Source organism: Calliopsis andreniformis, chromosome 2, assembly GCF_051401765.1.
Source record: "Calliopsis andreniformis isolate RMS-2024a chromosome 2, iyCalAndr_principal, whole genome shotgun sequence".
Taxonomy (NCBI): Eukaryota; Metazoa; Arthropoda; class Insecta; order Hymenoptera; family Andrenidae; genus Calliopsis; species Calliopsis andreniformis.
In genome coordinates, this window is record NC_135063.1 from 7115011 (window position 1) to 7249582 (window position 134572).

Here is a 134572-nt window from a genome sequence, read left to right on the forward strand (position 1 = left end):
ACGTGTTTGAGATGAAAAGGGGAATTTTTTATTAGGATTTTAATGTTTCTTCTTTACTTTCTTCGAAGTACGAGTGGAAATGCGTCTCTGACACCTTTTAATATTCTTCATTATGCACTTATATTCGTTTTATCTTTGTATCAATTGGCTGCCAGGTTTCGTTAAATTTTGTGCGATATTCAGTATTTCGCGTTTGTTTCGCAGAGTTAAATTTAGTAGATGATTACTTGGGTTTTCAGTTATACTTCTTATAAAGCATGTTAAACATCTGACTGAATCGAAGTTATATAATTAAATATAGCATCGTGCAATTTTTGAAGAAATTCATTGGAAATGTGCTAACGAGTTGACGTGATGTAACGAATACATCATATTAAATAGAGATTCCTAACGGTGACGTGGTAAGAGGATTTTCCTCGTAAGTAGATTATGTTTGTCATGGAATCGTGAGTACGTTGTATTGTCTTGCATGTAGATACGCAATGACTATGTATACATTACAGTTGCTCATATAGTGTACTCGAAAAATAAATTTAAAATTTCTTATTTCCTTTTTAAAAAGAATTACACATCTATTACAGAAGTGTAAATTAAAATGTATAAAAAAAATAATGCATTAAAATTCGTTCTTTGAAAAGCTATAGTCAAAACAAAAACTTGTATTTTTTTCGTAATTAATTTTATAGTTGTCTGTTGTAGTGTACATCAGATTTTTTAAATTTTTCTCAAACTTTTTATTTTGTATATTATTCTTGTAACATATCTATGCCAAAAAGAATACCACTATTACGCAAAGCTTTCAGACGAGAAAGTAAAAAAGAAACGAGAGTTTGTATGCTACTGTGATAAGAGTAATATCTTTAAAATCGCGAAACAAGGAAGTCCTTTTCGTTTGAAGTTTTTACATTGTTAGGTCAAATCGGATAAATTTAATGTTTCAAAGGAACATTACAAAAGCCTTTGTTCAAAATGGCTTAATGAGAGACGTGAAAGAATTTTAAAATCTAACAGCTCTTAAGATACTACATTACCCTTCCTCTTTATTTCTTCAGACTACATAAACTTTTAATTTCTATGACACTCATTCAGATGCTTACTTATTTCGCACATAAATTCTTATTTTGATTTAAATTATAATTTGCAATTACTTAAAAATTGTCTAAAATGAAATTTTGTCTGTATTAAATCGCCTAATATCTATTAAATCTCTCAAATTGTATTCCGTTCAATTTTTATCTTTGCTGCAAGAATTGTACCCTTCACTTTACTTAACGATCCAACAAAAACCAATTTCTGAACCTTCACTCCACAATTCGCGGTTCAAACGTGCCAAAAGTATCCGACACTGGCGAAGTGGAAAAGTGTAGAAACTTATTCGCGTAACGTCAACTGCGAATCACAGGCGTCACAGAGAGAAGAAGGCTGTTCGATTTTAATTTCAAATGCGACACTATCGACATGCGAATTAAATCGTTCACCTTGTACACTGATCAGCCGACTGATACGTGACGGTCATTCAACGAGCGGAACGAACCTCAGAAATTAATAAACGAATGCAGAAATTATTTCCTCTTCCGCCGATCGTTTAAATTACTGGAAATTATTTCGATTAGATCAAGCACGTGGATATGTGATAGCATACAAGCAAAACAACGTCGTAAGTCTTTGAACTGCTAAACAGAAAGAAGTAAGTGACTTTGATACTCTTTCTAAAAATATTGATGTATTTACTAAGATACTTTCCTTATGACTAAAAATAGGAGGACGCAGTGATATAGAGATCAAGTTTGACGAAGCTTTACTTGGTGAATCTCAGTCGAAAATAAGTGGAGACATGTTTGAGCGTTTATACAATTAGAACTTCATAAGCAAGATATTTGCATGTATAATTTTAAACATTTCGCGGTTCGTCAAAATTGGTTTCTATCTCACTGTGTCCTCTTCTTTAAGTAATTAATATTGCAAAGGTATCGTTCCTATCGCTAATCTTAAGCTTCTATACCGCACAGCAAAAAGTAAATCTAATGGAAACGACTAATTTCATTTTTTTTTCTTTCCCCTACGCCCCTGTTCTTCCCCCTCTTTCCCCTTCTCTCCCTCTTCTTTTTGAAAAGCCATCACGCAGAAAATTTTTCCTTTTTCGATCCTGCCCCTCTTTCACCCCAGCGTGCGCTGCTGCTCCTTTAATTGAGCATAGAAACGCTCGCATGGATACACACAGAATGAACCCACCTTCGTTCGTACATTCGCCAGTTTCTATAAAATTTCATCGTTCGCTGTTTTTCTAGTTCGTCGAATTTGCATTATGCAAATCGCGAATTTGATTACATCAAACCGGTGACCGAGGCAGAGCTGAAAGTTCTGCCCGCGGAGAACGGAATAATTTCGAGAAATAACTCGAGCAAATCGTAACTTAGCTGGCAGATTAATTTCTCCTCTCAGACCGCGAGCCGTGATTTCCTGAATCCCATTACGCGATGCACGAAAATAATATTCCTTGTAACGTACACGGGAACGTTCGTTAGGATTACATGGAAAATTCTAATTTCTAAACTGTTCGAGGGTGGAGGTTTGAAGGAAACACTGTGGAGTGTTTACATGGTTGTTTGAAATTGATGGTGTTTGGACTCGAGGTATGTGTGTTCAAACCGTACTCGTTTAATGATATCAGACTATCTAATAGTTGTGGGAAAACACAAATTTTGTGAAGACAGATTTGAGAATTATAACAGGGTGCTCGATAGCAAGTGTCAGAAATTTTAAGTGAAAAATTTTTACATATTAAAATAAGACAAAAATCAAGATAGATAATTCTGGTTTCTGGTTTTCTTTCTGAGTCATTAATTCTTGAGAAAAAGCCTAAAATACACGCCACACGTGTCTCACTTTGAACTTTTTTTTAGAACTTTCGACCTAACACACGTCAGCAGTAGAATAAGTCCTAAGTCAGACACATAAGAAGCGAATTTTTAGAACGTTTTTAGAACAATTAATAATTCTTAAACGAAGTCTCAAACGCAATTTCGTTATTCTTGATTTTTGCCTTTTTTTGACGTGTAAAATCACCTCTTAAAATTTCTGACATCAGTTGTTGAACACCCTGCAAAATCTGATGATATTCATATAAATTAAAATTTGTTTCAATACTAGGTAAAATAATCGAAACGAACTGAATAATGATTACCACATTTAATTATTGGTCCAATATCAAGGCATTAGTATATTGTAAAAAAAAATTTTTTCAAAACTTGATTTACCAATAGAAAAACCACATACATACAATTTATTTCGGTTTCAGGCATATAAAATATAACAACAAAGAATGAGTAAGTCAGATGCTCAGCACGTGGTCCAGATTAAAGATATAATTTTGACCGAGCACTATATTATCCAGAAAGCGCGAAATTTACGATGTTCGAAGGGGAACACGAAACACTAGCAGACACGTGACTGCCCTCGTATATAGGCAGGCGTTCAAGTTAATAAAGGATTAAATAAAGCAAATAACGGTGAACGTGGGAACGACGAGGTTTTCGCATCAGAAAGCTGCCGTGACAAAGTCTGGCGGATCGACACGAAAACGAAACTCGTAAAGTTTTACGATACGAACGCGAGCTCCGCCCCATTCGCGAGAAAAGGAACGCTTTTCCGCGAGAAATGTATGAAGTCCGAAATGGTAGCAGAAAGGGGGACTTCGCGCGTGAGAAAATCGAACCGAAAGAGAAGCAACTTCCTTCGCTAAAGAGGGGAGCCAATAGTGAATAACGAAAATTCAAGTTGAAATGCAGGAAAAGGCAACACTTTGTTGGAATAAATTTTAGGACGAAATTACGAAATAATCGAACATGATTTGGAAGAATGAGTTGTTAATCTAAATTTTTGCACACGGTTTTATATTAAATTAGCAATTAAAATTTTTCCAACTTTCAATAGAAAATTTCAATCAAACATAAAATCTCAATACTTTTATTAAACACGTACGCTGAATAAAATTTTTTGTTTTACTATGTATGGGAATGTTTCGTGATATTTAAATGAGCAGGTATTCTTTTATACATTGACGCGAAATGAGGAAAGGTTTCGTCTAAAAGTGGAAGTACGTCCTCGAAAAATATTTTTATCTTTTGATCTTCGATAAGGCGTCAACGCGTGATCTTAAGGTGTTGGTATGTGAATGCATGACGGAATCAAATTATTCCCTGAATATACTCCCACTATCACGTTCAACGATTTACGTAAACGATCGTACGATCCTGACGTGGCTCATTTACTAGTGTATCGTATGATTCGATACATTCACTGACAAAAATATTATGCTTACTGTAACGTCATGTGTGTCTACATAGAAAAGGTTTTTAGATCTTTTTCCTTCTAAATAAATTTGTCTATTTTTATAATTGGATTTTCTACTTTCTTGCATTATTTTTATTCCTTTATTTATGTTACGAATTTCAAGTAGATGCAATTTAAAAGAGTATTCTTTAGTTTCAGTTTGATCGTTTTCCATAATTTAAAAAACCTTATCTTATGATTTTTATTATTGCCATCATTATATGCTAAAATTTAATGAACTAGAAGTAGTTAATTTAATTATGCTAAATTAAAAAACCAATAAAAATGTTCACGACTCTGTCACGATGCAACGACTTTTTTTCACCTCAACAGCAACCGTGAACCTCTAATTGCGGAATTGGCCCTCTACGAAATTACTGTGGCACATTAATTGCATATGTAAATGCGCCCTCCGACTGAAGTAGACGTTACAAATTAACGTAACTGCTGCGTAATTAACAAGTGCTGTCGTAATAAAATCAGAGGGATGTGTATGAAACATCAAAATAATAAAATATGATGATTACCTACCCCTACTTCCTTTATCCCCGATTACAACTGAATTAATGCAAAATAAAAAGGAATAATTAAAATGAAGCTACTTCATGTTAAAAATAGGCATTACTGAATTCTGGAATAAATTATTTAGTTAAAAGTCAAAATAATTTTACTTATGCTTTATTTCATTTTCTCAAATGATACTAATCCCATGTTAACGATTTTGTAATTATTTGTTTAACTTTCAGTTATACTCTTCAATATTCATAATGCTTTAATTACACAAAATATTGCGCAAGGGTCAAATCATTGATAGAGAGGTTGATAATATCAAGTACTTTAAAGAGCACTTTAGAGATAAGATAATCATGAATAATGTATCGTGACAAGTTGTTTAGCTTCCGTCGGAAGTTTTAATAAAATCACAAAGAAGAAGACCTATAGCCATGATGCAATGACAAGTTTTCCAATAATGTGGCAAAACTGAATTTCATATTAGTATCTTCTTCTTGCTCGAAGAAAATACTAATGGTACAAACTTGTGTAACTGTCCAAGTCACAGTATATGTACTCAGAATCTCTCAGAAGAAATAAGAACGATTCTTAAAGCGAAGGGGAGGAAAAAAGTGCAACCATCAGAACCCTTGCTCTTGGTTTTCTCTGTCAATAATATAATGGAAATAGTAGCTGAATGTTGCGCAGAGGCCAAGGTTTCTTTGCTTCGGAACCGTCACGTCTCGTTGGAATTGGCACCGAGCAAAAATTGGGAAGAACAAACACAAAGACTAGTTGACCTTCCTCTTCCTTTTCTCATCGCTCCATTTTCCTGAATGTCGCGTAAATCGTTGCTTCCCTGGCACCAGAATAATAAAAGCGGGACGCTATAATGGCGTGATGCTTCGGTATACGTCGACCATCGCTACGTGCTAAACCAGCTCGATATGATCGAGCTGAGTACTTCAGTGAACATCAAATACTACGTTACTTAATTATACAACACGCTGTAATGATCTCGTGATAAGCAGAGCAATTATCGCTAGCTTTTGATGTTCAAGTTGAGATCGCGGAGTTCCTTTGGAGCTAATTTGTTACTATTTGTTATTCATTAGAAGATAACCTTATTTTAAAGAAATAATAACTTTCTTAATAAACAGTAAGATGAAAATTAAATGTAGGAGCTTGGTAGAATATATAAATATAAAAAATATATACGTTTTCCAATAAGAGGAAACCTATATCCCTGATGCAGTCAAATAATTGCAAAATAATTTGTGAACAAAGGCATAAAAGAAAGGTGATATTAAAGAAAATAAATATCTTGAAATCTTAAAAATAGTTACACATTTTCAGATAGGTTAAACATTGAAGTTGTCTGACGACATAGCGTCTCATACTACTGATTCTTGAAATCTATAAATTGTATTTATCTCAGTCGCTTATCTCCAACTTATCGGCGTCGTAAATTATACCAAAAGTTCTGTAATTCTATAGCAAACATCGAAGCAAGTGGCAGAGTCACTTAATAATACATCAGGTTATGGCGTTAAATTAGTTTGTCAAACGCTTGACTTATACTACTATCTCTCAGTAGTAGAGATCCTTCTCCCTGTTCTTTTGATACATTTTACATATTTGTCATATATATAAAAGTTAAGCGAGTGGAATTCTAGTTTCTTCTTCTTTCTTAGAATCAATCTTTATAGCTCAATAATCATATCTTCTCCATTACCTATTTTCCTGTTTTCTCCCAGCGCGTATTCCCTTCCAATAATCATTATAATGGCTTCCTTAAATGCCCATTTTCGTGCATTCTCTTCCCTTGGCTGACGACCCAGAGCGAAATTTTACCACAGCTTCAACTTTAAAGTATACGAGTTAGAAACAAGTAGCTGCATCCACCGCATGGTGTTGTTAAATCTCACTTTGCTACAGTTATTTTCTTTCCATAACGACTTCTTGTTTCCTCCCTTAACCAAAGTTATCTTGTTCTTTAGAACAGTGCTGCGTGTACGTTGTTTCCTCTACATATTTTTCTATATCTCAACATTACTATAAAACGTTTACTTTGAACAAAGTACGTATAGTTAATATAAATTCTACTTCGTTTACACATATACCTAATTATTTACTTATACATACCTACTTCATTTAGAGTTTATACGCATAAACGATAACCCTGGAGAAATGAGATGAAATCTAGTAGCTATCTGACCGTAGAATTTCTCATTTTTCTTGTGCTCAACGTTTCGTCCATATCATCGACGCACGTCATTCGACGTCGCCGTCTGGCCGGCGGCGTCGCGACGTCTGGCGTCCTGCTCGCTTTTTGCTCAAGTGCTTTCGGCTCTTTTATTTCCCCAGAACGATTCACACATTCGTGTAAGGGTATTTCGTCACATCTGACTTTGGGGACCTAGTTTCAAAGGTCACGTTAAATTGTATTCTTAAGATCTCTGCCAAGGACCAACGAAACGATCGAACGTATTTTCCAGAATGACTCAAATGTGGACACATTGTAACATCTTACGCAAGGTTATTTACAAATCCCATTTCCTTTTCTAGCAAAGGAATTCGGTTTTTTAAATGGGATTAGTCTGACAAAATTGATGACCTCAATGTCAAATATCATCAGACCCTGATTCGACATGGAATAGCTCATCTCTTTCCATTTTTACCTCTTACTTTATGAAGGGATTCCCCAAAGGAAAGACCGACGATGTAAGAGGAAAAATGAAACGAAGAACAGAGAACGAGTAAAGCTTTCCTGTTACGAGACGTGGCCCAGTTTCGTGGGAATACTTCATCCTATAAAGGGATTCGAGAAATACTTCAGTTAAGTGAAATGTAAACGGTAGGTAATGGATTCGAGGGAAATCTTTGGATAATTGCATCTGATTTCCCATCTATACAAGCTCTCAATTATACATTGATCCATGGGAAAACGTAATTTCGTGGAGATATTCATAACAGTAATATCACAGCGGAAATATCTCTGAATTTAATTAGAAAGGGGATTAGTCGTTTGATTGATCGATAGAAGATTCCAGTGCATTCTCGATGCAACGAGCAGTTATAGATTAAATTTAGCATTCAATGAGCAGGATAATTTTAAATTCGTTTAGATCTCTAATTAATATCAACATTTTAATATACATCACTTTGTAACGTAGACATATTTTTAAGTAGAATCACTAGCTTCCAATATTACTAGTTATGTAAAGAATGTAACTGGAGATTATCGAGAACAAATGAAATTCAAATATTGTAATTAAAATTTGATATCCAGAATCTCGCCATTAAATTTAAATTTCATCTACGAATGAAATAAATAATTCATTAGCTGTTGGTATCGTTTGTAAAAATTAATGACATTAAAACTACGTCGATATATCCGTTTTGCAATAACAACGAACTCCATTGTGATATGATAATCTGACGTACAGGATGCATTTATGCTTTTGCGCGGTATATTTCACGCTATGACGCCACCATTGAACTGGAAGTACTCGTTATGATCTCATACGAAAAATAATTAATCAGGAAAATCGTTATGATTTGTATGAGAAATACGAATGAAAATCTCTATTATTATAGACTTTAATTTAAATGCAAACAGGTGCAGAATTCTGAACTTCTTCTCTTGTAAATGAATTATAGAAAATAACTATTCGTGAAATTATATTAAAACTAGAAATACATACTAAAATGTAGTGTAACTAAGGTTTTGAGTATGCATATACAGTTATCACAAATTTTTAAATTAGATTTAAAATAAAAAAATTCTAAAGACCTATATCAGTACTTGGAGCAGAAAATCGAACTTAGAATGTAGAAATTTTACATTTCTTCTAATTTTATAAGGGAAACAGAAATAATTTGGTTACTATCATCCTGTTCATCAACACGCATGAATTAATACACACCTGATATCAGTATTCCTGAAAGGGAAAACAGTAATATTATCCAATTGATGAGTTGGTATCAGTAATTTCATATACACTAATCTAGCAGTCACGATAATCTAGTTGACAAATAATAACTAATATTTTAATGAATGGGTTTCAGCAATTACAGTTTATCGTAATAAAGGGATTGAAAATGTCCCGTGAAAGCTAGCAGCCTAAAAGCATTCGATTTCCGTTAACCATTAGAAGACTCCGATTTTTCCAACAGGATAAAACGGAACAGCCAGTGAGTAATCGTCGATTACACGCGAATTGCAACGTGATTGTGACATTATCAACCGACCACTGATGTGAAACCGCTGATGTAAACATTGTCGAAAATGCATTTATGCACATACATGCGATCAGAGTCGATATTTCGTCACGATAATTTCGTTGATTGGACTTGAATGGTGTTTGGTCGAGACCACCTCGTTACAAGCATATTATCGCTACTAGCCATAAAATATCATTTACTAGCGACTGTCTATCGCCCAGATGTGACTAATGTACGAATAATCGCGAAAGAATAACGCTATTAATCAGTGTACATCGAAACTGTTGAAATTATTAGCATTGTTCTGTGAAGCAATACTACTAGATACACATAGAGTACAATGATGGTACAAGAAAGTTTAATTGTAGAATACACATATTATTCAATAATCTTCTAATAAAAACATTTATAATGTTTATGACTCCCTGTACACTTTCACTTTCATGACATAATATTCCAAATTGTCTTCAGTAAAAGGCTCTCTATTAAAAACTTATATCATTTGAAATAGCTATATTGATTGACTTTGTCTCTTTTAAGCGGAATAAAATTCATCAAACCCTTTTTATACAAAGCAATACGATACTACATCATTGTTCACGAAAAAAGACGAAACAGTGAAAGAATGAAAGAACAGAGGATTAACGAAATAAAAACCAAGTCGATCAAAAAGCTTCAAAGAACCAGATCGATAATTGAAAAAGCCAGCCATGTGCACACCTAAAAAGAGCGTAAATCGAATAGTGGAAGTCAATCGAATTTCGTGAAAGAATCGCTTAGATTCAGAATGCTTAACAAGTTCTAAGTAAAACGTGTATAAATGGGGGCTCGCTGTCACTCGTAAAACATCGTTTCACGTTCTCAGTGACGCACCTCTGCCCATAATGGCCGTGGATATCATGCTGATGGTTTTAACGAGCAAAAGTGTGGCCATTCTACCGGAACCCGATTGATATTTGCGAGTGCGTTCCCGAAACAGACTCTTTGATCTCCGACTGGAAACGGTTGAGGAAGCTCGAACGAAACGCTCTTTGTAGATTGATTTTTCACCGTCCTTTCCGCTTGTCATTCGTTTAATCGAACTACTATTTGTCGAAATCGTTCCCACTGTAATCTCTCCTGTGTTACCCTCGCGGCGTCAGTTGTCACTTTCCAGTTATATTCCACTCGCTTGCGGAAGGTTACAACTCCCCTTTCGTCTTTGATCCAGTTAATAGGGACTTTTAATTGATCCCTGAAGAATTGAAGATGAAACTCAGACTAAATGGCTTGAAATGCGATTTATGGCCGAAAATTGAATCTTAAGCTACATGTCAGTAGAATTGTAGTGAAATATTGAGTAACTGAATTTTGATAAAAGTTAGTTTTGGTAATTTATCATTCTGTAGCTAAAAGCCAGACTAACCCAAGTCCATTTTTTTTCAAAATTAATATTTAAAATAATATTTACTATTTTCGAAAAATTCTTTTGTATTTTAAGCATCTTAACACATTAAAGTCCAAAGTTGCGTAAATACATTTCATTCACCATTTTTTTAAGGAAATTTATATTACTGAATTCTGCTTCTTCATGTCACAGTTATGTTGCGTTTGTGCAACTTTGAGCCTTAATAGATTAAGAAAAGATAATTGCACCGTCTAATTTTTTACAGAAGAAAGAAAAGAAAAATTTTAAATTACTTCGAAGTACACGCAAACTAAATCTTCCAGTTTTAAATTTTGTGAAGTCACTAACACCAAGGTGTCATTCTAGGATTAAACCTACTCTATCTATAACTTAAGGACAATGGACCCGTAAATACTTCCTCAAAAAAGTTTATAATACATCTCAGCAACCGCTATCTACAATTATCTCTTTATCCTCTAAGCAAGAATTAAATACCTCCGTTCTTCAGCCAGATCTCGCGGCACAAAGTAAACAACTGCAACAAGTTAGGGAACAAGGCTGTTACTTAAACGGCGACGATGCAGAAGTTCGACGTTCTCGCATTATCCTGAAACTCGTCTAGCTGGCAAGCTCTGCTCAACAGTCCCTAGTATTTCAATCATGGACGGGGCTTTCCATCAAAGTGGAATATTTTAAGTCGGATCTGGGCGCATTAACTGTGCGCTTGAAAGTAATTTTGAAGCACTCCTTTGCAATATGCACGAGGGCCAGTCGCCTACTTTTCACTCTTCCATGCCCACTCACTGAATTGCATTCATAATCGGCCAGACAATATAGGCTAATCCCTGCACGTGTCGCGTTCACTGTATAACACTCGCGGCGAAATTGATTTAAATTTCTTATCGTGTTTGGATTAAAAATTGGCCAGTGTATTTTTTAGAGTGCCAACACAATGAGATTGGTCAAACTTTTGTGGACGATGAAAACTGAATTTTTAGTCCTTTTACTTTTGCATTATTTTCCTTTAGCAAAGGAAAATATTTGACCAGTTTCACATTTTATTGTACATGCACAGAACACTGAAATTCACTTTCAATACTTTCCCTTTTTTATCGATTCCAATCTTTTTCGAGTCAATTTATTTAAATTAAAACATTGTATTATTATCGTACTTAACATATTTTAGTGTATACTTAACGTAGAATAATTTAAAATAGATTAATACTATTAGTATGAACTGACGTGGATTGAAATTTTATGTTACTTAGTTGACTGTCGCTTTTGAACTACCTATTTAAATGTTTCACATGGATGTTCTAGGTAGTGGGGCGGAAATCGTTCTTTGGAAACTATTGGTCGAAGAAAACCCCTCCTTAAAACTGGTTATGGGAGTGAGTGGAAAGTTTAGTGTAAACATGGTAATAAAGGAAACTATTCAATGTCTGAGAATCCAAACACTAACCATGTACTTGCATGACAAACCTAAGCAATGTGTAAAAAAGGAAATGACTCTCCTTTTTTGAAATCTTCCTAATGAACCATTCAGATGCCAAACTGATTAGGTCCACCTTTTGTAAAAATTGTATTTTTATCACTAAAGCACATTAATAATCAACAGTTAAAAAATTGACACGTTTATCTACATAGTTTATATCTACTATTATAAAATAATAAATCTACACATGGTTGATAAATGACACTTAACTTATTCGCGAATCCATTTTCATAAATCTTAAGTTCTTTGTCGAGAATTCAATACTTCAAACACAAAACCAATAATCTCTTAAACAATTCACTATAGTAAATTACTTTGCTTGTTTATTTTAAGCTGAATTTTAAAATACATTATTTATCGTATCGCCACTTTTCTCTACTTTCCATTCTATGAACTTGAACAGTATAGCATCTGAGTGGCCCAAATATCATTCACCAAAAAGATCAAACAGACGAAAAACAAAGAAGAATATTAGGAAAAGAATGAAATCCACTACAAATGCAAGATGCAAAGAATGTCCTTCAAGACATTCCTCCATCGTGCCCACTGGCAGAATAAGAATCACAAACGTCTCGTTATGTTTGAGAATGCACGCCGCCGCTTAACGTCCAACAAAAGCAAGAAATTCGACGCGTTTCTTTGATTGCTTTCGCGGAAAAGCCAACGTAGTCGCTGAGCGTTTGGAAGATCTCGTTTCAGAGCCCAGCGCAGAGCCGACGGGAACGGAAAACAGAGAGAACATTTCGGTCGGAAAGTCGGTTTAGCCTAACTCCTGGGAATCTGAATCCGAAACTATCTTCGGACTACTAGCAAGCCAGTTTGCCTGCAACTGCATTTCTCTCTCCCTCTGGGGACGCTATCCATTTCGTTCCTTCGTTCCCTACCCCCGTATCGGCCTGGTTCTTGGCTGCTCACCACGTTTCGCGTTTCCCTCCTATCCATCTTCCACCCAGGATTCGCGACTCACACGCTTGCTTGGCTCCTTTCGAATTTACGCGACTCGCGAATTACCGATTAACATCATCGTCGCGGCTACGAAAGTTTCGATAAGGCGGCTGGGTGAGATAGGAGACATCCAAGTTCATCGTGGTAGGATCCTGGTATGCTCCGTGAGGTACATGTGAGCATTGTGTTAGAACGAGCAGTCTATCGTTTTCTAGTTACTTTGTGGTATTTTGAAATATTTCAGGTTTAGTTTTATAGCTCAGCTTTACCATGAATGGCGAAGTTTTGTTCTGTGGAGAATCCTAAGCTAGATTTGTTTTTTATATTAAGAAAAATAAAAGTCACAAAGTCTTGGGTAAATTTTTCTACAAACAGCATATTAATTTGCAGTCTCTTTCAAGTATTAGTAGTCTATAACAAAAATGTGTTTTGAAATATTGAAAGTTCTTCTGAGGAATTCAATTTTGCAGACAATGAAAGAACATTTCGATCAGCCTAGGCGACAACTGTAAATCACTCGAGATTCAAGAAAATCTTCAGAAGTGGAATATAAAGCATCCTATTTTCGTGGCTTTCTTTTGAAAATCCTTCTTTTATCGCGAAAACGTTCTTGGTACCTGCTTTTTACTTTCCCAATCTCCCGTCGTCACCGGGTAAAGGGGATCCTACTAAATTATTTTTTCGCTACCCCCCGCCCACCACCTTCCATGTTTTCCACTTTGCACGCGCTGAAGCTCAGGGAAAAGACAAAACGTTTCGTCGGTTTTCTTGGCAACGAGTCCGCCAACTTGGCGAAAATTGAATAGATAGCAGAAACGGATGGGAAGCGGTGCCAAGTTCTCCACCAGGAAGGGAAAAAGGAGAAAAATAATCATGGTCTGAAGTCGACGAAGAAATCAGCCCCCTTGTACTCTTCACTTCTACTATTATATTACGCCGCGTTCTTCTTAGTGGTTCAAAAACTTTTGGTGAGCTGCAAAGAGGTCTCTGGTTCTGACAAGAAAAGGCCAAGAAGTCAAAAATGGATAATTTATAAGAATTTCTCTCCTTCGGGAATTCAAAATCAGAAGACAATCAAATGCGAATTTATACGAATAAATAAATCTTTAAAAACAAAAATTAATATTGAACTTTATACAGGGATAATTTTAAGGGATTTTGTATGAAGCTACGTAATCCAAATTCGAGGAGGAAAATGTGGCTTTATCACACTAATGTAAGCATTGCGAGTATGGTACTATGGTGACGATTCTTCTCACTTGTAAAGCATTCGCGCTCCATCTTACGGTCGCTTTGACAAATATTTGAGCTTTTCAGTATCACCAATAGGTGGTTATAGAATTTTTGTTCATATTTTGTAAAGCAATTTCAAATCAGTAAATTAACAATTCTATTGCGATTACTAATTGAACATACAATAATAATACAACTTATTTGGTAAAAATATGTAAAAAAGGAAATTTAAGATACCTTGCACGATGAAAACATATCTTACAATTTATTTCCTTTTCATATATATTTATACAGGATCATAGTACAAACACTTTGCTACCAACAAATGTTGTTTGCTAACAACAAACTTATACAAAATAAAATTGAACGGCTGTTCAATGAAATTGTACTTTATGTACAACCAGGATAAGGATCTATTCTGTTTGTCCTTAAGATAAACTTAAGTTTTCTATCCATATCTTCATCATAAATAGCTTTACATATTTCATAATTTATCCTTCGTCTAGTTTGTGTAGGCTTCTCATAATACCTTGTGTGTCTATATTGCTCTAGAATTTTTTCCTGGGCTAATATACGATTTAATGTACGACAAGCTTTTTCTACATTGTTGTCTTGAACCATGACAGTTCGAGCAATAAACTGAGCATGCCGTGCTATACCCATCTGAAATGAAATGTTTAGATTGAGTTGTTTAGCAACTCAAAATGATTTATGTTCCTTATCATATGTAACATATTCATTTTATCACCATTGTAAACAAAATTAACTTTCAGCACAATTATTTTGTTAAATGTATCTGAGAAGATTCAATTATTTCAAGGTTTAAATAAACAAACTTGAATCATTTATAGGTTAGGTTTCTTGGAAAACGTATTAAGAAGTACAAATTATTTTTGAAATTTTATCATAGTAACAGATGAAAATACTAACTAATTAATGAATTAAATAAGGTACCTTGTGTGCTGTTCACGCTCAATTTTGGAATATTAACGCAATGAAAGTTGAAGACGATGCAACCATCCACCAAGCGCTCCAATGTCGCGCGTTTCGATACATCGAATCGATACATCTCGAAGCGCGGCTTATTTGAACGTTGTAATTTTCACAGTATACTTCTTTGACAATTTTATCGGCTACGCATAAATGAAAAAATTTGAAAAAAAAGCCGAACATTTTCATAGACATTTAGTTAAAAGTAATACGATCATTCTATTATTAAAACAATGGCAAAGAATACGGAAAAAAGTTTAAAAAATAATAGTTAAATGAAATAAAGTAGCAACACATTTGTAATTATTCATCACTCTTACTTTCCATAATTAACCCTTCAGTCCTGATGGATCACAATGGAACCTCATATGGCCCAAGAAAAACATATTCAACAAAGTGATAACGATAAAATACAAAATCAGATAAGTAAGAATCTAAAGACAGGAATTAATGATTAAAACATGAGTTTAGTTATTAGAATTTTTCGCGCTGCAGTAAAAATTAATTTCAAAACTTAATCTGACGCAATTACTTCTCGATCCTTCAAATTATATTGGAATCCCCAGCGGCATATACAAAGCCATGCTGATAAGGATATCAGAAGCAGAACCACTGAAAACGGAGTAGCATAAATGTGTATGCGGAACATTTGACTTTATGAATTTTAACCACGTGTAGATCCTCTATACTTCCACCTTTGTCCATTAAGTCCCACATTCTTGACTATCAGTACCAAATTGATTAAATCTTAAACGATCTTCACCTCTAACTTCGAATTAAATATTTACCTTGCAATTTAATAACGAGATGAATATTGTTTAATTTTAGTTGCACGTCACATATTGCTTTGCATACTTAATTAACAGCAGAATATCACATTTCGATGAGGATTTTCCTGCGTGAACGGTTAGAGCAATTTTTACGCTACTATTTTTTTTTTAATATTTCGATATTTGCGTAGCAGTCGGCGAAACGAAAACTTTGCAAACCTTTTAACCTGGAATTTAGTATAGAGGCCAATCGTTCCCTGTCATTTGTAAATATCAAACGAATCGATTGTTATAAAGGCATTGCGTAGTGGAAGCGGAAACAAAACTGTAGTTTAGGCGAAAAATAAATATCGTCCATCGAAAGACGGCTGTATTCAGAATATGTCACATCGAATGATTCAAGTGTCATGCACATCGTATGGTTTTATTCCATTTAATATTTTAGCATACTCTTATCACGTTTCCAAAATTTGTCTGCAACATTTGGGATTTGATTTCCATGCGCTCTTTCGCAAAATGTATTGTACAAAGAGTGGAGACCATTAGAAATATGTTTAATTAGTGAACCTACTTGTTTTCCTCAGTGAATGTTATTTTGTGAAGTAAGAATTTTTATCTTAATCTATTTTCGAAGTGTATGCACATTATGTTCCTAATTATTGCTGTTAATTAATTAGTATTTATGAAACGTAAATAAAGCTGCGTGATGTAAAATGTACTGTACTTTTGTGTTTTCCGATTGAAAAATTACAGCTGTTTTAATAACAATAATATTAAACTCTAAACTATAGATAGAGTGGAGAGTAGAAGTAAAAGGTTTGAATATTTTTTTGAATTTCGAGAAAAAGTTCTAAAAAATCTTGATATAATTATTAATCTAACAATGAAAATTCTCAAGTCCATGAATTTAGTTTAAGTGTTACGTATTCTATAAAACTGTAAAATCAGGAAGAGAGTAAATTCCACACAACATTGCTCACAGGATGAAGATTTCCGACCTCTACAATCTAAACGACTGTTTGGTCAATATCTTGGCGCTTAACGCAGAATTGGCCTCAGCGAAGTTTCTCGATACGAAAGGAAACGACAAAGATTTCAAGTCACTTCCTCCTGTCTAAGGAAACAGGATACTTTATGTTCTAATTGTGTTTTGTGGTTGCAAATAAAACACCATGCCGCCGAAACGGAAGAAAGGTTTAAAAAAGATGTCCATAGAGCAAATGCCGCCGTAAGTCGTTATTCACTAAATGTTTTCAGAAGAATGTTCACTATAATGTTAAGTTATAAGAACCTGCAAAACGAACGCTACGTAAGTAGTAATAATGTCAATTCTTTCTCTTTCTGATTCACGTAAACAGAATCGAGCCAGATATTCCTGAGCTACTAGAACCAGAGGAGCCACCAAAACCATTGATATCGTCGGTCACTGGCGAGCCATTTGGGCCTCGAGTTCGTTATATCACTGAAAAGGATGAGGACCAGAGCTCTGATGATGAGCCTGAATCGGAAAGTGACGATGAGCTCAGGCATTTAAAGGATGATTTACCCCAAGTGCCATCAGAATTTTGGCATATACAGAAACTTATTCGATACATGAAAGCTGGTAATCAAACTGCGACTACGGTGGCCTTATGCTTGTTAAAGGATTACGACCTCACCAGCAGGGTAAAATTATCAAATTTTTCACAGCAGATAGATCGTTTAAAATAAACAATATTGATTAAAATTAGAAATTCTTGTTTAAACTGAGATTTACTACACTGGTCAAAAAAGTTTTGGGCAAAAATCGGCTAACTTTGATTGACGATAACTCCGCGAAAACTCATCATAGGATCATGATCTGTGATTAAATTTATAGCTTGAAGTCTTGACTGTGAGATGCTATGTCTCAATTTTAAGTTTAGTGCATCTATTCTACTGTAGCGCCTTGAAGCTGAAGGCATCCTGAAGGCAAATTGTAAAGTTTAACAAAGTACAGGGACTCGTTAAAATTTTTTTTGGGAATATCGTTTACAGTAACATAAAGCTGAGCCCTTCCTCTTGGATTTAAAAAAAAAATCAGATTGCTATGATTTTTTCTCATAAAGCTATAGCACTTCAAAGTAACCCTTGCATTTTTGCCATATATTGGCACTACCCCATATGCTATCAAAATGCAAAGGTTACTTTGAAGCGATGTAACTTTGCGAAAAAAAATCACAGCGACTTGATTCTTTTTCTAAATTAAAGAGGAAGGATCAAGCTTTATGCTCTTCTAAACGATATCTCCGAAAAAAATTCTAGGAAGTCCGTGCATTTTATCAAACTTTAGAATTTTCAATACGATAAACATGCCTTCAGATTTAAGGTGCTCCAGTAGTAGAAGCACACTAAACTTAAAATTGAGGCATAGTATCTTGTAGTTAAGACTTCAAACTGTAATTCAAAAAACAGATCATGATCCTACAATGATTTTTGGCGAAAACTTTTCTATGCCATAATTTTTTTCACCAGTGTATTTCTTATTGTCTTCTACGTAAAAGAGTGTAAAAGACTTGGAGATTCTTTCTTTTAATAAAGAGAAAAGAGATCACAATAAGAAGTAGTAGTAAGGCTATTTCTTTAAATATAAGAAAAATGAAGTTAAATATTATTTTTGAATGTAAATATAGATTATACAAAAAGCCATTCAAGAGATGGGAGGCCTAGAAATCCTGGTGAATCTGCTCGAAACAAATGATCTAAAATGCCAGAACGGTTCTCTGTCAGTTTTACTTCAGATCGTGACTTGCATGGAGATGCGACGATACTTAATCGATCTTGGTATTGTAACACCGTTGATACGAATGTTAAAGCATCCAGCTAGAGACATTCAAGTTAGTCCTTCGTCGCTCAATACACTTTTACACTTTCGTTGCACAAAAAGCTTTACCTATCGAGAATCTATTTCAGTTTCTCATGTTATTTATTATTTAATATATTATTCGTTTCGATAAAGTTGCTAGCTACTGAAACTATGGCCATCGTTGCACAAATTAGGAAAGCTAGGAAGCAAATACGTCTTCGGGGTGGCATACCCCTTATTGTAAGTCCAGTACGAAATAATGTTTAGTATAAATAGTTAATTACCTATTTTTTGAATATTGCAATATTTGCAGTATTGTTTCAATACTTAAATATTTCCTATTTTTAAGATGAATCACTGCAATAAAATACATCACCTGTATCTTATCGGTAGTGACTTCTTCTGTAATTTTAATATAATAAAAATTTGATATTTATTAGTTAGATGTAATGGATATACCAGACAACATTCTTCAACGACCCTACGAGAACTTAAACGAGGTTAACAGGGAATTGGTAAACGTTGCAATCGGCTGTGCTAAAGTCTTAGACTCTCTGAGCAGCAGCCCAAAAATAACAGAAGAGCTTCGCAAACACGGAGTAGTAAAGCTCATGGAGCGTTTCTTAAAATCTGTACACACTTCCCTAATAATACCTATGATGGGTACTGTCCAAAAGTGCGCTGCAATGGTAATTAATTCAAAAAAGAATGAACTGATTAAAAAAAAAGTATATTTACCAAGACGACAGCTACAGCTACACTATATTCATCACCTTTTTAGAACGCCTTTCGAGTGGCTTTCGAGCGCACGAACATCATCCAAGACGTGGTGTATCACCTGAAAAACGACGACATTAAATTGAAAGAAAATTGCGCTTTGGCGATATTCAAATGCGGCCCAAATAAGGTCGCAAGGGATATAGTTCGAGAGACGAGTGGCTTGGACATACTGTGCAAACTCGTCAAAAGCGAAGATATTCGCGCTAATAAACCCCTGCTGGCAGCCGTCACAGGTGCAATCTGGAAATGTGCTATCAGCCCGGAGAATGTTGTAAGATTCAACCAGAATGGCTTGGTTCCTTCTTTAGTGCCCTTTTTAGAGGAGCACGAAGACGAGGACGTGCTAGTAAACGTTGTAGGAGCACTTGCAGAATGCTGCAAGGATCCTGTTAACAGAAATGTTCTGAGGGTCAATGGTGGCCTACCTAAACTGGTAATGGAATGTTCAAAACAGGGTTTCAAGGGTTCTCGGTCTCCTAGACTTTTATTTCTTTATGGTCTTGCTTGCAAAGTGCTAATATTGCTAATAGAATTGCTCAATATTAGATACTAATAAAATATCAAAGGAAACTACTGTAAAATACCATTTCTATAAAAACTACTAGGACAGAAATTCCAATTCAAGACACTTTGAAAATCTAACTAATCTTTCATTCTGAATTCAGAATGTTCAATCAACATCTCTCTGTCTCCCATCCCACACAATTCAAAACACATTTCTTTATATGCAAACTATCATTAACGTAGATCAGACTGTTAAGCTCCACGCACGAGCCCCTGTTGGAGAACATACCGCTGGTGATAAAGGAGTGCGCGCAAAATGAACAATGCATGGACATCATCAACGATCCCGAACACGTTCTGGACGGTGTTCGATTGGTTTGGTCGTTGCTGAAGCATCCCAGCGACACAATCAAAAGAAACGCTTGCCTCGCGTTGGTTCCTTGCATCAAGCACGCCAAGGATTCTCCTGAAATGGTGCGAGCATTTGTGGGTGGATTGGAGCTGACGGTCAGCCTTCTTCAGAGCTCAGACACCGAAGTGCTGAGCGCGGTGTGCGCTACTATTGCCGAGATCGCCACGGATCCAGAGAATCTCGGGATCCTCAGTGATCACGGGGTGGTGGAGGAATTGGCGAAGCTCGTGGGAACGGTAATTCTTGCAGTTTTCATTCAAGACACCTTGTTCGGGTCAGGAAGCATTTTCTTGAGGTCAGAAATTGAAGGACCTCTTGAATCGATCCTTTCGGATGAGTCGATCTTCGTCCTATGGGGAGAAAAATATGTGTCGCTGAATGAGAGTATGGAGATGCGTGAAATACCTGTTTTTCTGGGTTGCAAATATATGTATTCGACTAACGAAACAGTTTTTATCATAATTTTGTTAGGTAAAATGATTGTTCGTTGAATAGAGATATTTTTGCTAACTGCACGGAGAAAAAGTATCATGCAGATCTTGTAGAAGTCTACTAAGTAGATTTAATCAAGGTAGACTTTTGTAGGATTTGTTATAGAATTTTGTGAAATTAATACAGGTAGCTTGACTGCAGTAAGAGCAGCTTTGTTAAATCTACAAAGTCGATTTGTACCGATTCTATTAAACTCAAGTGTGTTAGAATACTATTGTAAATTCTACAAGAGACTTCAATAACTTCTGCTTAACACTTTCTTCCGTGAAATTCTTAGCGAAGACAAAATTAATGGATAAAGACAAGTATATAAATTACTGTTGCATTACTAAAATAGAAATTACACTGTAGGGGAGAATACTTATCTACTTTTACCTTAAGTTACATTTAAGTTCAATTTAAACGCCTAATTATATAGTCATCAAGCCAGTCTTTAACTACAGTTATGTAATTATCTATAAGTGCCTTATTTTCTTAATTATCTGCTTTCTCAGGAAAATGAGGGCTTGCGTGCGAATTTGACCCTTGCTATTGCATACTGTAGCGAATGGGGAGAAAATAATTACAAATTTGGCCAATTAAACGCAGTTGCACCACTCGTCAATTACATGACCAGCAAGAATAAAGATGTTCTTAGGGGAGTTTGTATAGCGGCGTACCATTTAAGTAAAGAACCTTCGAACTGCATCACTATGCATTCTTCTGGTGTAATAAAGGTACAGTAATTATATTTCTAATAATTTTATGAAGGATACATTTTATTTATGCAAGCTTCAATCCCTTTTCATACAATAAATAGTTAAAAATTATTCAGAATCTAATATAATAAAGCAACAGATAGAAAATGTTAGAACAATTTTGTGGCAAACTATTCATAATTATTCTTGTGAATATTTTTGCAGCATGTACTGCGGTTAGTGGGATCAGACGATCCGGAAGTACAAATCGCAGCAGCTTCCACAATTCGAAACATAAGGAAGCTCGCATTAACAGCGGAGAAGTTGCATTTTAAAGAAATGTAAGCACTGCTGTCGCAGTAAATTATTTATTAATCACGGTGTTTCTAATCACGATATATTCTAATTAATTTATCACGTAATTTTCAGAAACACACTGGAGGAAACGAATTATCATCTGTAACATATCAGTTTACCGAGTGCTGTATAAGGAAACAAATACTCAATTGAAGAACACGTAATACAAACATTTTTATTTAAAAAATAGAGTAACATGTTTATTGAGATTCTATTGATCAATATCTTGTATATTTAAGTATTACGTTTTTGCAATTACACCGTATAGTTTCGTAAAATAAATCATAAATGACCAAATCCCCACCCTACTAATTAATTTTTAATATTACGTAAACCGTAAAAAGATTGAATGTCAATATTTGAAGAAGTATACAACGCTCAATTCACGTATACTTAGTATTTTTACCTTCTCCAATCAATTAATATCATGATTGTATAATTTATGTATAAAATGTATATCATACATTAAGTACATACACACGTACATAAAACAAAATATATTCAACATGATAATTTGATACAATCAATGTACCTGAAATTAGTAATATAAAAAGCTTTTTATAGCTGTGCAAGATTACCAAAGAATTTCATATTTTAAAAAATTCTGTACCTAATACAAAAAAATGAATTATTTCCTACTTTCCTTAACATTAGAAATCCATATAGCCCCACACACTTGATTATGCTCATTTGCTTGTGCATTATTGCGTTATATTTTGTTCAGATCATGTTAAAACTGTTGTGGTTCTTGCACATCACCTTTGATTGACGAATTGTACGTAATCAACTTGTTCGCTAATAAGGTTGGGCATGATCTGTGTGTAGTTAAGAAATAAACTAAACAAGCATAATCTGGCGTTTGAGAACTTTATGAATTACTATCAATTTATTTTCAAAATACCTATCATCACAACTGTACTGTGATTATAATTCAATCAGAAAATATCTATCCATTTATACATTTCTCAACACTAGAGAACATTTGCATAGACTATGCTTACAGGCACTTAAAATCTGTATATATAAGTAGGCATTTTTAAAATATGACACATGCATAATAAAACATTCCATTCCAAAAATCTGTAATAATTGTAACGCTATGTATATTTAGATTGTATATATGCTCATAGAAGCATATGAATTTTAGGCTCTTATAGAATGCTTCTTAATGAGTAGTACAACTGGAAAGAACATAATTTTGTATAAAAATCGATCAAGAATATGATTTTTTGTATAAGCAATTACTTCAATAAATTAATCATTTTATTGTGTAAATTGGATTTACTATGTATACAGAAAGAGATTTTTTATTTCATTTAAAATTTAAGACAATCTAAAAAAAATCATGCAGATCTCACTTGTATCACTCATTACTGAACACCCTATTTAATTATAAAATTTATAATTTTAGACATGTATAGGGAGTGCCAAATATATTTTCATTTTATACTAGGAATGGGTGAGAAGGAAACAGTTAAAATTAAAAATTTTGTAAGAGTTTACAAAAATCTGTCTCCTCAGGATTTAAAATTGCGCAAATTAATCCTGCTTCTCCGTTAGTAGAGCACTTGTTGCAGCTTTCACAGCTGAAATAAAAGTCTTGTTAGTAGTCAGTTTTCATAGTATTATCAAATAATACATATTATAAACATTAATAAATGTACCAGCATCTTGAGCAGATGATATAAAAGCATCAACTTTATGGTGATATTTTAAAAAATTTGGTCTGATAAGGCGACGATACACAACTAAAGAACCGTTATTTTCTATAGGAGCCATGAGCCACATGTAAAATAGGCACTGTAATAAACGATAAAGTTAATAATGCGCAAAATAACATACGCATAAAATAACTGTTAAACTTAAATATACCTTGAAAAGCCAATAGACTGGGAACCAGCAAAGAATATAGTCTGAAAAGAACTCGAAGATTGTAAACACTGCAAAGACAACCCAATACGTTAGCCACTTTGTATCATCATCTTTCTTTGGACTCTCTAATGCTTTCATAGAACAATAAGCAGGATATAGGAATCCAAATATATTACAAACTAGTTGTTGTCCAATACCAAATACCAGGTAAATTGCTAAAAGACCAATAGTGCCTAAAACATTAAATAACATTGTATTGTTCAGTCATAAGAGTAAAGAATAATGTCTTATAAACGCAGAAGTTACAAAGATATTTTAATAAAATAGAAACTCTTTGATACATATATATTTCTGGCAAGTAAAACTCTCAACATTTTTTCTTACATATTATTGTCACAAATATTTAATTACTGATAATATTTAAGGTTGTAAAATGAGTTTGTTGCCAAGGTTTTTTTCTTTGCTAATCATGGTACAAAGAGTGGACTAAAAAAAGAATCTACACAAATTGTAGTACTTTCCAAGTAACATGCTAAAATCGAGTTACGTTTACGAGAAGCATTTACAGTAGGATCTTGTTACGTAAAAGGAGAACGAATCAATTCTGAATGGGTAACGGCAAAAACTGACACGATGAGCTGCAAATAACCTAATGACCATACCTAAAAACACGTAAACTCGATCCACTCCAGTTTGTTTCTCGATTTTTGCGAAATACTTTGTCCAAACTTTGTTATCATCTCGCAACGCTTTGTCCAAAGACTCTTTTATTGCAGCTATTCTTGACATTCTGTTTGAATTTTAAACAAAATAATGGATTTCACACTCCCTACGTGAACTTGCAGATCGCTACTAACTTTATATCCGGGGGAATAAACCGTTGGCAAAACGCGGTACAGATTGTTTGTTCATAAGAAAGACGCGATCATAACGAGATTTACGAAAATTAGACACCAGAGGGCTAACAAGGGGTTCTAATTCTTCACTTGAATTTAAATTTCTGCACATAGCAATACATTTGTTATTATTATTTTTAATTTATATATAAATTCAATTCTAATTGGAGGTTTTTCTTTTTCTCCATCTGTACTATTATTAAGTTTACTTACACAGTTTTGACTGTTATTCACTGATCTTGTTAGTCTATGACCGTAAAAGCGACATCTAGTCTCAACGCGCGGGAAACTCATTTAAATTTTTGAAATGCAGCAATGAGTTTGTAAATTTATAGATTAAATTGGAATATACGAAGAATGCACTTCTTCGTAGTATTACTAAATAATTTGTTTTTTAAATTAATGATGTTACACTAGATAATGCTTTAAAGAAAATGTTTATATTTGAAAACATAAATAATTTTTCTCTTTGTCCTTTAGAACAATTTTTCCCTTAATCCACAAGATTTAAGTTTTAGTTCTTGTAATAAGAGGCAAAATGATATCTACATATACTATTTCGTGTTACAACTGAAAGCTTGAACAGCAAATTTAATTGTTCTCTCTTTGCTGAATGCTAGTACATGAATTCTGCTTAACAGTATTCAATTATATTTATTTTACTATAGTACCTTCTTAATTAATATAGACTTCGTCATCTGTCGCCATTAATTATATTATAACAAAATTATAATAAGGTTTAAAAAATATTACAGCACTGCAGTATATTTGTTCGATTAGGCAATATTAAAATTACATGATACAGTTATCAGCATTTTTATTTTTATTACGAGTCTGTCTTCGTATTTCATTTAACACAGTTACACATCGTTCGAATTTTAGTGTTAGTACATGTCGGCGTACAATCACTTACTGACTGTATAATTTGATTAAATATTATCACATTTACACGTTGCGTTTTCCTTTTTTTTTTATAAAAATATGTTTCGCGATAATAAATGCGGAGCCATTCAGTATTCAATGGAAACTCATGAATACATGCGAGGATAATAAAATGAAGATTTAGATGAGTTATAATTTGGTCACACTCGAGGGTGACACATTATTTAGTATAAAATAAGTTAGGAACATTTCAACGAATTATTGTTTGGCACTGCAGCTGAATTACTTTATACACTCTTTTCCTTTGATTACCATGCTTAGTTCTTTCATAGATTACACGTAGAATACACAAAGAAGTGCTGATTCATAGTTTGAACAAGTACAATGTTATTTCTAGCAAATCATCATTTACGTAACCAGTTGCCATTGTCAGCGCGAAGAAATCTATCGCTTATTGTGTCCTCAAACAATATGTCCCCAACATTAGTTTAAATACTGCTTTATTATGTTTTAATAACTGATATGTAATTAATTTGTACAAATTAATTCATTCGAAATATTTTGGCATTTACAGGATATTTATTAACAGGTGTCAGAAATTTTAAAGGATGATTCTATACGCTAAAATAACAGAAAAGTCAAGAATGACAAAAATATGTTTGAGATTTTGTTTCAGAGTTATAAATTACTGAGAAAACATCTGAAATTAGTGTAAAATATGTCTGACTTCGAGCTTATTCTACTGATCTTCTTGTGTCTGACTTGGGACTTATTCTACTTGTTTCTCTGTGTCTGACCAAGTTACTGTAGACCAGCAGTAGAATAAGTCCTAAGTCAGACACATTTCAGGCATTTTCTCAACAATTAGTAAATCTGAAACGAAGTTTTAAACGCAGTTTTCTCGTTCTTCATTTTCGTCTTATTTTGACATGTAAAATCACCCCTTAAAATTTCTGGCCCCTGTTGTTGAATACCCTATACAAAAGTTTGGAAAATACATATATTTATTCACGAATGGTCACAAATGCCTGCAAATGGATTTCGATGGGAAGGTTTTAGGACCATTTGAGGTCGTCAAGTTAGGAAATTCTCTCATTATTCGCATTATATGGAGTATCTAATGGCCAGATTTGAACCCACCGTAATGTTAGAAACACTGGTCCATTGAATTCTCCACACTATTTGTTCTTTCGGAAGCGGTCGCTCGGATCATCCGTCGCGTGATGTCGTTCCACAATCATTTTCCCCTTCTCACACAATGGAACTTTCGCCACGAGATGCAATAAACGGGGGCGATAGTTTATCTCGTAAGACATTACGCCACCAAGTGTTTCGTTCGCACATATTTCATCCCCTTTGCAACCATACCTAGCGACTCACTATTTATTTCTCGAAATTCTGCTTGCCCTCTGAAGGCTTCTTTTCTGAATGTGAGATATAGTTTAACAAATTTATTATTCATTTATTTATCGCAAAAAAATTTTATTTATTATTTCGTGCATTTATCGAAGAATTGGAAATTAGTTTGAGTATTTCCTGTATTTTGAATATGTCTGATATATTTGACACTTGGATTAAATTTTTATGAACATGTGGTTATCCAATGAATACATCGTTCGATCTCATTTTAATAATGTGGATAGTTTCCAATTCATTTGTAACTGTTATACTAATGTATGTACTCGTATTTGAAACGCTGCACATCACTTTCTTCATTTGTTTAGATTAGGTAATCAAGATTTATTTTAATTGAGTATTCAATGATTACGAAGCGGAAGAAAGTTGAATGCACCTGACAAGACTTGCAAATCTATCAGCTTTGATTGCGTAAAAGTGATTTGTGATACAAAGTAGGCAAAAAACGAAAGGAATATACATATTTTACCCATTCGTTTTGATTTTCATTACGTACTCTCGCAAAATAACACTTAAACTAGATTAAACTTCGTAACAAATAATCAGTATTTGCTAAATACTCATAAAAAGAATATTTTAAACCTGTTTCCTCAAGCAACGTTATTTCCTTATATTTCCTAACAAATAGTGTAATATATTAGCTTTTTTATTGTATTAATACATAGTTCCTGCGTTATCTTTGCATTACTTCCTTTTACGTCAGTAGTTTCCCCTCGTCGCATTATTACCTTACTTCCTAGTTAGATATGTTGGGCATGATGTGTATTTACAATTTCTGACAATCGATATTCTTCAACATTCAATCGATTTCATGCTCATTTATTAACCACATCATAATAAGTTACAGTATTTACTCGGTATAGGTTCGTATATCATTACGATATCACTACTAGAAAAAAAGCATTTTTTTAAAACCAATCTATGCGTTAATAATTAACTTTTTATTCTTCAGTAGCACTATAAAAAGAATGGGAAATTATTTCAACAAACGAGAGGAAAATAGAGAATTTATAACGAGAAAATACTGTATTCCCTTCAGCGTATGCTCAGCCTAAAATATAACATACAAAAATTATGTATACCATTTTATTTACAGTCACGGACTATACTGTCTTCCTTGCAAAAATGTTCAAGGTCTCATGGTGTAATGGCTAGCACTCTGGACTCTGAATCCAGCGATCCGAGTTCAAATCTCGGTGAGACCTTAATCTTTTTTGCATTTTTTTGCATTAAATATGATTCCAAATCCCTCAGATGATCCAGAGATCTTTTCTTAAACAGACCTGGTTCTTCTTATCTTTTTCGATTGTTTACATACACTCGAACAGTCAGAAAAGAAAATTCGAACGTTCATTTTAATAAATATTCACATTTGTTAAACTTATTCTTTTTAGTGGATATGATGCTACTTAAATAATTCAAATAAAAGAAATGAAATTAATGTCTAAGGTAATGGCATGGGAAGCTCGAAATGAAAAGGTGTAAACATTTAGTTTTACTGAAACTGAGATTAGTATTGTTTGTCCATATAAGAATCAGAAAGAAAGGAATAATCGATTAAAAATAATGCTCTAGAAATACACTAATTTTCATAAAGAACTATGCACCTGTCATGAAATTAATTATGTAAGTAAACATATAAGACACTCTGTATTCTATTTTACCTTAATCCTGATGGAAGAGATTCCAAGAAAATCAATGAAGAACAGCATGCAAGGAGAAGCTATTCAGAGAAAATAATAGAATTCAAAATTTAACTACGATCACTGAATATTGATCCGCGGGGTGAAGGATGTCACGTGGTTGCGCGCTCGCGGATTTGTTCGTTCAAAGTTCTATATAAACAAACTCCATCAATTAAAAAGATTTCAATAAAAATGTCATACCTCAAAAAATATAAAAAAACAGAAGACCATCTTTCCAAAATGTCCAGGTATATGTAACCACTTGACTGGTGTTAGATTCTCGATGATTGCCTTTCGTCGAGCGTAAAAAAGGTTTTATTCATATAAATAGAAAGTCGTACAAAATTTCAGTTCACAGTTTGGGCGTTTGTAGGAGCTTCTTCTCCATCGACCTCATTTTTATACATTTGGCAAGAAGCGCGATGATCGTGAGAATGGCTCCCAGAAAGGAGACGATTCCTAGGACAACCAGGACCATGAACCAGTTCTTGAAGCTACCGATTCTGTCCCCGAAATCGCAGTTACAGTTTTCGCTTTCGTTTAGGTTCAACGCTGAAAAGTTCACGGGCCTCAAAGAGATCAGTTTGAAGTCCTCCTGGATCTGTCGTCTGGTCGTTGAGTTCTGCGATTTTTTTATGAACCTATAGGATATCGTGTAGGTGAACTCTTGACCATCGTATGAACCTTTGGCGCTGTAATATTGTATTAACAATTCGTTTCCAGTGGACGTAAGGGGGATTTGTATGTTATTGATGTCCTGGTGAGACACGTCACAGTAAGACCACATCAGGACGCTATTGTTTGCCTGAAAATTTAATAGTGATATTTCAAATTAGTGCAAGACAATCACTTTCTTTATACTAGAAGAATAATAAGAATTCTAAGCTTCTCAATGATATTAAAATTTGAAAGTTCTATATTAATATCTAATATTACAATTTACTTTTACAGTGGACTAAGTAAAGTATTCTTGGAAAGTGTTTCAAGCTTACAATCATAACTCTAAGTACTTTATATTTAACATGTCTCTCAATAATTACCTCTATTCCATTGTAAACAGCAATTTCATTTCCAGAGCAGTAATTCAGAGTAACGTTGCGTTTCTGAGGCAGATATTCCTGGTCTAACTCGTTTCTGATTATCTTCATGTGAATAGAGATTTTCTCAGAGGACCTCCCCATGAATTTATAACTACAAAGAGTGTTCGGTGGGTACCAGCTCTGCAAGGATTTAATGTTCTCCCTGGTACGCTCGGAGCTCTTGTAAATGAACTCGCAGTTCTTGTCGGGTCTTGCTCCCATCGCATCCTCGGTTTCTTGCAGTGACAACTGGAAGCCATCGTGCATTATCGTGCCATCCTGTTCAGCGAAGAATTCAATGATGATGTTCTTTCCTCGTGAAAGGATCCGTGGCACGTGGCCTTCGCCGCAGAACTTAGAAATTTCGAAGATTTTTCCATCTACGTTCTCTAAGAGAGCAAGGTAATCGCCGACGCAACTGGTGCTTCCCAACTTGTCCTGTATTCGGCTTCTCTTCAAGTATCGATACTCGGGGACCTTATCAGAACGAATGACAAATCGATTATCGCTTTATTTTTAAACAAATGCCATGACTGTCGTACTGTACTCGTACTTCGTGTTCTATCGGGAGATGGAAGTGATTTTAATTTTAAGTACTGTATTTTAATCACTTTATTATTATTTATAATTATGTAAATAGAATTGTCGCTTATATAGTGATGGAATAGTCATAGTGTTAAACTTTATACCTACCACGTTTGGTTTGATTTGTGCACAAGAGAACAAGAGATGTGTTATCGGTAAAAAGCGAATGTCATTATGTAGGTATACAACTCTGTGCGCAATGTGCATTGTGATTGATGCTAAACTGTTATACACAGAGTATGCAAATATACTATTGTGTGTTGGCTCACGTGACGGGAAATTTCATGCGAAATCGAGCAATTTCTAAGACTGTTCAGAGTAAAAAAATGATTAGATAAAATGCATTGTGAAAGGATTATTGAAGAAATCTTTATAAAAGGATTTTTAAGCTTAATAAAAGTGATATTATAGTAGAATATATTATATTATATATAGTGATATTATAGTAGATCCTGAATTCACAACAAATTTCTTAATATTTCAATTCCTCTTTTCCTATTTTTGTTTTAATATCGAATTGAAAAACAATGACCATCAACCTATTACAGGATATTCTACTTATAAAATGATTTCTATAGATACGGTAGGAGCTTTTATTCTACTAGATCTTATTCGGAATCTTGAAAACAGAATTTATATTCCAGAGGTGATATCGGTTGCAGATACGCTTCCTGCAGAGGAGAAATCCTATAAAACCGCAGGTGAAGAAATTGGGAAGAAGTGCTACGTATTTCGTTGAAGCAGAAATAAGCCATAAAACAGCGGGAGCGGAAATTTTGCCAATGACGCATCGCGATACTTTATCATCCCAATAACCAAACGCGATATGTGTTCTGTGCATGCTATTCTAACTCCACGCCAATTGATTATGATTGGTTCGCATTGATTGAAATAATTTTAGAAAGTGCTGGCTTGTGTGTCATAAGATAACACCAATAATAGTTACTAATCGATAAAATCAGTGTGTTTTATTGTGTTACTATATAAACATCAATATATTTTTATTTATAGGTATATTTGTATATTAAAAGAAAGTTCTTGGTCTTAAAAGACTAATAAGGTTTATGATATCTATTAAGAAATAAACACATAAAATATATACCTACTCGTTATTTTTATAATTCACGCTTATTTCAATTTCAGACTGACTAGCATTACTTTAGTGTTATGTTCCAAATTTTATGAAACTTGGTATACGAGTAGAGCATTGATAAATATTAGATACGTAATTTTTTTAGCTGTCGATATTCATATTTAGGGGGTAAAAACCATCCCCTAAAGTTGGCGTGGAAAATATATTTTCACAAATATCTCAAAAACTAAAGCAGGTACAAAAAATGGTAAACATACAAAATACGTGGCTTTTTATGAGTAATAACATGACCCAAACAAAATTCGAGAGATTCACGAAAATACCCCTTAGGGAGTGTTTTCACCCTCTAAACATGAATATCAGCACCTTAAAAAGATTACATGTCTAATTTTGTTCGTATCAAGTCTCACCAAAATCGAAAGATGACGCTACAGTGATGTCCCTTCTAAGATCAATTCGAACCGATTCCAGTAACCCCCTAAATCGTAGCAGAAAACGTCCCCCAATGACAGATCCATCGAACTCACCTGCAGCATGCCGATCTTCTCTTGGCTCAACCCCTTCCTCGCGATCTCGTGAGCCCCGTCGGTAAGGATCTTCGCCCCTGATACATCTTGCAGATCGTGATCAGAGTTCCTCCTCAGGTTCATCGAGCCCATGGACTTCTTATGGACGCGGGTCGTGTGATGAAGTCGTTTCTGGATAGATTCGAGCCTGGCTCCTTGATCACGATAACCAGCGGGCAGCAGCCTGGAGCCGCTTTTGCCGAGGGACACGTCTGCGGAAGACTGGTCGGTGATCTCCTTTGGACGTCCGTTATTTCTCCGGATATCCTCATCCGTCGCTTTTCCACGAGAATTGCGGGCAGCCTTTGATCCGACAACTTCCTTCTTGACTTTCTTAAGTCTTCTTCGATTATTTCTGCCCCTCCTGAGCTTGTGCGACGACTGGGCAATGATAAATTCCAGCTCCTCCTCGTGATCGGGGCTTCTCGCTCTCCTGCTGGGCTTATTTTCCGCCAGATACGGTCCGTACGATCTGGCGACCCTCGTCTTCGCCGCTTCCGCCACGATTTCCACGTGCTGCTCGCAGTTCTCCGTCTGGCAGCTGTCCTGGGACGTGCGGTTCATGAGGTCGTAAAGGTCCTCCGGCTGGCCTCCGATTTTAAAGCGACCAGCGCTCGATTCCAGGGCGATCCTGCATCTGATGCCGCGCGGATAGACGCCCGGGTAGCCGGGTGACGCGAGCTTGCAGGACCTTCGATCGTTCCTCACGGCACACTCCAAGGGACACTCGGACGTTGGGGATGGCGAGAAGCCGCGGTGACGCTCGGCGGCCAGCTGGGCTGGTAGGATGGAGAATTGGGCGGAGAACATCACTGGATTCTCTGCGGCGAACTTCGTGTCCGAATCCATGATGATCGTTAGGTTGGGCCCCTTCCTTAGGAACAGTCTGCGGCATGATTGAAACGGGACATTGCGTTTGAAGGGATGCTGATTTGCTGTTTAAAGGGAATGTTCGAGTGCATTTGTGGCGCTGTTAAGGTAGATTTTAGTTAGACGCAGAAGAGCAAAGGCTGTGATCAAATTTTGAGGATCATTAGTTTGGATTATGAGAAACCCTTGTGCAAAATATGAAATCGAGTTATCGTATAATTATCGAGAAATTATGAATACAAATTTACACATTTTCGCGACACATGGCAGAATCAAAAGAAACTGCTTTTTAGTTACTTTTTATGTCTGAAATAAGAAAGATATATTACAGAACGTTACTAATGTGAAATGTTATAAAGCGAATATATTAATTTCAATACGACTGTCTGTATGAAATAGAGAGGTTTGTGTAAACATTTGTCTGTCGATTGCAATGAATCTAAACCCATATATGTTTTTGAAATAGTGATCTTTTCTTGTTATTTTCTTTGTTAATCTTCTTTTTAATACAGGTCTGATATTTCATCTGGTAAGAGCGCTTATTTTTTCTTTTCTTCGCTAAACTTTGCTCTTAGTAGTTTAAGAAAAATGTGAATTGCTGTAGGTACTTTGACTGCAGATTATGGTCAGAATTAAAATGAAGACTTAACTCTGTTGCAAGTCGTGAACTAAATTTCACGAGTTAAATTCAACCTGTTTTTACAGAAAAAAGATTGGCTACTGTTTTTAACATAGAGGATGTGAAATGAAGTATGGGATTTTAATATATATAATTTAAAAAGAGCGATTAGTTAAGAAAATTTTATAAGAATACGAAATTTATGACTTCATTCTCGTTTTTATCTTTGGAATAAATAGAATTATATTTTCCTCTTATTTTGTTTGATTCCAAACTTGATTAAAAAATTAAAATTTAATGCACATCAATCCTCATACATACATATTTTCATCGGCATAATTACATTTCCTAATAAAGTATACATTTCAATTATCAGGATACTATGGAAATACATTTACTAATGAAGTTCATGGAAAGTGATTGATAATGCAAACCAAAATCACAGGTTCATCATGAACGGGAAGCCTTTACACACATTCAATGGTGTGTTTATAAGCCGCTTGGAAGCTCTGTGTTTCAAACGACCAGGCTTCTGTTTAGTCCATTATCTACAAAAGCTACATGCATTTAGTTTACAGCCAGCTGTAAATGCTATTCACGTCAGTTAATTATTTTTCATTAAAGGCACGTCAATTACATTTTGCATTACCTATTATGTCGTATTTGCAATGTTAAACGTTTGTAATTTGATAATATAATAACGTGCTTTAGCATTTATAAACCTGCCCATGTTAACATTGATGTTTTCCCTAGCTCTGCTATTATGTATTCACTAAAAACTGTAAAAACAGAGAAAATAATAGGACAAGAAGATGGAATATGAAATAAAGCACTTCAGCGAGGCAATTACGCAAATTCTTACGTGTAATTGTGTCAAATACGCTAACAAGCTATCAACAATGAAAATAATCCTATTAATGTATGAATTGATTATTCATACAATATTGGCGAATAAAATTGATAGGAAGCAGTGAATCGAAATGAAGCGTAGATATGTACATACCTGGTCGTGTTGCCGTTCACATGTCCGCAATATCGTCCTGAATCACCTTCGAGATCCTCGTTACCATCGGAAAATTGAATGTAAGCACCCTCGCATCTGGTTTCTTTCAGAAAACCGACCTGCAGCCTCCTGACTTTTAATTCGATTACCTGGAACCAATGTTTGCCTCCCAATTACTATAGAAGCATTGACGATCTTTAAAAAATGCTTGTAACTGAGCGAGGCAGATTATTATTGATATTAAAATTATGCCAAAAGTCAGTCTACTCAATTCTAATAATTTTTTCTTATTAACACGGAACTTAGTACGAGACATAATAAGGCAAAGGGTTAAAATCATTTTAAAATTACTATTTTTATTCACCTGGGGATCTCTTGGAGGTGCTCTGATACGAACGATGCATCGCCCCATTCGACCTGTCCATCGTATCCATCCGACGGAGTTTCTGACAGTACGGTTGCATCCTGTGAAATACGTGAACTTTGTAATTAATACTCAGAACACTGTAAAATTCATGATAAAGAGAAAACGATTTTCAGAAAAAAAAGAAAAATAATAATAGCCACCTTATTTATACTTCTTTACGAGAACATCAGTCCCATTATCTTGCAAAAACGAATAAAAATTAAAGACACTTCAGGTCTTCAGATCACACTTTAAGTCTCCAATATTTTAGACTCACAATAAAAAACAGAGTACTATATTATTGCAATATTCTTTGCACTTAAAATTCTACCATTTTTCGGGTTTCCCCTATTCAGAGAGCCTCCCTTTATTAACCCTAGCCAGGGCGTGTTAATCCCAGCATATTTCATCCGGCGTGAAGTTAAAGTAGCGAATCGTTAGAGTGCGAAAAGCCACTGTATCGGCCGATGGCAGCGACCGACGGGCGTAATTCACGCTTATATCGTTACTCGCGCGACGCTTCCATTGTATCAAGCAAATAATACCGGCCGTATCGCATCCGTGCCACGAATATTGTTAGGGCAATCGCGGAAACAGGGGACCTAACGTTTCGCTCGTCGCGTTGAACCGGCTTACAGACCGAGCTGACGAATCGAGACGAGGAACATTAAAAATAAGTGCGCGTGCACGCTCGTGACAAAGCGGAAACTGGGGTATGAGGGGAGGAAGACGGAGTATTCATACATGTACATGTATTTACATAAGTAGGTACATATGTACATAGATACGCTTTAGATTATGCTGAGGCTTCTTGAAAATCTGCTAAGTACCTACTAGCACTTAAAAATGATGTTCTTGAAATTATGATTTGATGCTTACTACTTTTTTTAAATATTTTGGTTATTTAAATATCGTTTGGTAATTATTTCCAACATTTTCTTGAGGTAAAAATATTCGAAGCATGAAATCTGTAGGTATTATGTCTTTAAGAAAGTTAGTTTTGGAATTGGTATCTTAAGAATTGTTCATTTTATTTCAAGTGCATGGTATTAATCGAATTAAAGAAACAAAAGTAATTCAACTATATTAGTTACCATGAAAGAGGGAAAAACTGATAAGTATATTAGCTACTCACACAAGTGGGTACAATGGCAGTCCAGTCAATATAAGATAACGAATGAACTTTAATGCGGATATTTAATGAACATTCATTAGGAAATTTAATGAGGCTAAATTAAGATGCAGATAGGCGCCTGCCAAAGGTCAGCTTATTATTTTTCTTCCCTTTCAAATTACTGTCTACTCTTTGCATCAAGACTTCCTCGAATCTCAAAATAAAAAATAAAAATCGTATATGAATTGCCTTTCCTCAAAATTATATGATTCCGCACCGAGTTTTATTTTCGACCACGAGCAAGCAATATCAAACGATATTCGCGCCTAATTGTTAGCAGCGATGCTTAATTAAACAAGTCGTTAATTAAACGACTCCTGGTGTCTTGTTTCGTTATGTACACGGGCTTAATTGCGGTCAGCAATCCCGCGCGTGCTATATTTCTCTGCGTGCGTCGCACTAATCCGACTATTTTCCGACAAGAGCTCTACGCCCGAGCCCTACGACCGAGCCCTAATATTCGTGAATGTCGTTCGATTCTGATACGCGATTATAGTGTGCCCCCTCGTTAATGAGATTCCCGTCGGGGGAAAAGCGATCGAAGCCCTGCTAAAAACTTCCCATCGCGTCGTCGTCTCTAACCATTTCATATACCACTGTTGGGGGCTTCGGTGAAATATGGCCATTTCGCAGAATATCTGCCGAATTACAGGAACACTTTTACTTTGAGATGATTAAACAGTCGCATTTGTAATGCCTGCTTGTTTTATCAGTTTAAAAGTTTCTAGGCCTGGTAATCCCTCGGTGGATTATTTTAGGCTGACATATGAAGAATTTACGAGTTATGGGAGTTCGGTGAAGTTGGAAAATCCTTCTGTGAATTGTGGATGATATTGTCTTCAAAGTTTAGCACTTAACTACTGGCGCGAGGTCTCAGAAATCACAGTGATACAGCGTGAAAAATTATTCGTGTTTCCTAATTATATAATTTTTCTAAAAGTACAAAGTTTCATTGTTTAATGGAACTTTTTAAATCAGTTACATATATTTCTTGAAACTATACGTGTCATTTAATTAATTTGGAAAATAAAAGTATTTTTATTTATTTTAAATATAAAAAGCTAAGCATCAACCAGGTGTTTTGATTGTAAAATTAAAAAAAAATTGATCACTGTAATTATTTAATTCATCACTTAAATATTTGCTTCTGACGTTTCTCTTTTACTAATTCCTGTCAGAAATATGAATGCCGTCTAAACTTAATTGATTCTTTATTTGAATTGCATTAGAGTGCCTGGGGCGAAGAAAAGTTTTAACGTACAGACGTGATTATACATATATACTTATGAAGATAGAAAGAGAACGAGTTAATCCGACTGTTTCCTGCAAATGAATTAGGTAGATGTAGATACATATGGCAAGATATCGTTTCTGTCTCCGCAACGCGAATGACAGATTACGCATTAAAATATTAAAAGCTTTTCGTGGTGCCTTCACCCTACATGTTCATTCAGCGGATGAACGAAATTTTCTCCCACAACCCCTGCATCATGAAAAAGTACTTCGTGCTAGAATTTCCTTTGATACTGTTTAATCTGTTCAGCTTGGAATTAAATAGTGACACAATACATACAAACTCTGAAAAGTGAAACCGATAAAAGTCTTTTATCTCCTAAACTCCGATCACGAATCTCCTGAGCACATCAACAAGCTTCAATTCGTCAAACAAAATCTCTCAAACTTCCCTAATAAACCGCAAACTCCCACGCTTCCACTACATGATACCCCAGCACTCTCGCGGCTCATCGGTAGCTGAAATCATTTATTTCACGCGCATCGATAAATCACTACACACGTACACGAACAAACCGCCACCACCCGCGAAATTTTGTTCACGGAACCCCATCAATTTCGCCAACAAGTAAAACGCGAAACGATGGCAGGCACTGGGCCAGAGGAGTAACAGAGAGTGTGGGTATCGAAAAAAGAAATAATTCGACCTAAACGAGTTAGTTCTTTCAGTCGACGGTCCATGAACGACGAAAGCTTGTTTTCGAGAAAGCACGAACAGCAGGACGGCCCAGCCGTGTCCTTCCCTGCTGCTCGGAAGGAAGAGTGATTAAGCGACGACATCGGCGCCCGACGAGGAAGTCGACGTTCTGGCAACATCTTGAAGGTAAGATCGACCGATTAGGGGCTGACCCGCGTGAGAAATCGTTACCGAAATGCCGGACGACGGCATTCACAGCGAAAACAGGACCTTATTTATTCAACGGCCCTCCACAGCAACAGGGACTAATGAAATTACTTGAAGGCCGTCGACCGCCAGTTCACCGACTAATTAATTGGCATTGATGCAGCCAATTCCATTGAAACGAAGCGCCGTTCGTTGATCCATTTCCTCCCTAGGACTCTTACGCCCTTTCCTCCCAGCGCTCCTCTCGCTCCCTCGGTTATAGAAACCCTCTTTTTCTTGCTCACGGCCCAGCCTCCCCATCTTATCGTCAGAAATCTATGATACCTACGCCTCGGCCTTTTCAACTGTTTTCGCCCGTTTCCTTCGTTTTCATTCCACCCCCACCGATTTCCCCTGTCGATGTCTTTCTCCCTCTGCAGCCTCCCATAGTCGATAGACGGCTGTATGTGCTTATGTGTGCTTACACTCTCTCTGTCGCTCTCTATCTGCCTTTTTTCTTTTTATGCGTTGGTTGTGCACTTCTCCTCTCTTCTTTCTTTTAGACGCTCCTCATCCATCCGTCCCTCTTCTCCTTTTTATCGCAAGCTTCCCAACTTCCCCATTTTCCTCCCTCTGCTTTGTCCATCAGCGCGCCGATTGAATTTCTACGGCTAAAACGCGGCCATGCTAACTTAATGGCGCTTTCAAACCGTGATGCACTTGATCCAGTTTAATATTTTTTCGCCGAGGTAATTGTCTTGATTTTTTAATGGCGAAATTGCTGCGCCCAGGGTTTTTAGTATCGCCGCCACCGCCGCGCAGCTTTATGTTTTTATCATTCTCATCGCTGGTTAATATGGCGACCGCTGCGTCGCGCAATCACCGTTTTTACGCGAGCTGGTTTTTAAAAAAGGCGGGGCTTTGTTTATCCCTTTCTCTCCCTCGATTTTCAGGGAATAACTTTATGTACGAAAATTCTCGAGTGAAAAGGGCCCGTTTGCAGTCGGAAATTCGCCGCTTTTGATCAAATCAGCTTTGTAATTCATTCGATTCGGATCGCGTGCGGGGTAAAAGGCAACGTGGATCTTTTCAAAAGCTATTTTCCCGAATGGAAATTGCATTTCATCGCGGTATGATGTTATAAAACATCGGACGTATTTGGAGGCAGCCTGTTGAAAGTTATTGAATCGAGCGTTGACTGAATTACATGATCGATGAAGAATACAAAGGTTAACGAAATTAAATGCGCATTTAATACAAATTGAGTAGCTTTATGATATGCATTTTTCAAGTACTGGACTGAATTGAGGTAGACGGTCGAATTAATTTGACTGAGAATATATTCCAAATTTGTAAGCACTAGATACCTACTATAGATTCTATAACCAGTTTTGAATTTTCCTTCAGTTTTACCAATTTCATCATCATGTACAGAAAATTACCGTCTCACATTCCTCTACACAGATACCTACTCATAACATGATCCCTAATAGGTATCAAATAGCTCACAAATTATACAGTTTCATTGAATTCTCCTTCTAGAGCTTCCCATAGTTCCTCATCAGTTCAGTATTATTATTTCTCCACCATATAGGTACTGTGAATAAATTAAAAACACAAAGTATCTCTACATATCCAAATATATATAAAATTATACACCATCAACAGCCATCGATAAAATAATTTTAGCAGCCAAAGGCTGTTCGCCCGTTTTTGCCAGCAATTGCGCAGAGTCGAGTGGGCTTCATGATAACGCTGGCTCGTAATATCAAGCCTGAGAGCTGATCGCAGTATTTAGGACGAAAATGAATCTATAACGGCGAGTCCATGCAATTCCCAGGCATAATCGTTGAGTTTCGAGCCATCAGGAACACGTCACGGTCCTCGCCGAGATCCTCAGCGATCTCGCCTAATTAAGTTGCCCTTCAATCTACGAGGATATTATTATAAAGGGGATTAACATCGTTTCAACGGGAGAATCTCGCCCTGCCGACGACTACGACGATTTCGTTTGCGTGCCTCGCCTCGGCCCGAAAGGACAAGGGCGCAATCTTCCCCCCTGGGACGCGACGCGTCGCTCCACCTATGGAAATATCTCGTTAAGAATGAATTTACATTCACCCTTTTGTGTTTTTCTTGCTCTCGTTGCGAGGCTCGCGTTCTCACGCCGCGACCACCGAATTATCCCGCAAACGACCGCGATTGTTGGAAAGTAACGCAACGAGGCGGCGTTAAAATGGCGAAGACGAGGCGCACAGAAGACGCATTAAAATGAACATTTCAATCTTTTTTTTTCTCATTAGACTCCTTGTGTTCCTCCGGCCTCGGATGAAATTTAAGCACGTTTGAGAATTGTGAAAGGCGTTTACTATTTTCGTTTACTTTCGTGGCTTTTGCTGTTGTAGGTGTCAGAGAAAATGGATTGCATGGCTAGAGATAGATATCAAATGCGAGTTAATCCTAGATTGGGTAGTGTTAGTAGATATTATAACAGGTAATACCGTCAAGAACCCAGTTTCTGAGCACTTAAGAATAAGTAGTATGGTTTTCCAAACGTATTCACGAAAAAATTAACCAAATCCAAAAAGTTTTTGTTATTCATATAAGTCCACGTGTCGCCTTCAATGTTTTATTGAAAAACATATAAAGAGAGCAATAGTTGATCATCTAAATGGTGTCAAACTTTCAGCTATTAAATTCCATGTATAAATATCAGAAAACAGATAGTAATTATTCACTAACTTTTTAGAACAAACTTTTATCAAAATAGATCCCATACATGTATACATATAAATACTAAACTAATCAAGAATTGGGTTCCAATCAGCAACTGGGTCCTCCACGCTATGGTAGGCCCAATGTACGTAAGTACCACAGTAAGAAGTGAACATTAAAATTATTAAAATTATTCAATTCTTGAAAATAATTTGTAGTTTATACTTGAAGAGTTCTTCGGATAAAATTTATACGATAAATAGAGATATGGTTACCAAATTGCTACGTGATCATAACTCAAAAATTACATTTTTTTGAATGGTTGTATTATTTTTTAAAATACATGCACAATATCTACATTTCAATAACATAAACCCTGCAATAAGGATCCTTACCCCAGAAACGAGTTCGTTAATACTTTTTCGTTCAACCTTCTGTCTACCGTCAACCATCAAAAAAGTCCTTGCTCTACCATTCTCGGTCCGTTTGCTGCGTTTCATCTCAGAATAAAATGCATGCGAATGGAAGGAAGCCAGCGTATAAAGGAGCTCGCGGTAAATGGATTAAGTCAACGTTAAGCTGTACACAGACGCGTACAGAAACGAAGAATTTCGTCCAGATTAAAGTGAAACGTCATTAGGGGGATCAGCAGTTCCTTGCATAATTTTAATGAGGTCCGCCTAGAACATATGGCAGCGACTCACGGATTGAATCTGAACGATGAAAGAGGCGTGCACTTCCATATGCGCTGTTACGGCTATGAATATGATCGGTCTACGAGATAAACTGTCTGGAAATTAATTTATAGAAATTACAGATGGAAAATGGCAGCGATAGAGGTGCCCGAAATACTATTGGGACATGACGCTCAATTAATTTCTAAAAGCTTCAATGGCACGTCTAAAGAGTAGAAATTGGAATCGGGATAAGGAGCAGTCAACCGAGGGCACGTTCGATTTTGATCGTAGGGGTCGATTAGTAGGATGCAAACTGCGGGACATTAGGATGTTTGGTTACTTTTAATATATGTGCATACTGTGCATATATTCATGCATGGATCTGGGATGCTCGAGCCCTATTATCATAGCTAAATGTTTCTATTCAATTCGAATCCTTCCATTCTCTGAGCTTTCCTTTATGCTGACTGCGTTGTGCTAACTCCGGGACAGTCAACCCTGATTCATAGCTGCATTACCAGAATTAAAGGACATCTTCTATATTTAGTATAGTACTGAGTATGTATAATGTGGAGAGAATCGAGAAGGCCATTGTCCATTGAGGAAAATGAAAAAATGTTTCTTTGAGCTTTTGCTATGTAAACACATTGTAGATCAAATAAAATCTGACGAAATAATTTTCTATTTCTATGAATACTGAATACATAAAATATTATTTTAGATATATAAATGAAATTCTAAAGAGGTTCAATATTTGAAGTTTAACTTAACTCGTAACTGCTCTGTAATGTGAAATTTCGTTGAAATTTACTACAAAAATTTGACATTTGGTTTCCAATTCACATCTCGATTTTATCTGTCGATTTCATCCTGTACAGAAAATATTTTAAATAATTCATTGAAACAGGTGGGAAAAACATTCCCTCCAAAAACACATAAAACATTCAATTAGCCATTAACTCGTGTTACAAGCTGGATTATACGATTTTAGCAAAGTTGGGATGGAAATTATCACGATGTGCAAATATTATCGCATAACTCTAAATACCATGGATTTTTAATGTCTTTAACGTGCACACGGCACAGTGAAACGACTGTACAGCTTTGCCATTGTGAGATCATGTTTAACCAACATCAACGAGAAACTAGTTCTGATGCTTCAACATTACGACTGTTCGCAATTAGCGTGTCACAAGGAAAAAGCTTGGCAATTGGGAAAAACAGGGTACACGTTAGAGTATTGTCTAATGACATAAAGGAATACTTGATAAGGGCATATGAGACGAAGGTAAATGCTCAGGGTAATAGCCAATTAACAGGCAGTTGCTGTGCAGAAACTCGTCGCTCTTGGCAAAAGCCTTACGCTTGCTGGCCGTATAATCGAAAATTAGGGTGCAGTTAGCAAGTGCTTAAGCAACAACTGTTTATTGATACAGTTAATGAATTTCTGGGCTAACTATCGGGCGTGGGCAAATATCATTATTGCTGTTGCATGTTCAGAAATAAAGGTTCTGATACGGATGCATTTAAGGAAATTCCTTCTGTCAAACTAAAAATAGCAGAAAATAACATAGAGTTAAAACAAAATTTTAATTCTTTAACGTTTTGCATTTAATGGTATCGTAGTGTAGGTGAAGGAAATAAAATATGAATTTTCGTTAATTGCTGCGAATGAAAAATTAAAGAAGTGAATTGTATATTTAAATGGATATAACAGCTTGTAAATAAATTATTGCGAAATGAATCGAAATGATGTAGAGAGACAATGTTCATTAATAAACAAAATTTTTCGAGTTCTAGAAAAAAAAATAATCAAGAATATAATATTTATAATAATGATATCATGAAAATGATTATGAAAATGATATATTACGCAAATATTTCTGAGGGATATGATTAGGTATTATTATGTTACAGAAAGGTTAATAATTAATTAAGACACGGCGGGAAAAGGAACGAGCAATTACCATAATTTAGCCATTTAGGTGAAATTTTCACCTACTTAAGTAAAGCGTTCCCCTATCTTTGTTTCTTTCACCCCGAAAATGAAATTCAGAAGGGGAAACCACAGAGATCTGCATAATCATTGAATTTTAACCCGAGATGTAAAAATTAGATTGTTATCATATACTCAGTAATACGTATACTAATATTATACTACGTATTTTCATCACTACATTTTACACCTAATCTTCAGCTCCAAATATATTAGATACTTAATTTCAAACCAATATCATTTGTTTTAAATTTCTAATTTTTAACAAATAAAATATCATTGAAAGAATTTTAAACATTATTCGACAAATTAAGTTCGACAACTTTTACGCTACATATTTTCCAAAAGATGTTCCAAAATGGAAGGTCGTTCCAACACATAAGCAAAATAAAATATTCACATAGAGGGTAATTGGATGAATAAATAAATCACGACAACATCGTCTGGCCAGTATACGAAGTACAGGCGCAAACTGCATGGACGATCCATCACTAATAGATAATAGCAGGCATTGGATCCATGTGCTTTAAGGACACAGAGCTTTGGGGAAGGTGGGATCAAAATTGATCCACTATGCATTATCGTTATTACATTAAGTGGGTCGGAGTATAACCCACTAAGCTTCAAAGGCTTATGCCGAGAATTGAGTAAAGGCTGGTTATTTATACTCTGCTAGTGAACACTAAAATCCGAAATTTCAGAGAAGACATACCGAGTGAGCTCATGATATTCATGAACGCCAAAGAGATTTCGTTGACATTGGGTTCCAAGTACTGCAACACAATTCTTATTGACTACATTTTCATTGACTTTTTAAAATACTCTGTTTTATATTATTCATACTTTACTACCTTTTTTGTTTGGGTAACATATTTTCTGCAGGAAGAGATATACTTTTACTAGAAATATTTTTTTTTAAAGATCAAAAAAGCCTTGAAGTGTAAAAATAGAAGGAATGGAACGAATAATTAAAACGACATATATAGGTACCTGTGCATATTTTCTTTCAAACATTGACACTTCTGTATAAAGCACTCTTTGTACAAGGCATAGTTTAGAACTTATTCAAGGTAGTCACGTTAGGTGACACGCCTTATGTTCCTCCATGTTTGAACATTTCCTTCGACTCCTAAAGGAATCCATCTTTTGAAATTGTTGACTTTGCTCAGCGGGCAAAGTCAACATAGACCAGGCCGCTGTACAAGTTGCTAGGTAGGAATTTCAAACTATGTACTATTGACTAACTTTTACCTAGAAAAGGCTCTTTTTCTCTAGTTCTAGAATTTTCATACGTGAGAGGAAAATTTTAATTCTAATTGAAAGCCTTTTCGTTAAATATTATAATAAATTAATCTCCTCCACTATCTGCATTTCTTATCTAAGTATACAAACTATCTATACTAATCTTACCTAAATATACAACATAAATTATAAAAATTTCAAGTTTCGTATAGAAAAAAAGATTGAAATATTTTTTGGAAATTGTTTCTAATTGAAATATTTTTTCCTCTGATTAAGTAGATAAAAATATTAAAATGCTGTTCAATCTGGTATAAAGGAAAAGAGCAGTCAAGCGAGTTATATCTTGACCTATACGCGCAAACAATGCAGGATCGCCTTTGAGCAAACGCCTCGCATATTATAGTTCAATATCTTTTGAAAGTAATTGTTTTAGTAACGATATTCAAAACTGCTCATCTTCCAAGCAACATTGCCTCGATTTTATCACGCTCCCATAACGTGCTCCCGTTTAATAAGGATACAACATGTAAAACGATAATTAACGAGCGGCTCTCAGAGGGTTAATAAAAGGTGAACGAGAAATGATTACATCTTTGACGGATCATTAATGAAAATCTATTCGGCGGAAAGTAGAGGAACAGCATCGAATATTGGCTGTCGGCGGCGTGTACGAAGCTACCGAGGTATGTAATTAGTAATAAGCGAGGCGTTATTAGTAATTAATTTGCGCGTCTCGTGGAATCAAGACTGCAGTCTTCGTAATTCAAAGTTTTACGTGAAATTCAGTCAGGCTTCGTGATTTGCATACTATATCCTCCACTTATTTTTAAAATAAGAATCTGTCTCGCTGTACAGATTCAAATTACGTCAGATAAAACTAGGAAATAAATAAAATTCAATATCTACATAAAAACCCTATATAATGGAGAATAAACTGGATCTTATATCACAATTAAGTTATTATCATCTACTTTTCAATTTATGTTCTCTTCGAACGTGTCATTAAAAGTCACCTCAATATGGTTTCACGATATTCCACTCATGATATTAATTCCAACACGATTTCCTCAGTTAACGCTGACAATTATATCACTTGATGCAACGATAGTAAAAACCATATTGTTATATGACAAAAGAAGGTGCCTTAAGAAGGGTGGAACGCTTAAAAGTCAAAGGCGCAACCGCTACACGGTTCATCGAGGTCGACGTGAGCCACGAAATTACTAATAAGTAGCGCGTGCATTAATAATTAATTAGCGGGCTGGCGGGCAGGCGACTGGCCAATTTCCATAATTCAACGAACAGGCAATATACAATATCACGGGCGCTTTCGAACGTGAGCGCTAGCGTCGGCAATAATGGCGAACCCGATACTAATAATTACCGGCGGATTCGCACGCGAGTCAATTGCAAATTAGTCGGCGGCTGCGTATAATTGCCGAGTTTTTTGCCAGTCGAATCGTTAAGTTCCCCGTGGTCTGCCTTGTATGATAAACAGCCATTACACCATTCGCATAACGCGTCACGGAAGGAAGCTTCTGTTGTGCGTGTCTTTCCGCGATCCACCCCCTCGCCAGCGAATATTTTAAGTAGGTATTATGCTGCAAAAATGGACTTTTCGTCGGGTCGATTAAATTTATCAATGACGCAGGCTGCGAACATTAAACGACTACACGATATTGAAAATGACAATAATTTTTAACTTTATTACTCTAATTGAATTGCAGCGTGTCAAAGAAAAATTTACGTTCATTACCAGATTTTTCAAATTTTAATAGAATTCGATAACATATCAATTCTCAAGCGTAAAGTAGAATGAATTGTTGCAGAATCTACGTACTGAATCACTGAATCGAATCTAAATATATGAATCTAAATATATCTTGCAATTTCAATATTTTGACTATTTACTGTGCAAAGCTACATTTGTAAGCTCTGCAAACATCTATGTATTTTATATTTAAATAAATTCGAGGATACAGTGATTCGGAAAGAATATTTGCACATATTGGTGTATTCTCCATTAAACCATTTCGCATCAATTTTTTCAACGGGAACAATCGATTCGACTGGGCAACAGTTTGATAGAAAGAGGAGCCGAGGTTCGAAATTATTGACGTTATTATTTCTCGGGTTAATTAAAATAGCAGGAGCAAGGGATAGAGGCGAAGGGCAGCGGTTCGAATAATTGCGACCGAGCGAATTGTTTAATTTGAATCGGCATGAATACGCGGAATTTAAATGTTCGCCGCTTTACATCGGCCCATTTGAATACCGGTGGCTAGCCAGCGACTCAAATTAAGGGGAAATCAGAAATGATTGTCACGTTGTCGAAGCGTTGGATTATGTTCGACTTCTGTACACGGGCCGATGAATATTCATAGGTTTCACCCCTTTGCGAAAAATTCCTAAGCAACGCGGCTCGATGCCCCGCGATTCTGCAATACTCGAATGTAATTAATCGTATGCGTCGGCACGCGCCTGATAACCGGATGATCCTTAATTTACTCGCTCTTTATTTTGGGGTAACGCCTCCCCGCCGACCGTCATGCGTAGAATTTGAAAGGATCCGACAAAATTTCATTCGCGAATAACTTATCCCCTTTCCAGAGGGAATATTGCGCCTTTGTGTTTGTTATTAAATTAATATGAAAGCGAGACAGATATCCCCTCTGATGTTCTTCAATGGGAGATGAATTTTTGCAGTGAGATAATATTATAGGTTCAATTAGAAATACTTTGATACCTTTTCTTAAGCTGATTGGTTAACTGTTATATATTATTTTTTATGGGATTTTTTATTCCTTTTTGCTAGATACTGTTGTGACTAAAATTATGGAAAGTAAAAATTTGTTAGTCTTCAAATATTGTAACGTATAGGTACACTACCTTTGATATATTGGATATTTTTGTGTAGGATTATCTACATATACAGGGTGTATTGTGATAAGTGAGCAATATTTCGGGAGATTGATTTAACACCTAAAAATAATGAGAAAGGTTCATATCAATATATATTTTATTAGAGTTTCTTTACGAGATATAACGAGTTCCATTTGTGAGGATACTTGAAATCCATAGTTGAAAGTTTTGAAAAACTTTGACACAGAATTGAATAAGGGTTTCAAGAAAATGAAACATCGAGGGGTATTGGAAGAATAATCACATCTCATGTCGATAACAAGAAATCCCCAGGCATGCGTTGAAATGCAAAGTACTCATTTTGAGCATCTGTGAAGATAATTAAATACACAATAACAGAACACAAAACTCGCTATATTTCGTAAACCAGATGAAATAGGACATATGTCTATATAAACTTTTTTTATTGTCATTAGATTGTGAGTAAGCCCCTGAAGTATTGTCCACTTATTACGTTACACCCACTATCTTAAATTTTTTGCACAGTTAAATGTTCCATAAATGCAAAAAAATGCAGTCTAATAATTAGTCTTCTATCTACATTCATTAATTACAGCTTCCCAATTCCCAAGAACAGAACCTCCCTGCTCGTTAAAACAAAACCCTCCACTTCTAACGCGAAACCTTTTAATTGCGTCCCTCGTAAAAGTAGAATTCCAAGAAAATTCTCCAATATGCTTCTCATTCAACACGTCTTAAACAGGACCATAAAGTAATAGTCGACCGCTTGGACCGCGTTCTGCCGCTGCTCGCCGCGGTATCCTCGAGGATAACTCCAGCCATAAAATATTAATGAGAGCGCAGGCCACGGTGTTCAACGAAATTAGGTTTCCGCGAGGCTACGCCTTCGCCTCCTCGATCGCTCGAATTAATCTCGCGTCGACTAGGTCGAGATTAAGGCATCACTGGCGAAAATTTTCACGTACCTCGGGTTTCGACGAAAGCCCAACACAGATTGGCCAGCGAGAAGAGCAGCAGCGAAAGTAGGTAGAGCGCGGCATCCCATCTCATCTTCGTTGTTCCGGATAGCTTTCTCGGGTTCCACGCTGCCTTCACTCTTCCCTCGGTCCTCCTTCACCGGTCGCGCTCATCTTCTATCATCCCCCCGTCGCTCCTTCACGGTTCGTGGCTTCCGTTCCACTTCGAGGACCGCGCCAGGTCGCCCTCTCCGCCGACCGCGGCCTCTCAGAACGGGCGGTGGAAAAAGTGCGAGAAGAAGCTCGTGTCAGCGTGGTGGTTTCACGGCCGAGAAGAGTGCTTATCACCTGGCTGATAACACCTGGAAGACAAATAGCCAGCGTGGTAAACAGAAGCGGCGTTCTCTCGTGTAATTAACCTGCTGGTAATCCCGAGGCGGAAAGGAATTCCCACCCCCACTTACTTCTGCCCCACAACCTCGATCCCGTTCTCTAGCTCGCTATTCGTCGTTCTCTCCGCGCCTTTTTTACCAGCAGCTTTTTCTTTAGGGCCTCTAACGAGCCGCGCACGTACCGCGAAATTGAAATAAAAGCGGACGAACGAGACCGCGGCTCCCCGCGCATAAAGCGGCTGATTTAGCTGTGTGTTCTGCCTCCTCGCACGGAATTCATTTCTGAGCGGGATGTGGTATCTACAGGGAGACGCGGGCTTCGGTACGTGGATGGTAGGTTGAAGAGCCTATGAAGCTGGGAAATTAGTTCGCGAGGAAGATAAAAGAGGAATATTATGGTCTGAGATGTTTGGTGGATCGTGAGCTATGGACAGTTGAATGTGAGCTAGGGACACCTGGACGTGAGGGTTCCTTGGGAAAGTAATGTTTGTTAATCTTCTTTGGAGGTACCGCGATGTTAACAGTGGTTAACTCATTTCAGATGGATATCTCTATACTGAGGCAACAGCGAGCAATATTTTGTCGTCACTTGTGGAAAAAATAAGAGAAACGTAGGACTCTTTTGGAGGATAGATTCTAGACACAAAGCAATGAAAAGTTCAAATGCATGTATGCCCAAACACGCATAGTTTTTTAGTTACACGCTATTTACAAGAGAATAAATTTTTGTTTTGTTCATATTTTACACACGCAGATTGTCATTCGTGTTTCTGACTGCATTACACACCTGAAGTATGATGTGTCTCAAATGCATTAAATATGGGTACAAATTGTAGTCACTCGTGACACTTATTAAAAGAAATATAAAAGTGATATTTAGAGCTTAGAGGGTGAAGCGCATGTCTGTTCAAGAGTTTAAAGAAGTATGAATTTGCATGAACATTCACAGCTCAGCAATCAAGTACATCAAACTTATCCTTTATCTATCAATTTTTCAATGCTACTATTGCAAAAATAAGATAACTCAGAATTAAACCACAAAATATTGAATACCTTTCCAGCATCCCTAATATATACTCCAGTTCCTAATATCACAAAACTTATACCACAAACGGCCATATTTCACAGCTCAGCAATACAGCATGTCATCCTCCACGATCTCGTCACGCGTCCGAATTTACAACCCGATTCATCCGTCTCAAAGTCGCGGCGTTACGGCAACAATCACGGTCCGTGGCAAGCCAGAGATGAAATCAAATCCATCAGGCGGGCCAATCGCGAACGAACGAGAGCCCGAGGGAAGAAACATCCGTCACGATACGGAATTGCGCGACCAGAGAGACGTCTGGTCGTAAACCACTATCAGAATCAGAGCCCAGTCATAGCGATTTTCCCCGATTCCCTAGGTGTCTCAAAGTAACGTCACTTGCTCCTCATCCGTTAACAATAACGACCATAAAAACGCCAGTATAATAGAATCTTCCTTCAATTTTGTCAGAAACTCGCTCTGCGTGGAGATGGGCCGTCTTCGCAACGATAAAGTGTCTTTTTATCCCTGGACCGTCGCGAACTTATTCCGATTCCGTGATCCTAGCGCGACGATCCACAGGATTCCCCGAGTCTCTACGTGCTCGCCCAGCCTGGTGTTTGCCTTACTCCTTATGGTAAATCTCCGACGGGGATCTAAGGGGGACTTGAGTTCTCGATCTCGAGCAGCGCGTCGATCCGGCCAGGGAGACTTCATCGACAGACGGAGGAAAAGAAAGTCCAAAAGAGCGAGAGGGAGGTCTCGAAGAAGGAGCTGGAGAGAAATTCCGAAAGTTCCTGTTCAGTGAAACAGGTCACGGAACGAAGAGAGCCGTCGCGGAGGAACGGTGGCGGTCTTTAAAAAGTTTTTCCTAGCTTCGCTGAGGCGAATCCCGCGGCGGGATGCCACCCGGATTCCCCGGGGATAAAACAAAGGATAATCAGGTCGCTTTTTATTCCCGAGGCGGGCTTCAGCGAGGTACTTGCGAAGGAGCCTGGAATTACCGACTTCCTTGCCCCCAGCTTCCGACCCTTCTTTTCCTGTCTCCGTCACTTCTAAGCTGTTCGAATTAGACCACGTTAATCCTCCGATGCCTTCAGCCTGGGGCACGGGTATCGCTCTGCGGCGGGACGTCTTCGTTAATGCATCCAGCTTGCCTTAAATAGATCCCAGTGTTAATCGAGGGAATTGGATTACGACGTGACGAGCGTTGTTCATGCCTCCCAAATAGATTTCGCGATCGGTTGGCTCTGGTCAACCCTTGCGGATGGAACGGCCAATGTGTATATGTACTGATGTTGGCCGAGATGAGAGAAGCTGGAAGCCTGTGACTGGTAATGCTGGCACGGTCACTACTGCGGAGGAGTTATGTATACATATGTGTATGACGAAGAATATTGGAAAAGGTCGGACCGACATTCAAGGATAGGTGAATACAGGGCGATTCATGCAACTGGGACAAACTCAGTCTTTGAAAGGACTTTGAGGTGGATAAAAATGTCATGGGAGAAAATATTAAATATCGAATGATACCCAATTATGCCCAATTGCACCCTTTTGCTAAGTAGAACAATACAGTTTTGAGTGGAAGAATCGATGTTTCAATCTTTATGAAAAAGTACAATTAAATTATCTACATCTTAAACTTAATACGGCAAAAGTTATTGCAAAGTGCAAGTGCACTTTTCATTAATGGAACTGTATAATTTTTTTGTAGAGAAAACTATTATAATTTGAAATACAATATGTGAAGCATTTTCGTACCTCATTTTACATATAGTACCTATGCATGTATAGTATGAAAGTTTCACTACTACTTCGTTGAATAGCAATACTTGAGGTATAATAAATCGTATTGACCTCAAAAAATTCAGATTCTATCTTGCATAAAGACTTGGCGACTGGCTATTCAGCTTATAGCTCAAGCACTATTGGCTGCGTGTAGTATTTGAGCCAAATGCTATTGCTTCTGGTGGATTTCTCATGTTATGGTGTATGATTGATTATTCAGCCTGTGATTCAAGCGTCCTTGCTTATAATATTCGGGGAGAATGGTATTGCTTTCAGCTACTTTTCAGCGTATTATGATGTATGACGGAATGATATATGGATATATGTATAGTGGTTACCAATTAACAGTTTGAATAATTTTCTGTTTTCACACAGCAATCCTTTATAACACATGCAATCCTCTTTTCTTAATCCAATCTATTAATTTTGGGGAAACGCGATAAGAGACACTAATGTGTAATTTCTTCCATACAAAATGAATCACGTTTTCCAGAGTAAAATTAATTAACATTAGGAAAGTCGAAATAAAATGCTTTAAATGCAATCTACAGCTTTTTAGCGAGATTAATTTTTTCAGAGGGTTATGTATGCCCGAGTTAACAGAAAAGGGAATAATCTCTTTTGGCATTACTTCTGTGCATAATGTAATTATAACGTGAACATTTCGTTATTCTGAAGGAAAGTTTCATGCACAAAGAAAATGTTAAGGACAACGTGTTTCGTATGCAGTACACGCTATTAACGGATCCAACTGTCGTTTTAACGGAACCTTTTTGCGCTACTATATTCGGAACGTGACCTTAGCAGTTAAACTATTCGGCACATTTCCAACGAGCTGTTAAAATCGAGTCCTGAATAGACAAGAAAAAGGGAAGCAACCTTTTATGTTCTCGATTATCGTCAAAAATGGAAAGATATTTTTTTATTCTCACAATAAGAGACTTGGCAAGTTGCAATACGATAGAGATTACCTTTCTACTATAATCATAACTCTACAGATTTGTCATTTCGTTTAACGACACTGGTATAAGCACTAGTGTACACGGATAAACAATACTGCAGAGTATGAAATACTATCGAGATACAAAGCCAGAGTATCATCTCATTGTAAGTATTTGTCTCGATAGTTTCGGTTCTTAATAACGATCAGGACAGAGTCTTGAATTCAAGATGACTTGGACTGTAATGATCGAACTTTCAATAGAATTCCCCGAAGTGGAAGTTCAAACGGTCAGTGTTATGGCTATGCTTTCCTTCTATTTGATTCGCAAGGTTTGGCTTACGCTCACGTACAATCGTGTAGACTTCGAAGAAACTATGTATCGAAAGGAGAGATCTTAGGTCCTGGAAACATGAACCTATAAACTTCAAGCATAATTTCAGTTGCCTTTCGATAAAGTATTAAATAAAATCTATGTAGGTTTATTTTATGTTTACCTAAATTAAGTTTAAGCGTGTGTACGAGACACTATAAAATATTATAATAATAGATATACAATATATTATAGACTCTTATAAGTTTCAAATTTCTAAAGCCTGCAAAATTTTCCTCATTTTGGCTGCCATTCTACTTAGCCTGACGATTCCCTGTTGCATTCTTTATCGTATCAAGAAGTCACCCTCAATCTACCTTATCTTATTAAATATAATCAGTCTACGAATTTCTCCTTCTTCCTCCAGCAACGCGAGTAGCAGTGTCTGAGGAACGCGACCGTACGAGCTGGAAGAAGCGAAAAACGAGTCACACCAAGTGTTTACATGACAGATACATAACACAACTAACGAGCCTAATCCAATTTCGAGGAAGAGTCGGGGTTAGCACGGGGCTAGATAAAGGGCATAAACGCAAGGACGAGAAAGGAAGCTCTCTTCCGTCCGGACATTTTCTCCGACAGTCCTTGCGAATTTCATTCAGTTGCTTTTCTAATACACAGAGAACGGTCCTTGTTTTCCAGCCGATGTGTCGTCTCTTTTACGGCGTCTAAGGTCGTTTTCGTCTATTCAACTTCCAATTGGACCCGGTAATTGCCGCTAAAATTATCTGGCCCGCCTCTCCTCCGTTCCTCTCCGACGCTGTTCCTTCGCCCCAAGCCTCCTGTCTCGTGAAGATCGATCCGGCACTTGAAATCTAGATGCTCTTCGCCGTTCCTCTATTTCTAGCTGCAGCGATGCCCGAATCAAATCGATTTTAACTGATGAATTGACCGCACCTTCCCTTATAATCATTTTATACTTGTAACAGATAGGTGGAAGCTGAGGCGAAGTAATTTACTGAAAGTGTATTTGTGAAAATTTTATATGAAATTAATTGATAAGATAAGTTTGCCAATATTCGAACACTTCTTTAAGATATTTAACATTCCAGTAGATGAATGATTTAGAAATGCCATGTTTGATGCTTGAATTACCATGTCCCAGTAGCTGAGTATACCTATTATTTTATAATATTATTTTTACTTTTAACCCTAGAACGACGCCTTGAAAATAAATCTTAATATTTAAAGTAATATTTATTACTTTCGAAAAATTCTGTTCCCATTCTTCCTTGGGTATCACAAGAAAAAATAGTGACACAAGACGATTTCTGTTTACAAAAAAAATGTTTAAGTTACTACGAAGTACACCGAATTCAAATGATTCTGGGTGCATCTACATTTTCTACTTCTCTGTCTCCTTATTTAATGCTTCCCGTGTAAGAAAGAGATAGAGAGTATAGATGCTGCCAGACTCGTCTAAGTTAGGTACACATGCTAAATAGATCTTCAAGCTTCAAATTTTACGAGGTCGTCAGTGACTCTTAAGAACCGTTCTAGGATTAATTACACTACAATTTAAACTTAGAACGAAATAAAATTAGCATTAGTATTGAGACACCAGGACATGGTAAACTACTGAGACATTTACTTTAACTGCAAGATTCCAGACAGACCAAATCGGTTAGATTTTCTTCAGATTTGATTACCCTAATATGCTACTCCATTTCAGACAAACTACCTTTCATTTCTCTCTCCTTGCCAGCTTTCAGGGAAACGGGTTTTAATCCCAGCTCGACGAAAAACTTACCATCCTAAGTCGATATTAGTTTTTGCCCAAACTTCACCGCGATATTTGCTCTCGCCACTGCCGGATTTAATCCGATCTGGGAGCAGGGAACTCTTGCACGGAGCCGACCGTGAAGAAATTGAACGAACCATCGATGGCGGAACGGGCAAACTTCCGTTCGCCTAATCAGACGTGGCTGCAATTAGAGCGGACTGATTGTAAGTAAGCGACGAAAAGCAAGGAGAGGCGAACAGCTTCGATCCTCCCGATGGAGGGCGTAAGCGGGCAATAAAGTAGTTACACTAAGTAACTTGTTGGACACCGGGAGTACTTCAAACTATCCAATTACAGCTCAAAGATTCAAATTACGCGCACTTGTACGGAAACGGAAATTTGTTCAACTGGACGAGGTTAATTTCGCTCGGCTGGGATACGGCTAGATGGAGCATGGCCTTATTAAGCTTCTATTGACTCCAAAGTAGGGGAGGATTGCTAAAATCGTGCTACTCGAGATATTTCCTACTTGGTATTGATCGATGGAGGGGAATTAAGATGTAGTAGTTGTTTCGTGAGATAGAAGGTACGATACGTAGGTAGAGAACTGATTGCTTCAACTCTTCTACATAATAACATATGTCCCTATTTTAGAGCCTGGTCACACGAGCGTTGAGGGACTGTTGTAGTTATGTCTGTGTTACTTTCAACTGGGAAAACAAGGAAAGACATATAATAGACGTTGCAACGTTATATTAAATTAATAACCAAGTTATATAGACATGTAATGTAGACTCACCCTAAAGCTCATGTAACCAGGGTCTTATGCTAAACATTGTATCAATCGAAACGCTAGATTTTGCAGTTCTGTAATTAAAGGAAACGTTACACGTAATTGAACAGCAATTAATTCCTCGACCAGTAACGGATGAGTACACAAAGAACCAACTTGCACAAAGTATCATGCCTGAATATTAAATTCCAGGTCGCGTGATTAATTATATCACACTATAAATTTGATGCTGTAATTATCAAACTTACGGTATAACATTGTATACAACAACGAAGCAGGCGAGTTTATAGCCTGTCGATAATTGAATGAGTTGGCATCGACGGGCAGAGTTCGAAATTGAGTTGCTTTCGGTTTATTATGGATATACACGTATTAATCGATTTTGTATTCATTACATTAACGAAGTATAGAATTCTGCTAATATCCTAACGGTCGCCTCGAATTATATTCCGCCGAAATGGAATCGAATCCACCCGCCCTTAAAACTCAATCGTTTTCCAGTCATCGATCATAGATCGACCCCTTTCCTCTGCCATTATTTATGCTCGGAAAATCGACTGATACTTTAACGGTCGGTTCGAAGGGAGCCCACGTGCCGCTAAAGCGAAATAAAAATGCTAAATCACTTTATAAAATCGAATTCCGCTGATTCTGACGAAGCACCTGATCTGATTGCGCCGAGATTGCTTCCGATCGGAGCCAGTCTGTATCATAGATTCCCGGTTCAGTCGAGCAAAGTGCCATTATATTTTTCACCGAATACTCGTTCAAACTTCCCAACCTCCAACGCCACGAACATATCGGGCTTACCAACTTTCCACATTACGAAATAAACGTCTAGGGGTGACTCTTCTTCACAGGCAACAGGACTCGTCTCCGAGACTCTCCAGAAACCTCCCAACGATCCCGTAATTGACTCGTAATCGACGCGGCAAATAAGTCGCTCCTAACAATGACCTCCCACGATCACCTTCCGAACTTTCCACTCCCGCGGAGGTCCATTTTTAGAGATCCCCCCCTGTCACCCCAATCACAGTTGATTGCGTATTCTTCCAAGGTGGCTGGCGCATGGATGTCCGTCGTTATTTCGAATTAGCTCGGCTATCCGTGAACCTCGGGGAAAAGCTCGTTCCACGGCGATTTATCGAAATAGAATGAGCGTAACGAAGAGCTCGCCGCCGGAGCGGGAAATTGCCGCGAGTTCCTTGGCTCGACAATTTAACCGTCTCTCCCGTAAATAACAAATAAATATCCGTGGACTGGCGGGCGAAATGCCCGACGGGATCGCAGCTCGGCGATGGAACTGCCTGGAGGGGCCGAATTCTTCGATGACTCCGAGCGATATGCGGGTCCTCTTTATGTCCAACGGTTTGTCCAATTCTGTATCCTTCGCAATCCCTCCGCGTCCTCGTCCCTCCAGCACGCTCAGACTTCTCGTCTCCGCTCCGTCTTTTCGCTCACTCAGCGTCGTGTCATTCTCGTTCCACGCTTTTGTCTGGGAGCCTTTGTTGCTTCGCGTGCTCCCGACGATGATACGAGACCGGGCGTCGATTATATTGTCCTGCGATTTACTCCCGCGACCGTCTTACCTGGATGCCTTTTGACTCTCTGTTGGCCTGTTCAGGTGCATCTGAGCCGAAAGGATGCCTGTTTGACGATAGAGATACGAGGGATTTATGAACAGGCTGGTCCGAGCTTTTGTGGGTTCGGTCTTTTATACGTTTTCAGTTTTGATGGCTTTGATGCATGGCATTCAGGCTGGCTTGGTTTGTTTAATGGTAAATTGTGAATGTTGGTTATAGTGGAGTATGCTGAGTATGGAGCTGATCCGAGCTTTCGAGCGGTGGATTGTTGACCGTAAAAGAGTAATTAACGAGTTGTATGCTTTGGAAGTATAGGCGAAATGACTTTTATGACTTTAGAGTGTAAATTGAGTCGTTTTATGACTATAAAATGCTTTGGACAGTGATTAGGAGCATATTGTTTAATACAATTAAGATAGATATTATGTTCACTTTTTTGCGTTAATTTATTTTTAAATTGATCTTATGGTATTAAGAAGAAATTTAGTCATACAACCAAAGAAAATTTCTACAGAAAATTTTACGTGCTCCAGAAAAAGAATTATGAAAACATTATTCCACAAAAATAATACTTTTATCAAACGCGTCTGAAGCTTACAAAAAGTAGGACCGGACCATAAGAATAATTAGCTCTCTAACTATTGAAATGTAAAAACTCGTTATTCGTTCCTTTATACGGTCTAACGAAGGGCGAATTTTAATTTGTGCAAAAAATCATGTTACACTTTTAATTATAAAAATGCAGGGACAGATATTCGCCGCTATATTACACTCATTATTAAGAATAATGTTAAAAAGCATACTCTGCAGGAAATAGTTTGAGTCGAATCTATTAAATAGCACGTTTGACTGACAGGGCCCTTTGTGCCCCATTGTTATCGGATTTTACCCGCATTCTGATGAAGAATGAATATTAAAGTTGCTTTGAAAGTCAAGTGCATTGTGGGCCGGGCAAATCAATTAATCGAATCGTACTAAACGTTCAGCCAAGGAAGCGAGCCTTTATAACAGACGGAGCTTTTGTAAAATTCATTCGATAGTCAATAGAAAATAATGGAATCAATTACGTAGGGGATGAAGATGGTTCTTATGTTTAGGTAACTGGAATCAGCTCGAGATATCTGCTCGAACAATATTTTCGCGATTCTTCGTGAACCATCGTTGAGTAGCTTCAGCTAAAGCCTATGTTGAATTTATCGTTTCATCGATATTTGTATTTGCATAGTCTCCTCGCAAGTGGCTACAGTATAACTGTATTTAGAACGAAATACTACTTTTTCAGGACAAGGTACATTAAATGTTCAAATTTTGAATTTTGATACTTTCAGATTTTCAAAGCTTTAAATTTTCAAATTTTCGAATTTTCAAATTTAAAAATTTAAAAATTTTCAAATTTAAAAATATTCAAATTTAAAAATACAAAAATTTTTAAATATTCAAATGTTCCAAATTTTTAATTTCAGTTTTTAAAACTCTATTTTTCAACCTAGACAAGAGTACCTTCTGATATAATAGGAACTAAGAGAAAAATTCTTTGACTTCAACTTTTTTCTACTGAAAATACAAACTCTGTCTATACAGTAATAGGTTTCAGTTAATGTATGAATTTTGGATGGTAATAAATTTCATGGGAACAGATATACAATTTTGTAGGTGGGAAGGCTTCTAAAGTGATCTGGAAATTCAAATGTATTTTATGCTCGCGTTGCGTAGTCCATTAGCTAACGTACTACATATGATTTCGTCATTAAGTGGAGCTCTAACGGCACCAACTGTTTCCTGCTATCCATATGACTCGACTCTGAAATGGATGTTCTCCTTTGGTACTTTTCAGGTCACGAGAATTACGAAACTTTCCATGTTTGGAGGTCTACAATATATTAATTTGAAAACATAATTTAATTTCTCTTTCAAGTTTGCTGACATTTTCTATCTATCAACAGCTCCTTTCAAAAGAAACACCCAGTGTATTTTCTTTTAGTTTAATCACACTTATCACGTCCAAAGCATACCCCTCCTCACGCTTTGCTTCCAGCACTTTTTCCAATATTGGAAGCAATCCCGAACTCTTGTTTTGACACCGCCTTCAGGGCTTCCAACGAGCTTTCTTTTATCTCCTCTATGACGTCAAATCTTTGTCTCTTGAAAGTGAATTGCGACTCGGTGAGCAGGAAAAAATTTGTAGGCGTTAAATTTGGCGACTAGATTGATCGTCGAGTGACACTTTCGAAAGGAATCCTGAGATTAACAGCGACACGTGCACCGAAGTATTGCAGGGTGGGCCCCTTTTTCGTTGCAACATCCTCAGCTAAAATAAATATGCGAAAGGGAAGAAAAAAGCAGCAGGACAACTATCTCATGGATTACGTTCACAAGTCTTCCCTTCGAGAGAGGTAGAAAGGGGTCTCTAACCGTGGCGTGGCATCAATCACCATTATCAGGTTCCTTATCTCGCTAGACGTCACAATTAAACGAATCGAGGGACATTTTTCTCCTCCCAGACCACCTAATGCAGCCTTTTGTATCGCCGAAGGCACAAAGAACACCAAGGACGAGGTGGAGCAACAACGCGACCGGAAGAGGTCCCAGCCGGATGTCGAAGAATTCCAGGAGTGAATCTTTGCTAATTCGTGCACGAAAAAGTGCCTCTCGGACCGTGAAAGAAGAACTTCCGACCGCTCCGAAAAATTGTTCGCGGAAGGAGGAATCGAATTGAAGGGTACCGGTGAGGAAACGATGTGCCTGGGCCAACCAAAGAACAAAATGGATAAAAGACGCGTACGAAAGAGATGAAAAGACTGTCGGGCGTCCTTACAATGTAGTGGAATTTGTGGTACGAAGGTTAGGCATTCCACTGCTTCTAAAAGTAAATTGAAATAAATTGTGTTTTACGAATCTTCATCGATACTCGAAAACTATCTATGAATATATATTTTGAAATCGCTTTTACTATAACTACTGCTATAAATATATCTGTGACTGTAAGGCAAAATGATCTAAGTCACATATATTTAACACTGAAAAGTGTGATTACTCCTTATACACGTTTTATTTTTCCCAAACTATATTTTCTCAGTTAATGCTTAAACACAGAATTTATTTCTGCAAATTATATGTTTTCCGACATTTGTAATTGTGGCACATCGTCAAAAATAGACATAGATTAACCACGGTAGGTCTAGTGTTAATATTTTCAACTTCAATACTGTCTTATGGACTTATCTCTTCTTGAACCCGTATTTGTCAGTGAAAAAGTTTCTTTACTTTCCTCTCTTCTTTCTGAAAATATAAATTCTGTATTCAAGATCTGAATTAAAGCCTTAACTTGAATTATCTGAAAATGTAATATACTTAGGCTAGGTTTTTCTGCCTTGTAACGACAGGGATATGCCTACCATCTCCAACATTAATCTAGAAACTTTGATCTACAATATTTCTTACCGTCTTGAAAGTCCAGATTCGTACGAGGCTCCTCTGTCGAACTGATTCATGTCGAAAATTCGTTGAATACACTTGCGAATTTGAAGCAGGGTTGAACGTAACCTCCAACCAGAGGCATTAAATCACGTCGACGCTACAGCTGCAGAAATTTCGTATCTCGAATTAAAACCAAACATATCCTACAGTTTTGACACACGTTTACACAAAATATTACCCTATTTGTCGATTCTATTAGGATTTACGCCCCAGCCTCTTTATCATCCTGCCTCGGCTCGATGCGAGCCGCGAGGAGGGTACGTAACGATGAAATGGAAGTAACAAGGGGTAGAACGTATCCGGAAGTCTGGAGAGGAGAGGACCCTGAGAGTCGCACGAGAAAGAAGGTGGATGTACGGCTCTCGGCAGGGTAATAATAAATTGAAGAGCGTCTCGCAAAAACCTTCAACTTCGCGGGCTTAACGTGTTCCCGGAAATAGAGGGTCGCGGCGGGGTCTAGCTTAAGGGGGAGAATCGAAGCTTCCCTTTTGACGTTTGCTGCGTTAACCGTTTTGACAGATTGTCTTCTGAGGGAAGGGCGTGTAACGAACTTTAATTACCGAAAGCTGTCGCGCTATAGGACGTGCTGTAATCGTGACACTTTCACGATGAAGTTATTGTTTGATGGGTAGCCGTTGTTGAAGAAACACTCTTTCTTGCGAGCATCCCCTTTTAGACGTTGGAAAATGTTAATCGATACTGCTTCATACTTGAAACGCAATTTTGGATCTTAATTTTACTGTGTCGCTTACTTGCTTATAATGGGGAGATAAATGGAATGTTAGAAAGGTCAAGAATTTCTCTAATAAATTATCAAATTTGTGTGACAGATCAGACAGAAGTTCATTTTCTTTAATATCCTTTTGTCTAAGGAGACGTCTCAATCAAGACGCCTCGAAGACTGCGTAGATCCTTTATATATCATCACGTAACCCATAGCTAAGCTAAAAAGTTTCGGCCAGGACAATTGAATTCTTGGCGATTAATCGAATGAACCAATCGAATTCGTCGGAAGAAGATCAGGAACGATTAGGGGATTCGTGAAGCTTAATTATTTTACAGTTGAGAGCGTCCTTCACTATTGTGCACCCTCTTCGAAATCCTGTGGGCTCCTCTTATCGAATTCTCCAAACCAATTCTGGCCGTTCCTATGGGAATCCTTTAGAAGCACCGAAATCTTAAGCTATCCCAATTTAATTATCCGCCAGTGATTAATGAACAATGCAGAACTCTTCCTATTACTTTATAGTGAAATCGTTACAGTATTGTTCTGTCACTAACGAGATAACGTAAGAAACGCTATTGATGCATTCTGTATTGCAAAGGTTATCGAAATTTATTGTTTTCAAAATTCGCTGTTGAATTAACTGTTCTATTCTAAAAACAATGTTAAAATGAGGGGAATATAATATAATTGAAATAATCTTCTAAAAAACGTCAAAATTAATCAAACTTCAGATTCACTGAATTAAAATATTTGAATCTGTAGTTAGATCGAAGTTTCATGAAAAAGCTATACTGAAATACGAGTAATAATTTTCCATGGCGAACTTTGTAACTCAGAAACACATTTCCATGTTAGAATATTATTACAAAAATGCAGTGATATTCTGTTCTACATGGGCATAATTACAGGCTCGCATTGAATTTCACCAACCTGTTATGTATGCGATTCTTGCACAACAGGGACTGAAAACATCTCAATTATTCAAGCTCGTTACGGTGCCAGTAAAGAGAACACGTTCTATCGCGTTGCGCGCGCGATTAAAAAAAATTGAAATTCTCGTTACGAAATTGGAGATAAAGTATTCAGATAACCAAATCTGCTTCGTCATTAACCGCACTCGCGGGCTAAATTGAAAACAGCAACTGTCTGCAGACATATTTCAAATTGCAAATATAATCCTAACAAAGGAATATAATCTGCAGTGATATTCTATCGCATGAACAGAGAATTTTTATACTCTAACGTGTAGATGAACTTTCGCTCCAGCGAGCAACATTCGCTCGTTATCAATCAAATATTTCACTCGCTACGACTAAGAACAAACGATCGCTAGATCAAATCTAAGTATTTTCCTCAGGGACACATTTGAAACCAGTTCAAACACCTTAAACGGTGTCACTTCGCAATGGAGCAGACTAGGTAATCATTCAAAATCAATCTTCTCGAAAGCATGCTTTTATCCAGAGTAGAGTAATTCTACAATCCCAACAAACGGAACCCTTCTGGCAAGAAACGAATCGCGCTTCGCGCCCGTCTCAACGAGTGCCTCAATTGTCATTAAAGGAGCATGTATAAATATGTATATATGTAATCCCAAGCGCGACGTTCGAGCGTCGGAGACATCGCGATTTTGAAGTTCCCTTCCGGGAACGAGATCGTCTTTATTACCGCCATGAGTCACCCGTTTATTTCTCCGAGCGCAAATAAGGAGAACCGACGCGCTATTTTTCTTGCAAATTTTCTCCCGGCATAATTAAAATAGATCCCCTGGGACCGCTTGGATTTGCGTTTCTCGCGAGATCCGTGTCGTCGGACCCGAGCAGGCTCTCTGCTCTCCGCCGTTTGTCGCGCTGTTTCCTTTCTACGTTTTAGCCGTCGCCGTGCGCCACGTGTACCGATTTAAATTCAGCCCTCGCCAGTACCACGATCCACCCCGCTAATAAGTGTTTTCTTTCCAAACAGACAGCGGCCGTCCGCTTGTCTTCCGTGCCTCCGGCTTCATTACCGCTATGGCAATAACTCCACCTCTACAAGCATTCGATCATCGAGCGCCCTTTCGCCTCGTGCGCGTCTTTTTTCCGACGTGCTAGCTATGGTCTAATATCTAGGCATGCTGAATTCGAATTCGAGGTATGCTCGACATCGACTCTTCGCTCCGATTTACGGAAGCGTGTGAATTGGGCGAATCAATATGCGAGGGGAGAAGAGAATAGAAGCTTTTGCAAATAGTGATTGATTTGGCGAAATCGTAAGCGGGGTCTGACCTTTAAGGGGGAACTTTCCTGTAACAGGTCTGGAAAATCGATTTGCATAAATCAATACGACGATGTACCGAAAATGGGACCTGTAGAGTTTTTAGTCGCGTTTAGGAAAATAGTTAAGTAAAGTAAAGTAGTAAAGTTTAGGAAACTTTATTGGAAGGTTTAAACGCGTTTTTTGCGATATCGTGCTTTTTAAGTTGGCTGGCAGGGAAGCTTGTTCTGTTAGTTAGAGTCTTCTTCGGGGATAGAATCTAAAGTTTGAATTTATTTCTCATTTATAATATTTTGAACAAAACTTTTAAGCTGAAATTATATGTCGAAAAACAAAATTATCTTGCAAACGTTAGAATTTTGTTTTAGTTTGTCACACTCTTATCTAAAATAGGTTGAATCTTAGTATAAATTATCTAGCTTTAGTTGCACTGCCCGTCAACTATCAGTACCTCATTGAAACCGATTGGAAGACTTGATTGTTATTTAATAAGAAGTAACAAGAAGTGGATTAAAAAATATTTTTCGTGCAGTTAAAGAGTTTCTCTTTATGTGCCCAAAATTGTAGTACAATAGAAATTTCAGTTCTCTCCCAAAAAATTCAAGAAAAACCATCTACTTTTAATGTTGCTACACGAGAATCTCCCCTTAACTGCAGGCACAGATTTTAAAGATGATGACTTTGATTAAAATATAATGACTAATGCTAATATTTATAAGATTAATGTAATTGTAATTGGTTTAGTAGAGTTTTAAACTGAAATTTTGTATTATGTAACTAAATTTCTAGGTTCATTGTATAGGAATAGCTTCAAAAGGGCAAGGGCTCAGCTATTCAGAGTAAATCTTGTTTATTGTGTTGAGATCTGCAGGAGTTCATATACATATAGTAGGGGTAATTCCTTCTAGGTTCTGCTCTAGAGACAATGAGAATATCTACTTATTGTTAGTTCTGTTAGAGCCCTGATTTCAAGTCCAACATTAGGATTTCGCTATTGTTAACCCATTGTAGCATGTGACTTTGATGCTTTGTATTACAATACGATATTCACTGTCAATTCGCCGAATTTAATTGTGAAAGGAATTTACTTCTATCAAATGGATTTACTCCTGAAAATAATATTACATAATAACTATGGTTCTATCACTTAAATAGATGTAGGTATTTTCAAAACAAAAGTTTCTTCATTTCATTTAAAAAATTAAACGAATTCAATTTTCTTAGCGTCACTTTCATGTTTCAATATGAAATTAATATTATATCTTAAAAATAGCTTCTCATGAAGAAATAAAACAACAGTGCTACTTGTTAGAGCACTGTTTCTAAATTAGCAATTAGACCTTCATTACTTTCAGTCTGTATTCATTTCCATACATTTTTACGAAAGTGTACCTATTATACTCTATTTCTCAATTTTCATCTCTATAGAATAAAATTTTGCACTTTAACTTCTAACATGCACTCTTGCATTTTCGCCAATGTCGTATCTAGTAGAACTTCGTCTGACTTTCGATTTAGCTCAAGGCACCCTCCGCTCTTGTAATCTCAATAAAAGTTTAACTGGAATCGCAGAGAATGAAATCGTCCTGTGCAAGCTGAAATAAAAAGGTCCAGCTGGCCACATTGTCGTTTCGTCGCGAGCTGCAAGAATACGCGCGTTATTATTGTGTACCAACGCGACGAACAAAACAGCGTTTACGCTTGCTGAAACGATGCAAATCTCGTTCGTGCTTTTTTAAGTTTATCGCGGCACTTTGGCACGATTCACGGACATAAAACCGAGTAGAAGGACGCACGAAGACGCTTTTACGATGGACTTACACACCGGAAGACGATTTTCTATGGCAGAGCATGACATCTGGACGGACACCGATGGACATAGTATAATTGTGTTATGTGAAAATATTCCACGAATACGCGTTGTTTCCTCGAAAAGTGTAAAAGACAGATAAGTTTGTTTGTCGTCATTTTTTAGCGAGGTTCTTTAAAGAGAATTATAGCGTATATGAATTAATCCTGCGAAAATAAAAAGCATATTAACTGGATAAAATTTTAAATAGCTTCAAAATTAAACAATAGTGTAGGTGTGTATTCTTTTCCAGGAATAGTGATAAAAAACTGATAGAAATGAAAGTTTCTTCAGGAAATTGAATATAAGAAATTATGACAGATCTTGTAAAACTTTGGATTATTCTTAACTCATTTTACCATTCTTTACTGTGAAAAGTCCACTAAATTTTTTATTCTGCGCTTAAGGGGTGCTATTAAGAAATTTCAGTAACTAATGGATAAAGTTATATTTCCATTGCTCAAATAAATGGGTTTGAGACTTCATAGAAAGAATGAGTTGAATAGTAAATTTTATTTAGTTTTTCTAATTACCTAATTTACTCTCTATTTAGTTCTTCTTTGCTTTTCATTTATAATTGAATAAGATTTAAATGGTTTCTTTGTCTAATGAAAGCGTAAGTTCAAAAAGTGGCTTAATCCATGAAATTCTTTTTACCCTCATCACACAAGAATACGAAGAAACTTTTCAGAGTCACAGAAAAGTTCAATGAGAAATTAATCAAATCCTAGTTTCCCTCTTTTCTTCGGAAGGACAGGAGAAATACGTTCCAGGCTATTTAAAGTTTGTCCGCAAATTTGATTACCTTCAATTACTTAAATACCATGGAAAGAGGTGTTCTAATATTTAAATTAGTACATTTGAGCTTAAGTTAAAGTAATAAAAAAGTATTTCCTAGCCAAAGTTGTAAACAGTGGCAATACCAACGTGGCTTATAGGTACACCAACTTTATGAGATGCACAGTAAACTACTTAATTCTTTCTCACGGCTGCTTTAAACTGCATATTACAACAGTCGGTTCAGTAATAAAATTTCAACAATAAAATCTTTTTTTACTTCCTCTTTCTTATTTGTCCAACATGACTAACAATAAGACTCTTTTTTTCAGTAACAAGTGGAGGACCAGACTTGTGAGTTACCGATTTTCTCACATTTTTTACGAAGTTTCTTTTGGCAAAAATATTGGACACACGTTTATTAAAAGAATCACAACTTCGCCAATTTTGAAAAATATTGTATTAAAAAGAAATGTTATATCCTGAAATATCATAAAACTTACAAATTGTCGAAGCTGCGTAGTAGCTAAAATATTGTTAAATATAAAGAAACCATATTTCTGTGAAGCAGTATGTACTTCAAAGTCGATATGTTTGTGGAGTACAATCTTTTATAAAATGTAAGACAAGTCTGATCTTCATTTTGTAACAAATTCCAAGATTCCCTTCCAAAGACTACAAGCTACTTGTAAATCCTCCTTATCCCTCTCTTCGAGAATACAATTCTCACAAAGTCACAGTAAAATCTGCCAAAACACGGGAGGTATTCAATTTTCCCAGTGTCTCCCCTTCCCGCGCGTAACAACGAAACTAAACTCTATTTTTCCAATTACAGTTTCGTCATAAATATCCCCGTCGTTGTCTTATCGCGAGATCGCAAGCCCTAGTACCCACTTATCCGAAAGTGTAGCAAGTGGGTTCTGTTCCACGGAATGTAACGCAATCTCGCACTATCGCGTAGCTGACTAGCTGGAGCGCGTCTCGCTTAAAGGGCGCTCAAAGCCAAGGGGCGCGCGATTACTGAAAAGTTAAATAAGTTCAGCTGTAATCCTGTTTTCATGAAAATGCATGGCGAAGCGTTCGCTTTTGTCCCGCGTAATTCTATACTATCGCGGAGCACGGCTTTGCTTCTCACAGGAGACAGTTTAAAGCGGCTAAAAACCCTCCCATGGTCGCAAGAAACCGGTAATAGTCAGGGTTACTGAAATCCACGTTCTACCTGTGTGTAACCGATTCTTTAACCGAGCTTTAATATGCAAGAAAAAGGGAAACGTCGAGTGACTCCCCGCGGGACACTGTAATACCGAGGAAAAAGGAGCAGAAGCGCAGAAATGACGATGCAACCCACGGCTGAAAAATAATGATCCGGAACGACGTTATAGGGGAAAAGTGTTCTGGATCTCCTTAATGCAAATTCTCCGCGTTACCCTCGAGATGCAGTTTTGTCGTCGGATGAAAATTACGAGTAATGATCTATGACAAATTACTGAATCTACTGTGGTCGCTGTGAGACGTCTGAGATCGTTTTTAACCCTCTTTTTTTGTTTAATGTTTTTGCTTTGTTTGTTTTTCTTTGAATCGGATAATATCTCATAAGTAACTGTATATGTGGATTTATGGAAAGTATAATTATGTCACAGTATCTTTATACATATATTGTTACCCATATAGCATACAGATGTTTCAGAAACGTCTTGAAGACATCCAGTAAAGTCTTAGAAATGTCCAAAAGAGGTCTTTGAAAGGTTCAAAGTTACAAAGTTCAAAGTTGGAACGTCTTAAAGGTCATTCATAAGAAGTCTTTATGATGTCCAAAAACGTAAGTCTTTATGATGTCCAAAAGCGTAAGTCTTTAGACGTCGTATGGACGTAAATTTCAGAAGTGTTTAAGACGTTCAAATTATGTCGTAAAATGTTCAGACATAAAATTGACATAAAACAGACGTCGTGTGCTATCTGGGTGACATTATTTTACGACTTTCCATCTTTGAAATCGCCTCCTACGATCTAAATAATTTCCATAATCTGTATGATCGATTACACTATCTTTGTTTTATAGAATTCTGGAGTCGTGACATAGACAAGTTCCCTGTTAAATGTTAACACAACAAGACAGTCTCTTCGTTAATTTGCAGATCGATGAAGCTCACAAAACGAGATTTATCATTGCCACGTTATCTCGTCCTTAGAGTGGCTGTATTATGGGGCACCTTCGAAGCAAGTTGAATTTCCCGTCGTTGCTGAAAAGTTAAATAAGTTCCGGTGTAATCCTGTTTTCATGAAAATGCGAACCGGAACTATCGTTGCCTTGTGCAATGTAATCCTATAGGATCGCGTGACGCCACTTCGTTCCTTGGAGGAATATTCCGAAGCGAGCGATGATAATTAAATCAGAATAATTAAATGGACGAAGCTGTTGCGATGACAAACAATAACTTCGTATTTGTATCTCGTGCTCTAGAGCGCGCGCGTGCTCGCCCCGAGAACCGAGTAATCAACGATGAACAATCCCGACCGACAGAATGTAATTAATTCCCATGGTTAATTAGTCCGTTCAACTTGCTAATTTCGCGATACTGTACAGTTTCGTTCTAAGACGGGCAACGATGTTGGAAGAAGTTTTTAATACGATTATTCGTAAGAAAACGATAGAAAATTCCGCTGTCATAACGTGGTGGTAATGTTGTAGCAATTTGCAGGGAAAAAAGAGATGCGCAGGAAGAAACGAATTAATGCAATTTTGCGGGTGTGGAAGATACAGTTGCCATGGAAAAATAGGCCATCAGAAAGATTACACCAACTTACTTTCCGTTATATTTTCTCGGCACAATGCGCTTATTATCGCGGGGGATCTTCCATAAAGCTGCACGCACTTATTCCCTAGTTCTTTCTTTTCTTTCCTTCGCGAACAGTATTCAATGTTATCTCGAGTAGTCCCCTCCAATTCAAAGCGGTATAAATTTCTACTTATGTCCCTGCAAATAACATTAACACCTCCACAATGTCGTCGACTGTGAACGAGTAAGCCTCATATAGGTATTTTCTAAATGTGTTGTTGAGAGTCACTTTTGTGCTTATGTTTATGAACAGGTGTTAATATCTGGAGTAGAAATAGACTTAAGAATGGTCAACGCAATGGCAACACACCATCTAAAGCATTCTTTTTTCTTATAGGATTTGACTGTAAAGATACCTTAACGAAAAAAATGTTAAGATGACGTTATTCAAGAATTTTGTAGAATTTTCAAAAGTACTCTAACAGGCCTGTATTTAACAGAAACAGTAAGAGTGGACTTTGTAGATTTAACAGTGCTGCACTGACTATAGTCAAGCTACATTTATTAATTTTACAAAAGTCTATAACAGATCCCACAAATGTCTACTTTATTTAAGCTTATTCAGGAGACTTTTGCTAGATCTGTATGATCATTTATATCGTGTGTATCAAAGGAAAGAATATAAAAATGCAGTAAACACATGGTAGAGACTTCTACTAAAACCTCAAATTATTTACTCTCATCTTTTTCCCTCAAAAAACTTCCTAAAGTACGTCTCTGATCAGGGACATAAAAAACATATTAAACCAGCAGCGGTACAACACTTCTCTCTTCACCAAAAACAGAGAGTAATACCCTCTTAGCTACACCATTCACGCAAAACATTTTCAAACTTCTTCAGCTTGGATCTTCAATCAAAACGTCTGAAGACACTCCGAATCCCATCACGGCTCCCTTCGTCCCAGATTCCGAACGCATTAGTTTCTAGCAGTCGCCCACTATAACTATCCGAAGACTAAACGCGTCTGTTTTCTTTTAACGATCATCGGAGCCGGCTGGGAGAAGAAAAGAAGAGACAGGACCTCGCTGTCGGAATAATATATTCACGTGATATCGTGTAACACTGTTTTCCTTCTCGTAAGGGGCTCCCTAAAATGAGCGTAGACCTCCCGCAGCTGCTGGCCCTGCGTTATGCGCAACCACTCGCCAGATACTTTCCTCTCTCTCTCCTTCCCTCACGATTTCCCTCCCCGTTATTTACCCTCTTCGCCAGGAACCCCTTACACGCACCCTCCTCTCGCGTCCCCGCGCTCCCGCTCGTTTCTCTCCTCGTATCGGTCCGTGTTTCGCGTTTATTTATCCTCCTCGAAACCCACTCTCCCGTTCCTTTTTTCCCTTGCATTCGCTTTAAAACGCGAATTCCGCGTCCATTCCCCGAGCTTTCTTTCCTCCGACCGATTCTGGATGGCCCTCGTGGCCTGGGCTCGCCCGCAGAAAAGGACCGATGAAACACGATTTCCACCGAACTGTCCGCGCGGTTCTGGTTATTTTAAGCAATTGTTAAGTGCCGTTCCGGCTACGAGCAAGCCGCGTTTACACGGTCCACGTCTCAACACCCATGATTCACCGACAGTTTACACACGGCTACCGACCAGATTGCGCCACCCTCTCGCCTCCTCGGGCCTAGGTCTGCTAGCCAACGTCAGGTTGTCTCCTCTTCGTCGTTTATCGCGCGTTTTGGCAGGTCCCCCGTCGCGTCTCCCTGAAACCACTTCGCGGCCGATAAATCAGCGGGTGCAATTAGATGCGCGCACCCGAAATCCACGCGAAAGCTGCTCCCTGTCGTTCTGGGACCCTCGTTCCCCCTCGTTTCCATCGAAAAGTCTATGATAGCGTGATGGGGATCCTCTCGGAATTTCGTGCCGTTTGTAGCTCTTCCGAATGGTCGTTAGCAAGGATTCGGGAATATTTATTGGCATTCGTGCCTTAGCGCGTCTATTTAGGCGATACGCGGGGAGCGATTGATCGAGTTCTGAATCTTCTTGAATGGGCCTCCCGATTGGGAGGGAAATTGCGTTTTGATCCCTGGTACGTGAAGGATTTTAATTTATTGTTTAAATCCTGTAAGTCTTGCGAAATTTAGGTGAGGTTCGATTTCTTTGAAAATGAGAATCAAAGTTTCTGAGATTTCTGAAATTGATCAAATAAAAATTGCGTTCTAATCCCTGGTACATGAAGAGTTTTAATTTATCAAAAACTTATGTAAGAATTCATTTCATTTAGATCCTGTGGATTTGATGTTTAGGTAAGGTTCTGGTTTCTTTAAAAATGAGAATCAACGTTTCTAAAATTTCATAGAAAGCATGAAAATGCTTTCAACTGTCGTGCTAAAATATTGACTTCCTACAAGTTACCGAAAGATAAAATTATGTAAAGAAAAAAGTAGTCGCGACTGAAATATCTAGAGTGAAAGGTGACACGTGTCAATTTAAATTATCATTCATTGTCAGTCGCGAAATATTAAACGAATATTCGAGACATCTTTCCTTTTCTTAAAGCGATGGCATAATGTATTCCGTTACGGACCATTTGCGTAACTCGATAAAAACTTGAGGGGTTTAATAGAAAAAAGGAAAGTCCTGCTGATAATCGGAATGAACTGACGCTGACGCCGCTCGTCGCAATAAACTTCCTTGCCCGTTAGAAAATTTAGTTATGAAACTTTTTCAGACAGAGTCACCGAGACACGGAAATGCAGAAAAGTCGTAAAACGCTTTTTAAAACCGCGCTGGTTCTTAAAGATTTAGTGGAACATAAAACCCTTTTCACTGTAAGCAAAGTGATCTTTTTTAAATGGTCAGCTCGAAGTTTCAGGTCATTGCACAAATTTTGCATACATGAATATTATGAATTCTTTACTGTTTACCTGCCTTCATGCGCAAAGTAGTTCAGGTAAAAATCAGGAATACACTAGACACTCAATTAAAAATATCAATGATTTTAAATATGAATCTATCATACAAAATAGTTTATATGTTTATATGTTCATAATAATTTATAGATGTGTTATCCAGGTTTTCATGCTCCAGAATTTTCTGACATTATCATATGCTATGTAGTTGGCAGAACTTTGAAATTGCCATGTGCAGTGCATCGCGTAACAAGCGTTTCATTTTGCCTCGAGTGGCTGTTTAAAAAACTTTCTGTAAATGTAAACGCGAAATCGCAGCAAACAGTGCGTAACTTTTCACGAATGTTTCTCGGCCGATTTAATTTACACACTACCATGGTCGGATACTTCTATAAAGCGAAGGAACTTTTAATTACTCGTCGGGAGTCGTATTGACTGGACGAAACCAGCTTCCATCAAATTCCGCTAAAACATGTCCGACAATTCGCGAATTGGGACACGCGACTGAACGGACGCGATACGATTCTCTGTATCCCTGTGTCATGACTCTCACAGAGTGCAAAGAACGAACAATAGTTTTATCGACTGGGAGTGAATCAAAGGGTGCGTCAATTGCTGATAACGGACGTATCATTTTTTAGCCGCAATACGTCGGGCACCAGAGAAAAACCATTTCTTTCGTACATCACGATGTACTCGATTCACAGAGAGGAATTGTGTCGAAAATTTTTGTTGAATTAAATTGAAAATGGACTATTAGATTGTGCAAATCTTTTAGTTTCTTACTAAAGCGCGGGACGAAAAATTTTTAATGGAAATTCGAGTTTGAAAGTTCGTTCAAAGAGTTTTAGGTTTCAATGGAGGTTTCATGGTAAAGTTCAATAAAGAAAGTTACGAAGACTTGGTCACTTGATGGTAATGGAGGTTTTTAATGTATACATTTTTAATGTATACGTACTGCTGTAGTATACTGATAACGAATCTGTTTGCTCTTCTTTGTGTAGCTCAATGTGCTATCTTTGACGCTTAATGTCAGAAGAATCTTATGGCACCTTCCATAAAGAATTAAAATTAATAAGTAGCACTCAGGTGCTAAGTATATTCCGCTGGGGGTCGCATTTTAATGTAAGTGGTACTTTAAAGTATCTTCCAGAAGTAAAAGGGTGTTTATTCAGAATCAGAATAACTTTTCTCAGCCAGTACAACTTCAGTAAAAATTCAATACAAACTCCCAACATTCGCATGAAAGATCCTCAAACTTATCTAAAGTTCCAAAAATCCCATGAACCATACTCTAATATTAGACGAAGCAAACGCCTCCCACTGTAATCCACAGCACAAGGGGGCACGATGCGCGAACAGTCACGAAGTACAAAAGATTAACGTCGAATTAATAACGCGTAAGACGATTATGCTCTGCAACAGTCAAGTTTGCGAGACGTCCTAAGGGAGGAAGCAAACTCGTGGCAAGGAAGCAACCCTAAGAAGGGGTAATTCCCGCCACGATCAAAGCGTAAAAATTTCATCCAGAATTCTCATTCAGACAGCACAGCTCCTTCAACAGCCGCGACACGATGTTCCATTATCGTTAATCCGCGTAAACGCGCTCAGTGGCAGCTACACTCGCCAGCAACTTATCGTGGCTGAATGAAAACACGGGAAACGCAAGATTTATCGTCGTGGCTCTCCCTTCGCCTTATTTCAGTCCCCGTCGGTGGTCATCCGCCGATAGCAAGCGACTTCTGGGATATCTTTCCCAGCGTGACGCGGTGGAAAGTGCAAGAAATCATCTCGTCGAGTGGAGCGGCAGGCGCCACGGGAGAAAGACGTTCACGTCGCATTGTGCGTCGACCAGTCGCAATCTCTTTCGCCCCGAAATTGCAGAAAAGTGCTCCGTTGTATCGGGTCTCTTTGTATATTAGACCTGAAAGGCGGCGAGGCGTTTTCCGTCGCTTTTATCCCCCTGTTCCCCCTCAACTGATCACCTCTCTTTTTTTCTCTCCTTCTTCGCCCTTCCCGTCACATTGACTTCGCCAGAGCGCGGGATTACTCGCGGCTGATTGTGCCGTTCGCGACGAAAACGCCCGCACGATTAAACCTAACGATCCGCTATTCCCGCCAAGAATAATACCAGCTCGTGCATCTTGCCAGCGAGACTTACGGCCAGCGGAAACTAATGAGAGCCCACCTTCTCGTATCCACTTTATTCGCGGAAAAGAGAGATTATTTCGCACGTTCCACCTCCCTCCGACCCTTGGATTCTCCCTACCACGTCGGCCAACCCCGACAAGGCAGACGCGACACCCTCGACGCGGTGGTATCTCGGCTACCGAGGTCTTATGTGTCCTCGCTGCTTTTTACCGGGCTCGTGTGAACGAATTTTATATCAGATCGGTCTGGCGCGGAGCGTCGCGATGAACCGACCATGTGGGACGTCAAAGCGTTATCGTGCCATCGTCCTAGACATGCTCTTCTTTTTCATGTTCATACGTCTACATTATTTTAGAGAAGCTACTGATGGTTATCGGTGCTGGGGCGTTTCGAAGGTGTTGGCAGATTTCTTTTTGAGGGTTTGGTTTTATTGGGTGGAAGATGAGAGGGTTTTTGGTATGTAGGTAGTAATTAGTGAGTTCAGTGGGAGGAAATTTCTCGGAAAATTTTAGATGGTAAATTTTACTGGTTGTTTTAATGCATTTGATTGAAATAGTCTCATATTGCTTCCGTGTATTATGTATTTTTACGATTTTCGGAGATTTATGCTGAACCTACACGTCATTCTTATCTGCACCATAACATTTGGTAATATAATTCATACTGGAGCTTAAACCGAATGTATCTTAAAAATAAATGGTTCGCGTCCTATATGTAGCTGGTCCTTTGTCTTCTTGAAATGCACAGTGCATCTATAAATTTTGCAACACCTTTTAGGTGCGTCCTGTGCATATTTGCAGAGAAATCTCGTGTGGTTGTGGTATGTGACATAGTTGTACACCATGCAGAACATATGAGTACCAGCTTAAATGACATGGTGAAGAATGTCCCAATTTGGAGCATTTTAGAAGGTTTCAAGAACTGAATTGCTGTGTTAATTCTGGTGAACTAGTCAGCTACTTCTTTTCTAGAAGGTCTTATTTTTCTTGCAAGGAACTACAATAGCCTCATATTAAACCATAATGCTTTCATCAAAGAACCATATAAGTGTGTATCTCTTTGCAGTGTTCCCTTTACTAAATATCTAATTCTTTTCTCATCTATTTTTCCTTAGTTACAATAATACCTACTAATATTAAAATGATAATTTCAAATAACTTACTCCATACAGATTATACGTGCTAAGCACAGGAGAATTGACCACCCTTTTTAGCTGCATAGAAATAGCGCTTATACTTAAGTGAACCACGATTCACCCGCCCAATGGCAGATAGTTACGGTTCTAATTGTAACTTAAGTGGTTTAGGTCCTCCGTAACAGTCCTACAATACTGCACACGTTACCTACGTAATGTGACTTGGATTGCAAATTCGTAAAGCAGAAACTGTTCTTAGTTAGTGAATACGGTTGACTAGCTTTTAACTTGACTCAAACTCAGCTTTGAAATAAATATTTATGACTGAATAAATACGAGTGAAAATATGGAAATTTCGATGGATAAAACGATTTGCACAAAAAAAAACGGAAGTTATAGTTTGCAGGATATTCTCAATTCCAGCAAAATAATGTTCACCTTTTTGAATTATCCGCCGAAAATATGATTATCGCCTTTCTTTTTTCTATAAAAATTCGTCGATAATTTCAATCAACGATTTTTCACGCCATTATAATCCATATTAACGCAGAAAATATAATAAAGAATATTTAACTTGATTTCAATCTCGACATAGAAGAATTATTGCGTCGTTCCATTCCTCTACAATGAGTTTACGACAATAAAAGTATATTAATGTTTAAACATTAATATCAATCGATCTGGCTAATGCACCCTGACAGGGTATCTAGTAATCTGCCTGAGCGTGCATCAATCTATGGAAAATCGATGCAGAACATGCAATAGGTTGAATTTTGTGTCACCCGAGGGTATTAGTAATACGAACGTCTGCTAATAGCTACTCAGTCATCATGTGGGACGTATGGTCGCTAATTAATAAGCTGTTTGATTGGCTAATTAGTTAGCCACAGCTTTTGAGGTATTATGTATCGTACCAAACATTCGTTTATTGAAATCACCCTGTTAGGGAAGATTTGAATGTTTTCATTAAAAATTATTGTTTCATTTAATTCGATTTACTACTGTTCAAACACTAGAATATGTAAATTTACATGTTTTACAAATTATTGTTATTATATTAAGCCATTTGCTATGAAGCACAAATTACGAACTAGTACCTTTTAATTATTCTATACATTAATGCAGGATATAATGTTAATTACATACTATACGTTTAATATGTAATATATTAGTATACCATATATTCGAACTTGTACATTTCTTTATTCTATTTGTCTAATGTATTATTCATATCTATTTAAGTTCATCGTTTACACGTTTCATGGCATTTAAAAGCGTACCCACTAAAAACAGAGTGAAGCATCATAAATAATGTATAAATACACTATACAGGATTCCTATAAATAGTATCCACACAATGCTATAGAATTTTTACACATAGATTCATTAGTTTATAGTTTAAATATTTTGACTGTTATGAGATGCACTCACAGAAAAAGAAGTAAAGAATTACATTATGAATAATTCATAAATTCCATAGATAGAGTTCGAGGGCGTTCAAAAGGCATTCATAAGAAAAGGAGTTCGAGCAACCATGGTTTGTAAATCGTTCTGTTTTGTACTGTTCGTTATAAAATAGAATATTCGAGTAAATTCGATCAGCTTTAGTCACTGATACGAGCGATACGCACCATTCAGAAAATATGGCACAAATATTATCAAAAGTGGAGCACGACAGACATTTATGCATTTCGTTTGTGGATTCTGCAACGAGAGCGCCAGAACAGCTGCGCGCTATTATCACCGATAGTAGGCATAATAAAACGCTCTGCTTCTGGAATTTATTAGACAGATTGTTATTTAGGCGAACAAAATTTATCCCCTGTCTCTACAATTAATTTTTATTTGAGGTATCTATAACTATTTATCCTGCATCAATATTTAGTCAAGTCAAATAAGTATGTATACACACATCACTGAATTTTATTAGCGAATTTCAAAGCGATTTTATATGTTTATCTAAAGAAGGTATTTTAAAAATACCTATTACTTGCTTGCACAAGAACTTTAAATACTATCACTTAAAAACAAAATTACTAACAAACTCTGTCTCTACTTACAAAAATCCCAGACCTTTCTACACATTTCTCCCTATACACCAAAATGTCCAGACACTCCCACCCAATAGTACTTCTCAACCACCCCTCCCGATAAACCTCTTTCATTTCAAATGTTCGCACACTTTTCCAAACTTTCCCCATACCCCAAAGCACCCACTAGCTTCATAGTTCCCGCGTAACACAGTCGTCGGGCCAGAGGGTTATATTTTTACCGTCGGTCGAGTGTCGGCTGTTCCATGGTCACGAGCAACTTTCACCCCCGTCTGGAACTACATCGCGCGGTACTTAGAGTCTCGAGTCTCGCGGCTCGTCCCACGGGGCCATTTACAATTTCATCGCGCGACGTGTCACTCGTGGCGTCGCGACGCGGGCGTGCTGCCCAGAGCGCGTCCAAGTTGGCGAGATCGTTAACCCCAGAGACAGGTGGGCCGATAGATCGTTAGGCCAACGAGAAGACTGACACCAGCACTTTTCTAGGCCGTCGAGCCTCGGCTGAGGCTCGATACGAAAAACACGATTTATCGATTCCAGGAACGAAACGGACGGTGAGCTCACTGGCGGCCACGGGTAACATATGAACGTTTAAACTGCTCGCATATGCGACCCGATGTTTACCCTCGGATCGGGGTCGTAGTCACGGGCTCGCGGGTTTTGCTCCATTCATCCGCCGCTACAAATATGTTAGTCATGCTTAATTGCCTCCGGTGGCTGTTTAATGAGACACGATCGAGTCCGCGGCGGGATATTGGAATTCAATCCCGTTCCTCTAAATATTAACGTCCGCGGCCCTGTAATCTATGAATCGGCACCGCGAATTAATTATTCCCCGCCTTAATGCGAGCGGCGTTGATAACGCGGCAGCCAATGGGCCGTGGCTAAATATAAAACACGTTCGACGCGAAACACTGGCCGCGTGGTAAATCCGTGTGATCGATGGATCGCGAGAATGTGGGTAACGCGCGATACCCCAGCTCCTCTACCTTCTGTCCTTTCCCTCTCGCTCCCTTCGCCAGCGGTTCTTTCCCTTTCTCTCTCGCTTTTTTTGCCAAATTTATATCTCGACGTTATTTCACGCATCGGAGGGAAAATTGGCCGTAGAGTCTCTTTTGCTTTTTTTCGGCTGCATTTAGACGGCGGCGGACCGTGATTGTACAGGGTGATTCACAGATAGGCGATCGAAGGTTTGGAGTGGTTGTGTGTACTACTGTTAGTGTTATTTTATTGATCCATTCTATGCGACTTTTTTTTATCATCAGCTATGAGCGAATGTGTATTAAGAAATAAAACTGGAAATTAGAATACGAGATAGTTTGACAAGTACTTTATGCTTTGATCTAGTGTTTACTTTAACCCTACAATAGGCAACTTTTTATTTTAAAATAAGATAACTTTTTTACTTTAAGATTTGGCGAAGAATGAGGGAAAATTATAAGAAAATTATTCTCCATTTTTTCATGGCTTTGTATTAATATTTTGACGTCCGCTAGTTTCGAAAATCACTTACAATGACGTTAGTATAACATCAAGCTGTCATGATGGTGTTAAAAATGTAGTATGGTCCATTGTTATGTGTTACATTTTTCTGGAAAGAGACTAAGTTTCCAAAACTAACATATTTTTGTTACAATAAGTAAATGTATTAAGAATAAACTTGGATAATGCATATTTGCATAATTACTGTATGATTAATCTCGTCAAAACTGACTTTTACAAAACAAAAAAATAAATAAAAGCCGCATACATAATTGTATATTACAATTTTACAAATAGTTTTAATATTTTAACTTATATATTAAAATAGTAAAATAGTGTATATTATAATATGCACCAGATCTGAAAGATGTAATTAATTATTACTTGAGGTAATAAGTAGAAAGTTCAATTTTGCATGTTTGAAATTTTGTAAATCGAAAGGAGGCGTAGTAACAGAACTGTAACGTTGTAAGAGAAACTTTCTACCCTATTCATGCGTATAAATACTTCTTGCAACGACAAAGAAAACTGCATTAATCAACCCTGCACCCAATACTTGACCATGAAGAATGTCTGCGTGTACAATAAAGGAAATCATCTCATGTCCCGTTTCTTTTTCATCACGCTGTGCACATGACCTCTTTCCATTATCAAAGTGAATACAATGAACCCCAAAAACTTGACCATATGCTTCCGAACCACTCCGTGGACAAAAGTATCAACGAGAGCGTTACATAGGATGGATCAACGCTGGGATGAAGAATCACGTCTTTCTTAGCATTCCTACCAACAGGTGTGCGAATTTCCCGGAAAGTACACTTTGTGTGTTTCCTCAGCATTGTAGGTACGCGTGTTACGGTGGTTAAATAAGCTGGCTATTCCATTGTGGTCTAGATATTGTGGAAAAGAGGGCTAATCCCCGAATTGATACAATAGATCAGCGCCAAACTTTTATGTAGCTCACGAGAATAGCATTGTTATTTTTCTGTACCTACGAATTCGATACCTCTAAAGAAAACATCACACACGCGTGTTAGATCTTCACTAGGAACTTTAAGCTTCTAAAATACACTTTTAGTAGATCTACCAGCTGCTAGTGCGTTAAAACGAAAGGACAATTAAAGAGCATAAATAGCCCTCGTTTGAATGTAGTTCCCCCATCAATAACAATGAATTGTCGATGATACGACCTTGATTTCGGATAATCTCGCTAGGTCGAAGTCCGATATTTCGATTCGATTCCCAGTCGGCGGGACACGTGCTTCTTAATGCGAGACAGTTAAGTGCATCAATGGTCGTGTCTCTTTAGCATTCAAATTGCATTGGCGTCACCTGTCGCGCGCGCAGGAGTAGAAAAATTCGACAACTCAATTTGAATAAATTTCTCGGCCAGCCGCTCCCGACGCACGCGATAAAATTTTCCCGAGCATAAAATTAGCAACTATATACGGTGTTTTGCAGCTTACCTGACCTGATCGTGCACCATAAATTCTTCCCGCTCCAAAAGCACAGTTCCTTAACGAGATCCTCGTCGGCTGTCGATCGAGATCGCGTCAGGAAGCCAGACACTCGCGCATCAATTGCTCCGAAAGTCCTTCATGCATCAATGTAATACGTTCAACGTCAGCCTCCGCTCGATCGATTTAATTATCATTCAGCGTAAATCTTCGTTTCACTTCGGCCCCTCGTTTACCACCGCAGACCTCCGTCTGTTCATCCAGGAGAAAAGGCGCCTTTCCTTTCTCACCCCCGCGCGGTCGCCGCGCAACACCACCTTCTCAATCTTGCCCGACTCTCCGCTAAGCTTTTACATTTGGCAGCGACACCACGTCCAGGACACCGTCCAAACTTTCCCCCATGGAAGTTCGATCGGTCTTCGTTCAAGCAGGAGCACCTCGAAAAAAGCGAAGCTTGTTGGTCCAACGCGCCGAAAGTATTTCACCGTTTCCACCCTCTTGCCCTTTTTTCGGCGGCCCGACACACTGGCCCTCCTGAAGATTAGTTCCCTCTGCACGGGTCAGTCGCGAGGAAAATATCGTCCTCTCGGTCTCTGTTCTCCGATCACCGCTGGGAACGAAATTGCCTGCCCCTGTTCGAGGGAAAAACTTTTTCCGCCAAGTTTCCCGGGGTGGGGGGCGCGTCCTGGTCGCCGTAGAGGGGTGCGCGCACCGAGCACGTGACACTTTTTATCGGGGAATCACACGTGTCACGCGAGATTATTGGCCTTTGTGAGCGCCTTGACAAATGGTCCACCGCATATGGCGCGTCGCGCACGACTGAGGCCAGATTTCGCTGCCACCATCCTCTCCCTCTGATCTACCCCCACCAAGTCGACTCCATCCTCTTGTTCGGTCTTCGCCGTTTCCCTAAGTGTCGTCGTCGTTGCTGCACGCAGACTCCGTTACGACGACGGTTTTCTACCCACGAGACGCCTCTCTGTTTCCTCCTTTTGCGTTCCCGATCAAAGTAACAGGGAAGCTAGCTGGCTTTCTTATTGTTACAGAGGTACACTGGTGGAAAGTGGAAAAAATTTCGAGTTGCAAAACTTAGATCGGAAAGCAGAGTCCTATTGTTGGGGAAGAAGTTTGAATTTGAGAAACTGGGAAAATATGAGCGAAATTAAATTGGTTGTATCAAGCGGTGAGTTAAAGAACAGTACAAATCCGAAAAGTACATTTTTAGACAGTTGATAGTCCCAAGAAATATGTATTTCTGTGAATTTTATGTATCTGCATCCTATACTTTGGCTGTAGGATCTAGATATAGTTTTGAGATTATTTGGTAATGGTTAATTTGGACTTGTACTGTTCCTCAACTAATCAAATCACATATACGATACTAGGACGATAAATTCATACTAGGCTAATCCCTCGAAAGGTAATTTCATTTGTTTGTAACATTAAATTTTCTCTACCGTCACTTATAAGCGATTTTAGAGGAATATCTTCACGATGGACATTCATAAGAGAAATCGGATTCAGTGTTTCACAGTCGAGACGTTACAGATCATCAAATTTACTCTCCTTTCAGACGACCCCAGATGTATCGTTCTCTCGAGTGGTCCCCATCGTCTTCCGACGCACGCTAGCGTATTGTTGTTCAAGAGGGAAGCATCTTCGAAGCCACCGTGAATCGGATAAACTTTGGAGACGCCGCGCGCGTTGCTTGAACAAGCATCCCGAGCGGCTCGAGAGTCAACAGAGTCTGGAGTTAACGACAAATTGGTTACCGACGAAGATTTTTCAAACCCTGGAGCTAGTGTTCACGCGTCCACGTTTCAAATTACCTGTTCCGTCAGCAACACCGCTATCACGGCTCTTTTTCACTGCTTTGAAAGTACGCGCGCATTCGGGCTCGTGATAAATACCGGTCCCGCGGGTATTACGAATCAGATAACATTCTACATTCGGTATTTCTATTTTTTTTATCCATTCCCAGGCCATACGTATCTGTTGTGTCGTTCGATGCCTCTGATAAGTAGGTAATCGTCAGAGCGACGAAAGCGAAGATGGGTGTTCGTATGTTACGTCTAACGTCGAGGGTTTCGAATTAATTGTACGCTGATCGTGGGGAGAGTCCTCATCTCTGAACAGTTATATATTTTTATGACAACGATCAAAGCGGAAGAGAATGCGTTTTTTTTTTTTTATTATAACGGAGACACGTGAACGTGTTTCTGAATCTTTCGGAACGTTTCTTCTCGATGTTGTAAATTAGATAAATTTTATTGTGCCTCGTGTTGTGACGCTTGCTCAGAGGAAGTTTATTTCTCGGTATTTGACTGTAGCTGCATGTTCCACTCAGCTTAACAGATAAGCAACTATCAGAAATGTCAAAAAGTTATTGCTCAAGAGAAGTTCGTTTATTGATTCGACTGCAGTCAAAGGTAATTTGTTTCATCTTCTACGATTATCCTTGGGCTATCTTTCTACTTTTACGATCTGACCGCTCGAACAGAACAAGTTCCTCCTGATGTCATTAGAGATATGTACAACATGCAGCATGAATAATTGTAAATTACTACTCTAAATAATCTATTTAGCTCTTTTATCTTCGATGTGTCTTGCGGTGAAAATATATACTACTTAATACAATAAGGATGAAATTAATTCCCTATCAGTTTCGTGTTTCAATTATTCAACCGTGAATCTACAGTTTGAAATAAGTCACTCTAAACTCAAAAACACATAAACCATGGTACATATCCCACTCCATTAAAAAAGTATCCAACCGTCTTTCAAAATTTACCCAGCCAACTGCAATATTTAAATAAACCGTGGTGCCGTCGACGAAAAACAAACTTCACAGAAAACGAATCAATTGTACGGAATAGAAATTCATACCCACGTATGGGTATCAAAATAAAATCGAGACATTTTAATTCCGCGCTGGTTTCCCGTGGAATAAGTTCCGCGCCAAATTTCCTCTTCTCGAGTCCAATTTTTCGTCGCTCCATTTCACGAATAAAAGAGCACGGGGGACATGTGTACAAAACTGCTCGACAAGAGGACTGTGCCACGACACGGCGGAACAAAAATTACAGAACGCACGCAGCGTTCCGCTATCAACTAAAATGAAAAGCGTCCCGGGGCCTGGCGGAGTCAGCAAGGGCAGGACGGGCAAGATAAGATCTACAAATTTCATACAGCGCAACATAGACGTTGGGAAGAGTGGTTCGTCGTGTCGAGCGATATCTTTTCGAAAATGTACTGCACGCTTGTTTAGCCCGAATTAACGAGCACAATGGCGCCTTTCGAGATTGCTCCTGTCATGAGTTTCGTTTGTGACATCCTTGGAGTGTATTAGCCCAACTTACGCGTCCCGCAGGAGCAGTTTTCCTCCAAAGTTTCATCCAAGTTTGGATCCTGTTATATACCCTTTCTCTCGTCTGTCTGATACGAGTGTCTTGGTCCTGGGATGAGTTTGAACGACCAACAAACCTCACGATATCGCATCCCCCTGGCGATTATCCTTCGGCGCGGGGGAGTTATCGCATTGCACCTGTTCCGACGACTTCACAATTAGCCGGTTTAGAGAGTACGCTCTTGGAATTTTCCTCTGTTCCAGTGGCAGCTGCTATTGACGCGCGGAACGGATTGCGAATGGAAGTCCTACGGAAGCACGCCGGGCAACATTCGGTGAAATCCGTGAGATAATATTTGTCATGTTTCCTGCTGAATGTCACATGGTCTGGTATGGGACTGAAAATGAGATTTCACCGTGGAATTCTGGATGAAGAGAAAGGCGGCGTTTTTAGCTGGAAAAGTTTTTGTGAACTTGATGGATGTAGAAAGTGAGTGAAGTTCAGTCAGCGTTGCGAGCTGACAATGAGTCTCTTGTTTTATTAAACCGAATTTTTTCTTCTCTCCCACTGGTAACAAGTTTCATTTTAATTCAGTCTCTCGTAATTTTACCTGAACGTGAAGGATTTTATGCGACTTTCTACGACTATCTGTTATCATTTATTAATTATCGCTGGACGTGCATAAGGTTCTTGTCGGACAGAAGTTATATATGGACCATTCGGTTTATAAGCTACTGCTATGCTAACATCTTACATCGTGCACTTTTGTCGGTATGCCAAAATGAAAATTCATAGTAGCAGATGCCGTTTGCTAAGTCGACGAGTGACGAAGGTAAATACACTTCTAAAATTAAACACTTACGAGGGAAATGTGGAAAACCTATGCTTATTTACTTTTCCTTTCTTACTTGAATGTAATAGGATGTTTTCTCTGCTTTACGTGTGAAACGTAAGAACAATCTATTTTTATCCAAATTTAAATCTAGAGAAATTTAAAATTATTTTGTAGGTAATATAACTAGTATATTACAGTCATGCAGTTAAAAGTTTTTGAAAAAGTAATAGGGCACGATTTGTAATCTTAAAATATGTATATTTTAAAAATGTTGGTCTTTAAGTATCATGCAAATGCTATCTGTATTAACTTTTTTATGAAATCATAATAGGAAAATAGACAAAGCTAGTTGTATTTCTTTACAATTTCAATTTAAAACATCTAGACATCAATAATATTCCCACAGAACTAGACCTAAGAGATAGACTAACCCAAGTCCATTTCTTTCAAAATTGAGTTTCATACGTCCATTTACATCTATGTTTTATTAGGACAACAGGAACCTACTACCAACATATAAACTATTTTGAGTACACTGCTAAAAAAATATGTGATCACATTTGTATTTCTGCTCCATTGAGAAGTAACAAAAAAGGAGTTGTGTTAGTTTGAATCTCAGATCATCCCCCATTATCACGTATCAATAGCATCAATTTGAAGACAACGTACCAATCTATCACGAAGAGATCCAAAGGCGTGAAACGTACAAATGCAACGGGATCCCCCATTGACAGGGAACAATCCACAGCTATTTCGATCGGCGGAAGGGAGGGAAAGCTCAGGAACGCGTAGTTACTTTTTGTGAAACCGATGCCCGGTATCCAAGGCATCTATAATTCTCGGGGAAGCTAAATGTAGGACAATTATCTTTGGCTTTCGTTCGGCTGGTGTTTGTAAACGCGGTTGCTACTAAACGTTCCCGCGATACATCACGCCGCTCTATATATATAAAGCTTTTAAGCCCGGATTCTGTGCCTCCTCGTATAATTAGGAGCGTAAGTGTTCTCGTAGGGCGCTGTCACATATACCACCCCGAGATAGGATCTATAGGCTGTTAAGAAGATCGTTTCTACAGATTATTCGGACCACGGCCAGTCCTTGTCGTTAATGTAAGAGCCTTCGTCCTCTGTTCACGCGTGTACATGCGTGCCCGTAAACGCGATTCCTTTTTGCGCGATCATCGGCCAACGACTGAGACGAGATTCCCCGATCGTCGATCTGAGTTATGGATCCTGAGCCCTCGACCCGCGGCAGCTGCTCCTTCTAGTGACTACTCGCCCGTGAAACTTGCAAAAATGAGTACGTATTAAAGCCAGATGCTACCGCGTCTTTACAATTCTTAATCCCTCCCTTTACAAGCGCGCGTTAGTGCCTCCACCCGAAGCGTGAACTTCGTAGCCGCGATTCTGGAGATACTGAAACAGGTTGCAGGGACTCTTCAACGGTTTTATTAGGTCTCGTGGAAAGTCCTTGGGATCTTTTTTTTAGTAGAATGTACTGGAGTAACATATCCTTTCGTTATAGGGAATTTCGTTCGAGGTAAGCCTCGTGATCTTGTGGTATTCGGAGCTTAAATCAGGAGGGATCTTTTTGCTAGCCGTTTAAGGGTAAAGAAGGTTCTTCGTGTACTCTTTAAAGTCAGTTGCTAAATATTCCTGTTAGTACATTATTCTTAATATCTTTTATTAGATCAGAATGTACTGACCAAATATTCTGTTACATATCACTCATTCCTGCAATAATGATAAAACACAAAAAGTAGCATAGAATTATCTGCATAGAAAAATGAAATTTTGTGTAAAATGAAGTTATTGTCTTATTGTCTGAACAATTATCATTTTTTAATTATGTCATTGTTGCAACAAATGAGTGATATATTAGGAAAGTCTTCCTGATGTATTACTGAATATTATTCAACAATTCGTAACTAAAGATGTAATAAAGGAACTTACATTAAGCTAAACAGCTCGTAATCAGTTTAGTAAGTGCTACTCCAAAAATCGATCTCAAGTACTGAAATTTAATGACGTTAACCACATCTGAATCATATGGCAACTTGTTAAACTGGTGAAGTGGAGGACAACAGCTTTTTCCTTTCACACGCATAGCTAACAATCCACCTCCTATAAAATTAAAGGAGCAGCAAATCCGTTGAGATCTACCACTTAATAATCAAGGACAACTACGTATAAATATGGGGCCTGTAAATGAGTAATTGGAAACAGACCACAAACTTTCAGCAGAACTAAATGTTTTCGCGTTCAGGCACACCGCCAGAAAAGTTGCTCGCATGAAAATTATTTCCTCCGTATGGACCCTCGAATTCGGATGTTCGCGATACACAAAATGTTCTCAAAGTTTCGCGTGTCACCAGACCAAGGGGGCGAAGTTTATTTGAGCGTCACGCGTTTATTTCACCCGCGTCAGAGACGAAAACTTTAGCCCGCGGGTATATGATAAGAGTTTGGATTGTTCTAAGACGTTTCGTGCAGAGTTCACGGGTTGAGGCGAAACGGGGAAAGTCTGAACTGCAGAATAGGAACGAATTCGTTGTAGAGTCGGAGCGAAACCGATTCTTCGCATAAAACTAGTAGAAAGGTTTGGGGTGTTTCCTGATTGGAATCTAGTTTAATTTTGGTTTTACTAGTGATCAGAATAAAACGAAGTTACTTGAATTCTTTTGTCTTTAATTCAATATTTAATCAAATTTGATAATTCTGTTGTCTGCAATTTACAAAGACGTATGTGCATACGTATACGTATATGCTATCCTTTTAGAAATGAGAAACCAACTGGTTGGTCACAAAGTCTGACTCATACTCATCCGCCTTAATCCGAAATTACGTTTAACATTACCATGTTTCATGAATTCATTAGCAATGCTACTTTATTAGCGCGATGAAGCTATACCGAACGTGGGATAAAATGAAAGCGGATTTTCTCTGGCTGACGTCACAAAGGGCAGATGAAAATGCAGTAAAACAGATACGCGCGACCCGTATACTTTTTGTTTTGAAAGGAACGAATTGCAGTGGGATTTGGTTGAATCCCGTCCAGAATGTTTTTCAATCTATTAATAGCCGTTGGCGGGTTTAGCTCCAAATATTTTCCTTGTAACAAAGATAACGAATTTTGTTTCCACAGTGACTGCATAACTATTTCTGTGTACTTTGCTTTTCGGTGCTTACAAGAAAAGGCAGAGTTTGATAAAAATCAACCTTTACTACTGGAATCAAAATATTTGTTCTCATATTTTTAAATATAATGTCTGCCAGTTCTCAAATCATATTTTCACATTGAAACTTTAATGGAAACCAGAAATGCATATTGCAATTCAGAATATTCTAAAATCTATAATAGTCAAGAAAGAGTGTTATTATCACTAATTGTAATTTTCTTAATTCTAAAAATGCTTACAAATTTCACAATTCTTTTTTGACCTCTGAAAATTAAGTTCTACGTACAGAATATACAAAGTATGGAGGGAAGCAAGGGCTAACTCAACAATTTCAAAAATACTTTTTATCTTATCCCTTCTTATAGAACATGAATAAAAAGCGTTTTTCTCAATACTCAGATTTGAATTCGTTCTTGCTACCCTCAACGTCTAAATTAAGTACAATAGGGATACATATCAGCAAGAATACATATACCTAGCCCGTATAAACAACATAACTTTGTAATAACAAAACATTCAGGTAGCAGACCCTTTAGGCAACAGAGTACCGCATAATCAAAGTTCCACCGTACCACTTTCCCAACCGAGCACTCCCCAAAACGGCAAGAGACCTGCGGAAGGAGGGACCAGAAAAATGCCAATCTACGTAAACTTCGTAAAGCGATAAAATCGATGGAGGTTACCATAAAAGAGGGATTCCAGCGTGGAGTATTAAAATCCGACGCGAGTCCTTCGCCGAGAATAAAACGCCCCGACGTTGGCAAAGCGCGGTTTTGAAACAAGCTAAGGGACCCTCCCGACAGCGAATGTATCTTACCGAGGAGCTTCATAGTAGTTTATACCGTGATTCAACGACATAAAATCGAGGCACGCGGCTCGCAATAAATACTGACCCGAGGCAAGCTGGTTGGACGTCGATTTACAGTGGCAACGCTCGGGCGTCGAATAAAATAAAGGATCTGTAACAAGCCCCGTGCCCGACGACCGATTTCGACTCTGTCGCGTTTTAGCCTCAGCCGCCTCTTTTATGATCCACGCGCAAACGCCTGGCCAGCGTCGCGTAACTTTTATACACGTATCGGGAAATGCTGTTTATTATTTTCGCCGCGATTGCGGGCCGCGTTTTTCTTTCTCACGATGGAACGATCGGCTGGATCGAACGGCCTCGACTGGCTATCGGGCGTCCCTTTATTTGTTTTTTAGCTGGAATGATCCGAAAGTTTAATTCGCGATGGGATCGAGGGAATCGAGAGCTTGAAAATAGAGCTAAAAAGGTATTAATTGGGAGCGTGGGAGAGACGAAGCTGTAAATGGTGAAAATGTACTGGGGAACGATATTTTCTACCTGGATGTAACAGGGTAGGATTTAGTTTGGTTAGAAATTGACTAGGTGGAGCGCTTGAATATTTGAAATATTTGTATATGTGAATTATGAGTAAAGCAGGTATTTCGATTGCGTCACTTAATATTTCTTTTTGTTATTTAATTTTAGAAGGTTTATATCGTTCAAGCTAGGTTTTCGCTGTTTCTAATAATATTGTATTAACGTAGGTACTCTCTTTAAACAACCAGAAGACGTAATGATTAGGAATTCAATAAAAGTCGACTTATTGTGTTTGCTTCTAAGCCTTAGTCTGGCCTTCTAAGTGACACTGTAGACAAGAATTTAATTGTTAAATGAATCAAAAAATAAATATATACAAAAATAAAAATTGAAATTACATATCATTTATGAAGGTATTACTCTAACTAAAATTTTGTCTCGTTTAATATCACACCGAGAATAAATGAAAAACCTTACCTTTGCAAACAATCTTCTTTACCCATATATCTACTAAAAAATCATTTTTACTGAGTTATGTTTTCGATATAAAGACAGGCAAAAGGGGCGAGAATTTACACCAGCAATTTCCCAACAGAGGACAATATTTATCGCCTCAAGTATGTGAAAAATTTCTTACGTAACAATTCAATTTCACCCCGCTGTCCTTAAAACTTGCAGTTAAACGGTGACACGCACATGATATATGAATTCCTTGAGCACGAAACTAGTAACCTTCCTTCGGAGAGCATTGTGCTAGAAGAATAGTCCGCGCCCCCGAATTCTCTCGTCCCTCTTATAAGTCACTCCATAGCTCTCCAATAAAAAGGACATTAATCATAATAATGATAATGACGATGCAACGACGCCTATTCAAAAATCATTTACACGAATTTCCACAGATTCCCCGACATCGGGATCGCCCACTGAATTCACTCAATACATACAGGATCTATCGATAACGGTAGCGCGATTCCAAATAATCGGTTCGTTAACAGATTGAAAACGACTCATGGGAAGTGATAGTATATCGTGAAACTGGCACACTGTGATTTATCGAAACTTTTTGTATCGGTCTCCTTGAAATGACGCGAGCCACGGGGGGTTAATCGACCACAACGACCAATGGGTCGTCTATGAAGTGTAGCTCAGATAATAAAAGGACAGTCTCACGTGGTGGTGTCGACAATAGTGACATGTAATGGTGTCCTAGGGATGAGAATCTCGGAAACATTTATTCTTTCCCCCTCACGGATTATCCTCGGTGTACCAGCATGAAACTCGAAGACACCACAATAGCGACGACTCACGATAGGTATTTTACGTAGGTATAGGGTTGCTATAAGCTGCGCATACAGAGATGCACTACAAGTTGCCCATTAAGTAAATGATTTTATAGTAATCCTCTTCAATAATCGTTATTCTAAGCGAGTTTCATGATGGTTCAGCATTACGCTAATCCTGGTCATAAATTAAGACTCTGTTGGGTTCAGTGTATAATAGATTATGAATCTTTTTAGGTGAATGTAAGTCTACCATCTGTTTTGTACTTCTCTTTCTATTATCGTAAGTTTCATTTCTTGAATGAATGATTTACTATTACTGCTAACTGTATTTTCTTTCAAATATTACATAAATTTCCACAAATGCCTGTCAAGTGTATTTACATGAAACTGAAACAGAATATTGCAGAAAGTAATAAACTAAATATCGAATATTTATTTCACGTATCACATTTACTGGACTTGTTAAGTATGGATTACCAAAGTATCACTATTTATAAAAAATAAATCCTGACATAACGCAGGCATTCACGAATGTTAATACATAATTTCAAAAAAGAACTATCGATACTTTTACATGTAACAATAAATACGTCAAAATCTACGATATCTACTTTACCTAGCTAACAATTTCTATCCCACCGAGAATTACAGTTATTTCGACCGAACCGAACCAAAAATTCAACAAGAATTTATTCGACAGCACACCCTCGGCTGGCATAAAATTTTGAAGGTTCAAAAATATGTAGATAGCAGACAATGTAAAAAATTGTTGGAAATATTCTCGCGAATATGAACGCCTGCGGTAGGAGGGAAACGAACAAAACCTACGAAGATGTTAAAATTCATGCGATATTATCGCACAAGTAAATGAAACGAAAATAACGCTCCGCCGGTCTGGCGTTCCATCCTTCGAAAGGAAAACGATATTTCACTGATCACCGTTCCCGTTTGGCGAAGCGAAAATATCGTTTCATCGAGCACCGATGCTTCCTGAATCGCAGTCGGACAGCGTTTTGAACGCCGTGTCAACGGTAGGCCTAATAAAGCACATTGTCCCAGTCGAATGGCAACGGGAACCAGATAAAATGCGTGCCATTAGGGGCTTGCAAAGCGTTGGCCATGTGCGCAGTGGTTGTGCATCGCGCAACCAGGACAGAGGCAAGTTCCACCGTTCACAGCTCGGCGCTATCGGAACTTAAGGGTTGTTACCGCGTTCTGTCTCAACCAGAGGGTCCACGGGACCCCACAAAATTCTAACAGTAATAAATTATATTCGAGGCACGCACCAGTCCTAAGGGTGGAGTACCACGTGTGCTGCACCAAATGGTACTTTCATTGCACTTGCCTCACGGCTTTTGCGTACTCCCAAGCATTCTCTAGATCCCTGTGAATGTATTGTTCTTCTTTTCATAAAGTTTTGACAACGCCGCGGTAGGGGTACTTGATGTCCTTTCTCTTTCTTCAGCGATACATCCGCCACGCCGTCGATTTCTTCTCGCCCAGGACGAGCGTTGGCACGCGTCGCGATTTATTCCGGATTAGAAACCGATTTTCAATACCGCCCATCGCTCTTTCACGACCCTCTGGCGTCGCCTGGCCGTGACCGATCGGCTTTCAACTCTCGACGAAGTCGAATTTTTATTTCAGAAGCCAGCGACCGATCGAGAATATTTCATCGAGAGACTGTTTGCACGGGAAACACGGGGCCATGGTTGATTTGCAAAACGCGATTGATTGGAAGCCAGTGCATTGTTAAAATATTTGCTTTGTTTGCTGTGTCTCTGCGCTCTGAACGACGCTTTGATGTTACTGATGCAAATCGACGTTCGTTTCCTTTTAATTAAAGTAATGCGGCTGCTTGGGTTCAGCGGTTTCTTCTTCCTCAGAAAGAATTTACAATTTATATGAATGTGCTTGACGAACTCTTTTATCGGATTGGAAGTAAGTAGGTTGTATTTTGTGGATGGTATATGTCTTTGTTAAGTACATGTTCTTGTGTTTTTCGTTTAATTGACTTATGCATTTATGATACGTGTGACGAGTTTGTATGATTTATGGTAAATAAGGATCATTGTAACACAGTTGAGGAAATATTAGCAGTTACAATTACTGCGTACAGTTTATCTTTGAGAGGGTTGAAAATTTAAATGTTTGGTAACCTGAAAATTAGTATAAAGTTTGAAAATCTGAAAATTGAAATATTTGAAACTTTGTAAACCTAAGGATGCGAAACATTTGAAAAATTGAAAAGCTGAAAATTTGAAATATTTGATTTCAAACAAAATTAAATTAAAAAAGGATTTATTCCTGTGATCAATTCTTCTTTCTAACTCTACACAATGTATGAACCAATTTTCCACAGATACATACAAAACCACTTCTGTTCGAATTAACAATTAAGTACTTACACGCGAACTACTTCGCCACGAAATGAACAATTAATAAGCATTCAAAATCCATGTAAAACGACGACAAAAGTCCCTAGAACATGCAAGAATGAAAAAAAATCTGTTACAGTCCCCATGATGAGCAATCGTTCCCCCCCATTAGAGGACACATTTCCGTCAAGCTCTCGGGCGAAAACAATGGGCCGACCTCATTCACGCGCCGCTACAAACGAATTCGTGCATAAATTAAAATAAAACGCGACGAGCCGGCGGAATTTTCGGTCGGTGTACGGTCTGCTGTCACCGTAACAATGTCGACATCGTAATTTTCGCTCGTCCACAAAACGTGGATATGTCATTCATTGTGGTACGTCGAGACGCGCACTTCACCCGCGCGCAAGCCTCACGAACACCTCGCGCGGCGTTACTCGTTCAAACCACCCGCCGCTGGTTTATTTATACGCGCCTGTGTACGTTATCGTTAAAGTGTGAAATGATGTATCTTCGTTGACAGCTTCCGTCCCCTCGTTTCCCACGCGTGCGGCTGCGGACCGCGTGCTTTCCGCGGGCGGACCGTCGTTTCGCTTGATAATTGGGTTACGCGCGAAAAGCATTACCCTCCCCTGCCCACCCTCGATCGGGAGGAGCAATCTTTCTGCTCTGATAATACGTAATGTTCAAGAGAGACGGACGAGCTGTGTAACTTTTCCAGCTGTTCGCTGAAACCGCTCGCGGAAAATAAATGCCAGGAATTATTGTCAATTATTTGAAAAATATTTCGGAGGGAGCGAGTGATAAACGTTTATTGAAGGTACTGCTCGACGAACTGAATTTCGGAATTTCTGCATCGATGTATGTAATGCAAATATTGTATTTAGTTAGTACGTTTTTGAGTCACTGAAATTGGAGATCATTGACATACTGCTGTTTGAAGTTATTTAGTTTTCAAATATTCATGGAATAAATTGTCAAATCATTTATGTTTCAACAATTATAACAATTGTATTCCTGAACGTTTATCCACACCGAAAGTATAAAATCAAGAAAGCGAGAATTTATTATTTTAGATTTCCTAGTAACATATATACAAACACTTTTCTTCCAACTTACAGCGCAAACGAATCTTTTCTTTCCCCCTTTCTTTGAAAGCACACCAACCCCCGAACGATTAACGATTTCGAATTTCCCAAATCGCCCCGTTATTGTCGAAAGGAAAAGGAGCAAGCTAAATCCGTAATGATTTATACAGGACATCTAAACTCGGATTCCCCGAGAACGCGAGTTGCTCCTTTTATTTCCGACAGCCTCTCGCCCCTTCGAAGCCTCAAATCTCTCTTGGGTCGGAGACGCCGTGTTCCACCCTCTCCTCGATCTTTCAACGATCGAGCAGTCGGAAAAATAATTCGATCGCCTCGATTTCCTCGGCGGGTAGCAGGTGTGTTTCGCTCGGCATCCGTCATTTCGCGAGTCGTCGTCCTTCGACGTAGGTCGTCAAGGTCTCAGTTTCCACCCTCGAAAAGCCAGAAGATTACGTCCTCGACATGCATTCCCTCACCCCTGTCGGAGTCTTTGGCCGTTCCTCGGCGAAGGGTCGGCCAGTACACGCGTAACGACCAAAGATCCTCTTCCAGACCCAGGGAGCGGAGGACACTCGTCCTCTCGATATATCCAGTTCATACGTGTCGCACTTGGAAATCGCGGTGCTTCGAAGCGGGTCCAATAATTCGGTGCTCGTATTTTGCCATTTTGCCGAAAGCGTCCCGTCTGCGCTTCCTTGCCCCCGCCGGATGCCCTGCCCTCGTCCCCTTGCCCAATCCTACGACCACCCACGCACATCCCACGCCAGGGCTCCCCAAAACAACCGCCTTCGCGTACGTGACCAGAGTGAGTAAACACGCTATCGTGGCGGGGCTCAAGGAAACCAGTCCGCATGACGAACTTTTGAGACCGTACCAAGTTCGCACTCGAAACTCGACAAACGCGAGACTGTGCAGCTACGTACGTGGTCCTTTTTTCGAGACGCCTTCTATGCGAATTCTGTTAACGGCCTGGGATTATCTGCCTTAGCCCATTTTGGCTTTCAACTGATATACAGTTGCATCGTGGATGGAGGGAGTAAACGAAGTTGCCTGGTTATGGGTACGCGACTCTGTTTCGGTAATTGTGGAAAATTTAAGCACTGAAGTATTGGAAAATATGGAGTTTTGAATAATATTTAAATATTGAAATATTTGAAAATTCGTATAATGGGATATTTGAAAATTTGTATATTGGAATGTTTGAAAATTCGTGTACTAGGATATTTGAAAATTCAAATACTATTGGAATATTTAAAAATTCAAACACAGTTGAAATATTTGAAAATTTGAACACAATTGAAGTGTCTGAAAGTTCAAATAATGATATATCTTAAAATTCAAATAATGGAATATTTCAAAATTCAAATATTAGAACATTTGAATACTAGAAAATTTGAACACTTAAATATTAGGATTCTCAGGAATTTTAATATTGAAATAGTAAAAAATTACGGTGGTTGAGAATCTCGAAATACTGGTAGGTAGGTATAAAACTAACTTTAAAGCGTGTAAAATACTACCCAGAGGAGATTATCGAAAACAATCAATTTTACTCCTCGAATACGAATTTTAAAACAGTATGAATATCTTTGAATTTATGACATATCCCCTGAAATCGAAGCGCCAACGAATTCAACTCTCTTTCGTTCGGCGAGCTTTGCCCAGTGCGGTGCATCGATCAAATCAGACATAAATTATTCAGGTTTCAGGTCACGCGTGCACGTTTAACGGAAATGGAATTCATTCTACCGTCCTTCTTCAAGGTATTTTCGTGGCTGACGGCCGGTTGAAACGACAGCTGCCGGGACAGCCCTTTCGCATTTGTCTTAATTTCTCGAAATGGTGGTACGAGCCTGATTTCCTCGAATTACGATCCCGATGAATTAGCTCTCGGAGATTACGCTCGCTAGGTAGAACGATCTCCTTGGCACCAACCAAGTCAGGCATAATGACAAGGCTCTCCTTCCTAGGGGATGACGACTGCGGACCCTCCAGACCAGCCCTATCGAAAGACTTCTCTTCCGCGAGAATTAATGATTGTTTTGGATTAGTTCGGTAATCGCATCGTGCTCTGTGAAGCCTCAAAAGTAACACCACGGCCACGGGATCGTATTTGAGGAAACCTTCATTTATTTCTTGCGAGGATTGGTGTCGCACCCTTGCAGACAGGAGGAAACATTTGTCAATTTTGACCGTGATAAAAAACCGTAGGAGACTCTACAAGAACTATTTTCATCCTACAGCGATAACTAGCGTTCGTAAAACACTAATGGATCGTGGAATCTTCGTTAATCAATAATTCTTCAAATGTATGGTTCAAGTTATCTAACTTCAAGTGAGACGAAAAATTCTATTTGAACTACAAAAATGTTTAAAAGAATTTTCTAGTAGGTTCTTAAGAAAGTCCCATTAACTATGAATATTTTATGTCGTGACCCATTACTGGATATTTCTTTGCATAATCAGTATACAGTAATGAGCGATGTCATTAATTGATTCTCTATATAGATTTTTCATCGTGGCTGCAAGTGAATATATTATATCAACGAGTAGTGCAGTATGCATGTCGACGTACTTCCTTAATGGAAACTTTAATAACCTTGAGAGTACTTCCATCAACGACGCGAAAACTTCCCTTTGCTTGTATTCACAAGACTACCCATCTCGAGGGAGCACTTTGCGCGTTAACAAATCAATGGAACAATATTTTCAGGAATGTTCACCCCACACGGCCACGCAAGAAAATGGCGCGTTACGCCCCCCTGCTGGTAATATAATGTGGTATAATATGGCAGCGTGCAAAAATGTCTGGCGACGCGCGGCCAAAATTCTGCGGAATCTACGATATATGGGAAATTTATTGCTCGCTTGTAGTGTGCCGCGTTAAAATACGGACGATTTATTTGGCTCTCGTCTTACGTTAGACATAAATTTCTACTTAACCTGGAATTTAGATCGCGCGCGTCCCCCGCATAGCAGCGAGAGTTACCCTCTTCCGAGCTACCCTCGATATATCTACGAGCTAAGACAAAATCTAGACGTGCAATCTCCCCAGTCTCCTTTCTTTGCAGACTCTTTCACGGCGAGTATCGACTGCTCGATATTGCCTCGACGACTTCCTTCCGACGTGTCCCGGTACAACTTCGTGATTCACGATTCCTTTACCTTGATTCTACCGAGATTAATGTCGTGTCGAGTGTTCCACCGCGTTATAGAACGTCAACGATCCTTGCCGTTAAACGATGGACTTTTCCAATCGAATACGACGAAACTTTAGCACAAAGTTCCTCGGTTCGTTGATCGATATCAGTGGTTGAAGGAATTGAAGATATTTTTTCTTTATTGTATCGTTAATTAAACTGAATTTTACTCACTTGGAAATTAGCATATTTATTATTTGAGTGGCTTCCCAATGGCGTACGTTATAAATGGTTTGTTTCAGGGGTTACAGTGTGTCGTAACATTTGATCAGAATGCACTTTTGAATGTCATACTGGCTTGCGTATTTTGTGAGATTGTGCCATCTGTTGAGTCAACGCCTTTGATAAAATAAATATGCTGTATTAAGTTTGTGAAATATGCGCGCCCATCAGTCGCGCTTCTTAGGGTGAATAGTTTATGAAGGAGTGTCGAGGAGTCTGCAGAGGCCACCCCTGTTATGGATTGTTATTTTAATAAACAATATGAATTTATTTAGTAGACTAGATATCTGTATTGTGGTGAATGCAACGATATTGTAAACATTTCTGTTGCTAGAAGTGTTAACTAAATAAAATCGTAGGACATAAAATCTATTAAAAATGATTTATACCCTACAAGGGTATAATTTTTATTTTACAACTGTACTCGTTCCTCTGAGATTGCACTGTTATTACTACTGGAGTAGGTGCAGAGAGTTAAAAACTCTCCTCTAGGAAAAGGATAAAATAGAATTTCACCGCAGCAACGAAGAAAAACGGTCGAGCTAAGCCGTTAGACGTATGATTTATCGTCTGTTGTATAGGAAATAATCGAGATCACGCGATCGAAGATAGGGTATGAAGGAATTGGAGGAAACGCGTGTTGTCGTGTTAATATGCGCCACGCGATATCTATCCAGGGAGTTTTATCCGGATGGTGTTCAGTTTATGGTATACAATCTCTTGGAAAAACTGCTCGCTGCTGGCGTTTTATTAAGTATTCCACGTAGAGTGTGCCGCGCGCGTGTCAGTCGTTTGAACAGTCAGGGGTGAAAAGTTACACCGCAGGATTACACCAGAAAACCCCTCGTTTCTGATGCTATCGGGAACGGATAAAAATATATCATTTAGCGCGTGAAACAGTCTGCGTGGACGGTTCGTGGGAAATTTTGGTCCTGATTGACCATGGAGAATGAGCTTCTCAAGAATGGGGTGGTTTAACTGCAAGTCCCAAGTTACTAGGTAAATATCTAGTTTTCGATAAGCTGCTTGATTTGTTTCTTTTTTGTAAATTGTATGGGGTTTGGTTAGGTTCGAATTTGAGTGGAAACTATGTTTTTTATTTTACGGTTGGAAGGTCTTGTTTCTTGTATCATTAGCGAAGTTAGAAACTTAAACAAGAAATAGTTCTAAAGTTGGTAAATGATCGATATTTAATCAATCCTGTATATAGCAAAATGCAATTGCAGCTTGTTAACTTGTTAGAAACTTGGAACATTTCACTTTAATTGCGCCATTACTACTATCGAAACTACGTGAGTTATTTTCAACGTCAATAATCTGATAAATTGTTAATCGATACTCTACTATTACTATTAGTAATACCTGTAATAATTTTCACTTATTTCTTTTCAAATAATTATTGTAAATGTAATTATTATAATATGGTGTACTTAAGTGACCGTAAGAGTATTTTTAAGGTTACTTTGACAGACGAGGTAAAAATGAAAATCTAATTTAATTTAGAATATAATGAAATGTTATTTGGTGATATAATGTGAAATATTATGTTTTAAATAACAATAAAAGTTCGGGGAAAAAGGACAAAAAACAAATAAAAAAAACATAACAAAAGGAAAATTGCTGGCCTCACATTTATTTTAAAAATACGATTAATTTCTTTTGTTCTCAATGAAGACAAAACGATGGGTTGAACAACAAGTAAAATACAATTTAAACAGTGTTTCAATATCCGCGCTCACGTGTAAAAATTAAAAATATTGAAAACCAGAAGCTTTCGACGAATACTGGTATGTTTCTGTGTAAAATTGCTTATTGATGAATTATATGGACTTTTCATGTCCTAGTCTGGACAAACAGGCGAAAGTAATGAACGAAACGATTAGAGAAATAAAACGAATCGAAGCAAATTAGTTATCAAAGTATTGACATTTTCATTCGGAGAGATCAAAGCCGAATAAAAATATCGCGCAGCTACCGATGTTTCAAAACTTTGTCAATAAACGTTAATCAAGTTGTTAGTGAACAGAATTTCACAATATTAAAAATATTTGAAGCTTTTTTACAAACCTTTTGTCACTTTGTCTCTATTAAAAACTAGATAAATGTGTAAAATAAAAACATAACATTTAATTTGTGAAATTTTGAAAAAATTGAGATGTTTTGATTTATAATTCCACTACTCGTATACGAAGAATATTAAAAGCAATCTTTTATTCTTTCCAATGTATCTCTCCAGCAAAAAGCTACGAAATTACAAATACCAGTTACTTCTTCCTATCAAATACGAAAAAGAAGCAGAATATACGAAGGAAATGGGTACATAGAAAGATATTTAAATACATAGAATTTCAAAAATGAATTCCAGTCTAAACACTGTGTCAGGATAGATTTCACGGTCGATCACCGTAAAAATGTCTTTTCGTTAGTTAGTACGACAACGACGACGGTAAATTACCAGGGCAATAGCGGTCGGAGGCGTAATGTAGCGTTGCTAAGTACCATTGCATCAGTGAGGATGCTCTGTACATCGTGTAGGATTGTTATCGTTTTAACAACCAAGGCTAACAGTGCCAGTAAATCTCGCACCGTATACGATGGCAAGCGCATTTATCTACCCCCGTAATACGGTGTCCACGGAACGATCACTTTTAACGTAATCATCCTTTGTTGACAGCGCTGACTGGCATCCCAGCTATTAAACTCGCAATATTGAAATTCGACTGACGCGGCGGTCGAAAGTGTTCCGTTCGTCCAATCGAAGCGAAACCATCAAGAAAAATAATACTCAGAGATAGTATTCCGCGATTGGCGGAAGTCCAGTGGGAGGTGGGTGGAAGCAGCGGTGGAACGGAAGCCCTTCCAGCTTTTTTTGCGACTCGATACAGGGAACAGTTACATGCAACTATCGTCTGGACAGCGTAGCGTACGAGAATTCGTTTTAAAGACAATACCCGCTGCAGTATTTCACGATTGATAAAGATCCTGAGCGTAACAGCGCGCTGGGACAGCGAAAGCTATTACCTCTCTCTTTTTCCTACCCCGAATGTTTGTTCTCGAAGCCGGGTAGGGTGACGTCCATCATGAGATCCAGTCCAGGCTCGAGTCGATGATCTATATCCGTAATCTCGCGCTTCGCACCTGCATTTCGCCTCTGCCCCCCCTTTAGATGCCGCTGGTATTAGCCATAGAAAGGGGGGGAAATTCGGTGCTACTGGCTATTACGTTAACGACCACGTGAACGCATCGGGCGGTCGCTCCTCTAATGGGTACACATTGCCGTCGTGTCACAGTAATAACGACTCTTTCGCGGCTGTTTTTCCGGCCATGGAAATCGCGGCGGCCGATAGCTGGTGTATTTTCGCGCGCCCTTGCCCCGACTGTCGGGTAATCGTCGGCTGATTCCCAATCTCAATAAAGCCAGTAATAGACCAGTTACAACCTAACAGGGCCCCCACACCAAACCCATCGGCAGCCTGCCGGGCTTTCTCTCCCTCTCTTCTATCCTTCCCTCGAAATATTTGGCAGACGCAGCTCAACCCAGGGACGACGGGGCCTGTACGCGGGCGTTCGAGCTTGAAAGCTTCGCGGAAAAATTCGCGACGCACCGCCGTGAATCTGTAAAACGGGCTAGCATTGAAATACACGCGAGATACGTGGAAACCTGAAAACTGCACTGCGTCGTTGCATTTTTTTTTTTTTTTTTCTCTATTTGGAAATTATCGGCCCTCCCGTCTTGACGTCAAGGCTGGTGGACGTGAGTGGTTTTGTCTCCGCAGATTTCGACCCGTTCGAACGTGAATTTCTGCTCGGCGTTGGTCCAACAGGACCATCCGCGCCCGTCTGTCCCTCGACGACCGCTCTCTCGTCTTTCTCCATTTCTCGTCCTCCTGTCCAGATTATTTGGGAAATTCCCTGCGACGCGATGGATCGTGTGATTTTGCTTGATTTGAATAAGCGTAATCGGGGGCGAATCCTCTACTGTCTGGAGAGAATTTTAAAACTGTCCGACCATTGTCGATTGTGACCAATGGTAACGCTCCAGAAAAAAATTCTGTCTGTTCACGTCTTAAACTATGCGACTGGATTTCTGGCTCGCTGGAACGTTTTGATTTTTCCTGCATGATGGAGCGTTTAGATTAAAAAGTTCAATACTGAGATTTCAAAGTTTTGGTAGAATCGAGAATTCTGTATTTGCATTTGGGAATACATGTCAAACTGTTTGCAGAATGTTACTGTCAATCTTCGAATTATTTTACGCGATAGAAATTAATTGGATTATACTTGTATATAATAGTAATAGTTTCTTAAATAGTGTGTTATTATTTTCATTAAGCATTTGTTCATTAAACATTCTTGATCATGTGGAAGTGGTGAAGTTCTTAATTAATTGCAACTTTAGTACAATGTTTTTCCCTTATCTCCAGTATTGTTTCCTTTCCAGATAGCCGCGAGTCCACATAGAACTCACCCTTATCTGCCCAGAAGAAGAATAGGTTGCTTCGCGAAGAGACACAAAGCGTATAACAATTCTTCGAAATATTTCTCCTTGAATTATTATGCAGATAGGCGGTGCAAATCATCAACAAAGTCGGCGGACGCCACCGTCTGTGAACACGACGTTAGTTTGGTGTCTTGTCGTGTGGTTGACGTTTAATTCAGAATCTTGTGTGTCTTCTGTCTCTGGTCTCGACTTAAGCTTCCTCGCGCCGTTCCACCATAGAACCCATAAATCTCAGAAAACTTAGGGGTGGTACAGTACGAAATAGGGTTGGCTTGCGAGCTAACCACTTCCAATTAGCATCGCCGACAACTTTCACCGCCGTGAACGTAACTTCACGATTACGAATATAACACCTGGACTGCCACCCTATTGTTGCGTTTCGTGTTGACTTTAGACAAGCAGATGAAATTGTACATCATACTCTAAGAAAATAAATCATACGCTTGTCAAAATTTTGTTTGCATGTACACGTAATGAAGAATGGTTTGGCGGTAATATAAAATAAAATATTAATCATTCTGTTGTTATTACTTTTGAAAAGTGAAAAAAAATTATTTATTTTATTAATGAGAAACCTGGTGTAACAGTATCTATGATATAAAATATAAAATATTTCCTTTAAGCTCTTTTGGAAAATTTTCAGAATCAATAATTTTCATAATACTTAATTATTCTTATATCCTTTAGGCATATTAATTAATTTCAGTAACCGCGTTTTGATAATATGAGTGTTGGTATGTAGGTATAATAGCATTACAGTATGAGTGCTATTTCCTAATTCTCTGTAATATTTAGATGCTTCATTTCCATCGCTCATTTAATTCTCAAACGGTAGGGTAAAACCACTCATTAGAATGGTCCATTCTACTCCTCTAGAGTATTACACCTAATTAATTGTAATACTCGAGTTTGTCGTTACATTAATTGCAATTTCCCAGTCTTATTATCTCTTAATAAAATAGAAAACATTGTAATGGCTTCCATTTCATTCATTTCTTTCCTGTATTCATTTGTTCCAATTTTAGAACCCTACAGTTAATGCTCTAAAAGGTAAAACATAAAATACCGAGCATTTTAAGTCGTTTCCTTTTATTGCAATCGACCCCTCGAATCGTAGCTTTTAAAAATACGACTTGGCTCAAGATACTTCAGTTAAATCGGGTTGATCTCGACGGATGTCGACGTGGACACCCTACCTGTCGTAATGTACGGTATGGAACCGAGTGGCAAATAGCTAGCACAAAACAGTGAGAGCTCCCCATGGGCTCATCCCTATGAACGACCTCCTGCAAAAACATTAATCACAAGCTACTTGTTATCCTCGGTCCGCGTTATGGCTGTATCACATGGCTGGTTAACGAAAAATACCGTGATTCGTTATATTTTTCACATCTCTAGCTCGTATAGCTATTGCATTTTTTACTGGCTTCTGTGCGGCATCCTGTATGATTTATCTATGCGTTTAATATTTTTCGTTAGCTAACGATGGATAGGGTAGCAACCCCATGGGTAAATCTATTCTTGTGAATTATATCATAGTTAAATTTTAAAATATCATGGTACGAGTTCAGATTTTAATTAATAACTAAGCAGAGATATATGTAATATACGGAGTGTTCGACATCAGATGTTGGGTAATTTTAAGGACTGATTCTAGATGTCAAAATAAAACGAAAATTAGGAATAACAAGTGTTAAGAATATACCTAAAATTCGTCTGATATGTGTCTGACACGCAGCTTATTCTACTGATTTTTCTGTGTCTGACTCGGAGCTTATTCTACTGATTTTTCTGTGTCTGACTCGGAGCTTATTCTACTGATTTTTCTGTGTCTGGCTTAGGGCGTATTGTACTGATTTGTCTGTGTGTGGCTCGGGCTTATTCTACTGACTCCGTCAAGTCTGAACTAGCTAGTGCAAATAGGCAGCTTTCTTCAACAGTCAGTAACTCTGAAACGAAGTCCTAAACGCATTTTCCTCATTCTTAATTTTCGTTTTATTTCAGCATTTAGAATCGCCTTTTAAGATTTATAACACCTGTTGTCGATTACTCTATAGTTTCAGAACACTTAATTTAAAACTTTACGCCACCCTTTTTTTCTTAAAAAATTTCAAATGTCTTCTACAATCATTAATTCTTCAGCATCATTCAAATAATGTCCCTTCCACCCTCGTTCACCTTTATTCTACTTTCCTAAAACTTCGAAAGTTTGGCGATAATCCATAACACTATCGCCCCCTTGGTCTCGCAGTGGATACGGTAAGCCCTGATGGAAGCATCGTTATTCGATGCCAACCCATGGTAGGAACTTAATTTTCGGGTCTGAAGAGCGCCCCCGTGTAACGACGTTTTTCCTTCCGAGGCTACTCGGTGTCCCAGTTCTCGCGGTTACTTTCTTGCGATCTCCAAGAGGGAAATCGATCAGAGGTTAAATGTGCCATGAAATTTGAGGAGTTCCCGGCTCGCTCGGTGGCCACGCTGCGGAGCATCGAGTTCCGAGATCCTCGAGGCTGCCTCGACAAACGGACCCGACGGTTCAAGCGTGCTCCTCGAGGAAGGGCAATATGCATGTAAAGAGTACTTGGGACCCGCTTTACGACTCGAAAGACCCTCCCGACACGAACGATGGCAATCCGTCTGATGGAAACGATATTCTGAGGGCGAGGGGAGGAGGCCCTATCGGGAAAACTTTGCCCAGGAACGTAACTTTGTAATTATTTCTCTGGCTGGCGGAGGCGCGGCCGAATACGGCTTTAAACCGCTCGAAAAACGACGCGGAGGCTTTGCTAAGCGGTTTAAATATTTCATGCCCGTCGGGTCTATCAATCGAGAGGCTTCTGACGGACGATTTTTACCGGCGTTTGCCAGTTCTTGGTTGCTGGCTTTCGGGGATGCGCGAGCATATTGTCTGGGGATTTTTCATGCACGACACGGTTATGGGGTGGGAAAGTACCGTTACCAAGCGAACACTGCGGTAGCTCGATCATTCAATGTTGCAGAGAGATGTGTCACTGTTTGTCATGAGGAATTTTTGGGTAACAGTGAAATCGCCCTTATGATACTCGTTAATGGACTGCAGATACTTATGTATTTATTGTATGAATTCTTTGGGAAAAATAGAACACGAAGTTCGGTCAATTTTTATGTACACGAAGCTCTGTTCTATGTAGTTGAGTATTATTATATATTAATATATATAATATATTGCAATAATTGCAATAAATTATCTAGCTTGATCCTTGATAAATAGAAAAATGATCATAGAATACTTCAGCTGATACGAAATGGTAACAGAAATCCCGAGGCAATTTAATTGTGTACGTTTTCTACACAGGAACGACCCAGGACATTGGACATTCGAGAGTGACCCTATAAATTCTCGTAATCTGATTTCGAGAGCAGTGAAACTGGTTTCCCTTTTGAAATCGAACCGGAGAATAATAGATTTCCGTAATTCCCACTAACGTTTTTTCGTTAAATATTGATAGCGACTATAATATTGCAGGAAGTGCTTAAAAATTTCCTAATATACATATTGCTAGACTAATAACATAAACTACTGAAATAACTTCACACATGTGGGTGATACTTTATGCAGAGTAATAAAACTTTAGAAGCTCGTCGTAAACTGATACTAAAACGCTTTATCGAAGTTCCATTTTTAACGAAAATTATTACCTTCTTGAGTAGGTTTTATTCAAATCTGATTTTCGAATTTAAACGAACATAGCAGTAGCTGAAATAATAGTTTTTAAATAAAATAAAAACTGTCGAGGAATGAAGTTAGTTTAATTGTATGTAGTATAAGTATTTAAGTATCTTTTATGTATCTTTAAAGTTATGTTTCCTCAACAAAACAGCGTTGATGTTAGAGAAGACTTATTGGTCGATATACACAAACCAATTGAATGTCTCGAGGATTCCTCAAGTGATTAATACCCCCAAAACCAAATCACCGTAACTAATTTGTAGCTCCGAGCAAGAGAAACCGGTGGTCCTGTATAGTGGCATAACACAAGTGCAAGAAGCTCAGTCATACCTTCGCAGATTTCCACCCCAGCAATCGAGTAAAACACAAGCCGCTGCGCCACCCTCAGCACTACGAACTTTCATTCGTCCCTCCCTAACCATTTCCTATCGGTCAAAACAATTTCGCAGCTTCTTAATAGACTTAATAAATCAACCGGCTGGAATATCGAATCGGAACTGAATTCGCCCTTAACGGCGTCACATGGAAAAAGCCTGGATCCTGTCGATTGCAATTTGGGACTAGGTTCAAATATGATCTCGTATATCATGCTTTCTACTTTACGACTGGTTCTTTATTAAAATTCTTTCCTCTTTTGTCAAAGTTACCTCCGATTTTCTTGGGAATTTACTTTGACGGTAGCATTAATAAGTGACGCGTAACGTGATAAATGTTTCTGATCCTGCTGTCAATATTTAAACGTCTGGTTGTATCATACTTTGAAGTAAACTGGAAAATTTAATATCCATACAGTAATATCTCTCAATTAAACAAAATATACTAATACCAAGTAATTAATTCTACCACTGGTAGAATAATAATTCATCTTGTTTACTCTTGAACAACCCATTAAATCAGAATGTAGTCACATGATTTTTTCTTCGAGGTATTACAAGATTTTATTAACCCATTTATTTTTTCCAGATCATTTCTTTGGGGAATTGAGAGTGGAAGCTTCAGTTGATATCGTGACGCCATTAAAGGACCACAAAATATCTCTAGAGAAATGCCTTGTCCGGAGGGTGTTTTCCCTAATCAAGAATACAGCTAATAAGGGAAATTGATGATTTAGGAGGCAAAGAAAAAATAATAAGAGTAACGGTTCACGGTAGGGTATCAATGAAATTAAGTCCCCAGGAAAAGCGGTTCAACCCCCTAACGAAGGTGTGAAATCTCGAAGGGTGAACCTTTTCCGTTCTTTTTTTTATTGCCATGCCTCCAGTCGACTGGCTTTCTTCGATCCCGTGTAGAGAAAATGAAAAATGGCATCTTATCGGCGGTGGGACCTTGCGCAACTTTTCTTTCAAGTGGTTATATAAATTACAGACACCCAATAGGGACTCGAGTAACGGGGCTAGGGTCGCAGTGGCCGATATCTCCAAACAGCTCGAACGAAAATAATACGCCGAGGGATGTTCGAAGGTATCGAGAGCTTCTTACGCGTTGTTAAATCTTTTATCGATTGTAATCGTATTTTCGGGCGGCTATAAATTTCTGACGGTCTAACAATCCAGTGGATTGCTAGGTACAACAGGGAACTACTGTTTACTTTTCAGTCGTCTCTGTAGTTTACTAAATGGAATTTCTATTCCTGGAATTTTCCTTATTTTGATCCTCTTTGGTCAATAATTCTATTGCTCTTTTATTTTTCCTGATTCTCTACTTAGACTTGACAATCTGTATCAAGCAAACAATAAAAGAAGACTGGAACAGAATTTGGAACCTAACAAAAAGACCTAGTCTACTCAATCCATCTGAGTACTTCTACAAGCCAGTTTCCAACAGCACCAAAAATAGAAGAGATAGGATTGTAATGAATAGATTCAGGATCCTTACTGTACCTCTTGTTACAAACCTCTAATAACAAATAATATTCTGCGAATATAGAGAAACGAATTCTACGAATGTAGAAACTTTGAACAAGACAGACGTAAAAACGACATAAATCCAGAAACATTCCTTACTTCCGAGGACTATATAGGAAACACTATTTTATTTCTGAAGAACATGAACCTCTTCTACAAAATATAAAATAACCGAACCATAAGTCCCTAATGATCGAGATGTTGATACGACTTAAAATAAAAGAAAGAAGAAGAGGAAACTCTTTTATTTTATTCTAAGATTATTCTGAGCAGAAGTCAGTTCTTATAATGCAAAAGAAACTGACTGAAAGACAGACCTGATTTCAATTATACGGACCTAATTGGAACATTTGAATATTTGAAATAATTTGAAATATACTCCGTGTTCTTTAAATTAATACACGTTTTAGGATCACAATTAAAACTTTCTTACGATAATTGCATCGACTTTTCGTTAAAATAGTAATTATGATGTAAACCTTAGAGGTCATAATAACAAGCTCTCCAATTGGATACGATAATTAATAATGAATGACAAACACAGACGGGGACGTTGATCAGAAACTATTAGCCGCCCCAAAAACGGCTGGACCCTCTGGGAACGAAAGAAATTGGCATTGTGCAGAACCCCGAATAGGCGTATTCCGCTCTAAATTGGATCCTTCGAATCTTGTCCTTTGCTTTTATTTCGCAGTATTGTTCTTCCAATCTTCCCGTCCGGCCAACCATTTGAAGGAAGCGACTCGTTGTTCACGAGCAGCAGACACGTCGCGGAGATAACGATTGAAAGCTTAATTCAATTACCTTTCAATTCGCTTTAATTAGTTCTGGTACGGAAGTAACGGGTTACCGAACGTCCGTTTGTTATCATCGCGAATTGTTTGCCGATATGATTGAACTCCCACCATTACTGACTACCCATTTCGGTACACGTTGGCATTTTGTTATTACGATTCTCAATGGAGTCAACGGTACCTGTACATATTATTTCTCTTTTACAATTAGATAGAATTATGTGTATGTTACAATAATGAAACTCTGCATGGTACATGTATTGTCAGAAGATTTCATTGGTGTCTATGTGTTCGAAGACTAATCTAAATGAAACTGTTAGATAGTATCTGTAAATCAAAACTGTTTAACATGTTTGTAAAATATTATAGAATAAATTTGAAAATTTTCTTGCAAAATCTTCAAACTATGACAATAATATTAATTTTGATAATTGAACGTTCGTGTGAACAAACTATTTTACGTAGACTATGTTATGTAACAGAAATGTGTGTTATCGGCGTGTATCAGCTCGCTTACTTTGTAGTTCCAGAATCTGACTCTAGATTACCGCAACGTTCATTTATTTTCTCGCTACTACTATTTAAACGATTGTTTTCTATATAAGAACACTTGAAAAAAAGCAAGCAATAGGAGATGAAGAGAAACGTGTAATGATAGCAATGATAAAACACTTAAGATGGACGTAATTCTGATCCTTTTTTTACCAAAAGGTTTTTGTTTAAACGAAACATATATTTGATTGTTCTTTTCATCTCAATAATCTTCTCTGTTTTAAGAATTTTTAATTCATGTTTCCTCCAGTGATATAATTTTGTGAAATATAATTAATAATGTACTTGTTAGCTTTATGGAGAAAACATGATAAAATAAACAGTGTTGTAACATATGGAATTTCGAACAATTCTATGTTCTTATTCTGGAATTCTTCAACCTTTTAATTGTTTCAATGGTATGGAAGAAATATTCCAAATTAAATCTTTGTATAAAAATAAAGTTGGGAATTAGCACAGCTTTAAGTTTGTAGACTGTATCGACTGGAGTGGCTGAAATAGTTCCCAAAACTAATGTTCCTCTACGTAGAGGGCGCACTACACTGAATCAATGACTTTTGAGGAAATCAATAGAAATTCGAAATTCCACAGCAGTGACAATTCAAGTTTCCCGAAATGAAAAAAAATTAACATTTGAGAACGAGAAACCTGATATTGATACAAAAAAGAGACAATCAAAACATGGATAATAGAGAAATAATTGTTAGCAGATCGAAACCAAATTTTACATTGGAAATATTTAACAAAAATCTGATCAATTCTGTGATAATACTAAAGAAATAAAACCACTTACCTTTATGATGCGCTCCGTACTTTGGTGTCCCTCATTCAAATTGGACTGCGCGCGCATCTTCGAGAATGTCAAGAATATCATTCGAGTTGCGATACTATCGAATCTCGCTCGTCGGTTCTTCCGACACCCACCTGTTACATGCAACATAAAAAAGCAAAAGGAATACTAATCGTATTTTGCTTTAGAAGTTATATAAAAGTATCTATACTCTACAGAATGTGACATAAGTTAAAACATTCTATCAGTTTACGCAAAACTGTCAAAAATGACACATGAAAATTGGCGCCATTATTATTCTGTTCAGATTCTATTACTGTCTTGTCAAAATAAGTAATACATCAATTACACTTCGTTAAAATTATTGAAATGAAAGTCAATTTTTCAGTATAGCACGTGATAATAAATGAAAATAGAAATACGTACTTTTATCAAAGATTAAAGGCTGCCACGAATGGAATTAACCACCTTTTATACGACAAGCAGTATACACGTCTGACACTTAGGAGTTCCGCAGAGGCAATGACGCCGCGCGTAATTTGAATAGGCATAACTAATGAGAGGGGTAACAATGGCGGGAAAAGGGACGTCTAGAAATTCCAAGATGGCCAATGACAGAGGTTATAGTAAGTTGGTTCTACTGTAGATGGCGGCTAAATCGCTAGGTAGCTTTTACAAATACAGTTATCACTCTATTTTATCAGTTCAATGTGGTTGAATACGAAAAGATCGTGCGGGGTCGGTGGATCCCGTTAGTTTCCGCGTCTAGTTCCAGTTCCGGGTGGGAAACCAGAGATGTTCGTTGTAGGTTGAGTGTGGATAAATATCGTGTGAGGTTAAAAAATGGAAGTGACTCGAGAGAGTGAGTAATTGGAAAAAATTAACGTCATACGAATTTATACTTTCAGTCATCGTGATGATTGAGAGCGTGATCGTGTACTTGTAACGTGTTCTGGTTTCTCTTTGTCATCATATTCTTAACGACGAGGTCCTGTGTACGTGCACGTTGCCTCATTTCAACATGCAAAGACATGGATAAACACGAGGGAAAATTAGGACGTATTTATCTCTTCCTATATAGTTGGCCTACACTATTACTATTTTAATTTTGAAATGTGTGTTCCATACAAAAATGATATACTTGTCTTTTGAAGTTGTTGTGTTGTTTGCATCAGAAGTATTTTTTTCAAGACAGTCAACGGAAATGTATCACATCTGAAATATTCCCTGAAAGTCTGTGTATTTCTGTAGACATAAAAACATTCAAAACCTACATGTTCTCTTAACGATCATAAATATTCCTTTTAGTTCAGATAGAAACGTTGAAATATGAACTCCAGAATGAATAAAGTGTTTTACGTTTTGTCATAATTGATATTATTTTGCACATAGTGAATTAGTTGAAAGTGATTTAAGGTATGAAATATTATGTTCCTAATGTGATACATTGAACTGGAAACAAAGATAACGTAGAGTAAAGGTATTATTTGGAGTATGTAAGAAAAACTTTGTAATTATATGTAATGTAAGCAACTCTAAGAAAGTCTTCAGCTAGCATGGAAATTTTTATGAATCTAGTTTTTGTGAATTGTATTGCATTTTATGTTTGTCTTATATTGTAACATATTTATCGTTGAATTATGTCATGCCATGTCATTACTCCTATTATCAACATATGAATAAATAAAATATCATATTTAATTCAAAGTTAATATAACTTATAGAAATGATGAGAAATATAAATTTAATTTATGTATCAATATGGTTTGTTGAATTTGTATCCTGTCCCATCTCCTATTATACGCAATGCGCTTAAAAGGAGTGAAAATATTTTTATACTCTAACTTCTCAACTATAATATTTTATAATATTATTATAAAATTAAATTTCTAAAAGAAGCACAGTATATGAATGTCGTGGTATTTTTTGACTTTAATATGTTTGAATTTGTTATCATTTTAAGCTCGTAATAATGCTGAATATTTTTATTGCTGTGATATACGATATTGCAACCTGAATTCTTGGCTTAATAATGTTGCAAGACTAAAAGTCAGCATTTTACATGGTTGTAATACACGCAAAGAAAATAATCAAATGACACTATAGATCTTGGATATTTGCACATTTACTAAAGAAGTTGATGATTATTAATATCTTGACACATTATTTTTTACCTAAATTTTGAGTACTAAAAAACTTGTTGGTATAATTTTTTGTAGAATTCTGAGTTCTTTATTTTAATAACATTTTCAATTATATTTTCCTTACTAAATTTGCATGAAAAATTAGTTACTTTTATGCATTACAATAGACAATATACTAAGAATATTAGACATTCTCTAGTTAATAATTTGGAACATCGTATGACATTTATTTTTACTAAGCTCAAAATATTGTTGCAATGTGTCAATAAATCGTAAGTATTTGAATTTGAAGTTCAAAAAAGAAAGTCCATATTTTCATGACACGTCGGTAAAGCAGTTAACTGTTCGCGTGATTCGAAATCTATACATTTTATTCTATTACATAGTTTCTCTTTAATGCAATCGACATTCGAGTATTTATTATTTTAATTATTTTCTTTTATGTTCATATTTTCTTACCACTATCGAAAGTTATAAACTCGTTCACTACCATGACAGTCATCGATAACCGTCACTTTAAATTTTGAGTTTTATTAAAATACAAACACAATGAATAAACTTTAACACTTATTAACATCTAGGCAACACAAACGTAATATGAAACTTTATGTAAATTAATAAGAGTAATAAGAAAATCAAAAATTTGCTTTTAGAAATATCAGCAATAAACGTAAATTTTACGTGAAAAGTTTTGTAAAAAACTTAGACCAACTATAGCCGTTATGTGCAAACCGTTTCAAATGAATAAAATGTTTAAATATCTGTATTATGAAGTGTGATCACATAATTTCCTTTCAGATAAAGTATGAATATACAAATTAAAATTGAATTTACTTACACTCAAGTTGCAGGATAAAAATTACTCCACTCCATGGTTCCCGCGTTATCCTCCTCTTTCTAAAAAGATCGTTAAATTTAATGTTACAACATTGTGTTTTTAACATTTTTTTTCAGTTCACTATTATATTTTACCTTTGTGACATCCATTACACATAATCTTCGTCATTAAGACTTAATATTCATATAATAAACGTAATATAAAAGTAATTATGTTTTCCACAGCAAGCTAGACCGCGCAATGCAAAGATCTTTTTAGCACTATTGCCAACTTATGACCAATGAATCAATTCTCTTTGGTTTATGCCCGCGAAATTTAATTTTGAATTCGAATATCATGACAACTAAAATCTTTATTTTTTCTTTTAGAAATAAACAAAATACAGAAAAGCTCGAATATAAAGTGTTTAGAAATTGAAGTGCAAACATTATATTTAGAATTATTCTGAAAAAAGGTACCACAATTTCTGTGATTAAACCTGTAATTCCTAATTGTAAGTGTTGTAATAGTTGTATGGCCAATAAATCATTTTTTATAGAGCATTTCTCAAACATCACGAGCGCATTAAATAATTCAATTTCTTTATTATACAATTTTTTAAACGCAAGTGTAATGTTATCTTTAATTTTTCACAGATTTTGAAGAAGTCGTGACAGAGCTGGACGACATTCTAAAAAATGCAACGTTTCTTGGAATTGATGGAGAATTCACAGGACTTAATTCAGGACCTGATGCTGGTGCTTTCGACACACCTGCTCAGTATTATACAAAATTACGAGCAGGGTCCATGGATTTTCTTTTAGTACAATTTGGCCTTTCTGTTTTTACATTTGATACAGAAACATTAAAGTATGTCTTCTTCAATTTTTATTTCTATTTCTTCTTATTATGTATACGTGTATTTACAATACTATAAATATTTTTTTGTTAAAGGTATAGTCAACGATCATACAATTTCTACGTTTTTCCGCGGCCTCTGCATCGAGCAGCTCCGGATTCCAGATTTATGTGTCAAGCATCATCTATATCATTTCTAGCCAGTCAAGGCTTTGATTTTAATAAACTTTTTAACATGGGTATTCCTTATTTGACTATGAGCGAAGAAGAAAAGTTGGTAAAACGGTTGGAAGAAAGGCAGAAGGCGAGGGACGAGGTGCCGGAGTTGATACCTATTTCTGATGCCGATAGACCACAAATTGAAGAGATTTGGTAAACTGAATGATAACTATTGCTACTGTATAAATGATATATAGCCGCTGAACATTAATATACATATTTCAGTACGAGGATAGACGAGTTTATCAGTTCCGATGCGGAAGAACTGACGATCGACAAGTGTAACGCGTTCATTAGAAGGCTAGTGCATCAAGAAGTAAGGGTAAGATGGCCAAATAAATTAAGGGTTGAAAGAAAGCAGAATTGTTCTGGACCCAGTCTTGTAGTACAAAGGTCAGGGACCAAGGAGGAAGAGGAACAAAAAGATGCTGAAAGGAAAGAACGGGAAATGTCGGAGATTAAACAGGCAGTTGGATTAAGTACGCTCTTAAGGAAGATTGCCGACTCTGTAAGATTTTATTGATTTATCAATATATGTCTTGAATTAACGAAACAGTTAATTGTATTTTGAGTGGAAATATCTTTACCTTGCAGGGGAAGTTAATAGTTGGGCATAATATGTTACTAGATCTCTGTCATATAATACACAAGTTTTTCGGGCCATTACCAGAAAGTTATTTGGAGTTTAAGTCTCTTGTTCATAGTTTGTTTCCTAGGTAAGCTACATATTTCTTAGTATTACTAATATATTGTACGGGTAAAATTCAGTGTGTGAACAATTTTTTTTTTCCCAATAGGATTTTAGATACGAAAATACTTTGTCAGTCACAGCAATTCAGGGAAAGTGTACCATCGTCGAATTTAAATGTCTTGCTAGAGACTGTTAGCAAATCACCGTTTAAAGTTCCAGAAATAAAATCCGTTGATGGTAGAAGTTATTCCACATTGACAGAAAAATGTCACGAAGCTGGTTATGATGCATATATTACCGGAATATGCTTTATTTCACTGTGTAATTACCTCGGTTAGTAGATAGTATATACAAAATTTATACAAATATACTAGAAGTCTAATCATTTATTTATAATACATTTTTTCAGGTTCTTTGCACAAGCCCGAAATTCCACTAGTCCTCGCAGATTCACCTCTTCTTAACCCATTTGTAAACAAGTAAGTTTAACCACACTTTAGGATTTCATAATATATATTTCAATATAATACATAATTTGTTTCTTATTTCAGACTACTTATAGCGAGATTAAAAGACTTCCCTTACATAAATCTAGTAGGAAAAGATCGTAAGTTCCTTTCATTTTCTTCGTTTCCTTCTAATTCGATCGTATTGATAACCTATTTTGTATTCCAGCAAATCCTAGTAGAGATCACGTGTTCCACATAACATTCCCGAAAGAATGGAAACATAACGATATTTCTCAATTATTTAGTCCGTTTGGTAAGAATTATTTTATAAACTATTTAGTCACAGATTTTTAAAATTGTGCTTCATTTTAATTATACCATAAATAAAGCATACTTCAATTGCAGGAGGTGTATATGTGTCATGGTTATCAGATACATCAGCGTATGTAGCGCTGAATCGTCGTGACCAAGCTACATCTGTGATGAAAAGTTTATCAAAAACAAACACGTACAGTATACAGAAATACATTGAGCACCAGGCGTCGTTGGAAGCAAACAACACAGGAGAACGTAAAAGAAAATTGTCTTCATCTGAGTAAGTAATCGATAATACTTATATATCCCGTTTTATATATCTTCTGAAAAATCTTCTAACTAGAACATTCTACTAAGCAGTTCCTAACTAGAAGTAGAATTGGACGTTTTGTCGCCAATAAATCGTTTAAACACTATTTCACGTGTATTAGACTTCGTGACTACAAATAGATCGATCGATCTCTTCGTATCATAAAGTAAGTCCAGATTAATATGTGATTACTTTGTATTCATGAAGTACAGCTCAGGAATGAAGTATGTATAATTTCGAGTGCGTATATTATATGCACCTTTACTTCATCAACTACTAGTAATAACGGAAGTCATAGTCGCTAATTTCCTTCGATTAGACTTCAAAGGCGATACTTCACGTCGTTTTTCCATTTTCTTGTTTGATCGATTTACCGTTTCTAGCTCGCGCGTTCTGTTCTGATCACCGTAATTTTCACCGATAAATTCTCGCATTTATCGGGAGCATCCGTAACAGGATCTTCACGCTGATTACTTGACGCGGTTACGAAGACGCAACAAAAGCGACGAATCGCGTGGTCCACCCCGTGGCAATAACTTATCCCAACCCTGGACACGGCGAGGAGATTGGTGCTGCGGGGTGCCAGGTTCGCGGTACGAACATTAAATGCCGCGAAGAAGGTAGCGGGAACACCGTGAAAAGAAGGAAGAGTAATGCGTTATCGGCGGTCGCGGCATAAGCTAGGCGCGATAATAATTTTCTGCGCGGCGCGGCGAAGTGGAAAAGAGCAGCGTGGTGGATGAGCGAAGAGGGGCGACGTTTCATACTCGAGGCGGCTTCCTGGGATTTCCTGTACACGAGAGATTTGCATAGGGTCGTACAGCTCATTCTAAATTAATGCCCGCGACGCCTGTTACACGCGTGTCGTCCCCACTTCCTCCCTTGCCTCCTCGTCATCGTTCGATCCTCCTCTCTTCGTCGACTCCTCTGCCACTTTCTTTTTTCTTCGTTCTCGGGGAACCACTGACGTCCGCCGTAGTATAGTCACCAGTAAATCAGTGTTCCTCGCCGCTGTCCGCAAGACTTATCGGACGCGTATGATCGTGAATCGATTCGGCGGATATCAATAAATTGATCGACACGTATTGAAAAATGATTTCCAAGTGTTGATTAATGGAGCCGCGGCGCGGGCGCTCTCGAACGGGACCAGCAGGAAGAATCGATTTGTTCCGCACGATGCTGGACGGAAGCGGCTGAACGAGTGGCAAATTCAACTTCCGTAATTACGTGTTCTTTGTACGATCGTAAATTATCCAACTTTAGAGTCTCATTCGTCATACTTTTGGCGTTGCTTTCATTTTATGGACGAAGAAATTGAGATAATTTATTCTGTTTACACTTATAATACGTTCGTAGATGATTCGCTGTAAGGATTCAGCGACTGTCGATTTATGAAGTGGTAAAACTGGGAGATGAAGTTAGAAAAAGTAACCCTAAAGATCGTCCAGTTTGAGTCCCACGATTTTGGAACTAAATGTTGTGCTAAATCTTCGTTTATGATGATACATTTATTTTTAGTCAACGATTCACTATAATGGAAGATACATGATATTAATATACACGCCACATCAGTATTTTTTATTTTTCTTGATTTTGATGTTGGAGTATGGTGATGGATACATTACAAATAATGGAATTGGGTACGTTTAATCTATGATATTAATCATATCCAAGGATCCATGTAACTGTCATTGGCAGCAGCAACCAATAATTGCAGCACCACTTTCACATGTTTCAATAAGCCATTATTAATTTTAAAAATCTAAGTTCAAATTTATTGTATAATTTGACCTTTGACCTTTTATATCTCAGAAGCTTATTGTCATTCAGTTAAAATTGAGTTCCGAAATCGTGGGACCAAAAAGGAGCGAAAAATGATGCCATTTTGGGATTACTCTTTGTTTGAACGAAAAGATAGTTTATAACCATTCGTAGAATCGAATCGCGGCGATATGTTGCGCGGGCAATCGCGCTCATTACGGGTACAAACGAGCCGCATTGCCCACGTGCGAATAAAAGCAAAAGCGCGGTGGTATTAGGGTCTTGATTAGAATAATGCAACATGCTTCGAATAACGTGTCCGTGTCTCTCGACGGGGACGCGACCGCAATGCAAATGCGCGCGTATGAATCAGTTAGAACAGACATATGGAGGCACTGCGCGAAGATTTTCAAATTGGAATAAGAAGATCCTATTTTCTGTTTCATTAACATTAATCCTACAACGACACCTTTCTATTTTTCGGCGTAAGTAACATTGTGGGGTTGCGAGCGATCCCCCAAAAAATCTGAATATTTATTCTTCTAATTCTTCCTTGCACAGAAAAGAATGTTAAACTAAAGTTATTGAAGTCTGTTATAGAATTTACAAAAGTACTGTAACAGACCTAAGTTTAATAGTAGCAGTAAGAGTCAATTTTGTACATTTAACAAAGCTGATTTTACTATAGTTAAGCTTACTTGTTTAATTTTGCCAAGGTTTATAATAGAGATCCTTCAAAAGCCTACCCTGCTTAAATCTACTTAGAAGACATGCAAGATATGTATGATTATTTTTTACGCGTGAGCACCTTAGAAAACACAGTTGTACTTGATTCCTGCCTACAAACAAAAAGTAAACAAAATTTTTAAGTTATCTCGAAGTGCATGCTAAATAGATTTTCAAGTTTAAAGTTTGTGGAGTCGCTGATGACCTCAGGGGGTCGCTTTAGGGTAAATATAACTGCACTATATCCTCATTCTTCCTCGTAACTAGGGGCATTAACCGTCACGATTTTGTGCACGCGACAAAACAAAATCTTTACCCGAGCACACCAACGTAACCATCACATTGTCTGGTCGTCCCGCAAGACATTAATTTCCTCGCAGCAACAAGGACGCTGTACGCCGTAATTGCTTAATTACACTCTCCATGTATCATTCTCGTTTACCCGAATACTCGCAAGCCGCAGCTAAATATACGCCTATTAGCGTCCTGCGTACGATCCGCCGTCCGCGATACGTTATTGCGGTATTTATTTGCGAACTATAAATAAGAATGGCGGCAGATACAGCGACAATTTATAATGGTCAACCATGGTCGCGGTAATAGCCGTATAAATTACAATTTGAGGTGTACACACCTTACCGCGTATTTTTCCTTGACGGATCGCGCCTTCCTAAAGCGCCATTTAAATCATATCGATTGGAAAAGTCCGCGGGCGCGTGGGTTTCGTTTTCAAAGACACACCTCGGAAAATTCTCCGCGATTTTAATCGTTCCATCCTCCACCCCTCCTCCCTCCCTCCCTACCTCTCTCCTTCCCTCTATTACGTGGTTGCTTTATGATTCGCTGGAGTACATAATGAACACTCTGTAGCCGGACACACGTGCATCTCTTACGTGGCCTCGCGTGTGCGTGTTCAGTACCCCGCATGCCCCATAAGCATATATCACTCGGCACTACCAATGCATCACTCCGCGAACGCGCGCCAACACCATCGCGGACTGCTTCTGTGTCCCATGCGATTTTTATCCGAGCGTTGCAGCCTGGTTTCCCGCGCGCAACCACCGAGCGCTCCTTTCCTCCGAGGAACGAGAGCTTTCGTGTCACGCGGAAATGCCGCGACGCCCGTGTAATTTATATCGTGGATAGGCGTTCGCGTGCCGCGTCCGTGGCTGCGGTATCGCGAGCGCCCTGCAACGATCCTCTTCCCCGCTGGTTTTATTAATTTTGAGCACCTCGGGTTCGTTATTGTCGCATGGGTCGTTTGTTTTCATTTGCCTTCTAGCGAAAGTTTTAACGAAGGCGATATTTCTTCTGCGTTTACTCTTGATAGAAGCCGCTGAGTAGATAGACGAGAATGGATCGTGATTTAGGTGCGAGGTGGTTGTAGAGGCTGAGGTTTCAATTAGCTTTTTTCTTTGGGTAATCTTCTTGGAGTAGAGGAACGTGTCAGCAGGTTTTCTAAGAGGGATAGTTGACGATGTTTAGAGGAATGGAAAGATGCTATAAGTGAATGAAAAGTTGCTATAGGATGGAGTAAGCGTTGAAGTCTCCTGGCTTAATCTCATCTTCGATTTATTATTCGTTTCTTATCATGTGTCTAATGTATCTTCTTTTTCAGTCTTCAAAAAAGTGTAACGAAGCAACTTAGTAACTATATCGGAAGCTCTTTGCTTATCAAACATAGATAAGCTACTTCTGGGTCCATGTTGTAATTTAAAATAACTTTTCTTCAAGTGATAAATCTTTATCTGTTCACCTGCTATGTATTTAATATACAGGGTGAGTCAGGTAACTGTATTATCTGAATTTTCTTATAAACCATTTGTTGTATGAAGAAATGTTTCAAATGAAAGTTATTCAGTACCGAGAGGAGCATGCCAACAAGGATCATACTCTCAATACCAAACTACGTTCGTTTAAAACATTTCTTTATACAACAACTAATTTACAAGAATATTCAGACGATACAATTGCAAGACTCACCCTATATTTATAGTAGAACATTTTAATTGCTTTGGTTACGAACTGCTAACAGCATCAAACGTTCCCCTTATCGCCAGTTCAAAGCTAAGACTTCCACGACAAACGTGCGCAAACAGTACAGAGGATTTAGTGTGCTGAGGATGATAGAAATATCTCCGTATATTATGCACAAGTTTCTACGCGTAATTAAAACTTTTCAACTCAAGGTTTGTTATCTGCTGCTGAATAACGAACATGGTTGACGAAGAAGCTGGTTGCTTTGCATATCAGACCAGGTAAATAGCCCCGGTGATTCCGATGTAGAGGCTGCGAATCGAAGCAATTCGCGGCAAGTAATGACGATTTACGATGCGGATCACTATGGCTATGCATTAAGCTATTAATATCAGTCAGAGGTACATTAACCCTCGACTGCCTAGGTTGCCTAGCCGCGGCGCGCACACCCAAAGAAATCACACGTACCGCGCTTATTAAATGTTATTTATTAGGACTCCAATTCATTTATTAAGTTGATTATTAGACATCTAGTTCACCTGTGTCGCAACCGACCGGTGGGTCGATCGATCAGCAACGGTGCAATAAGGAGAATAATGACGAACACGGTGGCAAAGCAGCGAGAATTTTTATTGCATCCGTCTACCATTAAGCGTAGATCTAGATCGTAGACCATAGTTATCCAGGCGCGACACGGATTTATATCGGCTGCTCAACGGTGGGTAAAATTATGCACGGTGGTAGGAGGCATGTTAAGGGCCTCTGGAAACGGCAGTCATAACTGTGACGTTTATTGTTCCATCGACACCCTGTATTTTTCCGTAATGAAACCGATATTAATTATGAATCGTATATTCTCGCGATCGTTCAATAAATTTCGATATCTGCTACGTAGGTTTTGTTGGCTGGCCTTAAACTGAGAAAAATGTCACGTCCGTACATGTGTATTAATTGCCGTGAAACAGGTTATCGTGCTTGACCATTCGTGCAATTACCCGCCTTGAAACGGTGGATCCGTGCCGATCGAGGCAATCGCCTTTCTTAGCGCCAGCAAATTGGAAAAAGATTAAGATTCGAACGCGCTCGCGATAAAACGGGATGGCTTATTGCGGAAAAATCCTTTAATAGCGCTGTATATCGTGGTGTGCACCCTAGTCACGTTGTTGCCAAGTAATTCTCGCCTGGAGCATACGTTATTTCGGTAGAGACAGCATCCTCTCCTCGTCTTGTACTTTATTATGTTGCAGCTTGTTACATTTAATGCTTTTGGGTCCAACCTCCTTAAAATACGATTATTAGTCTAGATGAGGAAATTGTCGACCTTAAAAGAAATTGCCTGCTGCATATAGTTATCCCCATTCTGCTTGCTTTTACTTGCTTCGTGTGAAATGATTTTTTATATTTGTTACTAGTAATGGTATTTTCAAAAGGAATTGCTGGTAGAGAAGCTGGATAACCAGATTCCTGCCTGCCTCCCTTAACTTCACAATTAAAGCATACCGAGCAATCTTCGCTGCAATCTACGTCTTCGTTCCGGCAAATTATATACAGTTTTCCATCAGGGCTTTCTTCCTCATCGAAAGTGGATTATCGTGATATGCAATTTCTCCGTGAAAATTGCTAACTATAGTGGGAACAAATTATTTGGCTAGCTAAGACTCTTCTCCTATGATAAGAATGTGTTAGATATTGTTCCTACATTTTTATATTTTATTTCTTTGTTTGATAAACAGGTAACTAATCATTATACATAATTATATTTGTATTTATTTATGTTAGAAATTCGATTGTTGAAACAAATAGATAAAATTGCTGCGAAGTAATTTTGTTCCTCGTGTTAGTCTGGTTTATTGTACATTTATTTGATGCATTATCAATTTCTTCTCATGAAAGAGTATCAATTTTGTTGGTCTAAAGATTCAGTTAACCTTTCGAAATATGTAAATACGTCACGTGGCTACGTATCATAAAATTCCAATTCAGAAAGGTATCTGATAATATTATCAGATAACGAGGGCAATGTTTACGGGTTGAAAAAGGAGAGCTAGCAGGAGGTAGTAGATTTCCATGCATAATGCAAATACTTTGGAGCAAGCAGTACGGGGAACGCAGTCGCTGTATTTGGATTATGCCTTCGGGATCGCGGCTATAATGAGTTTAACATGCTTCGGGTCGTCTTTCTCCTATTGCATCGTCTTTTTTCTCGCTCGCTATTCTTTTTTACTGGACGTATGCTTTCGGTGGCATGCTGCCTTGCCAACGTTATTGACTTTGCAGGTCATAAAAAAGGAGCCCAACAAAAGAAGAACACTAACAAAAATATTCGCATACCTACGTGTTCTGTTCCTCATTACTCACCCTTTATACTCCACCACGGTGCTCCGAACATTTAATTCGAAATTTAGTTCCCTATGTCGCTGCAGAAAGGCAAAGGGGGTATCTAGTTTCGGAATAATCATCGCTACGCCCTGATATAATACGAGCCACGCTCGCATTGAATTCCTTCGTTATTTAATGTTCTTGCGGAAGCTCGCGGGGAATACGAGATACATATCCGCTGTAAATGAAGTTCAAGGTTCCATACAAGATGCAATAAAACCGAGGGTCACTCTGTTGTGTTTGTAGTTATAATGCAGTTACCATTCCGTGAAATGACGAGAGTTACGAGCGTAGTAATTGGTCGGCACGTGGGCGCCTCATTAATACTGTGTTGCCAGCGAGTCTGACGCATGTATCTTATAGGGTTGCTGCCAATCCCGTGACAATGCGCTTGAGATTACGATGGTTCCAAGAAAAAGCAGTGATACTCGTTCGGAACAGGAGGATATTCGTTCGTTGTCGACGACCTATTATGGATTACAAAGCTACTGTCATAGACAGAAATTTGAAATGAATATTGATTATCCCCTTAGGTTACGATTTCATTTCGAGGCGTCAGAACATAAATCAACGATTTAGTTTTGCTAGGTAATGGTCGAAAATAAATGAATTCGTCAGCTCTTGACCTGGATCTCGATTTTTTCTTCTTCTCGTTCGTCATGTGAGAAAACTGAACTAATCTTCACTTGATTTGCTAAAAAAGGAACCTATGTTTTCTTCATATGTGTGAAGTCTTCCACAAAATAAACCAATATGCCCCCCAATATGGCGCTCGGCACAAGGCATGGCACAAAGTATACTCAATTTTACTACTGAAACCTGTTGATTTCTCGAAGTTATTTTAACCCAAACGAGTTAAAATTCTAGTTAGTGATAATAAAGGAGTAAGTATAAAAACGAGAAAAGGGAGAAGGAAACAAATGTTAATGAAAGGAATTTCTCTACTCGACTATTAGTCTCAAGCTCCAAAAGCATAATTTTACTCCTCCGTCTATTAATGTCTTGAGGTACATAAATTTTTTAAATCCTATCTAACGCCTCGTGTAAAGTCCAGTTGTATAATAAAAATGGGTAGTGCACTGTCGTTGGAACCGCTTAAATATGCTTTAATTGGGTTCGTTAGACGTACAGAAAAAAGCTTCGGCGACTTGTTAAGTTCGGCCATTCGAGCCGCGACGTCGTTGATGATCGCGAAAGGCACGCATCGAAAGAAAATTCCTCGTCGAAAGGAGGTATCTGGCATTCTTGAACTGATCAGCCATACTTAACGACGATGTACACACGTGCATTCTGCATGCACGCACGTGATGCTGCATATTCATAAGTTGTGACTACGGCCAACAACATTTCCGTGGCAAGCTTCAACACGTGCACCGAATAAATTCTTCGTAGTGTTACGGTCGATAGTGTACGACTAGGAGCAATTGATCTTTTTTTTCCTCCTCCTTCTCTCCCCCCCTTCTAAAATGCAAACCGTATCCGCGCCTTGTATGGCATTTTTCAGGGGGAAGATGGGTGGCAAACTTTGGTCGATATTCACGGGTGTTCGATCAATTCCCGTTATCGTATGCGCGTTCACGATGGAAAAGATCAACGTGCTCTTATACAAGACCACGGCATACGCAAATGCGATAGATACATAGAATTTATTGCTGACAGTGTCCATTTCACGTACCAATTCGATATATCGTATATTTGCAGCAAATTCCGAATATCCTGTTCGCTGTGGTACGTTAGTGTACGAGTTGTGGCTATAAATTTTGTAACAGCATGGCGAGGGTAGTGAGAGAATTGTGGAATTTGTGGAACGATTCACAGTGGTGATAGGAATAATGAATTTTAAGTTTGTAGTTAGTTTATTAGCGTTTTTGAAAGTATAGGATGTTGGAAAAGCGATGATCCGAGTGGCTGATTAAAAAGTGGCTATTTCTACTTAAAATAAGTTAAGAATACCGCAGGACTTTGGAGAACTGGCTTTAGACAAAATTTTAGACCGATGTGTGATTATTAATAAGTGTGATGATGAATAATAAATAAAATTGTTTAAATTTCGTTAGATTGCCATTAAATTATTATTCCGAATTATAGTAGATAAACGAGTTGTGGCGTCAAATTCTATAACAGCATGGCGAGGATAGTGGAAATATCGTGAAATTTGTGGATCTACTCACAGTGGTGTTAGGAATAATAAATTTTATGTTTATAGTTGGTTGATTAGATTTCTCAAAAGATACAGGGTGTTAGAAAAGTGGTAATGCAAGTGGCTGATTAAAGAGTGACTAATTCTACTTGAAATAAGTCGAAAATACAACAGGACTTTGAAGAACTGGTTTTAGACAAAATTTTATGCTAAAGTGAACCTTCAATACTGAATTTCTAAAATGTTATTAGACTGTCATCAATCAATTAATACGATGTAATACTCTTCAATACTCTTTAATATCGTTAATACTCTTATCACCAATACGAAGCATATCTACATAAGATAAAAAAATCCCTAAAATATTCTAGATTATTAATAATTTTGTAAAACAAGCACCGTTCATTATTCTCTTTTATCCTTCCCAGGTCCGTCACGACGAAGAAGGAGGAAAACTCCGTGGCAATGAGCGGCGTGAAGAGGACGCAGGACGAGGATGGCTGGGAAGTGGCCACAGGTAATGAACTCAAATTATCGTCAGAGTCCATCACCCCTTGCCCCTATCCTCACGAACGATCGAGAGCCACGTCGAAGACCCGTGGAAGTAATCACGAGGTCGTCGAGTCGCTCTTCGAGCAAATTAAGGTCGCGCAGAAAGTCCGGTTAAAGAATACTCTTAGCTTGCCCACCGATTTTCGAAATGGTAAGAGAAAAGATGTGGTGCCGAAATACACGATACTGCGTCGCGACGCAGAGTCTGAATTACACAACGACACGGAAGTGGCGAACGTCTTGAGGACCGCGGAGATTCAGCTATCGAGCGTGGTAAAAATCGCGAATAATTGCTCACCAGAATCGCGCAACGGCTGCAGAAGTAAAACAGACAGAATAAAAAAATACAGTTCAACCAAGAGCATGACAACATCTGTGGCGAGTCTCGACAAAGCAATACAGACAAGTTTATATAGCGAAAAATCGATTCAGGTAAATCTGTGCGTTTCGACTAAAGACAAACAGGTTGAAGTTTCTTCTTCGTTCGCACCGAAAAGACCCGCCAAAGTGTCATCCATTACTCCTAGCCTTAGGAGGAACGTTAAAACGCAAACGAAAGTGAAATTGACAGATTTAGTGGTCGAAAAGCAAGAGCAAGTCAATTGCTCGAGGATCGTGTCGTTGTCCAGTCAGAAGAAAAATTATTCCAAAGGTGAGAAATTAAAATACAGCGTGGAGTTGCAGCTTGAAAAGAATGATAAAACGGAGAATATTGCGCTTACTCAGAGATCTAGTTTTCTTGAGAAGAAACAGCCTCCCAGGGTCATTCGTGCAACGAAACAACGAGCTGATAGAATAGGAAGCATATGCATGACTTTGGCGAAAATTATAGGAATAGTTTTTCTGTACTATTTTCTAGGTTTAATTTTATATAAATTCGAGGTATGTGGTTTAGAAGTTTATGAATTGAAACGCTGGTTTTAATATTACTATTTTTATTAAAAAGGAAGCCAGATTTTTACATAAACGTTTTACGAATGCTAGCACTCTCTAACTTGTAAGCCCTCATCATACAATTTCTCAGGTTCAAATATTGTACATTCAATTTTAGAACTTATTCCCACAATATCACCATCATTTAAACATACTCGAAATACCTAAAGTGATATTTCTTTGAACATTAGAAAGCGTGCTATCATGCTTCGATTCAATAATAATTTTTCAACTACTTAACTTATTTCTACTTAAATTTAAAATATTTAATAGTTCTTTACAAGATTTTTATAAAACGTATTTTACAAATATACAGTATATGGGACTACTGTATAATTGATAATAAGTGATAATAACTTTTTGTAGTGTTATTAGTATTAGACATATTTTTTATCCTTTTGAAGCACATGTTTTGTTGTGCATTTAGTTCCTTTTTGATATATTTAATCGTTAGAGTGTATATTTTATTTGTGGGATGATGCTTGTGGGCACGTGGGATGGTGCCTAACGAACGTATCTAAACAATACGTTTAATTTATGACTTTTAAAATTTATTTTGCATTCGTTAACGTTACATTTATATTTTATATTCGATTAAATTATAAAAGACGGTTTAAAAATTGTTCTGGTTGCGTAATAATTGTAACGTTTCTTATTTTAGAAGAATTACTTATGAAAATGGTACTTTTTTGATATTATAAAATTTGACGATGTTTGTGTATTTTTTATAAAGTTTCTTTATAGAACGAACGTTTTGACCTTAAGTTTAGTTGTCTAAGATTTGAGCAGTGAATTTTTGATCAAATATTTATTTTACTATATTATATTAACAGTATGTTGTATTGGTTTTAAAATGAGGCTTCAAATTATACGAATCACAACAATGTGAGCGATCTTTTCATAGGATTAATTTTCGTCATTATTAACATATGTTTTAATAACTTTATTTTATAATGCATTCATGTACTTAAAGACAACTGCCTCCGTATAAGAATTTTTTCGAGAATAAGACCAAGTATGTGTTGATGCAAAATGGTTATAAAACATACTTGTGAAAAATGTACAAATTATAAAACTTCCAGAGTTGGATATGCATTTGTTAAATAAGCACTCATTAAGGAAATACTACAAATTGCTACCTTTTATTACCTTTAAATACTTTTAATAAGCAATTTTTAAATTTGATATTGTACAAAATTTTAAATTAATTCTTTTTTGTAACAAATGTTTAAGTACCAACTTAATTGTGTTGTTACATACTGTTTATATATAATATTAATATACCTATTGAACTCTGGAAGTAACTAAGTTATATTTATTTCAACAAATTTATAATAATGAAGGACTACTTTTTGAGAATTTTTTCATTTTGGCAGTATTACATTATACATATTACGCAGTGAGACTGATATTTTTATACAGATTTGTACATACCTAATATAGACAAAGAATATTCCTTTATTATATTTTTGCTGTTCTATTAATTCAAGATAATGATAAACTCTGTATTCCTATTTTCTGTATTTTTCATACGTTTGATATTGATTTTTATTATGTAGCACACGATTTTATTATTTCTGTAGTAATGTACCTTGATATATGTATGTACAAACACTAACATGATGATTTAGTGAGAGTATTTCCATTTTTACATGTATTTATGTGAGCATAAATTTGTAAATTTTATTCCTATGAAAAAAAAACAATTTCAGTATACACTTAATCAAACTAGAACTCATAATTGTGTTTTTGAACGATACATATCGCAAGAAATTTGATAAGAGTAAAAGTGACATCCGAGAATTGTATTGTTTTATTTAAAGTATTAAATAATATAACTAATTGGTATATTACGGAAAGAGAAATTAATAATTTTGAATGAAATTAATTAATCATGAAGAGAAACTAAAATTTCGATAGTGGTTTCAGTTTGTTTGCGTTGTAATTTGTTATTTCTACAAATTAGGAGAATATGTCAAAAAGCTTATTAAAATTGGTATCTTTATTTTATTTTTCAATCTTAAGTAATTGGTCTGTTTGTTTAATTATTTCATTCTTATTTTCATGTTATGAACTATTCTATTTTATCTGCAATAGAAAAAATTGATAAAAAGTTATAAAAACTGTAGAAAGTTCACTAATTAATACAATATAAATAAGGAAGTACTAATTTGTATGCCTATAAAATATTAATTGGATCAGAATGAAATTTTTAGAGTAAACTAATAAATTCGAAGGGTTATGTCGTTGCGCATAAACCGATCTCTTGTTATGTGCACAGGTAAACGGCACCGGAAGCGGAAAGATCATGCGGACGTTGAAGCTACTCGAGGACCGGAGAAGAAGAAGACCTTTGCCGAGGCTAACTCGTGGGAATAGAGCAGAAAGACAGATACTTCTGGCTGGCTCACCATCTTCTGGATTAACAATAAATAAGTTGAGAAATGCTGAAACTGATCAGCAACATTTTATTGTATCATTTCTTGTTTCACGATTTGTCTAATTAGCCAGAAATCACACGATAGTTTTGTACTTTTTATATAGAACAAACTCATGGTAGGAGCGAAAAAAATATTTCAATATGTAAATAGTGTCGATTGCACTATAATTGAAGTCAATATTTTTGTATTAGACTTATTTGATGTGAAGTTTTGAAAGATTAAATATGTGAAGTTCGAAATCGGTTTCTGTAGTCTTCTCGAAACTAAAAATATCTTTCTGTAGTTGGTTTGTACATCTATTTAACTAAAATTGTTCAATGGAAATGTAGAAGTACAAAGGTGCGTAACATGCTGTAATTAAAGGTGTAATTGAGCATTGGAAAGTACAACTACGATCTGCTATGCACCATAAACGCTTTATATTAGCCTTTATAACCGAGGCTTCTCGGTTATAAATATAGGTTCATAGAATATTTTTCTCATAATTGTAGACCACACAGTTTGCTATTAAACGTAACGATGAACGAATTGATACAATAAAACACCTGCTGTAATGAATCACAATTCTAGCGCATTATTCATTTACAAAAGAACCATACATCCATTTTCCAGCCGCTACGGTCGTTCTACGACTATTGCGTACTCAATAATTGCGTTATTAAATTATCGTAATTAAGATGATTGAAAAATGAGCTTCATTACCGTACACCTTTTCCTTCTACAATATTCGAATTGGATTGGAGCCTATTACGATTTTACTCTCATACTTTATTTAAATAGTAGCATAGAGCAATGGTAGAAATATAGCAGTTAATTTGATGAATGTCGTGTGTTACTGTTCAAGATAATTCATGTCAATAATATCTTTTTAAAATTTCACTATGCGGAATGTTCGACAACAGGTGTCAGAAATGTTAAGAGATGATTCTACATGCTAAAATAAGATGAAAGTAAAGATAGAGGAATTTGCGTTTGGGGCTTCGTTGCCGAGTTATTAATTAAAAGGAAACGTTTGAAGCGCGGCAAATGTGTCTGACTTGAGACCTATTCTACTTCGCTATGTCTGACCTGACGATGGCACGTCGACAGTAGAATAACTCCAATGTCAGACACATTTCACGTATATTTTAGACGTTTCTTTAACAATTGTACAACGCAGAAATGAAACGTCAAATGCATTTATAATACTTAGAGTCTTTATTAAATTTTCATATTTTCATAAAAAAGTTTATAAAATAGAATTCCTTCTCAGAATATATAACATGTACTTATCTTTACAATTTTCCTTATAATCTTTAATGCTTTATATTTCAATAGATGTAGAAATTATATGTATGCATGCCATCTTACAAAAAATAATTTCCAAAGAAAATTCATTAAAAGTCATTAAAGTAAGTATACATTATAATATCATCATTTAAAAAAACAATTTTGCATATCGCAGTATCATATTTTTCCATGTAAAGAGATTGTATATTGAGCACAATATTTAAATAAATAAATTCACATGAAAGCATTACAATTGTTTTGCATATATCTCATAATAATTACAAAAATTCTTGACCGATTCGAATTTAATATGTGCAACATTATGCAGATATTACAAGTAGACAATTAAACATAAAACATATACAATGGCAAGTATCAAATTATTATTTTATCATAATTTAAATTTTATGTATCAGAGAAAACGTATTAAGGAAATCCTATTTTGTCCTATGGAACATAATGAGAACGCTTTGTTTACGATTTTGAATTAGCGCGCCCTCAAGGTTGTGTCAATGTACAATAGTAAATTCAATCAGTCGATCGTCGTCCAGCGAGAGTAGCAGTTCACGTTTCACTTGTCGAAATATTAGAAAAATTATTGGAGTGTCATAAGATTAGTATTCAATTTTAATCATATAAGTATCGGATAAAGCCCGATAAACATTGTGACGTGTATTTAAATCAACTTATTTAGTGGTTAACGTGTAATGAGGTATAACCTATTATGAGCACGGTACGTACATCGAGTGATCATACTAGAAAATTTCAGTTGCGAAAGTACGATTACAGACGCGAAATCATTTCTTTTAATATGTTCCTAATTTTAAAAGTATATTGAGAAACGTAGAAATATACTGTTTTGTTTACTGTTTTGTTCTGAAAAATATATGAAACGAGTTTGTACATTAATCACTTTCGTAATGAAATTCAGATATATCGATTTCTGTTTTTGCTGTTCCCAATAATTTGATTTGTAACTGTGTGTCTGTTAAGAAAGTGTGGAAGTCGAGAATTACGAGTGTACAAGATGCAAAGTCTGCTGCGTTCTGTAAATCATGAGGATCAAGACAACGAATATATCGATACTACGCCATTGCGCAGGAGCTCTGTTAGATTCCCGCGCTTGAGGTTGCTGGACAATGATTCAAATGCGGTGAGTCGTTTTTTTATAAATTTGTATAGAATATTTTACACTGTTTTTTATTTCTCTGTTTATTTTTATTTATGTGTGATAAACGATTGTTCTATTTCATAAACATGGACAATTTCTTAGTGCATTATAATTAGACTTTTCTTAGTGAATCAAAATTTGAATATAACAAGTTCTTGTAAGTCGCCATGTTGGAATAGTTCATTTTTGTTTCTGCAGTAAAGCAATCTCACTTCGATGCAATTTATAATATTTCATTTGTGGTTAGTCACGGTTACAATGGAATTTACCTGTATCTGCAGTTGAAATAATTTTATTATTGGGTAAATTTTAATTATTACAGCTATATGTAATATGCTTACAAACATTTACAAATTATAATTCAATGCGATTCAACATTTTGATTATTTTCTTTTGGACGGTGGTAAGCGTTGGACATTTTTGGGATTTCAAAGGGCATTGCATTTTAAAAGCAAGGCACATGCCGCATAGAAACCCCAACCCTGCCTCAACGAACTCCAAAACTATCTTCATATTTGCCACTGTTGAATCGAAATTGATTTCTTTATAATTCCTAAAACAGATAACATTTCCATTACAGAACATTTTACATTATAGTTTTCCCCATATTTTACTGTCGAAACTGAATTTATTTCTTTATTATTCCTAAAGTAGATGCTTCCACTTAAGCGCACTTGAATTCGTTTTTTAAATAACATAACAAATCTAGTATAAAGATACCAGTAATTACTTTGTTCTGAAGAAGCTCTGCACTGAAAGTACTATTGAGTTTAATGGCATTTCGCAGTAACTTTCCGTAACGTTTTCTTCCGGCACTACATATTATCGATACATCGATGATGCGGAAGATCCTTAGTTACAGCGTTTTGCCCATCGCCTGATTCGTAGTATCCAGCCGTAGCGCCATTAGCGCTGATTTACTGCGATTCTACGCTTTTCTCTCGGGAGACACCTCAGGCGTACATAAGAATCTTTGCACTTGAGGATCTTTACGCGTGCATACACACGCCCTTACAACTTTGCTCTCTGTACAGGGTGTATCTCGAATTATCTCACATGATTTTTCTGTAATATTTACTCAATAACGGTCTGAGTGGTAAAAGAATGCGATTATTGTCAGAAAAGTTCGCTTACATAATTGTGCTGGTAATTATGAAAATAGTGTAAGTAAAAATCTGAAGAAGTTGAATTTATCACTTATTTTGTAACGTGGATCGAGGTAATACTAAATAAATGGTAAATCCAATTTTGATAGAGTCTTTAGAGTTTTGATCTAAGAATCACTTTTATATTATAATTAGTGGCGCGATGGAGTCGATGAGTTGAAGAACAGTACATGTCCAGAAACTACATTTTGAGATATTTGGACACAACATGTGCTTCTTTTCATTTCATTTTCATACATGGCTTTGGACCCCAGAGCCAGAATGTATCAGATATTAAATCCACTTATTTTCTCTGTGATTTAATGCACTTTATTTCTGGGATCCAGATATAATTCTAAGATTATCTGAAAATGGCTAATTTGGCCTTGCAATATTCTTTATTCACCGATTTAATTGAGATCACTTCTTATGAGTCTTTCTTACTGCTTCAATGATCACTTAAAATCTACCAAAAAACTAATCTTGAAAGATAATGAACGCATCCTACTATCGTAATATAAAATACAGCATCCTCAAAGCAACATTTTCGCCCAACATTACCCTTAATTGCGAGCACTCACGGGTTTCCGCACAGAAGCCCCTCAATCTTCATCCGCGAAGCTCTAAGCTGACTCTGAAATCATTGCCAGCTAATCCAAGATACACCCTGTATGTGCACGCGGAGCGCAGCTTAGAAGGGCGAGCTGCGCTATATTAGCAGCGATATACTGCGTCCCGATGTAATGATTTCTTCGAGTTGTATGGTCTGCGAGATTTACAGTGCCCGGGAGCACAGTACGGTACAATGATACCACTTGGTCCCCTCCGCGTAATACCGCTCCCATTCGAGTGAGCGTTTCTTTTCGACCAAGGGAGAGAAATTGAACGCGGCATGGGACAGCTTAGGCCCCTTCGTCATCGCGTTCCGCAGCCCTGACTTCTTCTGTCTCGTCGATCAGTCTGACAAGCAATCAATCGCTCGCGGAAAGATAACTTGACATTTCGATCTCTCGGCTCCTGTTAGGAAAATCTTGATATCATACGACTGGTGAATGAATACGGAGTATTGTAATAGAACACTCGGATCGGTTATGGTTGTAGGGCAATAAAATTCATGGATCTCTGATTGACTAGATCCTTTAGCAAGTTCCACGAGTTCGTTTAGTATCTTGAGTTCCTGGGATAGTTAGTGACTGATATATAGACTGACATGGCTTGAGGAACTTTTATGATGTTCTTGCATAAATTGTCTTGTATTTTAGTTTGTTAAGTAGCGCTGTGAGGTACCTATCCATTTGGGTTGCTCTTTTTAGTTCTTTAATCATTGATGCCTTTGAAGTACCAGTTGTGGAACCTCTTATTACGACACCTTTTTATTTAATTTGAAATTATCAAATTGAACACAAACTTCAGACACGTCTAGTAATACTGATTTGAAGAGAGCAATAGCTTCAGAGATCAAAACACTTTTGATACCTCGTTTGCACGGTTGGTGCTGCCACCTGTTAAGCAAAGTTATTGAAGGATTTGATGTGAGCTTTCCTCTGACAGAATACTTCTGCAGAAATTCCTATACATATGTACTTGTGCACCTATTTTATTTCATTTCCTCTTTCCTCGTTCCACACACGTGTTCCTCAAAATGGATCAACAAAAGTCTTTATCATCGTATCGTATATCTTGGTTAGTACCTTAGATGCCGGAGGATAGTCGATATCTTTGCATACGGATGAAGTTCTTGCGAGCTGTTTTTGGAATTCTACGCGTACCTTGCCTACCATGCTACCTGTTATTATGGAGCTCGACAATGATGTCGCATTAACAAGTGAGAATTTTTCGTGATTTTATGAGGCCGGTACCTTTATAGAATTACTGACGGACATCCATGGGTAGTTAAAGGTCCTCGCTATAATAGGCATGTTATACGAGCTTTTTTTATAGCTGTCAGTAGCGGTCGACTTTTATTGCGTCACGTATATATACGTGACTGTGCTTTATCGATTCGTTATTAGGAAAATGAACTGCCTGTCGGATTATCTGTTAATTTAGTATCAGCCCCGAGAGAGTTCAAGATCATTTAAAGTGTCAAATATAAATATGTATTATTACGTCCGCGGTGAACAGTTCATCTCTTTATTCACTTTATAATAATCGTTTGCCTCCAAACTGAAAAGAGATGCTTACACAAAATAAATGAAGAAACAAATAGGATTGAAAAAGCGTCGTATAAAAGTTACACTGTTATAACCACGTTCTTTAGAGGATCAGTTTGAAATTTTATGCATGGCAGTCGACTAGCTTAACCAACGTTGGCTTGCTTGAAACGAGTGCAGCTTGAGGACGGTGAACGAGGAAGAAGAAGATGGTGCGAGAATAGTCCTCCTCGGTCTCGTACATTTCTATGCATCGTACAGAAATGTGCTTGTGCATTTAAATCAGGTTGTATTTCTGCCAGATGTCAATAAATTCGCGATTTAGACTGTTCATATAATGCAGTGCTGCATGAGCAGAGGAATGCTTCGAGCTGCGTTGCAATTAGAATTACTGCGGCTTGGTTTCAAACGTCGTCGATATTTAAATTAGATACGAAATATTTATGTAATTATTCCACTGAACAGCAGTTGCTAGTTAGGCTTTGAAATTGATGTCTGAGAGAGAATATAGATATTTTACGTAGCTTTGAAATGTTGTTTCTTATACTACATTTTTAAATTGCTTTTTCATTATGCATTAAAATATCTCTGTAAACGTACAATGCTTCTAAAAGTCTACTTAACAATTATAGGGGAAGGTTGTCGAATTTGGATATATTGTATAAACAATTTGCTCTATATGACAGGCAATGTGTTGCTC

General features: G+C 37.6%; 6 protein-coding genes and 1 non-coding gene across 8 annotated transcripts; 3 read left to right on the forward strand and 4 right to left on the reverse strand.

Annotated features, from left to right (window-relative positions):
* Positions 1–14357: 14357 nt before the first annotated feature.
* On the reverse strand, positions 14358–15135 carry Mrps21 (mitochondrial ribosomal protein S21). The gene is made up of 2 exons (XM_076390773.1): positions 15066–15135; positions 14358–14774 (listed from the first exon to the last, which is right to left on the reverse strand). The coding sequence occupies exon 2, from the start codon at positions 14772–14774 to the stop codon at positions 14502–14504; it is 273 nt and encodes a 90-aa protein (XP_076246888.1). The 5' UTR covers positions 15066–15135; the 3' UTR covers positions 14358–14501.
* A 1908-nt stretch (positions 15136–17043) lies between these two features.
* Gudu (Armadillo repeat-containing protein gudu) lies at positions 17044–22035 on the forward strand. The gene is made up of 10 exons (XM_076392185.1): positions 17044–17099; positions 17230–17536; positions 18523–18726; positions 18849–18935; positions 19136–19384; positions 19477–19908; positions 20223–20627; positions 21378–21599; positions 21786–21901; positions 21990–22035. The coding sequence occupies exons 1-10, from the start codon at positions 17044–17046 to the stop codon at positions 22021–22023; spliced, it is 2112 nt and encodes a 703-aa protein (XP_076248300.1). The 3' UTR covers positions 22024–22035.
* A 37-nt stretch (positions 22036–22072) lies between these two features.
* Positions 22073–24671, reverse strand: LOC143188116 (receptor expression-enhancing protein 5). The gene is made up of 4 exons (XM_076392186.1): positions 24452–24671; positions 23790–24022; positions 23582–23717; positions 22073–23503 (listed from the first exon to the last, which is right to left on the reverse strand). The coding sequence occupies exons 1-4, from the start codon at positions 24576–24578 to the stop codon at positions 23457–23459; spliced, it is 543 nt and encodes a 180-aa protein (XP_076248301.1). The 5' UTR covers positions 24579–24671; the 3' UTR covers positions 22073–23456.
* A 3445-nt stretch (positions 24672–28116) lies between these two features.
* Positions 28117–28188, forward strand: Trnaq-cug (transfer RNA glutamine (anticodon CUG)). The gene has a single exon. It is a non-coding gene; the product is annotated as a tRNA-Gln (tRNA).
* A 266-nt stretch (positions 28189–28454) lies between these two features.
* Positions 28455–48835, reverse strand: LOC143186584 (uncharacterized). Its single transcript, XM_076390270.1, has 6 exons — positions 48658–48835; positions 34848–34948; positions 34484–34632; positions 31953–32877; positions 29709–30224; positions 28455–29473 (listed from the first exon to the last, which is right to left on the reverse strand). The coding sequence occupies exons 1-6, from the start codon at positions 48740–48742 to the stop codon at positions 29021–29023; spliced, it is 2229 nt and encodes a 742-aa protein (XP_076246385.1). The 5' UTR covers positions 48743–48835; the 3' UTR covers positions 28455–29020.
* On the reverse strand, positions 48829–85329 carry LOC143188348 (uncharacterized). Its single transcript, XM_076392555.1, has 3 exons — positions 85169–85329; positions 80327–80454; positions 48829–49010 (listed from the first exon to the last, which is right to left on the reverse strand). Exons 1-3 carry the CDS (start codon positions 85327–85329, stop codon positions 48829–48831), a joined length of 471 nt encoding a protein of 156 aa, XP_076248670.1.
* Positions 85330–110157: 24828 nt separating this feature from the next.
* Positions 110158–128698, forward strand: LOC143188212 (poly(A)-specific ribonuclease PARN). Of its 2 annotated transcripts, none has more exons than XM_076392344.1 (12): positions 110158–110284; positions 113040–113253; positions 113338–113613; positions 113686–113968; positions 114055–114176; positions 114258–114484; positions 114561–114630; positions 114703–114758; positions 114827–114913; positions 115006–115195; positions 124637–124725; positions 127975–128698. In XM_076392344.1, the coding sequence occupies exons 1-12, from the start codon at positions 110266–110268 to the stop codon at positions 128070–128072; spliced, it is 1731 nt and encodes a 576-aa protein (XP_076248459.1). In that variant the 5' UTR covers positions 110158–110265; the 3' UTR covers positions 128073–128698. The 2 variants fall into 2 exon arrangements, with proteins under 2 accessions (XP_076248459.1, XP_076248460.1); XM_076392345.1 differs by having other exon boundaries at positions 110226–110417.
* Positions 128699–134572: the final 5874 nt, after the last annotated feature.

Coding starts and splice junctions, on each gene's coding strand:
- LOC143188212 (XM_076392344.1), top strand. Junction 113,254..113,337: donor TTTGATACAGAAACATTAAA/GTATGTCTTCTT, acceptor TTTTTGTTAAAG/GTATAGTCAACGATCATACA. Junction 115,196..124,636: donor AGAAAATTGTCTTCATCTGA/GTAAGTAATCGA, acceptor TATCCTTCCCAG/GTCCGTCACGACGAAGAAGG.
- Mrps21 (XM_076390773.1), bottom strand. CDS start 14,774: ATGGGTATAGCACGGCATGCTCAGTTTATTGCTCGAACTGTCATGGTT.
- LOC143188348 (XM_076392555.1), bottom strand. CDS start 85,329: ATGCCTTGGATACCGGGCATCGGTTTCACAAAAAGTAACTACGCGTTC. Junction 80,455..85,168: donor GATCTCTTCGTGATAGATTG/GTACGTTGTCTT, acceptor TGATGCATGAAG/GACTTTCGGAGCAATTGATG. Junction 49,011..80,326: donor ATGGTGCACGATCAGGTCAG/GTAAGCTGCAAA, acceptor TTTGTCTTCCAG/GTGTTATCAGCCAGGTGATA.
- LOC143186584 (XM_076390270.1), bottom strand. CDS start 48,742: ATGAGATGGGATGCCGCGCTCTACCTACTTTCGCTGCTGCTCTTCTCG. Junction 34,949..48,657: donor GGCTTTCGTCGAAACCCGAG/GTACGTGAAAAT, acceptor CGTATTTCACAG/GATGCAACCGTACTGTCAGA. Junction 30,225..31,952: donor AGAAGATCGGCATGCTGCAG/GTGAGTTCGATG, acceptor CGTTCTGATAAG/GTCCCCGAGTATCGATACTT.
- Gudu (XM_076392185.1), top strand. CDS start 17,044: ATGCCGCCGAAACGGAAGAAAGGTTTAAAAAAGATGTCCATAGAGCAA. Junction 17,100..17,229: donor TCCATAGAGCAAATGCCGCC/GTAAGTCGTTAT, acceptor TCACGTAAACAG/AATCGAGCCAGATATTCCTG. Junction 18,727..18,848: donor ATCCAGCTAGAGACATTCAA/GTTAGTCCTTCG, acceptor GTTTCGATAAAG/TTGCTAGCTACTGAAACTAT.
- LOC143188116 (XM_076392186.1), bottom strand. CDS start 24,578: ATGTCAAGAATAGCTGCAATAAAAGAGTCTTTGGACAAAGCGTTGCGA. Junction 24,023..24,451: donor TCGAGTTTACGTGTTTTTAG/GTATGGTCATTA, acceptor TTAATGTTTTAG/GCACTATTGGTCTTTTAGCA. Junction 23,718..23,789: donor CAGTCTATTGGCTTTTCAAG/GTATATTTAAGT, acceptor CGTTTATTACAG/TGCCTATTTTACATGTGGCT.